The 144,179-nt window shown below is 33.8% G+C and overlaps 1 pseudogene; it reads right to left on the minus strand.

Moving 5' to 3' along the window:
- Nucleotides 1-133,083: 133,083 nt before the first annotated feature.
- Nucleotides 133,084-133,328, minus strand: LOC141561910 (small ribosomal subunit protein eS27-like; annotated as a pseudogene).
- Nucleotides 133,329-144,179: the final 10,851 nt, after the last annotated feature.

Here is a 144,179-nt window from a genome sequence, read left to right on the forward strand (position 1 = left end):
AAATTAAATGATGTTTATCAGTAGAAGGTTGGCTATCAGAATTTTTTTTTAATTTTAAAGTTAATTTAATTAAGTTTGTCTTTAAGTAATAGTCTATTAAAACAATACCAATTCTTTCTCTGGAAGCAGATAGTATGCTTCATCATGAATCCTTTGGGATTGCTTTGGATTATTGTATTATTGAGAATAACTAAGTCATTCACAGTTCCTCATTATATGTGTATAACATTTTTCTAGTTCTATTCGCTTCACTTTGCATCTGTTCATGTAAGTCCAGATTTTGTAAAATTATTCTGCTTTTCATTTCTTATTCCACATTAATATTCCATTTCAATTTCCAAATCTTAATCATCACAAAAAGAGTTCAGGCAATAATTTCTAAATCTTTATTTAATTATTTAATATTCAAAAAAAATTTAATATTTAAAAAGTCTTAAACTTTTTGTCTAAATCTAACACCAATTCCTATTAAAACACTAAAGATAATAGGAATAAATGGTATTTTCCTTAACATCTATTTAAAACCATCATACGTAATGGGGACTAACTAGAACCCTTCCAAATAAGATCAGGGGTGAAAAAAGATAGCTCACTATCATCATTATTATTCAATATTGTATTAGAAATATTAGCTTTGGCAATAAGAGAAAAAAAAAGAGATTAAAGGAATTAGAGTAGGTAATGAGGAAACCAAATTATTACTCTTTGCAGATGATATGAATCTTAGAGAACCAATTAAAAAACTGCTAGAAACAATTCACCACTTTAGTAAAGTTGCAATAAAGAAAAAAACGAACCCCTAGAAATCATCATTTTTATGGATTACCAACAAAGTTCAACAGTAAGAGATACAGAGAGAAATTCCATATTAAATAACTGTAGATAATATAAAATATTTGGGAGTCTACCTGCCAAGGCAAAGTCAGGAACTATATGAATACAACTACAAAACACTTTCCACAAAATAAAATCAGATCCAATCAGTTGGAAAACTATTTAATGCTTATGAGTAGGCCAAATTAATATAATAAAAATGACAATACTACCTCAATTAATCTACTTTATTTAGTGCCATACCAATCAAACTCCCAAGAAATTATTGGACAGAATAAAAAATAATAATAACAAAATTCATCTGAAAGAACAAAAAATCAAGAATCTCAAGGAAATTAATGAAAAAAAAAAAAAAAAAGAAAATGAAGGTAGCCTAGGTATACCAGATTTAAAACTATATTATAAAGCAGCAGTCATCAAAACCATTTGGTACTGGCTAAGAAACAAAAGTCATCAATCAATGGAATAGATTAAGTTCATAGAACAAAATAGACAATGATTATAGTAATCTAGCATTTGATACACCCAAAGATCCCAGCTTTTGGAATAAGAGCTCACTATTTAACAAAAACTGCTGGGAAAATTGGAAATTGGTATGGCAGAAAATTGACCCACACCTAATACTGTATAACAAGATAAGGTTGAAATGGATTCATGATGTAGACATAATGATATTATAAACAAAATAGAAGAATTTAGGATAGTTTATCCCTCAGAGCTGTGGAGAAGGAAGAAATTTGTGACTAAAAAAGAACTGAAGTTCATTATTAAACACACAAAAAAAGATACTTTTGATTATATTGTTAAAAAGTTTTTGTACAAACAAAACCAATGCAGATAAGATTAGAAGGGAAACAATAAGCTGGGAAATTTTTTTTTACATTCAAAGGTTCTGATAAAGTCCTCATTTCTAAAACATATAAAGAACTGGATCTAATTTATAATAATTCAAGCCATTCCCCAATTGATAAATGGTCACCATTTTCAGATGAAGAAATTGAAACCATTTCTAATCATATGAAAAGATGCTCTAAATTACTAATGATCAGAGAAATACACATTAAGACAATTCTGAGGTATCACTACACACCTCTCAGATTGGCTAAGATGACAAGAAAAGATAATGACAAAATTGGAGAGAATGTAGAAAAACTGAGACACTGATACATTATTGGTGGAATTGTGAATTGATCCAACCATTCTGGAGAACAAGTAGAACTATACCCAAAGGGCTCTCAAGCAGCCCTTTTCATAATGGCAAGAAACTGGAAACAGAGTGGATGTCCATCAGTTGGAGAATTGCTAAATAACTTATGATATATGAATGTTATGGAATATTATTGTTCTATAAGAAATGATCAGCAGGATGATTTCAGAAAGACCTGGAGAGATTTATATGAACCAATGTTAAGTGAGATGAGCAGAACCAGGAGAACAATGTATATAGCAACAGTAAGATTATACAATGATCATTTCTGATAAATGTGGCTCTTTTCAACAATGAGATGATTGAGACCAGTACCAATTATTTATGAGGAAGAGAGCCATCTATACCCAGGGAGAGTACTGTGGGAACAATGTGGATCACAACATAGCATTTTCACTCTTTTTGTTGTTGTTTGCTTGCATTTTGTTTTCTTTCTCATTTTTTTTCCTTTTTTGATCTGATTATTCTTATGCAGCAAGATAATTGGATATATGCACATATATTGTTAACATGTTTAACATATATTGCATTACTTTCCATCTAGGGAAGAGGATGGGAAGAGTGGAGAGTGGGGAATTTGGAACACAAGGTTTTGCAAGGATGAATGTTGAAAAATTGTCCATGCATATGTTTTGCAAATAAAATAATAAAAATTATTTTTTTGTCACCATGAACTTCACAAATGTCAGCAAACATGGTAATTTCATTGTACAAGGAAGAGAAGAAAATTTTATACAGAACCACTATTGCATACAATTGGATGATTTTTTTTAAAGCATGTTGGAAATTCAATATGGTAATCTTACTTGTCTCCTGAACGTCCTTCTGTTCTCTTCTGTGCTTCAAAAAATGTTTCATTGGAACTTCTCTTTCTTTTCTTCTTTTTTGGTGTCATTATCATTTCCTTCTCCCTTTTCTCACTGTAACATAGCTCCTTTCCCATTATTCCTCTTTTGTATCAAATTAACATAAGCAAGATAAATCCTCATCTTGACTGTTTTTGACAATGTATGTCTCTTTCTAAACCTCTAGTATATCATTTCAATGGCATTCATTGTAAGAATTCTCGAGTCAAGATTGACCATTTCATTAGTTGTAATGCTTTAATTCTTCCTCACTTATGTTCATTTACAATTTTGTAGTTATATAATTGTTCCCTTGGTTCTTCTCACTTCATGCTGCATGAGGTCATATAAGTCTTCCCAGAATTCTCTGAATCCATCCATTTCATCATTTATTGACCATAATAATATTCACAATGATTTTGTTCAGCCACAACAGCTCAGAAAACTTTTAACTGTGGCATGGAGAAATTATTCACTGAGTCAGTGAAGGGACTTACTCATTCAGATACAATTGAGGATCCTTAAAGAGTTAAAATAAATAAAAGCATTGGAAGTTGATATGAAATGAGAAGCAAGACCAAAGAAATACAGAAGCCATTACATTGACAAAGTTGGAAAAATCCTTAGAAACAATCTAGTCCAAGTTGTTGGTTTGGCAGGTGAGAACCAATAATAATGAAAACACTAGTACCTGATGGTTTGTGGTTTTAGCCATGATTTTATTTTAGTTTTTGGTTTATGAATCTCTTTCCTATACATTATTTCATTTGATACACACACACACACACACACACACACACACACACACACACACACACACATGAAGGAGGCAGGTTTTATTATCTCTATTTTAAAGATGAAGAAAATAAGACTTAGAGAGGTTCACTGATTTGCCTGAGGTAATATGGCAACTAAGGTGGTAGAGACAAGACTCACATCTCCAGATTAATGGTTCTGTTCCATCAATCCATTTTTTGGGGATCCAAGACAAAATATTATTTGTAAATATACATAAGAGCATTTATCATATCCATTAACCAATAAGCATTTACAATGTGCCAGACAAAAAATTTTACAATTTTTTGGATACAAAGCTAAAGGAAAAATTGTATATATTCTCAAGGAAATTATATTATATTTATATGCGTGCATGGGTATATTATTTATGTGTGTATGTATAATATATGTTATATACCCACTCAAAGCATATCTATACATGCACACACAATGTTCATATATGTATAAATATATGAATATACCTGCACACATATAACTATATATATATAATATGTGTATACATACATATGTGTATGTATACACATATACACAGCTTGTGGCTCAATGGATAAAGTGCTAATCCTGGAGCCAAGAAGATCTGAGTTCAAATCTGGTCTCTACTAAGTATGTGATCTTGTGCAAGTCAATCTCTGTCTCCCTTGTCCTCTATGATATAATGGGGATAATAATACCATCTACTTCACAGGGTTGCTGTGTGGATCAAATGAGTTAATATTTATAAAAAGCACTTAGCCTAGTGCCTCACACATAGTTTTTTTGGTTGTTGTTCAGTCATTACAATCATGTCCTAATGATCCAAGAGCCCATTTAGGGTTTTCTTGGCAAAGATACCAGAATGGTTTGCCATTTCCTTCTCTAGCTCATTTTACAGATGAGGAAACTGAGGCAAACAGAACAAAATTACTTGCTCAGGGTCACTTAAGGGTAAGGGTCTGAGAGCAGATTTGAATTTAGGAAGATGAATCTTCCTGACTTCAGCCCAGGCACACTATCTACCTAGCTGCTCTATCACATGATGGATGTTATATAAATGTTTATTCTCTGCCCCTCCCAATACCATCTATAAGTATATACCAAGTAAATTTAGGGTGATTTGAAGATAAGACACTAGCAGTTAAAAGGATACAGAGATGTTTCATGTGGAGGGTGGCATTTGAACCTAACCCGGAAAGATAAGGCGACAGCAAAAAGAAATCCATATATTTCATTCATTTATTCATTCATTTATTTTTGCTGAGGCAGTTGGGGTTAAGTGACTTGCCCAGGGTCACACAGCTAGGAAGTGTTAAGTGTCTGAGGCCAAATTTGAACTCAGGTCCTCCTGACGTCAGAGCTGGCTCTCTATCCACTGCACCATGTAATTGCCCCAGAAATCCATATACTTTAAAGGAAAGGGTTACTCACTGGACTCATTGCAAGTCTTGAGGATTTGCTTTTAAAGTTTAATGTCCACATTCTCTATTCATTGTATCCTTGGTAATGTCAGAAAGAGATCTTTCCATGGTGAATGAATATGAAAAGCTTCCCAAGAATAGGTTTAATGGCTGGACTGCAAAGAGAAGCAGTCACTTTTATGAAAGGCAAGGATGGGAAGGTGGAATATTTTAAATTTACCACACATTTTTTCATTTTTCATGAGTTTGAGAGATGAAAAATCTCATTTTGCCATAACTTTTATGGGGACCAAATGATAAATGGAAGTTTTTGGTGCCCTCCCCGGCCACAAGGTCATACTTACCATAGTAACAGACTACAGAAGACACAGACAATTGACAGGGGGGAGAATCAACTGCCTAATACATCGATTTTTAATGTTATAAAGCAGAAAGACAAATGCAAGTTACCATAGAGCCAGCTGATGAAATATGTTTTGGAAGAAATATCTGTGAATTAAGAAGGAGTTTGTATCATCATCATTTCTTTTTATATTCTGACCCTTCTTCTCTCCCTGAAAGCCTTCCATCTCCTGTGCAATCAGCAGCAGCTCCGTCAAAGTCTACTTTGTATAAATATTAACTCATCTAGCAATCTTCAAGAAGCATGCAAGTCTGAAATTTAAATCTCTTTTACAACATTCAATAGTTGACACACTGCAATACTTGATTCCTTGCCCCTGTAGCTCTGTAATCCTGCAGAAGGGACCACTTAAAACCTACCTGTAAGTATAACTTGTCACAGACTCTGGAATTCACTTATTTCAACAAGGACTGGAGATAGAAGCCAGAAGTCATTCAGATCTAGTCAGCATGGGACTTTGAATTGGAGGGATTTTTGGTGGACCAATGGGGGAATATTTTGTCAGGTCGCTTTAGTAGCAATGATAACATTTATTATCAATCCCTAAGCAAAAAAAGGGAAATGGGTAATGGAATATGGCCATGTGGCAAATCCTATTCCTTCCTGGCACTAAAGATCTTTTCCTGGATTCCTGAGTCCTTTCAATCTGCTTCCATTTCAGTAACAATTAATGAGTATAGCATGTGTGTGTATGTGTGTGTGTGTGTGTGTATGTATGTGTGTGTGTGCCCAAGTAGGTTTGTATGTCTGTGTTTGTGTTTTCCTCATATCATTTCTATAAGGTAGGTAGTGTGGTTTTAAAAGTGTTGAATTAAATGTGGAAATGTGGATTAAAATTCTAGTTCTTTCATTTGTACCTGTTAATACGTTTATTTCTTGGGACCTTTCTATATATAAAATGAGGAAATTTGACTCACTGCATTACATGTTCCCATTTTTCAAATAAGAAAAACAAGGCATACAAAAGTAAAATGACATGCCTAGTATTAGTGCTGGTACTACTCAAACCTAAAATGTCCACAGTCCTATGCCCCTTCAACCTGTCTAAACTTCATGCTGCTGCTAGGACCTTTTCCTGCCTTCTAGGGTCTCTAATTGTTGCTTATTCTTGGCAATGATGACCTTTGCTTACCTACCTGCTTACCTTACTTTTCTTCTGTCTTGCTACTTGAACTTCTACTATTATTTTACTCCAATACTATGGATCTGCCATATCTTTGCTACTGGCCTCCCCAGAATAGTTCTTTCCATTTTCTACTCAATTTTGGCTATGACTTCTAATATTCCCACTAACCAATCCTTTGGCTTAATCTAGATGATGGTCTTAACATTTTTAAAAATCATCCTTCCTTCTGTAACTATGGGCAGATATTACTAGACAACTCTTCATATTGTACACCTAGCCTAGAATTCTTTCTCTGGGTCTTATCATTTATCCAAACACTAACCATCCCTGAAAAATCTCTCTCCATTCCCATTTCTTCCATAAAACATATCCTAGCTCTCCTAATACATGAACATTCCTTCTATATAACCTTTAATATTTATTTTCTGTGCATTTATATATTCTAAAATTGTAAGAGCAGTTATTTTTTTCCTTTTCTATGAAGCCTTTTCTTATCTTTAATCCTTAGATGAAAAAAAAATTTCTTCCTACTATTTTTAAATTTTTTGATTTTTTTTTCACCTTTTGTTTTTCTATTAGTTATTTACTATTTACATTTGTATCAGTAATACACTGACACATTAACTAACTCCCATTTAACTTTCCATTGTAGGGATAGAAGATAGACTGTATAGAAGGAACTTCCACATGAGGAAATTCCTTCTACCAATGTAGGCAAACAAATTCTGTAGAACTTAGGGAGTTGTCGAGAGTATTTTAATTCTAAGTTGTTGTGAAGCTAGTAATCTTTCTACTATAACATGCGGGTATTTTTTAATAACACTTTGTCTAGCTTGTTTTTTTTTTTTTTTATCATACTTGCTTCTTTCTGTGTCATATACCTTTTTATTAGAGTATAATATTCTGGAGAACTTCTTTGTAACTTTCTCTCCAGAACCTTATACACAGTAGTTGTTTGATAAATGTTGACTGAATAGAATTAATATTGTACATTTTATTTTTCAAAAATTGTTGTTACTTTTTATCCATAGTATTTATAAAAGCATAGTCATGTTACTTTAAAGTAGTATGAGAGGTGGGTAGGTATGACTAGCTAGCTCTTTTCTCCCCAGATCATAAAAGAGTGGTAGTCTCTATCTGCTAAACTAAGCAAATTGCTATCAGTCATTCAGAATTGGCATATTGCCCTGGTTTATGGCCTGTGACCTTGCTTTTTAGATCCCTCTGCTTTTATCTCTTTCCTTTGAACTCTATTTGGTTTTTGATTTTATGACCTCTGCTTTTGGTCTATGGATAGATCTCTGTTCTGGTTCATCAGAAATTGTTTATTTATCTACTGACCAGCTAGCCCCATTTCTCACAATGTCTCAGTTACCTAGCCTCCTGGAAATCGCCCAATTTTCTTACCTCCTGGGTCCTGACCTTGGCCCTACTACTATCCAGCAACAGATAGTATAGGACAGCTCCTCTTGGGGATAAAAGCCCTTACATATGTATTCCACCTCCACTGTGCTTTGTTCACAGTAGGGACTCAATAAATATATTTTGATTGATTGAATTTTCTGACCCCACACCTTCTCTATCTTGGCAAGACTCCTCACTCAAGCTTCATAATGAGATTTTTAAAAAAAGGAAAAACACAAAATCTCAGAGAGGCCAGTTAGTCAAATCCAATTGAACAAGAATCTCTCTTATAACCTTCCTGGCAAGTGGTCATCTGGTTTCTACTTGCAGACTCTTCAGTGAAGAGAAACCCAATACTTCACCAGGCAATCCATTACACTTTTGGACAGCTCTAATTGTTGAGATCTCCCTTAAATCAAGCTAAAGTGTGCCTTTCTGCAATTCCTACCCATTGTCCCAAGTTCTATCCTCTGGGGCCAAACAGAATAGAGTGTCATGATCTTGAATAGCACTTACACAGTATTTAATCAATATTTATTGAGTTCCTTTTATTTATCCAATGCTGTAAGGAATTCAAAAGATATATAGGATAAGGTTCCTGACCTCAAAAAGCTTACCAACTTGTTGGGAACACAAGGCTTATAGACATGACAAAACTAGAGAACAATAGTACCCGCAGGATTAGTGCTCAAAGAATCAGAAAAAACAGCGATCAGTGTAGAAATCTACAGTAAGGGAAAAATTCATGGAGGAGAAAGCAGGTTTGAAGTGGGGGCTCCACTTTGATTTTTAAGTAGGCTACCACTGTTCAGTCGTGTTCAGTACTGCTTGACACTTCATTGGGGGTTTTCTTGGCAGACACCAGAGTAGTTTGCCATTTCCTTCTCTAGCTCTTTCTACAGTAGTCCGTGCTCTGAAGAAACATATTATTAGGTGTAGACAACATGCACATATAAAAATATACAAAATAAGCCCATAATCAATAAATACAAGGTAATTTTAGGCAGGAGAGGAGAGTGATAGGGAACAACAGTAGCTGTTTGGCAAACATGAATTTATGCTTATTTACCTTGGGGAATCAAAGGGAGATGTTAGATGGGTTAGAAAATTAGAATAATAAATGAGAATTATGAGTCGTATTCTAACCCACCCATCCTTCTTCAACTGGGTATGATACTGAATGAACAATTCAGCTTTTCTGAACTGAGAAGGGGTTAGATGTTCCATATTCTAAACCTAAATCCAGGAGGACTGGATAATATGTCAGTCAGTCAGCAAGCATCAGTGATTTTACCTACGATGTGCCAAGTACTGGGCTAAACCCTAGGGATACAAAGGAAGTCAAATAAACAAAAAATAGTTCTTGTTCTCAAGGATCTCACAGTAAAATGGACATAAAGAGCTTGCAAGAATGGGCTTTCCCCAAGGACAAGTGTATAACTTTCTAATAATTCTTCTTTCTTGCATCTGAGCTTTTTGTCACCACCTTTTTAATCAGTCCCTTTCATTAACCTGAAGAACAAGAGTGATTATAAGAACTGGAGAGGGAAATAAAGATGAAAGGGAAAACATCATTAAGAGAATTATATGGCCAAATGAAGGCTGTCAGGTCAGAAAATGTAATCTTCCTATAGTTTTACTCAAAGGCAAATCCTAGGTGATTTTCATTAAAAAAAACAAAACAAAACAAAACAAAAAAAACCAACTGGAAACATGGAAAAACCTTTCGGGAGCCAAGATTCTTTTCCTGGCATGTAAAATATCCTACAAGGCACTCCATCTGCTTCTCTAGCTTTCAGTTACTCCCTACTTCTGTACCTGTGTTCCTCATTGTGATTTTGCAGAATTGATTCTGTTTCCCCTGCCATGTATGTATTTGTGTGTGCATGATTCATGTATGTATATGTGCACACACAAATGAAGCATGGAAAATAGAACTACATATCTAGGCATAACTGTGCATACATGAAGCAAATAATGGAACACATACATGTGCACAGGATATGCACATATGAAACATGCATGTGCACACACATGTGTGAACCCACACATACAAGCACATTCAAAATGATCATGTGGGTCTGGGCCCTTGTTGCTTTTGTGAAGAAGTATTCCCTTTATTCTCAGGTGCTCACAGCACAGCAGGAAGGTTCCAGGACCATAATGCATTCAGACACCACATTAGTTACACATTAAAAATCTGAGCATCCATTTTTATCTGAGATAGAATTCACACACAAAGCCAAATGATTCAAATCAGATTCCAGCATCCTACGCTTTTCATTGAACAGTACTTGAAATTAAATTACCTTGCTTTAGCCTAAAGCACAGCCTGGCTCTGAGCGTTTCCTTTAAAAGGGCACATCTAATGTATGGAGATGTTCTAATTTCCCCTTTATAGATGCTGCTTGTCATCGGCAATGTGCTCTCCCCAAGCCAGGGTGCTAGACAGGGTCAGCCTTCCATGGAGCAGGTGGTGAAGTATTTGTTGATTGTTGGGAAGCCACACCAGGGCTTATTTTTCAAAACCTGATCTAGTGAAACGGACGGGTCATTGTGAGGTCTTTCAATTATTAATGGGCAAAATGATTAGATAAACAGTTCCAGTCATTTTGTGCCTCTCTTGTACCAGGGATGGCTTTTCAAAAATATTGCTTCTTCCTGCTAGAAAAAGCTATGAGGAGTGATATAGGGAAAGGACTTAAAATATAGCCTCTGAATGGGATATTTTCCTTTGTGTCTGTACTATCTGCATGTAAATTTTTAGTTTAGCTTATTGTTCACACTGACTTATTTTCAGTGACTGCTGTAACTAGTACAGGTTTCTGAATGGGGCTCTGCTCCAGGGCTATAAATTTAGAAGCCACCGTCAGCACTTTTAGTCCTTCATTAGCGTAAAATCAACTGAAATAACAACTGAATAAAAGAAAAATTAGTTAACTGAGAAGTGAGAAGGTTTTCTTAAAGTTCAAGTTTGGTTATGTCACATTCCTGCCTCCCTCCCACAGTAAATAAACTCTAGTCATTTTCCTATCTAAAAATCTTCTGTTTGGCATTTAAGCCCTTCAAAGACTAATCCCACTCCCTTTTGCAGTCTTCTCACACCTTTCAACAATTTCCATCCATCAGCACTGGCTTTCTTGCTATTACTTAAACAGTCTTTCTATTGATTTGGTTCTGGATATTTGTTTTAACTGTCCTCCATACCTGGTATGCACTCTCTCTCCTTGTCCCTACCTCCTGAGTTCCCTGACTTCAAGTCCCAACTAAAATCCCATTATTTATAGATTTTTCCCAGCTTCTAATTTTAGAAGCCTTTTTTTTTCTGTTGCTTATTTTCTTTTTATCATGCATAGGGCTTACTTGTACCTATTTGCATGTTGCCTGCCCCCCGTTAGATTGTGAGCTTCTTTAGGGTAAGAATTGCCTTTTGCCTTTCTTTATATCATCAGTGCTTAACATAATGCCTGACACAGGTATGTCAATAATATATTAGTAAATGCTTATTGACTGACAGATGGCAGGCTAGAGTAAGTATCTCCTTTTGCCCTGTCTTGTTTCTTCTCTCCAAATAAGGGAATGTTTCATAGCTTGTCCTAAGCAGAGTTTGGTATTTGTTCCAAATATAAAAACTCCTAGTTTCAGCTCAACAGGAAATTAGAACTCAAGAAAAAGACTCATGTTCACAGACTTGTAAATCCAATCACATGAGTACAATTTCAGAAAAGACAATAGTAAAATTTAAATTCTACATTCTACTCAATTGAATTGTACTTAATAAACTATGTGAAACATTTCTAAGGATGTTTCTAAACAAACCATTCATCTGAGATAGAACACCAAGACATATTGTAGGTTTAGGTATTATAATAGCCTTGGGGCTCTAAAAGGGGGAAAAGTTTGTCTGGTTTGGATGACTGAACCAAATCCAATTTTTATATTGGTCTGAAAACAGAAGATCAACATAGGTTAGTTTTGAAGACTTCATATGCTTTTCCAGTTGCAATCATATGACCTGGCAATGTCGTACACTGTAAGATAACAAGGGTAGAAAGGAAAATCCATCTCACATGTGAAATTGATCTGGGTATTTACAGGAGATCTGAAACAGCAAAATCTTTTTGTTAACTTTAGAAGCCAATCAGATTGACTGGGATGCTGGATATAGATATGTTTTCTTAAAATCATAACTAGCATCAGAATTGTAGGCTGCCAGAGCTGGAAGGGATCTCAAATAGCATCTAGCCCAGTTCCAATAAGGAGCATTTTACTCTCTCCAAAATTATTGACAATGATAGAGCTCTTGTTTCTTTGGATTCTATCTATTGATATTTAGCATGTAAGAAGTTAAAATGTTAGTTTTTTAAAAGAAAATAATTTTCACCTTGTGGATCCCTGAAATGATCTTAAAGATCCCCAGAGATCCTTAGATCAAACTTTGAAGAGCATTAATCTGCTCCCATTGTTCTCTTTGTAAATAATATAAATGCGTTTATATTATTTACTTGCCTGGAGTCAGAAAGACAAATTCAAATCCAGCCTCAGGTATTGCTAGCTGTTTGATTTTGGACAAGTCACTTAACTCTGATTGTGTGTGTGTGTGTGTGTGTGTGTGTGTGTGTGTGTGTGTGTGTGTGTGTTCACGAGCACCAGAAGGAGAGGGAGAGGAAGAGGGAGAGAGAGGGGGGATGTGGGGGGGTAGGAAGAGGGAGATAAGGAGAGAGAACATAGAGACACACACAGAGACAAAGAGAGAGACAGAGGCAGGGACTGACAGACAGAGACAGAAATAGAGAGACAGAAAAAGAGAGAGACAGAGAGAAATGGAAGGAAGGAAGGAAGGAAGGCATAAAGTAAAAAGAAAGGAAGGAAAGAAAGAAAATAGTAAGAAGGAAGAAAAGAAAAGAAAAAGGAAGATCAAGTTATGTTTTGAAAAGAAGGAAGGAAGGAAGACATAAAGTAAAAAGAAAGGAAGGAAAGAAGGAAAATAGTAAGAAGGAAGAAAAGAAAATAAGAAGGAAGATCAAGTTATGTTTTGAAAAGAAGGAAGGAAGGAGGGAAAGTGAAGGAAGAAAGGAAGAAAAGGGAAGGAAAAAAGGAAAGGAAGGAAGACAGAAAAAGAAAGAGAAAAATGAATGAAAGAAAGAAAAGAAATGGAAGAAAGAAGGAAAGAAAAGAAAAAAAGAAGGAAGAAAGGAATATCAAGTTATACTTTCAATGTGTATTATAAATTAATTACAATTATAATTTTTTTTCCTTATCTGGGCTACCTCTGTGAGAAGTAGTCTCATTTAGTTTTTGGAGAACTGGTTTAGGAGTCAGAAAGACCTGTTTTCAAGTCCAGCCTCTGATACATATTGGCTGTATGACCTTGGAAAAGCCATTTAATGTCCTAGTGCTTCCAGGTAACACTCTAAGTTTGTTAAATTGTACAAAATTGCCAGTATCCATTGGAAGGAGTATCTTCCTTTGAAGTTCTGTACAGTGATGGAAGTACAGCTTCAAGATCTCCTCATTCCAACCCACTCCCAAAAGATCTCTTTGCATATAGAACTATTAAGTTCATACAAATCTTTTATGTCAATGTTGAGTGTGTGAGCAATCCAAAAGTAGCCCTCTTATGTCTTTTGACTTAAGAGAGTTTGAGCACTAGTTCTTGAAAGACATATTCTATAATAAAGAATATGTATTATATAGTATATTATTATTACAAGCAATTATATAATGTACATAATAAAAGAATAGCAGGGAGTCCTGGGGTGAGCTGGCTGGATCCCCAGCACCAACCACAAACACTTTTACCTCCTGGTATGCTTGTGGAATCTGGATCTGTGTACTTGAAGACTGAAGAACCTTGACTGATTGGGAATACTTGGCCCAGCTGTGCTGCAGAGGTGGACTTGAGTGAGAAGGAATTAGCACCTGATGAGTGAAGAGTAGTGGTTAGAGATGTTGCTGGCTATGGGCATTTGCAGAAAGATGGAACTCTTGGTTTGAAGTTCCTGGTCAGAGCCTAGAGCTAAAGGGAAGCCACAGACACCCCTTGATTAGAGGTGCTTTTTTAAAACATCTCTTATTTAAACAAAAAATGAATTGCAAAGAAGAAAGAACCTCTAGAAACATACTATAGGAACAGGGAAGACCAGGGTTCATCTTCAGAAAAAAAGACTGAATTTAAAAAAAAAAAAAAAAAGAAAAAAGCTTCTACCCAAAAAGTAATGTAAAACTGCTCTCTGCCCAGAGAGAATTCTAGAACTCAAATTGGAGACATTGAGGAAAAACTAAAAATAAAATGATCCAAGAAAAAACAAAAAAGATTATTGGGGGGGGGGGAGTTAACCAACTAGAAAAGGAGATGCAGAGTTTCAAAGATGAAAGTAATTCTTTGAAAATTAGAATTGGGCGAGGGGAAGCCAATGAAGCTATGAGAGAGCCAAAAAAAAATAACAAAATAGATTATAAAGAATGAAAAAATAGAACAGAATGTGAAACGAAAAAAATTCCAGATTTGGAGAACCAATCAAGAAGAGAAAATAAAAGAATAATTGGATGCCAGAAAATTGTGACCAAGAAAACAAGCTTAATATAATAATGCTGGAAATAATCCAAGAAAACTGTTCTGGAATGATAGAACACGAGGGGAAAGTAGAAAATATAAAAAATTCACTGATGACCACCTCAAAAAAATCCTTTGTGGAAAACACACAGGAACATTATTGCCAAATTTCAAAATCTGCATATCAAAGAGGAAATTTTGCAAGAAAAAAGCAATTCAAGTTTTTTGGAGCTACAATTAGAATTGAACTTATCAGCTACAATAAAAGATCGCAGGTCCTGGACAACCAAAAAAACTAGGCCAATGGCCAAAAATATCATATCCAGCAAAATTATCCATAATATTGTATGAGAAAAAAATTGACATTTAATAAACTTGTAGGTTTTCAGGGCTTTCTATCAACCAAACCGGAACTTAGTGGAAAATTTAACATGTAAGAGCCAATATCAAAGATCAGTTTCAAGGAACTCAACAGGGACAAATTGCTTATTTATTTATTTTTGGTGAATGGGAAATATGTGCCATATGTTTAAGATTGGTATTAACAATAAGACAGCTCAAAAGAAAGATTGGAGCACTTGACATTTTTCCAGTTGGTTAGATCTGACTTTATTTGTGTGGAAAGTGTTTTGTAATTTGTGTTCATATAGTTCCTGACTGCCTTGACAGGTAGAATCCCAAATATTTTATATTATCTACAGTTATTTTAAATGGAATTTTTCTTTGTATTCTTGCTATTGGACTTAGTTGGTAATATATAATGGAGATGTTTTTAATAGCTGTTTAGATCACAATGTATTTTCTTCTTTGCATGCAAAAAGATGCCTAGTCATGATCTCCATACCTATACTACCTGGGAATAATGCAGTAACCTATTTGCTAGTGGAGTTTGTCACTGACCAGCTCTACTCATGATATCTATCCATATTTTTAGAGCTCAGAAATTAGCTATATATTTTGTCTGTGAAATAGAAAAGAAATAACTGGTGAATAAAACAGATATTTTTAATATAGATGAATATTATTGGTATATTTATACACACTGTACAATATCAATACATTTTTACCTTGTTCTCCTTTTGATAAAGCTATAGATAATTTTAAGGCTAATTTGAAAGGCCTAGCAATGCTTCTAAGTTTTATTCTTTTTAGCCTTCTATTTAGAAGCCATCTTTTATCTATTCTAGAAGAAATATCTCCTGAATAAAAACACTTCCATCCATCCCTTCTTTCCATTGACTCATCTACTACCTCAGTCTCTCATTAACTTGACTATCATAATAGCCTCCTAATTACTCTCTGCTTTCTGTCTCTTCTGTTCTCCAATCTTCCACACCACTGCCAACATAATTTTCTTAAGTCATGGGTTTTATCAGGCTATTCTGACTCAAAAACCTTTTGGGACTTTCTATCAACAATAGGATCAAATATAATGCCCTGAACTTAAAATTTAAGTACTGCTATGAACTGACATACCCCTTTCCCGCTTCCTTTCCTAACTTATTTCACATTCCTCTCTTTATGAATTTTACATTCCAAGCAAAGTGCACTACAAGTTCTTCCCAATATTTGCTCTCCTGCCTTAGTACATTAGGATAAGGTGCCTCCTGGACTCCTCATCTATGTGTAACATGAGGCTTGATATCTTTCATAGTTCAGTTCTGGTGCTATTTCCTACATAAAACCTTTCCTAATTCTCCAAGATGTTAGTGCTTTCTTATTTCTCAGTTTTTCTGTATTTATTTTTGTGCATGTAGTATTCTCTCAATTCTTCCTACTCCAGGAAATGTCAAGTCATCAATATTTCTCACTGATTTAATTTTGTCGTTAAATTCTCAGGACTAGCATTGAGTTGTGTAAATAGAATAGGCCTTCAATAAATGCTTGTGAGATGAACTTAATTATTCAAAGGAAAATATGATTATCTCTTCCACATCACAATTTTCACTATCTATATATGGTTTCTATGCATCACAGATCATTATACAAAATTAAATGGGAATTTTGGGAGAGTTTAGAGGAATCTGCAGATGGAACACAATGGCCAGCAGACAGTACAGAAAAAGTTTAGAGACTCAGAAATACATAAATGTTATGTATAAGTATTGTATAATATCAACATATTTTATCTTTAAATGCCATAATTGTTAAGATTTGTTTCTGGTATGAAAGTAGGCCCAAGAAATTTTAGGTAGATTTTCAGACTACCCTGCTCCTAACACCACAATATGAAAGGGATAACTGTAGTTGGCATCCTATACACATTGGCAAAGTTTAGTTGGATATTTCTACTTATGAACCTTGCAAACATTCTCCTCCTGTGGGAGTTCTCTATTCTCTCAAATTTCATTACTAAAGGATTTCCTCTGGGTTCCTTTAAAAGGAGTGCATTAAGCAAAGCTTGGCTAAGAATTTTCCAGATATGTTGGAGAGGGGATCCTTATTCAGTTAGAGGTTAAATTAATGACCTCTCAAATCCCTTTCAACATCCATTCAGAAACTCCAATTTCAAAAAGCATTTCATTATTCATCATTTATATTTTAAAAACTTCAAAGATAAAGGATCCTCTATTTCAGGAGAATATATATGTTTATGCAATCAGATATAAGCATGGATATAAACCTGTGCTATATATGTATGTATGTGTATATACATGAATGTATTCATAAATGAATAATTAATTTGACTAATTAGATGGACATAGTTACAGGATAACTTAATGGCCAACTTCAATGTGTGCACAAGACATATAAAGCCTGGAAATGAAACTTTTCTGATAGCAGACAATTACGAAGAGAAGACATTCAAAAGTCATACCCCCACATCAATGATTTAAGGTGAGTAAAAATAATTTGTTCCAGATGAAGTGGTTTTGTTCTATGGAGTTGAGCTTTGGTTGAAAGTTTATGTAGCCTTTATGAGATAACTGTTCTAATTTGACTAATGGTCTATTGGAGTCCTAAATTATGAAATGCATTCTAGAGAAGCTCAGAGGAAGATAAAAGGACCAAGAATTTTACCTTTCTCAAAATACTTGATGTCTTGCACCATTAATTTTGTAAATAAATATGACTCTACAAAACCTATATAGTTTCAATTTCTGACTGAAATCATATGGTCTACCAATTAATAAACCTACTACCACAATTAAGCATCTATTATGTGCCAGACTCCATATGCATTGGTTCACAGAAATTATATAAACTATTAAAGAGATTCATTTTCGGGTAAGAAATAATCTTGCCTTAGTAGTCTTTTTCTTAAGAAGAATTCTCTATCAAGATGTGGCACAGGGGATAGAGCACCAGCCCTCAAGTCAGGGGGACCCGAGTTCAAATCTGGCCTCAGACACTTAACACTTCCCATCTGTGTGACCCTGCACAAGTCACTTAATCCTAATTGCCTCAGGAAAAAATGTAATTAATAACTTTTAGAAATTCATATTTAATCTCTTGATTTTTTAAAATTACAAACTAGTTCATGTAACTGTAGTAAAGGACTTGGGATAATCAATATAGTCTTGCCAGTAGAGATAGACCTGTCTAGGAAGTTGGGAAACCAGACTATGTCCATGGCTCTTAATCTCACTGAGATTAACAGGTATCCAGGGCAAGTCTCTTTTCATTTCTTTGTAGTTCAGTTTCACCATTGCATAAATCGTTAAAATACCTTTCCTCACTAACTTACAAGGGTTAATGAAAATATTGGAATACTTGTAGTGCTTGGCCAAAAATGGCTAGTTGTATAAGCTTCTCTTCACTGATGGAGATTGATTATTCAATATCCCTTAGGGCAGGAGCTGTTAGAGCAGGAAAATACAAGGACCTGATCTCTTCTGGCTTCCAACTTCAAGAGAAAAGATGTGTGATTTTAACCTGTCTATGGGAACTTAAAGGAAGAAAGACTGGGAAGAAACCAACATTTAGAACTTCAAGCATGTCCTATTTCCAACCTGTTTTGCTAGATACTTTATGGAATATGAGAACTCTACCTTTTATTGAGTTACACACACATTTCTGACTTCTGTTGATTGAGATAAATATGTTTTGTTTTGCTACTTGATATGTGTGTTCATTGTGAAACTGGCATCTGATAAGAAAAGAATCAAGTCTTGGATATAGACCTTGGGATATTTCATCCTTATTAAAAAATAGTAGTCAGGAGTTTACCTGAACCTAAAAATTGCTTCTCCCAAGTTAACTCTAATAGAATTATAGTGCAGTATCCCTTCTCTTTGAGAACAGAATGACCAGCTTCTGGTACCTTATCTCCTACTTTGCACTCTGGCAAGAATCAAACACATAGAAGGATGGAGGGAAGAGATGATGGAGATGTTTATTCTTATATTCCTAAAAGTCATCTCTAGAAAAAACTTACATTTACTTATACAATCTCCATATAGCATACTGCCACACTCCTACATACTCACACAGATTTGTCATCTCATTTATTTGGAAGTTTCTACTCGTAGTGTGGATCACAACCTACCTAGGATTTCCCATGCTGTGTAATCCTTGTCCGTGTCCTTCCATAAGATTGCCATAATAGGATTCACTTATTGTGCTGGAGGCCTTCCTCACTTCCTTTTAACATCATGAGCTTCCCATTGAATTGTCCATTCCTTACTTAGCCTAAGTGACCATTCTCCTGTACTTTTCTTTGATGACACCTTTTTATGATGCTTCTCCTTCATCATGACCTGTACATTCTATTCAAAATAACATGTTTTATTATTGCCACATTTGTGTTATATAAGATCGTAGATTTAGGGCCAAAAGGAATGTAAGAATCTGTCTTGACTAACCTCCTCATTTTGAACTTAGATCTTATATTTTTCAGGATTATTGGGATTTCCACATTGCTTCCTAAAAAGGCAAACTATATTTCACAAATAAATTTAAATAACAGGTATCTAGGAAATAGCCTTTCTGAAGTGTCATCAATAGTTCTGCATGGCTCTGAAGGCCACATATGCAATTAATGATTCTGTCATCAGAGGTAATTTAAGTGTTATCGTGTAAATGATTCTTTTCCTCTAAATTGAATTTATTGGTGCGTGATGTCACAGAGATGGCCTAATGAAGTGAATCACATCTTGGCAAATCATTCCAGAAAAAGTAATAAGAATTAAAACAACAATAACAACTCAGTTTTGTAAAAGTGAGAAGAATATAAGCTAATCCTAAGTGACTTCCTTTTAACAAAAAATAATAAAATGTGCAGAAGAAAAAAGGATGAAAACCTCATTCATGAAATTATTAACTAGATGATTCCAAACTCCATTTCCTCAGAGGAAAAGAATCAATAACCACAGAAGTTTTAAGTGTTTTCCTGATTCCACATGCTAACTGTTCTGCACTATAAAGTCTTACTTTACTGCATCTCTCACCAGCAGAGAATTTATCTATTATCATTCAGATCGAGGAAACATCCTAATGCCAGATTTGTACTTATGTATTTTTGTACAGACTTTTTATATTCCCCTGGTTTGCTTTTTGCTAGCCTACTGTATACAGTAATCCTATTGCCATAATTATAACCAAACCACATTTTTTTATTAGTCTCCAACCCAAAGCTCCTCTCTACACCCAGCATTTTAACTTCCTATGCAGAGATGTAAAATATATCTCTATGAGTCAACAGTAGTACCATAAATACTCTATTATGGGATATTAATGAAAGGGACTGCCAAGGTATCCATCGTGGTAGCAGAGCAAAGGGCCCATAAAGAGACAATAAATCAAGGACTCTTAATGACTGCTTCACAGTATTTCTTATTATAAAAATGTGGCTCTAGTTAGATATATCGTTCTAGGTTCTAAGAGAACCAGCAGAATGCTAATACACCGAGCAGAGCAGAAAAAAGCCAGCATAAGGACTCTGAAGTCTGCCTTCTTTCCCTTATGGACTCCTGACACCTTTATGTGCACTGGAGATCCCAGACACTGCCAGGACACATCTGTTAGCTTAGTAATGCTCCTCTCCATATGGTCTATGAAAAGATAGAGGGAGGGGGAAGTGAACAGGTTCACTGTAGATGGGGGGGGGGGGCGAAGGATGGTGTATTCTGAACAATGGTTGACATTGTCATGCCCCCAGAATCACTCATTTGTCACACTGTGTATGAACTCAGCTAAGCAAGCAGTTGGATGATCAGTCTGCAAATGATGAATCCCTGGGGTCAGTCCTGCTTTATGCTCAAAGCTATGTTCATGTTCTCTGGTCCAGGTAGGAAACGTCTCTTTCACACGCAGCATCTCTCTCCATTCTTCTGTGAAAGCCAGCCAAAGTGGGGTTTCAGGGTCTGGCATTTCCTTGGAAGGAGAGCCTCTTTAGAAATATCAGAATTGAGACACCATGGGGAATTTTAGCCTCTGGATGGGTTATAAAATAAATACTTTAACAAAGACTATTTGCATAATGAATCTGTATCATCCACAGGAGATTTGGAAAATAATTGTCATGTATAAAACTAAACTACAGCTTAAAAACATGTTTTAGGGGGCAGATAAGGAAGAACTCCTGAATCCACCTAGGGTCTTTCTGCTTGCATTGGCTCCATTTCAGAATCCAGTGAGCTCATTAGAAAACAAAAGCTGTTTGCTCTTTCATCTGTGGACCAATTTTCATGATTTATCGAAGGTACCCTCTGATCTACCCCTGGCCTCCCCCTCCCCCTCCCTTTACCTTGTAACCCATATTTCTAGATGCTTCTGTAACCTGCATTATGGCAGTTAGTCATTAGGGAGCTGTGAGTCTCAGTCACACCTACTGACAATGCAGTGACTGGCTAGCTCAGTCACCAGTGACCTTCTCTCCTTAATAGGTAAGCAATCCTTTCTTAAACAGATTCTCCCTATTCTTTCCTCCCCTATGCAAAGCCAAGAAAAAAGACTGAAGTCTCTGTGTTTTCTTAATGAGGGATGGTACTGTGTGAGGAACTTGGAATGAAATTTCTAATGAGTAAATTTTTAAAAAGATATTCAAAATTTTGCTTTCTGAATTTTTAAATAGATTATAATGATGTAATGCTTATTCTAAGTCGATTCTCTGATACACAGGAAGTTCTTTGTTATATAGGATCATGGATTAAGAGTTACAAGAGAGCTAGGGGACTATCTAGTCCAACTCCTTTATTTTATAGATGAGGGAACTGAGGCACATTATGGTAAAGTGCTGCTGAAGATCATAAAGATAATAAATGATAGAGAAAGGATTCTAACATGGATCCTTTCACTCCAAATCTAGCCTGCTTTTCCACAGTTTTACACTGCACTGCAATATTCCAATTAACATTAAAGCACAGTTTAAAATATAAATTAGAATTTAATTATATTTAAATTTAATTTAATTAGAATTTAAATTTAAATTAGAATTCAAAATTTTAATAAATAGCAAATTGGTGCTGTAATTTCAATAAGTATTTTCTACTACTTAGTCTGCAAGGAGGATCTGTCTCACTATCATCTTTAAAAAAGTGATACAAAAGGTACCAGATTAGGTGCTTAAATAACAGAGATTAATCAAGAAGTGTTTTTACAGAGTTGAATAACCATGTTTAATATTACATGCATTTTTTTACTCTCTTCTCCCACCCCTAACCACCTGCTTCTGGATGCAAGAAGAGCTTGCGGGGCCTTTAATTCTCTTTTCCTATATGAGTAGATGATTAAAGAAAATTGCCACTTAAAATGATCATTGACTCCACATTGCTGTAGTGTCTGTTATCCCCATCATCAACCTTGTAAGCTGATCTTTGGGCTCATGTTCAACACACAGAATAGAGCTCCTTTAAGTAATTGGTCATTATGATATATTTGAAGTTATTCTTTTCATTATTATGGATACGGAAGATGTACCCAATCTCTAATTATGGATGTGCTCTAAATTAGAATTGTTTTCTATAAAGTGCTAAGTTGGCTTAGCACGGTCTAGTGGAAAGAATACTGAGAAGAGTTAGGACTACTCCTAATTCCCCTCTACTATTGATTTACTATATGATATTGGAGGAGTCCATTAAAGAAAACAAATAATTATGTGCTCATTATATGCATGCCATTGTACTAGATTCTGGGAGGATACAAAAATGAATATAATTTCATGCCATCCCTTTTAGAGTTTATACTCTGCTAGTACAAAGCATCCTTCCATCTGCCCATCCTTGTTAATATGGTGGAAATAATGATGGGCAACTGTCTATCAGAGGGAAGAGGGTCATGAGATGTCCCCAGTTCTCCATTCTGCTTGGTAATGTCACAATTACTAAATGACCCTTTATAGCTGTATTTACAGCTCTACTATTTTTCCAGAATGTCATAGTTAGTACATAGTTATTGATCAGTTCCTTTAAGACTGATAGATTCATTACCAAGCTAAGAATTCCCCTCCAGGGAAAGGGTTCTAAACCTTTTTTATGTATCATAGACCTCTTTGTCAAGTTAATGAAATGTATAGGTCCCTTATTAGAGTGAGGGTTTTAAATGCATAAAATAGAGTATACAGAGCTATAAACGAAATCAATTTTATTGAAATCCATTTATCTGAATATTTTAAATAAACAAAATCACAGGTCCCTTCATTAAGAGCTTCTATCTTATAATCTATGGACTTGATCTCTCCCTTGCATAGACAAAACTATGCATTTGTTTTGTTGGCATGTCAAATCCAAAGTCAAAAGATCCAAGAAGTCCTGCCCTCCCAACATATTTAGGGGTGAAACAGTCTACATTCAACTCTACCCATGGATGGAGATGAGGGGCTATTTAAACATTTAATATTTCCTTGCTTTATTTTATAACATGTAGGATAGTTAATCATTAAAGGATGTTCAGAGGAAAAAACAAACTGACATGTGAGAATGTCCAGAAATAGAAAAAATTGAATAAATACACTGTACCCTTTCTGCCACATATTTGTTCCACTTAGTTAATACTAGAAGCAGGTAGTTCAGGGAATAGAGTGATGGCTCTGAAGTCTAGAAGACTGAAATTCAAATATGAATTCAGATGTTTTATCTAGTTGTGTGAGCCTGGGGAAGTCACTTAACCTTCTAGCCTCAATTTCCTCATCTGTAAACAGGAATAATAATAGCACTTACTTAATAGCGTTCTTATGAGAAATGAGAAAATATTTATAAGGCATTTTGAAATCTTAAAGCATTATATAAATGTTGGTATTTGCTTATTCTATGGTATTTATTCAAATTTGTTCAAATTGTAAATTATTATTATTATTATTATTGCATTCTGTTGTTGTTATTCTGCCTTGTTATCCTACAGTATGATGTGATCCATCAAATACCCAAATCATTGACCTTGTTCTGGCTGAATAGTTTACCATAATTTCTTTTTTTTTGTTTTTTTGAGTAATTATTTGCAACAGATCATTTGAGTTGAAGTCTCTCATTAACCTCCTGGCATCAGACTTCAGTAAGCCCTTCCCACCGACCCTCCTGACTTTCTCAGGAAGCCCATTTATCTCAGCTCCATTCCATCCCTTTCATCCAGTTTACAAAAATGATCTGGAGAAATAATGATAATAAAGCTTTTATATAATATCGATTATGTGCCTGACATTGTGCTAAGCATTTTACACGTTTCTCATTTAATTCTCAGGATAAGTCTGGGAGGCTGGATTTTAACTCAGGTTTTCCTGAATCTAGAGCTGTTGCTCTCCCTACTGTGCCACTGGATGGCACAGAAATGAGATGTTAGACTTTTTATTATATTAGCCCCCCAATGCTTGACAGAGCTAGATTATACTAGAAGGACAACAATATAGTATTAAACATTTTTAAAATTTGAAATAAACATTGAATTTCTAGTCAAACTATCTACATTTGGATCTTTGTTCTGCTACTGATTTCCTGTGTGTTCTTGGGCAAAAGACTTGACTAAATGATGACATGGGTCACAAAAGAAGTCAGCAGCAGAGATCCCTGGTAAAATGAGATTGGATTCATTACTATCTTAGGTCCTTTTTGAGTTCCAAGTCCTATGACATTTCTGTTGGTTAGAAGCCAGAGTTAATAATATGTTGTTCTCTAGCTATTTTGTATGTATGCATAGACATATTCCTTGGGGTTAAGGACAATGAACCATTTCTTTTTTAGTTTCCACAGCACAGAATGGAGTCCTGGCCTCCCAATAAATATTTAATAGATTCTAGTTGGGTTAAATAGAATTATTATTCTTTTCCAGCAGAAATCTAAATTTTCAATCATTGGAGGCTACCATCATAATCAGACTCAGATCAAAAATCTTTGCTTCTCACTTTTCCTAGTTGACTTTCAATCAGGAAGGTGGTGAAATTCGTAGAAAATTCTATTCTACTAAAAGTCCAGTTAGTTTATATATCTTTTGGATCATGTCCCGGGAAACTGATAGTTTTACAAGCCCAGTATGGCAGGTATAAGTTATGTCATCAGAGGCTATCATGTGTGTCAACATTTCCTACTCAATATATTCTACAGTAATCCTAGTGTTGATCCTATTTGTGACTCTTTACTGCCATGCAGCCATAGTGATAATTGTTCAGGTCAGCAAACATGGCACAAATGATATACCATTATCCTTTCCACATCGTGAGGATTAGGAGCATACACCCCCTTGATCTGGAAAATGCACGTAAATTTTTTTGGCTCTCCTCTTGTACCATAGAAGAAATCTGATTCTTTTCTTTTTCTTTTATGGAGTATTTTCAGTGTCATGTAGTAAAATTTGGGTTAAGTGTTAAGAGACATGTTCTCCATCATCTGCTGGCCTTTGTAGGTCATTTGTGACTTCCTTAATGTTCCACCCAAATTCCATTTAATTTTTTTATAATTTTATAATATATACACAAATATGTATATATATGTATATTGCAATATGGAAGGGATAACTATAGTGTTAATTTCAAAGAATATGCAACATCTTGAAAATTTTTTATAATAATCATCTCAATGATCTGTAAGAGGCATTTCCCAGTTCTTCTAGTTGCCTCTAACCCTATTTTCATCTGGTCTTATCTATCTATGTCATATTCCCCATTAGAATATAGCCTCCCTGAGAAAAGGGACTGTTTTTGCCTTTTCTTTGTACCCTTGGGACTTAGGTCAATGACAATCACATGGTAAATGCTTGTTGATTGACAGCTGACTTGGAAAATTTGGAACTATAGTCTTTTGATACCATTGTGATGCTGAATTATAATGGTGTTCCATGATGATGTGCCCACACTAATTGCTTTAATTCATTATTATTCATGTGCATATTTTTTTCAGTTCTAAAAATTTAATCAGTGATCAAGATTGTTTCCTGTGCTTTAGCAAATATAGAATATTGTAAAAAGTGTTGGTGCTTCTGGATGTAGAAAGTTATTGAACTAATATAAATGACCTAACCTATTCTTTCAATAATAGTGTTAATAACTCCAGTGCTCAGAAAAAACACCTGAGTTGGACCTAAGAGTTTACAAGGAGAAAAACAATTTGTGCAAAGGAATAGAGTACCAAGATGGACTCTTGAGTTAAAGAAAAGAAAGTAGGTCATTTTGACTAAAATGTAGATTACATGAGAGAAGGAAAAAAAGAGAAAATGGTCAGAAAATAGAGAATGGAACCAGATTCTGAAAGACTTTGAATGAAACAAAATGTTCATCCTTTGTTTTCAAAGAGGACCACTGATATCATGGGTGATGTCTTGACTCCTATATGATTTGGACTTGAGACAGAGTTGTACAAAGTCCCCAGCTTCACTCTTCCAAAGCCAATGAAGTCCAATGGCAATACAAAAGTCAAGTCGTGGCAATAAATCAGGAGGCATTGGATGATTTGGGCATGTTTGATGTCTGAACAATTTCTAAGTGCTTCACAGCACTTAACTTTAGCTGCTTTCAGGGTGGTAGTTTAATCTTTGAACTAGGAAGTAATATAGTCATACTTGCATTTTTGGAATAACAATCAGTAGTTGTATGGATACCAAAATAAAGTTAGAAGAGCCTGGAAGCAGGAGAATCAAGTAAGAAACTATTATACTAGTTCAAATAATGATAACATAAATTAACATGGGGACTTTCTGAAGGGAAAGAAAGGTTAAGATACAAAAAATATTGTGGAGGCAAAAAATTTAACTTTGACAGTGGATTAGATATGCAGGGTTAGAACAATTGAAGAGATGGGGATGACTCCAATGCTGCTAAATTGGATGCCTAAAAGGATGAAAATTCCTATTACATAAATAAAAAAGTTAGGAAGCGAAATTTATAATAAAACACAATGAAATAAAGAAATTTATGAAAAACCTTATACCCAATATATAGCTTCCCAACTGAAACTTAAATGAAACGAAATATGAGTAATTGAATATCTATACTAACAAAATTTAAAATGGTGAACTAAATAACACTCTTAGAAATATAAATTGGGAACACTATAAGGATAGGCAAAGGAACAATAGTCTTAAATATTCACAACTGAATTCTAACATTCAAAGAATCATTAACTACTATATATTGTTCATAAAAGTAGAGAAAAAACACCTTGTAAGATTCTCTACAAGACTGTCTACAAAGACAAATATCTTTTTGCTATAAAACCAGAGAGAATAAAGCAAAGAGGAAAGGCTATCAACAATATCACAAGATAATATTGAGGTAAAATATTAAGTAAAAGTAAAATAAAAGAGAATGATATAGTTTGTAATATTCCTTATGATGAGATTTGATTAAAATTAAACTTAGAAACATTAGAAAAATAAAAAAGAATCAATTAAAAAATGAAAACCAAATGAATATTTCTAAAGGTGCAAAAAAGCCTTTGACAAAACATAGAACTTATTTCTCTTAAAACACTGAAAAAAACTAGAAAGAATTATTCCTTAATATTTTTGAAAGTAACTATACATTCACACAGGCATATAAATTTACATGTGTGTGTTGCTACATACTGATAAACATGTCCAAACTAAAGGTTGTCCATTCAATTATTCATAATAATATAGTCTAGTTGTGTGAAACTTGTAGAAAAACTGGGAATCATTAAATTATACATAAAGATCTCCTTGAAGTGGCATACTGACTTAGAAAACCATATCTTAACATCTTCTATGTTTTATTATATTTTATTTATTGTGTTAAGTATTTCCAATTATATTTTAATTTTGTCCAGCCCTCAATGGAGTGTTGTGGAGAATCATAGAATATTTGACACCTTGGGTCTAAACATTAGATATTTTTTTATCCACTTGGTTTTTTCTCATGAGGATAATTAAGCAAATGTCTTGGAATAATTATGGTTTTAATTTAGGAGACTCTGTACTATCTCTGGATTTTATGCTATCTGCAGAACACCATCTGCAAACAAGAATCTATGTAGTCACTCATTTATTAGAAATTTTTAAACACGAATCCTGGATTTCCTCCATGGCAGTAGCAAACACCTCTTTCAAATATATATTTATGTTCCATACAACATTTAAATGTTATGTTCAAAATGTTATTATTCGTAATAAAGCTGAATTGGTAGAAAGAAATTATAAAGAGCAGAAATAAATAGAAAAGAAAGAAATACTTTGGTTGATAGAGTATTTATTTTAATAGATCAATGAAATTGATAAGCCATTAACAAATTTGTTTTTTTAAAGAGAGAAAATTGTGAATTTGAAAAATTACTTATGGTAAACTAAGTAAAATTTTTTGAAATAGATTTTTTTAAATTATAAAGGAATGTCTGTTCACAGCTAATTCTAATTATGCATATTCTAATTCTAATGTAATAGAAAATTTTAAAGGAAATGGGACTACAAAAAATATAAACTGCCAAATGACATCACAGAAAAAGAACATTTCTAAGTAGACTGATCTCTAGGAAGAAATAAGACAAGTCATTAAAAATTACCATGTTAAGCAAAAAGAAATACCTGGAATATTCAAGTTCATAGCAAAATTCTTTCAAACTTTGAAGAATATCCTTATGTTACATATATTATTCATAAATGTAGAAAAAGCCAAAGGGAAAAATGTGGCATTGATTTTTAAAATGAGACAAAAATAACTTAAAAAGAACTTATAGTACTGTGCTGCCAATATAGAGGCAAAAATATTAAGCTAAATATTAACCAATAGAATATAACAATGCATAAAGAAAAGTATTCCTCATGATCAGAGTTCAAATCAGACATGCAACAAACACGGTTCCCAAATCAAAGACTGTAAATATAATCCCCCCAAAAAGATACTAAGAAACTTTTAAAAAGGTCATATTTCATAAGATATAGGAAAGCCTTTAATAAAATTCAATATGCATTCATAATAAAAGACAAAAAGTGATAGATATTTTATTGAGGATTTTTTCCCTTAATATAATGAAAAATGTATCAACCTTAATCCAAGAACTAATATTATATTCAGTTGAGTAACCTTAGGAGCAGTACCTCTAAAAATAAGTACAAAGTAAAGATTTCCATATCCACTGATTTTATTTAATATGGTATTAAAAATTCTAGCAATGGCAATAAAACAGGAAAAATATATTAGCAGGATTAACATTGGGAATAAAGATGTCAAAATGTCATTATTTGCAGATGACATAGTAGTTTAACTTGGAAAGCCAATCACTTCAGTCTAAAAAATTAAGACACAGTAAATGAATTCAGCACTTTACCAAATATAAGTTTGATACATAAAATATAATCAGCATTATTATTTAATCATAATAAAATTTAAAAAGATGTAATCTTTAAAAAAAAAGAATAAGATTCACAAGAGCAACAAAAGCTTTAACATTTGGAAATTAATCTACATAGGACTATGTAGAATCTGGACAAAAAGAACTATAAAACTACAATGACCATAATAAAGAAAGACTTAAACATCTGGAGACACATTAAATGTTCACATTAAAAGGTTGGATTTTTTTCCCAACTAAATCTGAGATTTAATTTGTCTAGGGAACTTCCTATATCAAAATCTTATTTACCCAATGTAGATTAGTACCTGCCCTGAAATTAAAATTGTAGTGAATTATCTTGGACATTGAAAGTTAAGTGACACGATCACCCAGTCAATATTTATCAGAATTATTTGAACCCAGGTGTTTCTGATTGTGAAGTTGGATATCTATCCATTATTCCATTAATACAGTAAAAATGGCAACATTACTCCAAATGAATCTATATTATTATGGATTATTATAATACTATAGAAGACCAAAGGTCTTCATAATGCAAATTATTTGAAAACAAATGAATCAAAAGAATATTAAATATTATACTGAAAAGAAAAACTGATGAAGAAGATTTATGTCTTATGAGATTTTAACATGTTACAAAATAGTTATAATTAAAACTACCTAGTACTAGGGAAGAAATAGAAAAATCAATTAAATTAAAAATATACTATATATATGTGTGTATGTGAGTTTGTATATATATGTATATTATGTGTATATTATATGTATACTATGGTATATTATATATATGTGTGTGTATTTTACATATATATATATATCTATTATATATGTATAAAACATCCCATCCATGTATACAAAACGTATGAGCTTGAAAAGATTTTAGAAAATAAAAACTAAGTAGGAAAAATGTATTATTTAGCAAATGTACTTGAGAAAATTGGTTTGCAATTTTGATGGGAAAAGGATTTGGACCCAAATCTTATATCACTTACCTCACTGAATTCCATAAGAATGAGAAATTGAAACTTTTTTTCAAAGAACTTTGGAAAAATAGGAAATATTTCTCTCTATTGTGAAGTGGCACCTCTTTATTCAGCAAATGAAAGGAATTATTGGGAAAAGAGCATTGGGGTTGACTACATGAAAATTAAAAAATACAATTAAAAGAAAATAAAAGAATGGATTGGAGGAAAATCTATGCCTAACATAATAAATTAAACATTGATGCATAAAATATATAAGAAACTATTATGTAGTTAGAGTTATAACTTCAAGTCCATAACAGATAAATGATTAAGGAATATAAAAAGATAATTTTCAAAAGTTAAAATACATTATTAATAATTACTTGAGGAAATGATCAAAGTCACTAATAAGAGAGTAAAAAATAACTTTGAGAAAACATCTTAGGAAGTAGCATAATGCAATAAGAGAAGTAATTATTGAAGTCAGCTAATCCTTAACTTATTACCTCTGTCACTTAGCTTTTCTTGGCTTTAGCTTTCTCATGCACAAAATGGTATTGGAATACTGGCATCAAAAGTCCTCTCCAGTTGTAGATCTATGAGTCTATAAAGTAATACCAATTAAATTAGGAAAAAATAACAAAAGGTAATGATATTCAATACTGAGAGTGAAGAAGCTCTAAAGAAACAGGTACACTCATTCACTGCTGGTAAATTTGCAAATGTGGACTCCTTAAGAGAGCAATCAGGCAATATGTATTTAAAGTTATAAAAATAATTATACCTTTTTAGCCACTAATTCTATTGTTGTCATTATAGCATGATAGTGTTTTCAATGATATAATTAAAAAAAAAAGTTGCCTGTTCAAATATGGTCATAACAATGAAAAATAAAACCCAGAATTAATTTCTATATCTAGCAGTAGAGGAATAGTTAGGTAAATCATGGAACACAGATGCATCTTAATATAATAGAACACTATAATGCAATTTATGTGGACAAGTATGAGGAATAAGACCTTTATGAAATAATGCAAAGTAAAGTAAAAACTACAGAAATACAAAGATGATGTATATACTAAATATTGTTATCTGAAGAAAAAAAACATAGAATTAGTTGGCAATCCAGAGTAATAATTAAAGGAAGATGTGATTTTTCTTATGATTTTTGTGAGAGAAAAGATGGCTCTGACTGAATTTAAAATGAAATTGTAAAAGTGAAAAAAAGGACAAAGGTTTAATATGGAGAAATATAGGTAAATAAAGAAAAAGTGAAGGAGAACTATCTACTTGATTTTATTTCTAGTTTCTGTGAGGTTACAGGAAAAGGGAATAAAGAGGTTACAAGGACTTACCTTGAATAAGTAGAAGAAAAAAATTGAGAAAGTGATTATTAAAGATTTTAGACTCTTGAATAAATTTAGAGAATGAATTTAAGTGAAAAGAAACCTTGGACAATTTGAGGATTAGATGAATGAATGTTGAACTGAAAAATAATTCATCCTCTAGGAATAGTCGAAATGATGGAAGAAAAGGAATAAAGATTAAACACCTGAAGAAAATAATTTGTGGGAAAGGTGAATGGATAGAAGGAGAAAAGGTAGTTGACAAAATAAGAAAAACTAAGTAGAACACAAAAGCAAAGTAAATTGATAAATAGAAGAAACAAGGAGAAAATGAAGTAGTACTTGGTTGAATTCAAAGAAAGAACATTAGGTGTGCCTTTCAATTTTTTAGGTGATAAGAAGTTAAAAGGGTCTTAAGGTTAAATTTGAGAAATGAAGCATAAACACCCACAAATAGTTCTTCTTTTAAAAAGATTGGAAATCTCATTTATTATGGAGCATGATAAATTTTGAAGTGAGTTGCATTGAGTATTCAATGTTTGTATTTCTGCTATAACCAAGCGATTGCTTATCTATGCTACTAGTGCAGGTTGGCCACATTCCTAGAAGAGATAGTAAAGTGACTCAAGAAATAGCTTTCCACACTCCAGTTATGATGCAATGAAGTGTTCCTTTACTTAAAAAAAAATAAAACTAGAATATAATGGAGAGTGAAAAAAGGAGAGAAATCATAAATTATAAATAATCCTTGAGAAGAAATGAGATAATAGAAAACTGTCCCAGAGGGGAGTAGAAAAGAAAAGTGCAAATGTTTCCTTGGAGCTAAAAAAACAAAAATCAAAATAAATTTCAGCTTCTTCCTGAGGTGATTGAGATCTCAGGAGGCTGTTGTTTGCCTTTCAAGGAATGATAAAGTAAAGCCACAGAAACTATCACATAGAATGGTAAGCTCCTACTGCTGTAGGATTGATTCAGTCATTTTTGTATTATTAGGCTTAACAGTGCTTGGGACATATCACTTGTTTTCTGTCTGATGAAAAAAGATAATTTAGTAAGAATCATAAAGAAAGAAAAGAATACTTTTTTGCTCAGGGAAACATTCTGATGATAACAGAGAGATCTATTGTCTTCTTGAGCCTGTATCCAAGATATAATAGAGTAATTATTATGACTTCATTAGAGTTCAAGTACTTTTAGAAAATAATTTGCATATTTTTGTATGCCCCAGATAAGCACAGTGCCTGGCACTTAGTAGGCACTTAATAAATGTGTTTTGATTGATTGATGGATGGATTTGTCAAAATAAATGATTAATATTTCTTCCTGGTAAATCATTCTTAGAGAAAGAATCTAAAATGTATTCCCAATTTATGAGTCTAAGGCAAGAAACTGAAAAATATAGGGCACAAATGATGTTTTCCTCATTTCTGTCTAATAAAAGTAAGGGATGCAAAAAGGAGGGGAAAGTGATTTTTCCGGTTAATAGCTAGAATAAGATTATATCTGAGAATGGGAATTTGGACGTAAGTTACTGGAATGAAAAACTCTTGGCCAAGGGAAAAGTGTGCCTAACAAAAGCTGATAAAAATATAATTGTCTAGATTGTCCTGAGCAGGGGTGAACTAGGAATAAGAGTGACTTAATTAAAGTCACCACCTCTTATTAGATTAGGTCTATATTTCATTATAATATTCATTCTTTCATTAGTTGTTCACCAATCAGAGATGATTACCACTTTTTGGAAATGCCCCTCTTCCAAGGGGATATAAACATTGAGAAGCCTCCATAGATCATCTTTGATTTAGGAAAAACCCAAATAAGCATCCTTTTTATTAATTATTCATTAAAATTATAATTACCCAGAAGAAAAAATAATTTTACTGTTTGGAGTCTTGCAAATCTAAACAAAAGGGTGGCAGAAAGAAAAATACTTGTGTCTCTCTCTTCCAAGTTGGATATTGGAGAGAATAACAAAAATGAAGGAAGAAGTATTATTAGTTGAGACACTAGGAAGTTCACAAGGAATAAAATCCAAGAAAGAAGACAGTACAAAAACTTATGGCATCACTCTTTAGACATCTCCAGACCATGTCTCACTCTCCTCTCAAATTTGGCTTTTACCCCTAGAATTCCACTGGGTTTGATACATGAATCTTATCTTTCCCATATCCAGGTTTTGATCTTGTTTCCTGGATCCATTTCCAAACCAAGAAGACATACCTCATTATTCCCCTTCCCCAGCCTACAGATATTTTGATTTCTTCTATTAGAATATAAGCTTCTTGAGAGAAGAGACTCTCTTGCTTGCTTATATTTTTATACCTAGGGCTTAAAAAGCACATGATAACTATTCTGTCAATCTATGATATCTATATACAATTCCAAAAGTTTAATCAGGAATCAAGAAGAACTAGAAATCTTAACACAAGTAAACAAATTTGATCTCATGGATATAATCAATATTGGTAGATGAAATTAATAACAAATAAGGTTTTGGATGTGTATACCTTATACAAAAGAAATATGATAGGTAAAAAGTACATTAGGAAGATATACTCATGCATTATTTATTCAAGTCTTATTGATTCTACTTTTATAACACTTCTCATTTTATTTCCTTCAAGACTTTGTATTATATCATTGTTCAGACATTTTCAGTTGTGACTCTTTATGACATCTTTTGGAGTTTTCTTGATAAAGATATTTGAAAAGTTTGCCATTTCCTTTTGAAGTTCATTTAATAGATGAGGAAACTGAGGCAAAAAGGATTAAGGGACTTACTCAGGATCACACAGTTAATTAGTACCAATGTTGGATTTTAACTCAGGAGGATGAGTTTTCCTGACTCCAGGCTTGGCACTCTATTTTAGCTGTGCAAAGATATTGGAGTGTTTTGTTATTTTCTTCTCCAGTGGATTAAGGCAAACAAAGATTAAATAACTTGCTAAGGATCACAGAACTATTAAGTATCATATGTCAAATTTGAATTCTGGATTTCCTGAATCAAGTCTTAGTCCTCTATCCACTGAGACACCTTCCCACCTATCTTTGTAAGCAGGACTATTGTAAAAGTCTACAAATTGTTCTCATTGCCTAAAGATTCTCCCTTCTCCAACACAAACTCCACACAATTGCCAGAATTATATTCTTTTTTTAAAAAAATTAATAGTATTTTATTTTTTCAAAATACATAGAAAATAGTTCACTTTTACAATATTTTTTTCACTTTTGCAATACTTTGCATTTCAAATTTTCCTCCCTTCTCTTCCCCAACATAGCAAACAATCAGATATGTTAAACATGTAATTCTTCTAAACAAATTTCCATATTTGTTATGCTGCTCAAGAAAAATCAGGTCAAAAGGAGAAAAAAAAAAAACACAAGAAAGTAAAGAAAAAAAAAAAAGGAAATAAGAAACAACAAAAAAGTGAAAATACTGTGCTTCCATCCACATTCAGTCTTCATAGTTCTCTATATACAGATGGCATTTTTCCATCACAAATCTATTGGAATTGCCTTGAATGGCCTCATTGTTTAAAAGAGCTAAGTCCATCACAATTGATCATCACATAATCTTGTTGTTACTGCAAATAAGGTCCTCTTGGTTCTACTCACTTCATTTAGCTTCAGTTCATGCAAGTCTTTCCAGGATTTTCTGAAATCAGTCTGCTTATCATTTCTTATAGAACAATAATATTCCATTACATTCATATACCATAACTTACTGAGCCATTCCTCAACTGATGGACATTCACTCAATTTCCAGTTCCTTGCCACTACAAAAAGGGCTGCTACAAACATTTTTGCATACATAGATCCTTTTCTCTTTTTTTATTATCTCTTTGGGATACAGAATCAAAGGGTATGCACAGTTTTATGGCTCTTTGGGAATAGTTCCTAATTACTCTCTATAATGGTAAGATCATTTCACAACTCTACCAACAATGTATTAGTGTTCCAGTTTTCTCAAATCCCTCCCAACATTTATCATCTTTTCTTGTCATCTAGACAATCTGAGAAGTGTGAAATAGCATCTCAGAGTTGTCTCAATTTGAACAAAATCATATTCTTGAAGCATGTATAAAACCATGTTATAACCTCTCCTGTTAAACTCTAGTGGCACTTATAACCTCTGGGAAAATATACAAACTATTCTGTTAGGCATTTAAAAGTAATATGGAGCTACTGGGATTTGATGAGAAAGGGAATAATAATAATAGACTTGTGCCTTAAAAATTCATTTTGACAATGCTATGTAAGATGTATTGGAATAGGGAAAAATTTGAGGCATGATAACTAATTAGGAAACTATTATAAAAGTTCAGGAGAAGTGAATAGGATCCAACTGAGGTGTTGGCTATATATGTGGAGAGAAAGGGATAGATGTAAAGATATTTTAAAGATAATAGGGATCTGGCAACCAACTGCATATGTAAGATGAGTAAAAATAAGGTAACTGGAAGAATAGTGGTCCTCTTGACAGAAATAGGGGAGGTCAGAAGAAAGCTAGGGATGAGATAATGAATCCTATTTTATATATATTGAGTTTGAGATGTCTAAGGAGCATTCAGTTCAAAATATTTAATAATTGATAAATAGAAGCCAGAATTCTGAAGAAAGTTTGGGCCTGAATAGGAGACACTGAGACTAGTCATCTGTTAAGTTCAAGAGGTCTTTGAGATCCTGGAGATCTAAAGTCTTACACTGTTGGATAAAAGTAAGGTGATTCTTTGGGATGGGGAAAGGCTATTTAAAGAGAGGCATACCAATCCAGATCAGAAAGAAAATGTTTCAAAGTCTTCTTGACAATCACAATGGAGAGAAGTTGTTGAGTTATTGCTTTATTTCTTGCTTAGGCAGGATAGGGAAATCCAATGTGAAGAGGGGTGGGGGAAAAAACAAAGAAAGAGACCGAAACAAAGATATAGAATAGCATCTATAAACTGCAGGCCAGTAATTTAACTTTGGTTTCTTAAAAAATTCTGTAGTGATCATAAAAGCAAAGATTAGTGCTAGACTATTTCCCTAAGATATCAGGAAGATGCTGAAACACAGTTTACCTGAATTTTAGCAAAGTTATTTGATAACATAAAATATTCTTCTTATTTTATGGAAAATAAAGAAAGATGTAGATTAGATAGTAATTCAAATAGATGAATTCAGAACTGGTTTAATGTTTGGACACCAAAAGTGCCCATTAATGATTTCACATCAATATGGCAGGAATTCTCCAAGGGAATACACTAGAGATCTATATTTAGTTTATGGTATGTTCACTACTTTTTTTAAAAATCAATTCCTTAAAGTCATAAGTGGAATGCTTATTGAATTTCCAGATAAGAAAAAGCTAGGAGAGATAACTAACATACTGGATGATTTTAAAATATGTGAGTTGAAGAATGATGAAATGTTGATAGATATGCTTTACAGTCAAATGATTAGCCTTTCAAGCTCTTTCTAAAGCTCATATCCTTGTCAGCATTTAAAAAATCTTTTTATGGTCACTTCTATCTTTATGTCAAAATTCTGCATTCTCTGAATTACATTTGAGTGATTTAGTAATTGATGAACTGGCTGCATTATGTATATTTTAATCAGAGCTTAGTTAGCTACACAATGATTTTATTTGAAAGCCAGGACCCAAAGATCAAACAAATGCTTACATGTGAATTGAGCAGGGGTAGCAGGAGGGAGCCAGAAATTTGTTCATTAGGCATCCTGGAAGAGTAAAAGTCTGAGATATCTGTCAATAGGTATTGGGGTTCAAGGACAGAATTCCAATCAAGCTGAAAGCATTTATTAAGTACAAACTGTACCCAGACTCTAGGGATACAAATTCCAATGATAAAATAATCCCTTCTTTCCAGAAGCTTGAATTCTAATAGTGCCCTGAAAGGTATCTCAGAAAGCTAAGGGGGGAATTAGCAGACCACCAAGATAGCAGATATGAGGGACATAACTAAGATGTAGTTATTAAAATCATTCCACAAAATTAGAGAATAATCACGAAGGGAAAACACAAAATCTGGTTCGTGGAAAATCAGGTTAGAATAGAACTAGTAGTAAGACTATGTCATAGCTGAACTAGGTGTTAAGCTGTTGACAGAGGTTCCTTCTATTGCTTTTGCTCAAGGAAAGATCCAGGAAACTAATAGCTAAAGATTAAGTGGCTAGAGCAATGAAGTTTATAAGACTAGAAGCCAAACAGATTATTAGAGAAGATAACAGTAGAAAGATAAGTAGGCTCTGGTTGGAGGGAGGGAGGTTAAGCCTTTTAGAGGTTTGTAAACAGGAAGCAAAATCCTAAGACTACACTTTTTCTAGGGATTAACCAGTTGGCTGTAGGCAGAATAAATAGATAAGTCACTGTAGGAAAAAAAAAAAAAAAGATCCTGGATTCTCCATGTCATATTCATTAATAGCTTATATATTCAGGTACTAGTTTTACATAATCAGAAAACACAAACAGAAAAATAAAAACAAAAACAACAGCTCCCTATTATAAAATATAGTTTTATTTTACAAATAAAATATATTTATTTATTTTAAATTTATGAAATAAAATAAGAATGTCCATAACAAAGTATAATAAAAAAGTTGTATGTGAAATTACAAATCTGCTATGTAGAACTTGTTAATGCTTTTAAATATATAATAAACTTATCATATAAATCTTTTTTCTTTTTTTTTTTTCCTTCCCCACCCCAGGCCTACCATATAGATGGCTCTCATTAAGCACACAGACAAAATAATATATATATTTGTATATGTCAGTGTTGTGAATATATGTGTGTGTATGTGTATATAGATAGATATAGATATAGATATAGACACACATATAAAATCATTCTACACATAGGAGTGGTTTTCTGATATTCACTCCTTCCATGGTAATCAGTTCATTTCAGTTAGTTCATCAGACATTAATAATACCCCAGGAACAAAGTGAAGAACAGCCAGTAACTAGAGAGGCTGAGGGTTATAGTGATGATGATGATGATAATGATGATGATGGTAGCAGTGATGGATATTATTGCTAAAGAATCTTGTGCCTGGCGCAGTCTCTTTTTTAAAAAAAGGCCACTTTAAAAAACACTTATAAAAAATTGAGGGAAAAAGAAGGAATACAAAATTTTTATTTTTTAGTTCTTAAGAGATGCCTGATTTTCTTGAATCTTTGAGATTGTAGCATTTAGAGAAATAATTTAAAATTTAAAATATTCTCATTTACTATTATGATGAGGATGATTCTTAAAAAGTTTTAAAAAACTTTAAAAAAATGTTCTTTTTTTATCTTCCAGAAATCTCTTGATTCTAAAAAGAAAAGACCATATAAGAAGTTATAAAAAAAAAAAAGATCAAAATCAAAATTTTTATGGATTTCCCTTCCCTGTCTTCAGGTAGAGAAATCTGAGCTGGGCTTTTCTATAATGCTTACAGATGTCTCATTCAAATTGATCTTTAACCTAATACAGTGCAGAGATTTCCTTAGATACTCTAGTTTTCTCTTACATTTTAATTATATCAGAGTTCCCAGACTTCTTTTGCTGAGAAGGTCACTCTGTCACACATATAATCATCTACTTAAAAAACCTTCAGTTCAACTGTTATAAGTGCAGTGTTTTTATCTTCTAATGGGATGACTTGAGATGGATACAAGAAATATTTTTTTAAACTACCACTTAATCTTTTGCAGCTAATAAGCAACCATTCCACAAGATCACTGGTGAACACACAGGAGGCCATGCAATTCATCTTAAAGCCATGTAATATTTGTTTTTGCTTCAGTAGGAGTTAAGTGATGCAAACTAAATACAGAAAGCTCAAGTGTTTAGAATACAACAACATCAGGTCTTAACTACAATTAATTAAAGGCTACACACAAAAGCTTTAAGGACACTCCACTTTGCTTTTAAATAAATCAAGCTAAACATTTCTGTACAGCCAATGGACATTTATCCTGGACTTTGAGTATTTTGGGTTTTGGTTTTGGTGGGATTTTTTGTTTGTTTATTTATTGTAAACATATTTTATTGTTTTTGGTCAAAGACATGATTAACAGAAAGTAGTGATCAAGTACTGTGTAATAGATTTCCAGACCAAACGATACAATTCCTGTACACAAAACTAGATGATATTTCAGTGAGGTCATTTAAAAAATGTAATCACTGAACAAATGCATGACCTTGTCTACTTAATTGTGTTCTCCAAATATTTGAGGCAGGTGTTTCAAAAGCAATCTTAAAAAATTATTGTATTTACCAGAGTAATACTTTTTTTTAAATTGTAGACTATTCAGAAGGATCCTGTCTATTTTTCATAATGCTTCCTGTAGATATCAGGAAGGGGATCACTGAGTCAACCCATCAATTACCTCACCTGAATTCAAGTAAATGGTAAAATATCATGTCTTGATACTTGAAGTAGGTGAGAAAGTATGTCCAAGTGTGAAAAGTTGTTGATATATTTAGATGTCTTTAAAAGTCATTTAAAATCATATCATAATGTGACTGGAAGAGGAAATTCAGCATGCTCTGTTTTTCATTCAATAAAATGGTGAGTCAGTTTGGAACTGAAGGATTCAAGCAAGGATGAGCCATGTAGAAGCCTTCCCAGCCGCGTTTCTGAGGAGAAATTGGTTGAGGAGTGGAAGAAGGGGAGAAGGAAAAAAACAACAGCAACCAATAGCATCAATCTCCTTCCCTTTCCATCATGCTCATTCTACCTTAGACAGAAAAGCAAGTGGAGCTGGAGTGCTTAGAATTTTCTTCATTGTACAAACAACATTCCTGAAATAACAGCAGCTGGCAGTAATATTTACATCAGGAGCCCAAAATAGATTGAGTGCAATAAGGAAAGGCAGATTAAAGGAACATAGCAGAAAAGCTATAATATTTCTAATGGACATAGTCTAAGGACCACTCCTAAGAAAGGTTATCTAAACTTCCAGACACCAGAATTTATGAGTTACTTCTTAGTTGCATCATGTTCTCATTAGGCTTGAGTTCATTTTTCCTCTAAATTCCATATTTACTTGTGGGAGCATATGGTCATTTCTTAGGGAGGATTTTTTTTTTTTTTTTTTTTTTTTTTTTGCTACTAATCATATCACCTCAGTAAACTTCTATTTTTAATAGTTAAGTCTGTGACTAATAAATTGAAATCAACACTTGAGTCCTTTGTGAATATTAGGAAACCATTCTTATGTGTAGATTGATTTTATATATGTATATGTATATATATTTATATAAATAGATATATATTTACACACACATATCTACACAATACACAGACATATATATTATTTTTGTGTGTGTATCTAATGAGAGCCATCTCTATCATGGGCCTGGGGTGGGGAAGGAAAAAAAAAAAAGGAGAAAAAAAAGAAAAAAAAAGATTTATATGGTAAGTTTATTATATATTTAAAAGGATTAGCAAGTTGTACATAACAGATTTGTAATTTCATATCCAACCTTTTTTATTATACTTTGTTATGGAAATGCTTATTTTATTCCATAAATTAAAAATAAATAAATATAATATAAAAAAAAATCTTTCTAGGGCTACCTCTGAATTCAGAGGAAAGACATAGCTGGCTGCCATCTAAAAACCTGAAGTAATAGTCAAAATAGGGATTGGAGGAGCAAGTCCAGAGGATGTACTACATAGAAACAAACCAAAGTCCCTAGACATGGTAAGAATCAAACACCATCAATAAAAATGAAGTTGACTAAAAATTATTAAAAAAGAAATGATGAGTTGTGATGTGAGAATCATATTAGTAATAGCTGTTTTTGTATAATCAGGTGCTCATCTATAGAGAATAAAGATCAAAATCATTGAGCAATTTAAAAAAGGATAAAAATAAGAAGACACTAAGAATAATAGTAATATCTTTAATCTGTCAGATCTATCAATAGTAAAAATTCAAAATTTTAAAAAGCAAAAATTTTGATCTTGATAATCACTATTTCCTTAAAAAGTTTAATTATCATAAATAGCCTCTGTGATGAAAACACTAAAGAACAAACTCTTGATTTCTTTTTCACCAGGAAGAAAGATATGACAGTCAAGGGAAGCATCTATTTAGAATACAAACTCATTTATGAAATACTAAAACAGAAGATGCTGGCAGAATATTATGAACAGTTTGAAAAAGTGGAAGGCAAGAGAAGTTCAAACAAGCTGACATAAAATCATCCCAACAAAATTGGAAGGTCAAAGGTAGGGTTATAGATTTAGAGCTACATAGGTACAGAATTTAAAAGGAAAGTTTTAAGATATTATTTTAAGAAAATTGTGTTTCTCTTTTCTGGAATTGTGTCATCAAATCTACTTCCCAAAGAAACGTTTAAAATTCAAATAAAATTTCAATAATTAAAACAATAATACTTTAAGGAATCTCATGCTGAGCCAAATATCTTAAAAGCATTGTTATAGAGCAATTGCTTTTCAAGTTATTTCAAGGAGAGGAAAATCTCAAAAGGCTCTCCCCTAAAATATCCAGTAAATAATAGTTCTTGATAACTTCTAGTGAGAGGAACTTCCTAAGGCTTTACAGCAAAATCAGAGATTTAGCCTGACTTTGTGGACTGCAAAGATAAGTGATTCAGAGTTTTCATGTTCCTTCAGTGATAGTTATAACACTAATAAATTAATTCATACCAGTGACCAGGAAGGTAAGGCTTTATCAGAATAAATGGCAAGCCTAAATAAGGCCCAAATAAGATGGTACTGGAGCCCCTAGCCTTAATTGCCTGCATCATCAATGAAGTTAAAGGCAATATTTCTAAGAGTTCCTGGGAAAGAAACAAAAACGAATTAAATCCAATTTTCTACCTCTCTTGTAGGAACTCTGCTGTTATTCATTAAAAAGGGAGAAACCTAATACTGGAACCAATATCCCTTATATACCCAATCTAAGTACAAATTTATCTAAGCCACTTTGCAACAGTGGCAATATTCAAAAGAATGGATTTCTAAGTCACATACAACATAGTTCAGATCTTAAAGCATGAAAGAAAGATAGCTTTTTAGATTGTTTTGTGACCTTTATGATTATGAGACTATGACATTTAATTGAATAGTGTTCCAACAGTTTTTCAGATGTTCATGAATTCAGTGTTTCAAGAATTACTGGATTAGCAAAGGGTAGTATTTAGATAATTATACACTAATCTGTTCCTGAGACTCTTCCCAGCACACCAGATTGGTCCAAACCATCCTCAAGTATCTACATGAGTAATAGTCTATTTTCCAAATTAAAGATCTGAAGAGGCCCAGGAGGAATCTTTGAGGCAGTTGTATTCCAGCATCCTTGCCCCATCATCATGGGGTCTGACCAACTGTGACTTCTGTTGTGGAGTCATTTTCAGTTATGTTCAACTCTTCATGATCCCGTATTTTTTTTTCCTGGCAAAGATACTGAAGTGGTTTGTCATTTCCTCCTTTCTCTCATTTTTACAGATAAAGAAACTGAGGCAAACAATGTTAAGTGATTTGCCCAGGCTCCCATAGCTAGTAAGTGTCTGAGGCCATATTTGAATTCATGAAGATGTCTCTGTGATTCTAAACCCAGTGTTCTATCCTTTGTAGTACCAGCTGCCCACCAACGGTGATAATATATGAATTAATGTCGATGTAAATTCTATACATGCATTGTAGTTCCACTTCTCTAGTATACTGACACTATTACCATATAATCACTCATTCAGAAGACATTGGCTACTAGATGATAGGGAGTATACCTATAGCTTTAGAGATAGCATGCCATGCTTTCCCTCCCTGCCTTAATTTCCTCTGACTCAATCACTTCTAAGGATAAGTCAGAGGCCTGCATTTGTCCATCATTAATGAAATTCTAATATGCAATTCCATTTAGCTAGAGGAGTGCATTGGTATTTGCCTTTGATCACTGCAGGTCATGGTCCAAAAGTATATTGGCAGAAATGTTTATTTCAGAGTTGAAATGTAGCTAGAGGAACAGGCATCTATCATGATCTCCTTCAATTATCTTAAACCACCCACATATGTGCATATAACAACCAACTTACAGGACAGAATATTTTGATTAAATGTCTAAATGCACAAACTATGCTGATTGATAGACTATCATCCATAATAGAAGATAAAAAAACAGTTATAATAATTACATGTAAGTGCTCATTGTTCTATAGTTGGACAAAGAAGAATTTGAGCAAATATTTCTGAGAAAAATTAGGATTTTTAAAAGTTCTAATCATAATCATGATTTGAACAGTGTAACAGCTTTTTAAAGGAAAAGAGTGAAAGTTAAGCTTATTGTTGGAAACAGCTTATATGGAATTGGATCAGGAAGTATAAATAGTTAAGCAAAAAAAAAAAAAAAAAAAAAAAAACATTGAAGAGCACATAGTATGCCAGAAAATTGTCATGCTCCAATACATAAAGCAAGACTTTTAAAGACTAGTTAGAGTTGGTATGGAATATTAGCTTTTTGATAACCAGATATGCTTCATTATTTTTGTCTTTCTACCCCTTGCCCCTACCTAATATAATGCCTGACACTTCAATTAATACTTAATAAGTACCTATGTCACTCAACTAACAAATATTTATTAAATGCATACTGCATGCTAAGTACTGAGATAGGTATTGGAAATACAATTAGGAAGAATAAAATCATCTCTATCCACCCTAATGAGGAAGGCAACAATTACATATTTAAAGCACAATCTCCTATTAAACTCTTACAATCTGATTTCTGACTTTATTATTCTCTCTCCTAAGTAACTAATGTCCTCTTTTTTTTTAATTATTATTATAGCTTTTTATTTACAAGATATATGCATGGGTAATTTTTCAGCATTGACAATTGCAAAATCTTTTATTCCAATTTTCCCCCTCCTTCCACCCACCCCCTTCCCCTGATGGCAGGTAGACCAATTGTTAAATATGTTAAAGTATATGTTAAATAAAATATATGTATACATGTCCATACAGTTATTTTGCTGCACAAGAAGAGTCAGAATTTGAAATAATGTACACTTAACCTGTGAAGGAAATAAAAAATGCAGGCAGACAAAAATACAGGGATTGGAAATGCTATATAGTGGTTCACACTCATTTCCCAGAGTTCTTTTGCTGAGTATAGCTGGTTCTATTCATTATTGAACAAATGGAACTAATTTGGTTCATCTTATTGTTGAAGAGGGCCAATCCATCAGAATTGATCATCATATAGTATTGTTGTTGAAGTACATAATGATCTCCTGGTTCTGCTCATTTCACTCAGCATCATGTAAGTCTCTCCAGGCCCTTCTGAAATCATCCTGCTGGTCATTTCTTACAGAACAATAATACTTCATAATATTCATATACCACAATTTATTCAGCCATTCTCCAAGTGAGGGGCATTCATTCAATTTCCAGTTTCAAGCCACTATAAAAAAGGGGTGCCACAAACATTTTTGCACATATGGGTCCCTTTCTTTTCTTTAAGCTCTCTTTGGAATATAAGCCCAATAGTAACCCTGCTGGATCAAAGGCTATGCACAGTTTGATAACTTTTTGAGCATAGTTCCAAATTGCTCTCCAGAATGGCTGGATATATTTACAATTCCACCAACAATGTGTCAGTGTCCCTGTTTTCCCACATCCCCTCCAACATTCCGCATTATCTTTCCTTGTCATTCTAGCCAATCTGTCAGGTGTGTGGTGGTATCTCAAAGTTGTCTTAATTTGCATTTCTTTGCTTAATAATGACTTGGAGCATCTTTTCATATGGCTAGAAATAGTTTCAATTTCTTCATCTGAAAATTGTCTGTTCATATCCTTTGACCATTTATCAATTGGAGAAGGGCTTAATTTCTTATAAATTAGAGTAAATTCTATATATATTTTGGAAATGAGCCTTTTATCAGAACTTTTGACTGTAAAAATGTTTTCACAGTTTATTGTTTGCCTTCTAATCTTGTCTGCATTAATTTTGTTTGTACAAAAGCTTTTCAATTTGATATAATCAAAATTTTCTATTTTGTGATCAATCACGATCTCTAGTTCTTCTTTGGTCACAAATTCCTTACTCCTCCATAGATCTGAGAGGTAAACTATCCTATGTTCTTATAATTTTTCTTCAAGTGAATTATATGCCTTTTCCATATTCTCTTGCAGAGCTTCTCTTTCCTTTCCCCATTTTTCTTCTAGTTCTCTTTTAAAATCTTTTATAATTTGTTCTAGGAGAGCCTTGTGTGATGGGGACCTGGTTATATCCCCCTTTGGGGTTTTGTCTGGAGACTGTCTGCTATTAGTTTCCTTGAGTTTGAAAACCTGTTCTCTTTCCATATAGAAGCTATTGATGATTAGTGTATGCTTGGCTTTTTTACTCATTTTTTAAAGCCCTTAGGATCTGTCTTCAGGGCAAGGAGATTATCAGCTTCCTCTGTAGAGCAGGGATAGATATATGGACAGTATCTGTCCTATAAATGGGCTGCTAAGTATGGTGGAACTGCAGAAGTGCCCTGGGAAGAGCCCTGCACGTAAAGTATTTCTGCCCTAGGAAGCACACCCAAGCTGTGGAAGTACTATTGCACCAGGCAGAACCCTTCTGCTGTGCAGATTTGTGACTGCCCTGGACAAAGCCCCATGCTGCAGAATGTGGTTGCACAGCTGTGCTGTGGTCTGTGCTGAGTCACTTCCAGTGCTGGGTGGGTGTAGCCAGATCCTGTTAGATTCTGGTATTTTTTGGAGTACATGCTATCTTTGGACTTTTTGTAACTTCTCTGCTTATCTACTGTTTTGCAACCAAAGCAAAACAGCCAACCTGTGGTAGAATCTTCCCTGCAAAATCTTCACCTGTGGATACCCCCCATCAGCTCAGTGTGCTAGTCTCTATGTTTAACCTCCCTGGCTGCTTTGGCCTGCTCCCACCAATCAGGACAAATCTTTTCTGGCAATCTTCCAGATTATCTTCAGTTGGTAATTTGTTGTACTCCCAGTATTCGTGGATTTTATCAGTCAAGCACTACTTCTGAGGCTGAATTTGGTAATTAGTAGTGAGAGGAGATTAGAATGATGTGTGTGTGTCTTTTCTGCCATCTTGGCCCACTAATGATCTCTTAGTTGCCAGATCCAAGGGGCTTTTTCTCAATCCTTGACTTTTTTGTATTCTTGGACCCTTTTGACCATCTTCTCCTCCTTGATATTCTCTTCTCTCTACATTTTTTAGAAACTACCATCTCCCAGTTTTCCTCTTACATTTCTATTCCTTCTCTGCCTCCTTTGTTGGATATTCTTGCAGATTATGTCCATAAAAGTGGGTGTTCCCTGGGGCTCTGTCAGCTCTCTTCTTTTCTCCTCCAATATTATTTTATTTGATGACCTTAACCACTCTCATGGATTTAATTACCATCTCTATGCTGATGATTCTCAAATCTACCTTTCTTACTCCACTTTCTCTAGTGACTTCTAATCACACATCTCTAGCTGCTTTTCAGGTATCTCAAAATGGATGTCCTGTACACATCTTAAAATCAATATGGTTGTTTTTCCCCCTAAACCTTCTCCTACTCCTACCTTCTCTATTACTGCAAGGGGCAAAAGGACTCTCCCACTTCCCTAGTCTCATAATCTAGGAAGAGGAAATAGAATATCTAAATGGACCTCTTTTAGACACATAAATTGAACAGGACATATATTTTTTTACCTTCCTAAGGAAAAAAAAGGCACCAAGAACAGATGGATTTGTAAGTGAATTTTATCAAACATTTAAAGATCAACTAATTCCAATATTAAATAAATTATTTGGAATAATAAGTTAAGAAGGTAACTCACCAAACTCTTTTTATGAAGCAAATATAGTACTGACATTTAAATCAGGAAGAGTAAAAATGAGAAAAATTAAATTATAGACATCAATTTCATTAATATATTTGGATGCAAAATCCTAAAGAAAATTCTAGTGAAAAGATTACAACAATATATTACAAAGATTATACATTATGATCAAGTTGGATTTATACCAGGAATGCAGGGATGGTTTAGCAGAAGCAAAACCATTAAATAAATGATTATTTCAATAATAAAAGTTTTTAAAATAATATATCAACAGTCTTCATTGTTTTTGCCCTTTAATATGCTCATAAATTTCATCTTTACAAGATCTTTCAAATATCCCCCTTTCTCTCCTCTGACACTGTCGCCACTCTAGTGCAGGCCCTCATCATCCCTATGCTTGATTACTATAATAGTCTGCCTACATCAAGTCTTTTCCCTATTTGAATCCATTCTTCATTCAGTCAATGACGCTATTTTCCTAAAACACAGATCTGATCAGGTCTCTTTCTGATTAAACTCCATTGACTTCTTATTGCCTAGGAGCAAATATAAAATGTTTTGACATTCAAAATCCTTTATAACCTAGCCATACCTTACTTTTCCACAATTTTTATGCCATGCTCCTGACAACTACTCTAAATTAATGACATTGGCTTCTTGGCTATTTCAAAAATAAGTCACTCCAACTTTTAGCTATAGGCATTTTCTCTGTCTCTCCCTGTGCCTGCAATATCTCCCTCTTCCACTTTAATTTTCTATAGGATTCTTCCTTCTACAAAAATCCTATGTTCTATGGGGGCAGCTAGGTGGTGCAGTGGATGGAGCACCAGCCCTGAATTCAGGAGGACCCGAGTTTAAATCTGGTCTCAGACACTTAACACTTCCTAGCTGTGTGACCCTGAGCAAGTCACTTAACCCCAGCCTCAGAAAAAAAATAAATAATCCTATGTTCTATAGGAAGCCTTCCCTAATTCAGTCTTAATTCTAGTGCCTTCTCTCTCAATTATTTGTTATTTATCTTGTATATAGCTTGATTTGCAAATATGTGTTTGCATGTTGTCTTCCTCATTAGATTTTGAGGTCCTTGAGGGAAAGGTCTGTGTTTTCCTTTTTTTTTTTTTTTTTTTTATCCCGAGAAATTAGCATGGTACTTAATACAGTGCAAACACTTAATGTTTATTGATTAATTGATACAGAAAAAATATAAGGGGAATAAATACAAATAAATTCAAGGTAGTAAAAATACAAGGTAGGTTTTATAAAAGAGAACTCATAGTTGAGAGAATCAGAAAAAAGTACTAGAGCCCTGTCTTCAAGGAAGAGGAATTATCTATGGAGGTGGAGATAATGCAAGAATAAATTCCAAATATGAAGGATGATCAATGTGAAGACACAGAGATAGAAGTTTGATGTCTAAGGAATAAATAAGCTTGTTTGATTAGATTACAGAATGTGAGGAAGGAGTAATATTTGATGAATTTGGAATGAATATGGGGCCAGTTTGTAAAGGCCCTTAGAACTAAACAAAGGAATTTATATTTCATCTTAAAGACAAAAGGGAATAATTATAGTGACTGAGCAAAGGAGTGTCAAGGTAAAATCTGCATATAAGAAAAGGAACTGATCATAAAGCTATAGAAATAATATAGTTAAGAGGTGATGAAGGTCTAAACTGAGGTGGTAATTGTGAGTGAAGAGAAGTGGTCAGATGCAAGAGAAGTAGAAATGGCAAGATTTGGCAACCATGACATGTGGATTAAATGCATTAATTCCAAGGTAACATGGAATATTGGCAACATGATTGTGCTTTTGTCAGAAAGAAGGAAATTTGGAAGAGGGGAATGTTGGGGTTATGGGGAGATAATGAGTTCAGTTTTGTGCATATTGAATTTGAGATAGCTCTGAGATATCCAGATTGAATTGTCCAATACATAATTGGCGATTCAGAACTAAAGCTCAAGTTAGAAACTGAGGTTATATAGTAGATTTATGATTTGTCTGTATAAAAATGATTGTTAAACCCATGGGTAATGAAAAGGTTGTTAAAAGAGTGTGTAAAGAGAGAAGTAAAGACTAGCACAAAACTTTAAGGGAACACTCACAGGAGACATGAGGCAGCAAGTAAGAATGAGAATGAACAGCTGCCCAGGTAGGAGGAAAATCAGTTAGATCATTGGTAACTTTAGAAAGAGCAGTTTCAGTTGATTAATAAGACCAGAAGCCAAAGATTCAGGAGTGATAAAAAGGTACAGAAATGAAGACATCAAGTGTAGAAAACGTTTTCAAGGAATTTGGCCCAAAAAGGAGAGATGGAAGGTAATTGCTAAGGGGATGGCAAGAATGAAGGATTTTGTGTGTGTGTGTGTGTGTGTGTGTGTGTGTGTGTGTGTGTGTGTGTGTGTTTTTGTTTGTTTGTTTGTTTTGTTTGTTTTTTTGTTTGTTTATTTTTCTAGTATGGCTGAATTCAGACAGATTTGAAGGAAATGGGGAATAAGTGAATTGGCTAAAGAGAGATTGAAGATTCAAGTAGTATCTTGCTTGCAATTTTCTGAGGAAAATGGTAAGGGATGGAATCAAGCACAAATATAGTAGGATTGATCTTGACAAAGAGAAGGGTCATTTATTAATCAGAGACTAAAGCAAATAAGAGAAGTGTGAGCATTGACATCAAATGGTTTTGAGATGAAAAGAAAGTGGACAGAAACCTCAGTTACAGTGACTTCAGTTTTCTCAAGAAAGTAAGAGGCAAAGACATGGGGGGAGGGGCTGCTAGTTGACAGGATAGATAGAGCGTCAGACTTGGAGTCGAGAAGTATCATCGCCCTGAGTTCCAATCCTACCTCAGACATTAGCTGTGATTTTGTGCCTTAGTTCCTCATCTATAAAGTGAGCTACAGAAGGAATAGCAAGCCATTCCAATAACATGAGCATCATGAAGAGTCCGATTTATGACTGAAAGAAATAAACAATAACACAGATGACAAGATTCAAGGGGAAAAAAAGAATAGAAACAGTTTCTATTGGGTTGTGAGATAGAGAAACAGGTACAAAAAAATAAAAGCACTTCTTTGTTTCAGTGGAGTCTCTGTTGGAGGAGGATAACATTAGCTCGTCCGGCAGCACATGGGTAAATGTAGAGGAATGAGTGGTCTGGTTTTTTTCAATCTCGACTATGGTTTGGCAAATGAATAGATAAATAGAATAGAATAGAATAAACAGTGATAGCTCAAGGGGCAAGGCATTCAATTTCTGATTGATTTGTAATTAGGTGAGACTCTCTAGAAGCATACTGTAGCATGGTGCTGGTGGTCTGGGATTCCTGGTTATTCCCCTTTCTGCTTTGGATGATACATGTATATTTGCTTCTTCTGTATGAGTCTGAGCTTCTGCTGCTGCAGATCCTGAACACAGATGTCATCAAAAGTGAAGATGAGCCACATCCCAGATTCATTCTAAGAGTTACATATCTGATTTGTCAGCTAAGCTCACTCACCTTACCCTAGGGAAAAGAACTCTGCTACAGGCATTGGAAGATCACACAGAGGAATATGCACATTGCTTTAGGAGAGTCCAATTTATGCCTGCATTAGAGCTGCCAGGGTAATGGCATGCAAAAAGGAGAGGATGTTTTAGAAAAGAGGGGAAAAAACCCATTTTGTAAGATTTCCAGATTTGCAATACATTTATGTCATCGCAGTCTCAGTTACTTTAATGGAAGTAAGATTTCAGAGCACAACCAATGTAGTTTCTGTATCCTAGCTATATTAATAGTCGCATTCAATTCTTGTTCTGGTTGATAAAAGTAATGCTCAATTTTTATTCTACTCTTTTGTTGCTTAGAATGCTCAGTCCTATCAGTTGCACTTCTTCACCAGAGTCTGAATCTACATTTCAACTCTAATAGTGCTGTGGGGAAATGTTCTGTAGTAAGTGGTCCAAAAAAAACCTGCACAATGAAAAGTAACAAGATGGTGAGTATTATAGTCTGCTTTTTCAAATATTGCTTTTCTTCCCATGTTTTCTAACTTCTTCAGATGGGAAAGAGAACACCAGACATTAAACTCAAAACCAATTCTTCACATTTGATTATCACTGATAATGAAGAAAACAGATTGTTAGTGCCCAGAAAAATTTGAAATGAAAAAGGGAGATGGACATGGAAGTACTTGCCTATAATTTCTGTTGCTGAAGGAGAGCCTGTTGAGTTGCTTTACTTTTGAGTTCTGAGATGCAGCAAGCAGAGGTGTTATGAGACTGAAATAAGATAATGTATGATAAAGCACTTTGCAAACCTTAAAGTGCTATTAAGTTCCAATTATTATTATTTTTGTTATTGTTGTTATTATTATTAACTTACAGTCACCAGATATTTAGTCTGATGATGACTTCATTCCCAGAGTCCTTTGTGACATTCCTGCTGACCTCAAGGGATATTTTATAGAGGAATACAGGAGTGGAGTGGTAACTAGTTAACAACTAGCTCTCTAGGGGCAAAGATGTATGCAATATATTTTTAAGTTTAATCTCTAGTATTAAACACTTTCTGAAGTTTAGGAAATCAAGCAAACAATAAATCTAGACCTGATTTTTAGCAGAGTCAATCTCTAAATGTCAAGAATCACACTAACAATTTTAACAAAGACTTTTTCAAGCTGGGAAGAGCTAACACACCTCATAGTAGCAAGAAGGTGTTTGTATTAAGTCTTTTATGAATTTAGTGAATTTCTAAGTGAAGAGGTATACTGTATAGCCAAAGGAAACTTGTAACAGTCCAGGTCAGAAAAAAAAATGAGCAGTTAAAGTTTTCTTTGGATTACTATTGGAATCAGTTCAGTTAGCTCAATTGATGGAAGGAAGGAAGGAAGGGAGGAGGGAGAAAGGGAAAGAAAGAAGGAAGGGAGGAAGAGAGGAAGGAAGGGGGAGAGATAAAGGGGAAAAGAAAGGAAGGAAGTAGAGAAAGAGGGAAAGAGGAAAGAAAAGAAGGAATGGAGAAAGGGAGGGAGGTAGGGATGGAGAGAGAGATAGTGAGAGGGAGTAAGGAAGGGAAGACAGGAGAGAGGGAGGGAGGGAGGGAGGAAGGAAGGAAAGAAGAAAAGAAATAAGGAACAATAAATATGTCCCTAAGAGATGTGATAATTTATTGTTTAACATAAAAAGCAAATCACCTTTATAGTATAAAATATCTTTATCATAACAATAGTTTTATATGTTTCAAAAACACATTGATATCTCTAAAAATATAGATAGCCTGTGTTATACCCTTCTTAATATGTGACAGTGGCTCCTTATCCCTATCATAAAGTTCTATATTAACTCCTAAATATTAATTATATTAAGATATGTATTAACTCATGGTACTTAAAGACCTTTACACCTTGGCTCAAACCTAATTTTCCAGTCTTCTTATTCATTACTTCCTCTACAATCCATTATATGTTGCTCTTGATGCTCCTAACACAAGAAATATCATTAATTTCCCATCTTCTTGCCTTTGGAACATCTCTGAAACACATTCCCTTTACACCTGTACCTCTTAGAATCGCTCTTTTCCTTCAAAGCTCAGCCCAGGCACTAACTATAAGAGATGCCTTTCTAACTCCTCAGCTAGTACTGCCTTCTCTCACAAAATCACCCTCTAATTATTTCATATATATTTTCTCTACACTTATGTATGCACATATTGTTTTCCCCAAGTTGGTTATTTGGTTGGTTAATTTTTGTCTTGGTATCTCCAATGCCCAATATATTACCCAGTCCATAAGCATCCAACTAGTGGACTTACCACTTTGTTCCAAGCAGCTTTAAGACACAAAGGGGTAAGTATTCTCTTTTTTTCCCTTAGAATACATCTTCCTGCATTTATATGAAAACTGTATGTTGTAATGAAAAGAATACTATATTAAATCAGAACGAGGTTAGACTTCTGATTTTATACATTATTAGCTGAAGAGGAAATCAAAATCTAGAAAACCAGGTATGATTGGATTTCACAGCCTGCCTCTGATCTTAAAATTATGTGATTATATATATATATATATATATATATATATATATATATATATATATATATATATATGTGTGTGTGTCACACTTAAATTGTATGACCATGGATGAGTCACTTACACTAATTTATTCTCAATTCCTCATCTATAAAATTTATTTTAGTTCTAGGTTGCTAATGTTATAGATTGTTGTGATAAAAGTGTTTTATAGATCTTTAGGCACTATATAAATGTGAGTTTTGTATACTTAGGATTGTATTGGCCAAATCATTTCATTTCTCCAACTTTTAGTATTCTCCTCTGGAAATTGATACTTTAAAGTTCCTTCCTAAAATATAGACCAAAAAGCTTATGTTGTATGATATATTTGGTTAATGTAGTACTTAACATGAGCCAGACTATGGATTTTAGTCAAAGTACAAACAAAATAGATTAAGAAAGTTTATCATATTTGTACAGTGAACTGTAACTCAAGGCCCATTTCCCCATAGTCAATTGGGGTTGTCTGCCAATGGACTCTCTGCTACATAGCACTCCAATTAATTCCACTAGGTTGTGATCTATTTACTGGTATACTATAATTATGGCTATAATCACAACTGTGTATATGCAGTAATAGAGTAAAGATAAGCATTAGATCTCCTCTCACACTCAAATGTTTTATAATATACATATAATTCACACAAGTACAGAAGAGTTCTCAGAATGACCAACCTGTGCTTGGCCGAACATATAAAGACCAACATCTTCACTTTAAAGATGAGGAAAATGACTCATGGAGTAGTTAAGCAATTTATCCATGGCCACGCATCTAGTAGATATGAGCTTTACTGATATGCTATTGATTTTTCATTATATTTTCACATAATTACAATTAGTAAATGTTAAGAAATATAACAGCTGGACACAAACATATTTTGTGGAATATCTATATCTAAATCACACCTGTAAAATTTATAATGGCTTCTTTGGCCCACAAACACATAAATTGATGGAATCATAGGTAGACTCTAGACCAACCAGCCAATCCCACCCTTGAGGAAAGTTTTAATGATTAACATTGCCCTAAGAGAATGAGGTCTATATAGGAAATCTTAATTCCTGCTCTGACTCATACAGATTTTATCCAAGAACCAATAATCTTAGGGTAAATATACCCTAAAGGGTCAGACTAGCTAATGCACATTTAATTCTTTTCATGGAAGTCTAAGTCTCCTGAGAAAACTATCCAATCATAAAGTAACAAAGATTTGCAGCAAGAGCCTGACACAGAATATAGAACAAGAAGAGAATAAGATAGCCAGGGTTTGATCACAGCACTTAGCGAAATCCTATCACCTCTGGGATTTTTGGTTAACTAAAGCTCATCACTTCTAATTATGGGCAATTCAGGGGGCCCTGGGGCCCAAGAAAGAGAAAACTATGTGGCTAGCATGGAAAATAAGTCCCTAAATAAAGAAATGTCATTACTTAGAGGATAAGGACTTTTGAAAACAAATGATGGTATATAGTGCTGACCAATCCCTTCCTCTATGTTGATATCTTAAAGGGGAATATTGCTTATTGATTTTCCTCTTCTCCACTTATAGATCAAACAGAAAAGGATATATAAAATCTTGGACCAAAGAAATCTGCCATGCATCAGGCTTTTTAAGTGTTCAGAAAATGGCTTGAATGTTCTACAGTGGGGATCCATCATTCACTGGGGAAGTCTATTGCTTTTTCTTCTAAAAACAACAAACAACAATTCACTAACTTTACAAGGATGTAATTGCACTGGGAAATCAGGAGACCTCTGGTTATTTATGGTTCTTTAGGACATCTATAAGCACCATCTATAAAGTGGTACAGTGGATAGTGCACAGGATAAATTTGATCTCAAGAAGACCTGAGTTCAAATTTAGCTCTAGACACTTTCTAGCCATGCAAACTTGGGCAATTCATTTAACATTTACCTCGGTTTTTCCATCTGCAAAATGAGTTGGAAAAGGAAATGGCAAACCATTCCAGCATTCTTGCCAACAAGACTTCACAAGCAACTGAATAGCAATATACTACAATGTGCTCTGGAGCCTTCTGATTCCCCTCTAACACTGCTGCCTATGTGACCTTAGCCAAGTTACCTAACCCAGCTGAGCCTGTCTCTTTATTTATAAAATGAAAGGGATGCTATTTATTCTGACTAGATATGTGATCCTTTTTCAAAGACCCAATTATTATGTAATTCCTTTATTTGGTTCCTATTAAATATCAACTATTCTTAAAAAATATGGAAATCTGTTGTTATCTAAATGAAAGAATGTTTAACGTTTATTTCAAGGCTCACCTAAAAGTTTTTCCTTTCAGAAATGAGTAGTTTATTATTTCTCATAATCACAAATAAGAAATAAAGATTTATTTAACTTAGGGATAGAAATAGAAACTGCGCTAGTGATTTCAATGGAAAGGGGAACTCCCAGATTAGGGAATTCCATCCACTAGTGTAGATTGGAGCTTCTCTTCACTTAATAACCTCAGAGTAACTTAAACCATTAAATTGCCCAGAGTCACATAAGGAATATATGTCAGAAATGCAACTTGATGCATCTTCCTCACTTTGAGGTCAATTCTCTCTCCACTAACACTCCCTGTTTTTAATTTAACAGAATTCATTTTTTTCTCTGCATGGGCAAGCTAGCCTGCATAACTCTCTATTGAATGGCAATCATGGATTGAAATGAGTGTGGGGAGGAATCTCAACTTCACACTCACATAAATAGAAACCACTTTTCTATGGTGTTTGTACAATGCTGGAAAATCACACTGTTAGTCTCCCAGTTACCAAGGGGACAACTAAACTCAATGACATTTTCAAAACTCCTCCAATTTTTTTTTTCACACTGAGCCTTGTGCCAATTAATGGAGACCATACCAATCCATCACTGTACTATACTGTGACAGTCACCAGTATGACAGGGCACATTCAAACTCTCTTGATATAAATTTTCTGTGAAGAAATGCCCCGCCTTCCCTTCAAACATGGTTGCTAGTGAGAGAACAAGTAAAGTGAGCAACCTTCTATAGTCATACCACTGAGATTTAGTAATAGAAGCTGTGCCTTACTTCCAAAGATGCTGCTTCACACTAGCAATGCTGTTTCTATTATTATTGATATTGTTCCAGCAAAAAACATGATTTCATTGGTATGGAGAATTCCCATTAAGGAAACATTCTTTATTATTGTAAATAGAAGACTATTCTGAAATTTACAGTATTATTAGAGAGTCTTTCTGGAATAATAAGAAGATATTAAATGATTAATCAGGGTTACACAGTCTGGAACTATGAGACGATATTAAATGATTAATCAGGGTCACAGCTGGTCACACACAGGATCACTTGATCCCTACTTGTCTCAACTCTGAGGCAGGTATTCTATCTACTATATCAGAAATAATACAACAATAATAATAATTTTGGGTACGTGTGTGTGCATTTTATTTAGTATGTATGCTTACTTTTTATTAGATAATTTGAGGGAATACCAGAAAATAGAGGATAGAATTCTTCCTCAGAGAAAAGCCATCTTATCTATATAAGAAACAACTAGAGAGCATTTCAAGGCAATACCTAAGAAAGAACAGTATAAAGTAAGCTATGCATTGAAAATAGGTTTTGAAAACATGCTTGAAGTTAGGAAGCATAAGAAAATGTTTTTTGATATCTTAGTACTTTCTTATCAGGACCAATTGTTCACAGACAAATTTTGGCTTGACATTAAGAAAAAATTCCTGACAATTAGATCAGAAGTGGACTATGAAATCTCGGGAGGCTGTAGATTTCCCTTCTATGAAAATCTTTAAGCACAGAAAAATCAATGGCTATCTTACACTGGAAATAAAAATTTCCAGCATAGATTGGACTAAATATCCACAAATGTCCCTTTCAATAACAAAATTGTAATTCTGCAGAAGTAAAGCTTCCAAGAGATAGTACCTCCATTTATCCCAGCCAGATTCAAGCCATAATCCTCACTAAGATTGTCTCAGAAGAACATGGTTCATATTCTAAAGGACTGATCAAAGTATTCTCTTATGTCACTTATTTGCGCCAGCAGTCATATCTTTTACTTTACCTCACTTGTAACTCAGATGGCTCTTAAGATTTGCTAAAATATTTGCCCCAGGTATGTGGCTGCAAGGATATCCAATCATTTATTCATTTAGCCAGTAAGTTATACAGTCGATGGATACTCTCCTGATTATTTTTAATTAGCATTTTGTAATGTCTTCTGCATCAGACCAGATGACTGCTTTTGTGCAGGAAAAGATTGACATTGAATCCCTAAGAACTATTCAATTGTCCAACAAAGGCAAACAATTTCCCAAGTCTCTAAGATGCAAAATAATTTTCAAATTATAAATTCCATTCAGTTTAAGAAAACCGGAACAGCTTGGTGTGTTTATTCCCCAGGGTTCATTTTGTTTCTGTCAAAGGTAATGCATTTTTAATACACAATTAAATGTTATGATAAAAAATACATAAGCACATAATTCTGAACTCTCCTATTGCAGAGTTCATTCTGACTCCATTTTCAATAGATATTTCACTAATAATTGTAAAATTAAAGAAAGAGTCTATTGAAAATTATTAGATTTTCTGCCCTCGGTGATAAAGGAGTCACCAAAAGGTATATATTTACTTACTAATTATTTACATAACCAACATCTAATGCTAAAATCAAGTGAAAATGCATAATTATATTATTTGAGTTCCAGCTTTTTTTTTTTGAACCAGTTTAAATGAATAGGAAAACAGTGATTTAAGTGGCTCTTTGAATGAATTCCTTAACTAACCCAATATCTCACCCACAGATCAGAGAACAGATTTAAATAAAACAGTCTGTGATTGCCATGCAGGAAGCAGGGAGCAAGGTGTATATAAGTAAATACTTCTCTTTGAAGCTACTTAATTCATCTCTTCTCTAGATGGCAAGTCCCTGACTGGTTGAATTGTTGACAGCTGTGTTCCCAGGAATGTTCTAGACACCCAGAAATGGTTGTATGGGCATTGGTCCACTATTCTTTTATATAACTCTCCAAACAATGTACAGTAATGTCTTAGTGTGCTGGTGTGTACCTTGCCAGCAGTAGAATAGGACTTTCCCTTCAAATAAGGTTTAGGGTTATTGCTTTCAAAAATAGTTATTAGTTGCTTTATTTTTATATCATACTTATTTCTCAATATATCCTTTCCTTTCTTAGAAAGCATTCCTTTATAACTAGGAATAAAAAAGAAGGAGGAAAGAACACAATTCAGTAAAATTAACCAACATTCATCAAAACCAACACTATATGTAATGTTTCTCATTACCTCTGCAAAGGAAGAAGAGAGCTATATTTTTACATCTCTTGGCTAAGACCAAGTTTGGTTAGGACAATTTCATGGTATTCAGTTTTGATTTTTGTTATTCCTGTTCTTTCTATTTATATTGCTGTAGTCATTATGTAAATTGTTTTTATAGTTCTGTTTACTTCACTTTGCATTAATTCAAATATGTCTTCTCACAGGGATATTTCAAAGACTTTATTGTTGAATGGACCCTAAGCTTTCCATACACAAGTAGGAAGCAATATAGTAGGGTGGAAAGCCCATTGCTTGCAACTTAGAAAACTTTGGTTCATGTGCCAGTTTTGCCATGAATAGAGTGAATGACATTAAGTCGGTCATGAAAGCTCTCTGCATCTCAATTTTCTACATGGGAGGGATGTTGGATTCAATGATCTTCACTCCCTTCTAGCTCTATGATCTACATTGGATAAGGGAAAAGAATAAATGTTTATTGTTAATTTGAAGGAAGAAGGAGAAATGGAATATACACTATCTTTGAAAAAGCATTTCAAGGGTTTATGAGTGTCAATGTGGAGATTCTCTCCATTAAACTCATTTTAATGTACTAAATAGTTTTTAAGTCACTGTGGTATAAAATCTTACATTGTATATATTTATTTGCATTTTGTTTCCCTCTATTAGATTGTAAGTTCCTTGAGGGCAAAGATTGTTTCTTTTTCCTTCTTTTGTTTCTTTTGTATTTTTAGCACTTGGAGCAATGCCTGGTATATAATAGACACTTAATAAATGTTTATTGAATAAATGGATGAATGGATGGAGATAAATTATATAGATAGTGAGAGTGATTGATAATGACAGTGATAGCAGTAATAAAAGTAACGGCGAAGGTGATGATGATGGTGAGAGTGTTAGTCGTTGTTGATACTACATGTGTGTTTCCCCTTAAGAAAATTTAATTCATGGAATGTGATCATTTCAGCAATAATATTTGATCATACTACTGAAGAGTTATTTTGAACGATGTTTGATTTTATGCAAATTTATACGCATTAGACATTTCTACCAGTATATACCCATACACATATCCCTTTAGAAAATTTTTTGAGTCATGGCATTTTTTTTTGGTCAAAGCAACAAAGGATTTCTGGTTTCTTTGTTAACCACTGAGCCTGGGTCACTATGAAATCTGGGGAGTCCAATCCAAGGCAGGTTCAAAGGGCATTTGCATAATCAACTATGAGACAATGAAGGACAAATCTTGTCTATTTGTCAGTTCCAGAGCTGATGACATGTCAGCACAACCTTTGAAAAACCAGGGTTTTCTCCATGCCATAATGAGGCATCTTTTCATGGAGAATATAAAACATGAGGTTAGAGTGGGGATGGAGACTGAACCTGTGATTACATCAATGTAGGAGAACTGAAGTTTAACACCTCCTTTGAATTTCCTAGAAAACTAAGAGGTTAAGTGACTTAGCCATGGTCATACAGCTAATGTTGTTAGAAGCAGGACCTGAACCCAATTCTTTCTGATTTTATGGCCAGTTTATAAACAATAAATCATGCTGCTTCTCATACGCATGCATGCATACATGTGTACATGTACATGTACACACATATAAACATATCCACATGTGAATATCGTGTGTGCGCACACACACATTTTGTTTAAAACACCAGACATAAAAAACGGGTTTCCAGGAGTGTGGTCAAATAGTATTATTGAAATAATAATATGTGATAGATTAAGTTTTTCTAATGGGAAATGGTGACAAATATTCAAATAACAAGGGAGAGTTTTCATCATAAAGATGAACAGAAGAGACAGAAAAACAGCATAATTGTGCCCGGCCATTTACATGCACAAACTGCACCTGCCAAAGAGCAACATTAATTCGTGTTCTGGGCAAACAAAAACAATGACTTCTTTACAGACTCTTCTCTGTTTATCCTCCCTGGAATCTTTGCTCAATTTTCTTAGTCTTCTACCTTGGTAGCAAATGGACAAGGTTTCTCTTTGTCCCTGGCTAGATGCATCCTTCATTATGAAAGAGAAATACAATGGGCCTTCTCTTTATTCTTCCTTTAAACCATTTTGGCCTGGTTATCTGGAATCTGTGCCAATGATCCAAGCAGAGGGAAAGATAATGAGGTTATAACAAAAAGATTAACAGTCACATCAAGGATGAACAGAGACTTAACGTGTTGGAAATAATCAGAGGCTCTGACAAACAGAGCTGTAGGATAGAGTGATTCTGTGAAGAGAAAAAGATATTTAGGAGTCATTCAATTCTCAGCCTATTAATACTTATCACCCAAAGGGTACATGGCACTTTATTAGGGTCTCTATGCTATGAGCTCTGAATAATAAAAGGGGTGCTTTTTTTTACCATAAATGAACAAAACAAGGAACATTCCCAAAACATGCATATATAGTTCATGAAAAAGAGGAGGCCATAGACACAGAGAAATAGGACTTCTATATCAGAATTAACCAGGCCCTGGACTTGCTTCCAACAAAGAAAAATTATGGAAAAGTCAACCAATAAATTGCCATATGAGATTAGCAAATAGAGAGAAAAGAGTGTTCTGAGGGGAAAGTATATGCATTATCAGGAAATTAAGTGGATAATGAGTTATCAGAAATGCTTGTTTAATGATGGTTTTAATATTACCTTAGCAAGTGGAAATGAGAGAGCTTGCTTAAATGTGTGAGGAGTATTACAATTCTCCAACGTTAAGAAAGGCATGGTATAGAGGCCAGAAAGAGCCTCAGAGGTAGGATGACCTGTGTTGAGTGCCATCCCCAACACATCTTGACTGCGTGAACCTGAATTTCAATGTGCTAGGCAATTCTTTAAAATTTCCATTTTGGGAAATATATTTTACATGATTGTATGTGTGTGTGTGTGTGTGTGTGTGTGTGTGTGTGTGTGTAGATAGATAGATACAAATACAGATATCCTATCTCAAACGACTTACTGTCTTAGGGAAGAGGGAGGGGAGGAAGAGGGAGAAAAATTGAAACTCAAAATCTTATAAATATTCAAAATTGTCTTTATATGTAATTTAAAAAATACCATTAAAATTATAAATTGCAAGATAAAAAAATTTCCATGTTGCAGAGCACATGCCAGTTTGAATTGGCAGGAGGTGTTTCTTTACTGGAAGTTCCTTGTACTTGCATCCCTGTCACAGTTCCAAACCAAAAATAAATATCGAAATAAAAATAAATTCTCCTCCAAGTAGAATGTTCATATGCAATGTTAGATTTACTTTGATTGACAGGGACATGTGACACTAACAAAGCAACTGATCTAAATACTATCTAATGTCATGCCTAAAAATCTGAAGAAACAATTTAATAGAGAACTATTCCTATTTATTCATTATTTTATTAGGCATTTAAAAATATTAATTCCAGCTGAGCTCATATTCACCACTTTTTTTTCCTAATTCAAAGTAGCTATGTCCAATGGAGGAAAAACTCTTTACATGGTAACATGAGGAGATGATCTACAGAAAAACATGTCCCTTCATTTTCTGATTGTCCAAATGTAACAACACTTCCATATCACCATTGTGCCACATTTACACTGGTCATCAAGAGTGACATCAAAATAAACTAGCAGGGAAGACAAGCATTTCTACTCTTTTCAAAACTATGGCATATTCTGGTTTTCTGCAGTTAAGAACTCAGGAAGTACTGGACTTGTGTCCTTCTATGGTCAAAAACGTAATACTTAGTCTCTGAAAACTCTTGCCTGCTCTGTTGCAATCTCTTCTTTGTGTTCTCCATCTTTAATCTTTGTTATAAACGATCAAGGTTACCTTCTGCACTTTTCTAGACACGCTCCTGATGATTCTTGCCTTCTTAGGGTCTTTCAACCCTAAGCTATAAAGTGCTTTACAAACTAGAAAGAAGCTTGCTATTATTAAATAATGATGATAATAAAAATAATATAGTGAAAAGAACACGACAAATGACAATAATCATAGCTATGATTTACAAAGCTCTTTAAGATGTGCAAGATATTTAAGAGAAATTTGATTTGATCATCACAACAACTCTGGAAATTAAAGTGTTATGATAATCTCTAATTTTTTTTTCTGGATGAAGAAAGATTATATGACTTGTCTAGATTAAAGTTAAGTGTCTAATGCAAGATCAATCTATAATTTCCTGCTTCCATATTCAACACTACATCCTCGTCCATATTCTTGACCTGATAAGGTCTTGCCTTGATTTTTTGATTGACTCTTTTAGTATTTCCTTTGTTAAATATTGATGTGACACAAGGATATTTCATGTCCTGGATATTTCTAAAACAGAAATATATTTCCCCTCATCCCCTCACTCCCAAACTGCAGAGTATTAAAACATGGGTAAGGAAAATTAGAAAGAAGATTTCAGTTCAATATGAGGAAAAACATTTTAACATTTAGAGCTATCTAAGAGTAGAATGGAATGTTTTAGGAACCAGTGAAATCCTCAAAGAATCAAAAGATTTTGCATCAGAAAGGAAATTAGGGCTCATCTAGCTCAGGCTTCAGTATTGAAACAAACACAGACACATGAAAATAATGAGATTTGCCCCAATTCACAAGTAGCTAATAAAAGAATAAAGATTTAAAATCTGGTATTACAATAATTAATGATATTGAGGAAGAAGGAGAGAAATTATAATAGCAATAATTGACACATATCTCTGTGGAGTTTTCAAAGCACTCCACCTATACTGTGCTATTTGAAGTCATAATAACCATAAGAAGCAGAAAAATATATATATTCTTCTTCATTTTTTTACAGATATGGAAACAGATTCAGTGACCAATATTATACAGCAAATGATAAGAGTAGTTTTATTTTTTTCTATTACATCATGCTGTTTCTCCTCATTATAGGTCCTCAAACAAATACTAGCTGAGCACTTAATGACTTTATTGATATAATGATTCACAGATATTTCAATTAGGATTGGACAGAATTCTTAAACTTTTTTCTACTCATGAAGGTTTTTTACCTGAGGAATTTGTATATGATCTAGTATATAGGTATATAATATAGGTATACATAGCAAACATTTATTGATAATAAACCATAGTTTCACAATCCCTACATTTGATTATGAGACCCTATATGGCATCCTGAACCACAATTTTAGAAGCTGGGGACTAGATATCCAACGAGGTTTCTACCATCCCTGAGATCCTATGACTTTCTAAACATGTGACCTGACTAGATGCCAGACAATATGTCCCCTCTCCAACTGTGCATCGTGGCTTCATCTCACAAAAGCATGAAGTTTAAATAATTGTTATATTATTTAATTAACCTCTGCTTTTGAATCTGTATTTTACACAGAATATCCAACTAGACAGCAGATCCAACCAAATGTGATCTAGAAATATAGTCCAAATTGTAATCTTGAACTCTAGAAGCCAAAATAACAAATCTATCTACATGATTTATTTAGTCAGGACATGACAAATTACTCTACTGGCCACATAAATAGTAGACACCTTTCCTCCAAAGAGCTTGAGATAATCCAAAAGACTTGAAAAAATGTATTTTAAAATTCCCCAAGGAGAGAAATATTTTGAGAGAATCAGAGCAGCAGATAAAGAAGAAAGAAGATTGAAAAAGAAAGGAAAGAATTTCCTTTTTGAAAATGAAAAGGTGAGATGATAGAAGGTTTCTAGTAGTCCAGAAATGAATATGCTAAATGTATTTCTGGAGAAGAAATATGGAGCAAACCATTAATGGTACCAAAACTAGAAAGGAAGAGAAAAGAAGACGCTGATGGTTCTCTGAAATCCCAGTAATAATGCTTCAAAGACCAACTTGGGAGAAAAAAATTATCAATGAGGCTTTGGCCCATATCATCACATGAACAGACCACTTCAGCCTTCATCTGGGAGGCACCAACTCTTGGACACAGTGCATGTACGTCACCATTTCCACTCTGATTCCCTGGCATCAGAATATGAAAACCTTGCATGCAAACATTCTCTAGAAAGAGAAGTGCCAAAAAAACCTCAATTTGAAGCAAAAGATCATTTCATTTTGTTGTTTTCCTCATAATGTGGACATGTGGTGTTGGGGAAAAGGAAATGTTAGGGGTGGAGGGAATGGCCAATCAACTTCCATAAATGCCAAATACTGACAAGATTAATGCATTCAAATCCTTTGGTTATCTGTATGAATCAAAAACAACTCATTTAAAATGTAATTTTGCATGTGATTAATCTATCATCTGGTCTGATTGCCTGTGGTACTGTTTAAAATTATAAATTGAATGGAAAGTAGAGATAATTCAAATAATCTGATTGGCCAATGCACAGGGCATTAATTCAGTTTATAATAGCAATAATGACCTCAGCCCAGGACATTTCCAGGCAATTAATGACTGGTTGGGGTTAATGGCCCAAGGTACAGCCAAGGACCATCAACTCCTCCTAGCTAGCCATCAATCCTCAGAAAATGCCCAGTGCTTTTAGCACAGGCAAAGCCTTTACAGAGCTTCCCACTTATCCCAACCCTTTTTCAAGGAAGGTTCATAACACTTTAGTTTGGGACTAAATACTTATTTTTGCTGTAAAACCATAAGAAAATGATAGATACTGTTTCTGAATTATAAATAAATTTATTCATGAAACACAATAGGTCTAGCTACAAAATTTGATATTAGCATTATACATTAAAGAACATGTAATATTGAAAAGGCAGTACAGGGCCCATATTAAAGAAAATGCATTTCTCAAAGAAACTACGGGCCCCAAAGCAGCCATGTGGAGAGCCACAGATAAAGAGGCTGTCCTGGAAAGCCTGAATTTAGAACCCCTATTATGATGAGCTCATTTCTACCCTCTCCAGTAAGATCAAAGCAGATTTAACCAGAAAGCACTTTAAATTTGCTCTCTAGAAAAGATATTCTGTATTATCTGAATTTGAATTTCCTATACCAGGGATGAGCAGAAAGCAGAAACAAAAGAAAGACACGGCACCTAATTTGCTGTCCAAAGCAAGGCAATGTAACGATATCATCAGTCATTTCCAGCTCCTCTAGAGTGCATCCCATATTTTTTCTTCTCCCACAGGAGGCATATGAAACAGATGACCTGGAGCACCAGAATGGTACACAGAGGCTCTTCACAAGTCATTCAAGCGGACACAGGGAGTCAGGCCAACCAGCCTCTATCTCCTCAGGAGGCAATAAGAATCCTGGCCCTTTTGGAATTGCAGTCCTTGCAAGGTGCCGGGGGCACTAGAGAAACAATTGCATTTTTCATTGACTTTGCCTCCCACTAGTTTTCATCACATTCCCCCTTTGTTATTTAATCAGTGGCAAACGTGAAAAAAGTGAGGAAGTCACAGAAAGGCAGTAATATAAAATATTATGTATGACTTGGATCACCATTCAGAAGACCAACCTTGGCTACTAACGGAGAAGACGTTGCACATTTCAGGATTCGAGTTTTCATTCCTGTTGTCTTAGGCATCTCATCCTAACTGAACTTTCGCCTTCATCTTTACCTAGTACAGACTCTGAACCACAGGGTTAACCTAGGTGACAGCCCAGGAGTCATGAAAACCCAAATTCATATACATCCTCAGACACTGTGATCCCAGCCAAGTCACTTATCCTGTTTGCTCTAGTTTTCATACCTATAAAACAGGGACAATAATGATAGCCTTTACCTCCCAGGATTGTTGCATCAAGTGAGATAGTATTTGTAAAATACATAGCAAAGTACTTGGCCTATAGTAAGTGAAATATAAATGTTAGCTATAATTAGCTATGATTATTTTTCTTCCTGTTCATGACTACCTTTTTGTTGGAAATTTAAATTATTTCTGTTACTTGATATTTGGTGAAATGGGCATTATGTATGCTATATTGAGTCATAGTAAGTAGTCATGTTTTCTAAAAAGTTCTCCATTAGAAAATAAATTACCTCCTCAAAAGGAAATCTTCCTAAGAACATAGCTTCCTCATCCAGGAGGACCTGAGAGAATGATAATAATGAAACCAACAATATAAAGAACCGTACATAATATTCTGTTAATTTTAGGATAAGTTCTATTCTTCAGAATTTCTTTTTGGCTTCTATCAAAGCAGTTTTCAAGTCCACATAAACAAAATCAATTTCAGTGACATTTGAAAGTGGGTACTATGAAAAAGTCTTTTCATACTTATTTTGACTAAAAGACCATTACAACGTTATGTGAAGTGCTTTGCGAATCATGAGTCATTGCATAAATGTCAGTAATATTAGTATATTAGAGGGTCGAGGGTGGAAAATTCTGCTAAAGAAATAAGGAGTTGTCTGCCACTCATTTCTCTAAGTCTGGTGCCGGCCAAGCTATTTTGTCCAAGTACTCACTACCCTTCAGTCTTTCCCCTCAAGCACAGCTTCAGGAATTGAACTTCCATCAATGTGCTGCCTCATTGATGATTAATTAGCCAGCCTGAGTTCATTAACTTTTGAAAATAGGTGTTTACTATGGTGTTATAGTAAGAATAGTTGGTATAAAACATTCCCCCAAACTGGAAGCGTGCTTTCCCACAAGAGACCAGGGGAAAATGAGTTTAAGCTTAGAGAACTTTGTGATCAAAGGATAAATTCACATCTCTGTATTTATTGGATCTCTTTTCTTTCTTTGTGCAGTTCTCATAATGTCCCTCTAAGGAGTAGCTCTCTTTTGGGCATCAAAGTTGGTACCTTTGTGGTCCACATAGATATGTCTTTCTACCATATGGCAATTATACTCCCTGAAGCTATTTTTCCTTGATGTATCTCGTTTGCCTTCTCCCAGCTCCCAGCTGGATGTATTACATTACTGGACCAGTCTCTTTGAAGACACATTCAATAGTAAGGAGTTGGAAGGGAGAATGTGTCACTGCCCCTAGGTTCACTCTTGCCTCTTCCTCCCCTGACTGACCTCTGGGACAGACACAAGGAATGAGAGCGATCCATCTTCTCAAAGAACTCAAAAAGCCCAAGGACTTTTCCATTCAAATCTCTTCTTTTATATACCTAGACCTAGAGATGGACTTAATTTTGAAGGTTATGAGGATTTGATAAGATGATGTTCCTAAAGAAGTTGTTAATTTTTTTATGAATCAAGATGATATTTCCTGATGATTGTGATTTAGTTTGTGATAATATAGTCCTAGTAGAGTTTAATTAGTTAACTCCTTTAAAGCCTAGACATTTGTCATCTGTCAATCTGTGAAAGGTAACTAATTTCTGATGTATAACTAGTCACCAGGTATTCAGAAAGTAATAAAGTTTCATAGTCTACTATGACACGCTACACTGTCTCTACCCATTCCTTGAGTCAACTACATTGAACACTAAGTCCAGGTTACTTAAAAGTAACCTTTCCATAGTTTCTCAATCACCATCATCCTTCAAAAAACCTCTCCATTTATAAAGAGCTTCTTTGCTGACATGTGGTTGCCCGAGTTGGTGGAGATGGTATCCATAAAAGTACTTTATTTATTCCATTCTTCGACTGTAATCATTTTATAGGCTCCATCTGGATGGAAACTACTTTTTGTTATATTTGACCCATGCGGGGAAGAAGGTGGTTTCCTGTTATCACTCTTTCCTGTTGCCTGTTAGTGATGTTTACTGATTCCAAAAGCATTTTTGCAGATTTTTCATGTTTGTCATTTGTTCTGAAAGTGTCTATTAATTCTCTCTCTCCTTTTTGGCAGCAAAGTGTTAATCATTTTATAATTCCTTTTAGGTTAGGGGGCATTCAGATTTGTTATTTTTTTTTATGAGTTTTGATACAAAATGATTTTAGAGTTTCAACTTATTTTGAAAATGAGATGGAGAAGATTTGTTTCAGCAGAGAGGACAGATAGGAGGGGCAGGGGAATGGCATAAATAAGGGCGTGGGAATGGGAAGCATAGTCCATAGGGGTGAGAGAGAAAAGAAATTACTTGACTTGAAATTGGAGAGTCATAATACAAATAGATATAGTTGGAAAAGCTGAGTTGGGAGCTCTGATGAACCATTGGGATAGTGAGATTGTAAAAACTAATCTGGAAATCAAATTTCTATCTGAACAGAACATGCCATCATCCAGTCATGGAACAGGTATCAGGCCAGCAGGTGCCATAATTGAATATTCAGGTGTGGAGAATGGACAGGCAAGCAGATGGCAATGATGTTTGATCAGAACAGAGGATGGAGTAATGCTTGTTTTGGGAGCAAAGGAAAAAGTCTGACAAATATAAGCAAAATATAAGGAGAAGGCTGCTCAGGTAGTCTGAAGGAGGCATGTAAACCACCTCCTCATAGAGGAGCCAGCAGACCAGATTGGGGAAAGGTCAATGGCAAGAACTAAGACAGAGAAAAATAGTATAGGCAGGTGGTTAACAGACTGTGTTCAGAATTGGAAAAGCCAAGAAGTTTGAGAGGAAATAACTGGGCTGAGGTCATAGACAACAGCCAAGACTGCCCAAGGATGGGCCAGTTTTGCTAATAGAGGTCTATTTCTGAACAATTACACAACTCATTAATTAAAGGTCCAGTGCATTGAGCAAAACTAGACTCATGAAAAAGGGAGGGGCACACTGGGTCTCTTTAGCTCCTTTAGCCTCAGAATTATTCTCCATCTCAGTATATTTTCAGAGTAGATATGGACTTCAGGCTTAATATAATATCTGGCACACAGTAGGTGTGTAATAAATGTTTATTGACTAATAACTTCTTCAGGGTCCCCATAGAGCAGGCACTTCCCTAAGTTTCTTGGAGTTACTGCTGCTAATCTAGCCCAAGGTCCAGAAGGCTAAAGGATTGTAGAGGTGTTTTTTTCTGAGGCATGCTAGCTTCAGTATGAATCCACACAGGTTAAAATGCCCATAAAGTCCAAAATACACAATTCTGAAAATCTTTCCCAAAGAATATTTAAACATTAATGGCTCCTAGAGCCAGAGTAACTTCTGCAAATAACCTAAGAGGTATGCAAACATTATTAAAAAGTTAAGAAGGTAAATTTATAACATTTTATTTCCATCAATTTGAGACTGGAGGCAGGAATTTCAGTAGGACTATGTGATTACATAAGCCTGATAGGTTTAAGGATTCTGCACTTTTAAGCTCCCTAGGCCTGTTTAAAAATATATTTATCTTGCAAGTTCCTGTACATATAATTTTCATTGTGAGTGCTAACTAACTGACTTCCCATTAGCAGAATAATATAGAAGTAATCTCTAGCAAAGATTCTGAACAACAGAGTCCAAGATTATTTTATACTGAGGAAACAGAGCCAAGAAACTTGTGAACTCTGAGGTCATATGCCAAAGGGATTGCTCTCTCTCCTTTAAATTGTTATTAGTAATTCATGATGAAGGTAACTCAACTATTCCGGGTTTACCCAGCAAGCAGAGACAAAATGAATTTCCTGAAAAAAAATCTGTCTAGAAACCTGACTTGATTCTACTTTCTAAAGAAGAGAGGTCATTCAAATACTATGATAACTGGACTTCAACCTTCTGAGGAAATACTTCAACTTTGTTGTAGCTAATCACATCATAGCATGCATGGGCATTTGTGAGGTATAGACAAATCACTCACTCTTTGTTATACTTTAATAAGAAAAAAACAAAAAAACCCCCCAAAGTTGAAGAACAGGTTGTTAGTTTACCAGTCTATATATGGACTGTGTTTCAAGAATTGGGTGAAAATTGAAAAATATTTTGTCTCAGAAATAACATTATAAATGGTAGACTTCCCAATTTAGCCCAACTCATAAATGTCTACTTAACCTGTAATATAACCTAACTAAATGGCCAGTGTAGAAACTCATTCCCCCATTGACCAATGATATTGTTGTCCAGGTTCCTAATGGGTGAAAAGGTAACCCACAAAACTGAGTTTTTATCGCAGGGAATTGACCTAAGTCAACCATTCTCTCTCTTTTTAATTATAGCTTTTTATTTACAAAACATATGCATGGGTAATTTATTAACATTGACCCTTGCAAAACCTTCTGTTCCAACTTTTCCCCTCCTTCCTCCCACCTCCTCCCCTAGATGCAGGTAGTCCAATAAATGTTAAATATGTTAAAATATATGTTAAATCCAATATATGTATACATGTTTATATAGTTATCTTGCTGCACAAGAAAAATAGGATCTAGAAAGAAAAACAAAAATGCAAGTAAATAACAAGAGAGGGAGTGAAAGTAATATGTTGTGTTCCACACTCAGTTCCCATAGTCCTCTCTCTGGGTGTAGATGGCTCTCTTTATTACTGAACAATTGGAACTGGTTTGAATCATGTCATTGTTGAAGAGAGCCACACCAATCAGAATTGATCATTATATAATCGTATTGTTGTGTACAATGATCTCTTGGTTCTGCTCATCTCACTTAGCATCAATTCATGTAAGTCTCTCCAGGCCTCTCTGTATTCATCCTGTTAGTCGTTCTTACAGAACAATGATATTTCATAACATTCATATACTATAATTTATTCAGCCATTCTCCAATTGATGGGCATCCACTCAGTTTCCAGTTTCTACCCCCTACCCAAAAGGCTTCCACAAACATTTTTGCACGTATGAGTCTCTTTTCCTTCTTTAAAATCTCTTTGTGATATAAGCCCAGTAGTAGCACTGTGGATCAAAAGGTATGTACGGTTTGACAACTTTTTGAGCATAGTTCTAAATTGCTCTCCAGAATGGTTAGATATTTTCACAATTCCAATTGACTTGGGATGGAAAATGCCATCAATATTCAGGGAGAGACTGTGGAGACTAAATGTGGATTGAAGCATAGCGTTTTCACTTATTTTTGTTTGCTTGCTTTTTTTTCTTGTGTTTTTCCCCCTTTTGGTCTGATTTTTCTTGTACAACATGACATATCAAAGAATGTTTAAAAAGATTATACATATGTAACCTATATCAGATTGCTTGCCATCTTGGAGGAGGAAAATAAAGAAGGGAGAGAGAAAAATAATTGTAACACACAAATCTTACAAACATGAATATTGGCAACTAGATGTGTGTTTGGAAAAATAAAATACTATTGGGGGGGGGGAAAGATACTAAAGGTTATGCTGCATATCAAGGACCTATTTTTGGTTGTCAAGTTATTTTCTCTGCTGAAATCGTTTCATTTTACAGAATGTATGATGCATCTGGAATCAACACCTATGGAAATTTCATATTCCATGAATACAGAAAAGAGAAGTATATCTTTGTTCCATTTTGGTCTGGGTTGTAGGTCTAATCTTTTTTTTTTTTAATTATTTGTGAATTTAAGTATCACCAACAAATACAAACATTTCAATATATTAAGAACACCACTGAGTGCCCAGTATAGAGTGCTTAATAAATGCTTGAAAAAATTGTTTTAAATGACACAAATTGGCTTCAGATGATACCTCAGGTATTGATGAACTTCTGCTATACTGTGTGTATGGAAGAACCCTGATCCCAAAGGCAACCTAGTAGGGTGGAAAAATGCTGAATTTGAAGGCAAGTCATCGAAAATTTCAATTCATCAGTCATTAAACATGGAACTATGGTATAGAAGAGAAAATAATCATAATTACTGCTAGATTTGTCTTGGCAGGTAAACTCCCATATATTTTCTATTGTCCATAGTTATTTTCAATTGAATATGTCTTTCTAGAACTTGCTGCTTGTCTTTGTTAATAATACAGAGAAATGGTGATGATTTATGAGCATTTATCTTATATGCTGCAACTTTGCTAACATTGTTAATTATTTCAAGTAGTTGTTTTAGGCGATTCTCTTTGATTCTAAATATACCATCATGTTATATTCTTTTTTAAATTAATTTTATAATTATAATTTTTTGACAGTACATATGCATGGGTAATTTTTTGGTACAAGATTATCCCTTGTATTCACTTTTCCAAAATTTCCCCTCCCTCCCCTATATGACAGGCAATCCTATACATATTAAATGTGTTACAGTATTATCATGTTATCTTCAAAGAGTGATAGTTACATTTCCTTGTTACCTATTCTAATTATTTTCATTTATTTTTCTTGTTTTATTGCTAAAAACTAAAATTTCTGGTACAATATTGAATAATTTTAAGAGCAGTGATAACAGGCATCTTTGTTTCACTCCTGATTTTATTGGAAATGCTTCTAACTTAAACCCATTACATAAAATATCTGTTAATTGTTTTAGATAGAGACTGCTTATTATTTTAAGGAATACTCCATGTATTCCTATGTGCTCTAGTTTAATATGACTGCACATGTATGAATAGCCTATATCAGGTTGCTTGCTATCCTAAGAAAGAAGAAAAAGTTGGAATTCAAAATCTTATAAAAATGAATGTTGAAAACTATCTTTACAAAGTAATTGGAAAAATACTATTAAGTGAAAAAAATCAATAAACAAAGTCATTATTGCTAATAACTCTAATTGTTAGAGTGCTTTGAAGTATGCAAAACCTTATTCCTCACAACACCCCTAGGAGGTAAATAGTAAAAAGAGTGAGTATCATTATATTTTACTACATTTTATAGATGAGGAAACTTAGGCTCTGAGAGACTGGATATCTTGCCTGGGTCTGAAAGATGGTTTCAAACAACTCTCTTAAGTTGAAGGTTTTATGCAAAATTTAGTTAAGATTCTAATTTTCTTTAATATTGTAGTTAGGGCCAAATATTCTCCAACCTGCTAAATGAGAAAGGAGTTAATTTTTCTTTCTGCATCTTAGGGTTGTCTGTCAGGTACGGAAATCGATAGGTTCTGTAGACTTTGGGGCAGAAAGGATGAGAAAATGTTGGTTAGCCCAATTTCCTTATTTTATAGTGGAGAGAACTGAGTCCTAGAGCCAAAAAAGGCCTTTCTCAGACACTACCGACACCAGTAAATAGAAGAGATGAAAATGAAATTCCAGGCCTCTCACAAGGCTATCTCAAGACCCACTTTGCACTAAATCCCTGTGAAAAGAACAGTGAATTTTATAGTTAATTCTTATTCTATGTAGATCACTGTACTGAATTCTAGAGAAGAGACAACATATGAGCCTTTGCAGACCTCTCAAAATGGTAAGTGGCAAAACCTAGAATGAGAGAAAGAAGCCTTTCTGGCCTCCCATACCTTCCAAAAATATAGAAGAAGCAGAGTAGATGATGATGACAAATTAGATAATGGTTGTGATAGGTTTAGCATAGTACCTGTTCTATAGTAGATACTTAATAAATACTCATTTTCTTCCTCTTCCCTTCTTTCTTTTTCCTTCATTGTGAATTACCATTAGGTAGGAGCCTAATGGCAGCATCCTACTGGAAAAATGGTCATGAATTCTCATGAGAGAGATGGGATTCAGGTAAAATTGAGCAGACCAGATACCATAAGAGAGAAAAGGAAATTTATGTGGGAGCCTAGTGATTTTCTAGCAATGGTGTCTAATACATGATGCTGCTATCAGGAAGATTTGGATCCTCCATATTAGGAAATAATGGCAGCAGATATCCTCCCAGATCAAGTTTTTTGTTTTAAGACTTCCATTCTTCAGAAATTTGGTGCTAAGATGGGCTACCTTTCTGGCCTTAAAGCCATAAGGTTTATTTTTGGGGTATACTACTAAAATCGTTTTTCCCCTTTGCTGAATTGTGTCAGTGCATTGCCATCAGAACATATGGATGTGAACCAGTACAGAAGAATAGATTTTTATAGCTCTTTTTTCCTGTATTATTAACTTATGGTGCCAGGCAAACAAGCCATTTCAGAAATAAAGCTCAGGGATTCACAAACTACATTCTCTGAGAGTTTGGGAAATAGGAGGCACAGGTGTGCTTTGATCCATTTTTCCTGCTTTATATACTTAGCATTCTATTTTGAATAAATGCAATTTTCCATAATAAAAGTGGCAAAATAAAGGACAGAAAAAATAGAGAGAGAAGGAAAAAATATTAGAGATTTTGGGGAGGGAGTGGCAATTTTGCAAATTTTGCATCCAACTCAAGCTTCAGCAAAGGAAATAAAGATTTTAGTAGTATACCCCAAAAATAAACCTTATGGCTTTAAGTCCAGAAAGGCAGTGCATCTTAGTACCAGTTTGAGGAGCAGACACACAAAAAAGCAAAGGATGTGTCTTTATTTTCTTATAGCCACTTCAAGAACTTCACCATTTCTTTCTTATTGTCTTATGTCAAGAGAGGAACTAATTTTTTATCTAACACCATCATATTTGCCAGAATTTATATAAATTTATAACTTTAGAATTATTCTTTAAAAATGCTCTAAATCAGCACTTCTTAACCTGTTGCCCATAGACCTCCCCATAACGTGTCAATGGATAGATTATAAGAGGTCTGTGAACTGAGATAGGAAATAACTTAAAGATTACATCTTTGTTTGCATTCACTTCTAATTGAAATCTAGTATTTCTTTTGATTACCCATTAAAAACAGACAAACAAACAAACAAAATCAAATAAACCTTATTCTAAGTGGGGATCCATTGACTTCATCAAGCTGCCAGAAAGGGCCATGACTCTAAAAAGGTTAAAACCTACTGCTATAAATACATAGAATTAAGTTTTAATAGACTTACTGGTTTTTATTGAACTAGAATTTTTCCCCAAAGTCCATGCTCTTGCCAAAATATATTAAAACCTTGCCTTCTGAGTGACACAGTAAAAGGCATTATGATGAGGTCACCTAATATCAATTAGGAAGGTAGAAAGAGTAGGAAATCCAAGTCCTAAAAAAAGATGAATCTCATATTGGAATCATAGGTCTGGTAGCAAAGCTGTATCAAAAAGATCATGCAGAAAAAAGATGATCCACCCAAGGATTACAGACAGGCAGTTATAGTATTGTGGAACTGACTTCAGGGAGAGGAAGACCTAGATTTGGGTCCCATCTGTCACACAGTTCATGGCACATAGTAAGCATTTAATAAACATTTATTGACTTTTTGACTGAAATCCTAGCTGTGTAACCTGAGGCAAGTTATTAAATCTCTCAGTGAACTAGAGCAGAGGTATCAAACTCAAATAGACATGGGGACCATTAGACTATACATAAGGATCCCCGTGGGCTATATATTGATAATTTTAAAATGTAATATTATCTATGTTTTATTTTTAAAATATTTCCAATTATATTTTATTTGGTTTGGACCTCTCAAAAGTGTTGTGAGCCATATGTGGCTAATTGGCTTTGTGTATGATACTGTTGTTGAAAAGATCAAGGTCTCCAGTCATCCTGACTATATTTTTGCTACTGGACTCTGATGATTCTAGAGACAGAATCAAGTTATTGACTTTGCACAAGACCTGCCTTACTTAATCCAGTTCACTTGCAAGTAAAGACAACACTCTCCTGATCTCATTGGTCCTGCAGAACTAAGAATGGACAACAACACTTCTACTCTAGAGAACTCTCCAGCACTACACGTTTCTTTTTAATAGTGTTTTATTTTTCCAAATACATGCAATGATAGTTTTCAGTATTCGCCTTTACAAAATCTCGTTCCAAATTCTTCTGCCTTTCTTCCTCTCACCTCCCTCCTCAAGACAGCAATCAATCCTATATAGATTAAACAAGTACTATAACAACAACAACAAAAAGGTGAAAATGCTATACTTTGATCCACACTTAGTCTCCATAGCTCTCTCTCTGGAAGTGAATGGCACTTTCCATCCCAAGTCTATTGGAATTGCCTTGAATCACTTCATTATTGAAAAGAGCCTAGTTCATCACAGTTGATCGTCACATAATTTTGTTATTACTGTGTAGTACTACAAGTTGCAAAGAAGGAGCTAACCTGCTAGGTAAAGTCATAAGTCCAGTCTATATCTTCTCTAAGTTAAGAGATAGCACCAGAAAGAAAAGTTTAGAAGGTAAGAGATTACTCTCTTTTACTTGATTAAATTTCTCTTCTGAATCCTCTCCTTTTGATCTTTCTTAGTTTTCTCTTCTTAAGTAGATTCCATCTGTAAGCTCTCATTCTAATCCTATGATCTTTCAATTTTTGAAATCTAATCTTCATAAACTTTAATGCTCTGAATTTTCCATTGATATTTTTGACAACATTCAGCTTATATTAACAACTCAAAACTTCTTGTTATATGTCATTCAGAAGCAAGAAATAAATTTAAATATTTATTAAATACTTAATGAGAACTGGCATGCACATGGACTTTGGGGAAATTTTTTAATTCAATGTAAATGTGTAAATTTATCCAAGGACAATTAGAATCTGAAATGAGAAATCAAGTAGTGGCAGTTGGAGACCAGAGACAATGTAGAAGCAGCTTTGTTGTGTACAATTTGCTCAGTTGCTGCTTCCTATGAGAAAGCTGTCCTTCAGGTGCTCATTTCAGAATCTTATGGACTTGGAGTAGGGAGAATGAATGAAACACAGAAGGCCACTGGTAGATTCCCTCCTTCATTCTCCTTTCTGCTGTCTGTGTAGTAAACCTACTGTACTTAACTTGTGTGCTCACATGGAGGGGTTGTGCTGTAACAGTACCAGATTGTCTCATGATTCTAGGTGAAGTCATTGAATTCAAAGCAGGGAAATTCCATTCTCTCCTTCCTCAGAAAGAAACAAATTCTTGACCCTTTATTCCATCAGGATTTCATGTCAAGGGATTCAGATTTGTGAAACACTAATCTAAATATATTTCTGATGAAATTTTAGAAAGCATAATAAATTGAAGTAAAAAGATTCCAAAAAGGGTAGAGATTTGGAGGCAGGAGAGACATCAGTGGCAAGTCTGCTAAACCAAAAGTCAATTCCTATCTTTCATTAAAAAGCTCCTTTTAGATCCCAGAATAAAGGTGGTAGAAAGGCCTCCTCACTCTGGTATAGAGAGAAGGGCAGGGGCCCTAATTTAACCCATACTTAAAGGAATGGTTGTTTTTTGAGAATAGCACCACTTTCAGTCTCTATCTTATATAGGGGATAAACTGAGAGACATATTGACCCCAGAATTTCCATTCCTAAAAAATAGTTACAGTCTGAAGTCTCTCTTATCTAGAAATAGGCCAGGCTATTTTCCTCTAGAGATAAATGGCGCATAGCCTAAGTCTGACATTTTAAGAAGCATGAGTGATTTTAAACCACAAAACTTGCGTTACAACCCATTTTGAACCGATAAAAAAGGAAAGGCTATTCGAAATGGCACATAAGGAAGCCTGCCACAGGAAGGTCAGAGGGACAAAGACTCTCACTGGATTTGAGAATGAACTAGATAACGTTCTGGTCACTAAGTATATTTATAGATCTTCATCACAAGATAATGATAAGGACAATGGGGTCTTGTGCCTCAGGACAATAAAAAAGTGACCACAGGAATAATATGTTTTCTCTTTGCTATATCATCTTGCTGTTTTCCATATAGACATTACAACCTATCTCTCAATAGTGGGATTTATGGGGAGTGCTAACAAAAGCAATTGATTAATAAACATTTATTAAACACTGACCATGTGCTAGATATTATGCAGGTGCTAGAGATATGAAGAAATAAAAATTGAAACACACCCTGCATTTAAGTATTTAATTTTCTCTTAGAGGTTTATAACATATGCATTATATAAATTTATATAGAATAATGCAAAATAAATACAAAGATATTGAAGGGTGAATATTAGCCCTTGAAGAGAAATAAGGAAAGGGGTTACTTGAATTAAGTCTTAAAGACACTAAGAATCTTTGATGTAGAGATAAGGAGGTAATACATTGCAGGAATAGCTAATGCAAAGACACAGAGACATAGATGAATCCTATACCTTCAGGAAATTCCATAAAAGAATGTCTAACACAGGAGACATGAGTTAACACTTTTTCAAGCACGTTTTCTATATTATTTCACTGCCCTAATACTTGAAGTTTATACTTTCTCTTCCAACAGATTACATTTTATTTGTAGAAGAATGAAATCTAGGATTTCAAGTGGAATGTTTTGTATCAACTATTGTTACAATATCTTCTGGGACCATTCCACCCCACCTCTCCTGCACTCACTGCTTGGGTTTCCAAAAGGGAGAGAGACCGACTTCAAAGTCAAAAAGATTTGAGTGTAAGTCCTTTTTCCTTGTCATGTGACTCCAAGCAAGTCATTTAACTTTTAGTCTTCTAACAGTGGATCTCAAAGTGTGGTTCAGAAAATCCTGGGGGGGGACCCTTTTGGAGGGTCTACAAATTAAAATATATGATTTTTCTAGTGTAGCAAGATGTATAAAAGAATGCTTAGAACAAAATTTTGAGAACCAATACTCTGTTAGACTGGTACTTTGCATAAGGTGCCCATCTACATTGCTAGGGCAAGGTTCCTTACTTGAGAGTTTCCTAAAAAAAGAAGTAGCAGATCCAGTCCTTATTTATATACATATGTGTGTAAAGATAGGACATACAGATAGGTGTATGTACCACATGCATGCACATATGCTTATGCATATAGCCATATACATATATACATAGAAATATGTGTGTGTATAAAACATAGGGCGGTTAGGTGGCACAATGGTTAAAACACTATTGCTGGACTCAGGATGACCTGAGTTCAAATACAACCTCAGACATATATTAGCTTTATGACCCTGCACAAGTCACTTAACCCTGATTGCTTCCGTTTTCTCACCTGTAAAATGAGCTAGAGAAAAAAATGGCAAACTCCTCCAGTATCTTTTCCAAGAAAACCCAAATGGGATCAAGAAGAGTCAGACATGAATGAACAACAACAAAAAAATATAAACATATATACAATCATTTCCTTTTCCAATCCCCTTTGAGGATTTCTTGGAAAAGATATTGGGGTGATTTGCCATTTTCTTCTCCAGCTCATTTTACAGATTAGGAAACTAAGGCAAACATGGTTGAACAACAACAATAAAATATAAACATACACATAGCAGCAAATATGCAGATTTAGCTATGTGTGTGATTGGATAGATTAGGCAGATAGATACACAGATAGATAGTTTTTTCTGTTTACAAATATATATGTGGCAATGTTGCTTAGCTTAGAGCTGACCTGAAATCTGAGACATATTGACTATGTGACTCTTCCAAAGTCACTTAATCTCTTAGTGTGTCCAGGAAATTCTTTAAAACTATAAATTGCAAAGCAGATGCCAATATGCACCAGCAATAGTTAGTTAGCAGGTATATATAGTTCTTTAAAGTTTTAAAGTTTGAGGACTGTGCTGGTATTTTCTTTTTTTTTTTTTTTTTCAGCTTTTTATTTACAAAACATATGCATGGGTAATTTTTCAACATTGACTTTAGCAAAACTTTTTCCCTTCTTCCCCTCCCTCCTCCCCTAGATGTCAGTTAATCTAATACATGTTAAATATGTTTAAATATATGTTAAATCATATATATATATATATGCATATTTGTAGTTATCTTGCTACACTAGAAAAATCATATATAGAAAAAAAATACCTGAGAAGGACAACAAAAGTGCAAGCAAATATCAACAGAAAGCATGGAAATGCTATGTTGTGGTCCACACTCAATTCCCACAATCCTTTCGCTAAGTATAGATGGCTCTCTTTATCACTGAACAATTGGAACTTGTTTGAATCATCTCATTGTTTAAGAGAGCCACATCCATCAGAATTGATCATTGTATAATCTTGCTATTGCCATGTAGAATGATCTCCTGGTTCTGCTCATTTCACTTAGCATCAGTTCATGTAAGTCTCTCTAGGCCTCTCTGAAATTATCCTGCTAGTTAGTTGTTGTTTACAGAACAATAATATTCCATAACATTCATATGCCATAACTTATTCAGCCATTCTCCAATTGTTGGGGATCCATTCAGTTTCCAGTTTCTTGTCACTACAAAGGGGCTGCCACAAACATTTTTGCACTTGTGGGTCTCTTTCCCTTCTTTAAGATCTCTTTGGGACATAAGCCCAGTAGAGACACTGCTGGGTCAAAGGGTATTGTACCGGTATTTTCTTACAACAAACATGTGGGTGTTATTATTACATTTTATAGATGAGGAAACTGAGTCTATAAAACTGAGATTCTATCCATGATGGAACCAAACTCCACACTAAATTTCCTTAGTCAGATTTTCTTAATCCAATAAAATAAATCAGATCTCATCCAATATTTATGAAAATTGTATCACCTGCACAAATAATTCTTTTTAACATGCAATCCTGCACCTGGAGCCCTGATTCATTCACTTTGGGCTGAAACTTCCTGGTTGAATCACATTTTAACACCCAGTTCTCCCCAGTTGCTTATTTATTGAGGCTCTGCCTCACTGTTCAGAACCTGCCCTTTCCTGTTTTATGACTGCATCTTTAGCTTTTAAATTGCTATCTTTGACTTTTCCTCAATTTCTTTCTCTTCCTGATTCTTACTTTGTGACTTGATTTCTACCTTTCCTTCTCTTTTAATTCTTGTGTTTTTCTGGAACTTCTTCTTGGGAGTACCTGATCGATATCTATTGTCTTATTTGGGCTCTACAAGTTCCTTAAACCCTTAGAAAAACCAGTCCAGAATGCTTCCTGTTGCTTCCTCAAACCCCATGCACTCTTCTGTGTCTACAATCAGTGAGTCAATAAACATTTATGCAATACCTTCAATGTGCCAGGAACTCTGCTAAATACTGGAGATACAAAGGAAGGCAAATAGTTGTCCTTGCTCCCAGGAAGCTTGCAGTTTTATAGGGAAAGGCAATGTGCAAGCAACTCTGTACAAACAGGATTAATTGGTGATAATCAAGAGAAGGAAAATTAAGTAGAAGTTGTTTATAGAAGTGCAATTTTACCTGGGGTTTGAAAAAAGCCAGAAAAGCCAGGTGGCAAAGATGAGAAAGAGAATTCCAGGCATAAAAGAAAATCAAGGAAAATGCTTGGACTCAGGAGGTGTATCTTGAGCAAGGAAGAGCAAGAAAGTCAGTGTTAATGGATAGAAAAAGAGGTCGAAGGCCATTAAGGATTTTGAATATTAGATAGAGGATTTTATATTTGAACATGGAGATGATGGGGAGCCACTAGTTTTTACTAAATAGAGAAGAGATACAGTTACCACCTTTCAGAAAGAACACTTTGACAGCTGAAAGAATGGATACCCAGCTTCTTAAACTATGGGTCAACAACCCCACATAGGATATCCTAACTGAATGTGGGGGTCACCAAATTATGATTTATTATCAGTAAATGTATGCTATTTTATATACCTAAGACCTGGGGTTGTGCAAAAATATGTTGAGCCCAAAGGGATCTCCAATGGAAAAAGCTTAAGAAGTCACATAAGAGTGGGAAGAGATTTGTGGCTAGCAGATAATAGGGCAGATTAGCCTTCAGGCAATTTTCATTTTGAAGTGCCTACCTGTGCCTTGATTCATTTATGAAGCAAGTATTCTCACCTGTTTTCCTCTGGCTCAGTGTTGCCTATAAAGAAAAAATTTAAGTTTCAAATTATAGAATAAAGACACCTTTCACTCCCAGCCTAAACTTTCTTATCTGAGTTGAGACTTGTAAATTGTAGGTTTTCAAATTAGGGGGGAATTACCATCCTTTTGTTTTGGTTAGACCATCATTGTTAATTTAATGGCTTTCTGTAATTGGTTTCCTTCTTTGTTTCTACAGGATGGAACATTTTCATAAAAGTCTAAAAAAGATGCATATTTATGGGAACAGTTAATATTCTCAAAGTAAATGTTGATCTAAAGTGATAAATTCAGCTAGGTATAATATGTCACTGGAAGATTAAAATCAATTTTTTAATGTAACACAATAAATTAAAGCCTTTCACAAACTAATACCATGCAATTCACTTCAACATTTATTAAACACCAACTGCATGCAAGACACTTTGAGTAAATAACATCACATACAAAAATAGCAGACAACAAATTGAGTTTGTTAATGTTTCTGAATCTTATATTTTATTGCCTCTCTTTAATTTGCATTTCTGAGTGTGTTTTTTTAATTAGAAATTATTTGAATGAACTTTGCATATCTGATTTTAACATTGGCTATCTCATCTAAATTATTTATATTAATTATGATATCTTGGTATCTATGAGTTCCAGTACATTTAGTATTCTTGATTGTATAATAATTACTCAATGTTTGCTCTCTTCCACCAAACTTTACCTTGTTGGGATATAATCATAGAAATGAAAAAGAAACTCCAATTTCTCTGAATTCTGGATGAAATTCTAACCACTTTATTGATCTCTCCTCTCTAGTGCTGTATCTATGTTTTGTTGAATTTAAATTTATGGAAAAGATCTTGTAGAAGACAAGCATGAAATTAAAAAATGTAAAATGAGCTGAGGTTTCTACTCCGTCATTTTAAAAAACACAGGAGGTCTCCAATTATGCAATAGAATAGAATTAATAAAAGCCGTATATAATGTCATAATAGATTTTGTCCCAATAGGCAACATTATTACATCAAGACATAAATCACATGAACACTTTCTGGCAACCAAAAATCATCAGGGGATGAAAGAAAATCTCATAGTTTTTAATATCGCGTGGTTTCCCAAACACCAAAATGTATGAATGGTATATGTTTCTTATGTCATTAAAATCTTATTACATTATAATGTGGAAATTTAATTCCTCTAAGTGCCTCATTATTTCTCATTTCAACTGCCAAATGCACATATATTTTATTTTGTTAGTGAATTAAGCAGAGCCATGCTAACCAGATTGATATTCAGGATTCACTCTGTGACTTAAATCTACTGATTATGGTATAAAATAAGACAAGGAAAAATATGCTTTTTACTGTAGGTCACACCCTGCAGTTTATAATAAAGACTACATAATAATATCTCTTCTATGTTGAGAAATTTATTGTATGCAAACAGCTTGCATTTCAAATAATGTTATTTCAAATGGGTATAGATTTTTTTCTTGAGCCAGAGCCTGACAGAGAATGAAAGCAACTCCCAGGAAAGAACAAACTATGGTTCTTTTTTTGCTCTTTAACTGAGACCAGCACTATGACCTTTCAACCTCATAATAGTTACTGTCTGAAAGGGGAGGAAGGTAGAAAAGAATGATATTTTCTAGTGCCTAGTCAACATTTTCTGAAGCAACTGAATAATAATAACTCACATGAACACAATGCATTCACGTTAACAAAAGACCTCCTTTATAACAACTTGGGAGGTAGGTAGAACAAATATTCTAAAGTCCATTTACAAAGAAGAGAGCTGAGGCTTCTGAAGCGAATTGCCTTGTCCATCATCATACAATTGCAAGTATCAGCCTAGCCCACAATTCTATATTTCTTGATTCAAATCCCAGTGTTTTTGTCTTCCATACTGCATTTCCATATACAATCCACTTTACAAACACACACACACACACACACATACGCCCAGCAATATTAGTTAAGAAAGCAATGATCCAATCAGCTTCTTCAGATCACCTACTACTGAAGGGATTTTCAAGTTATAAAGCAGATGCCCTAGCCATATTTTGGAAGTAATTTTGAAAATCAGCTTGTCATTCAGGGGCAAATAAGTTCTTTTCTCCTGTAGAATGTAAATTACCTATGGGTAGGAACTGTTTCATCTGTGCCTGAAACATAAAAGCTTAATAAATTAATATGCTCAATAAATGCTTGTGGATTAATCACATCACTGACTTTTCCCACACCTTTTCATACAATATATCAAACTCTCATTTGCTTCACACATGCCACAAATATTCTTAATATAATAACTCATATTTAAGGGTTTTCAAAGCATTTTCCTCTCAACAGCCCAAAGAAGAAAATGTTGCTAGCAGCGCTATCCCCATTATTCAGACAAGGAAACTAAGACTCAGTTTACAATGCTTGCTTGAGATCACACTCCTGGGAAGTACCAGAGCTAGGGTTTGAAACCAGGTATTACCCTGACTCCAATACTCCAATTCCAGCTCCCTTTTCATGATACTACATACAGGTAGTTAAAAAGTACACTAAACATGGAGGCAGAAGACGTAAGTGAAAATCCAGGTTTTGACAAAAATGGCCAAATTTCTCAATCTACCTACTAACTAACAAGTATCTCATAATGCAGAGCTTCTTAAATTTTTTTTCATTAACAACCCTTTTTCACCCAAGAAATTTTTATGCAATTCTGGGTATATAGATATACAAAATAGGTATAAAATCCATTATTTACTGATAATAAATGTTACTTTCACAACTCTTACATTCAGTTACATGACTCTTCACAATCCACAGTTTAAAAAAAACTGTTATAGGTCAGGTGATTAGTAATCAAGGTGAATTTCAGTTCTTTTCTTACTGCTAAGGATTAATTTAATTTTTTTTAATTTTATTTATTTATTTATTTATTTATTTTTAACCTCCTGACTCTAGGACTAAGATTCTATCCAACTAACTGCCCTAAACCACTTTATTTTCTTTCTTTCTTTCTTTCTTTTTTTTTTTTTAATCCTGAGGCTGGGGTTAAGTGATTTGCCCAGGGTCACGCAGCTAGGCAGTGTTAAGTGTCTGAGACCAAATTTGAACTCGGCTCCTCCTGAATTCAGGGCTGGTGCTCTATCCACTGCGCCACCTAGCTGTCCCTAAGGATTAATTTTAATACTTTCTCCAGGGTTCACATTTCTCACCTGGTGATACTATGATGCAGAGGTAAAAGTGCTAAATTTGGAGTTGGAAGATTTCAGTTAAAGTTTGACTTTGTTACTTATTTGCTTTGTAACACTGGGCTAACAGGATTGCCTTAGTTTCCTTGATTAAGAATATCAGTGTCTGGTTTACCAGATGGTTGTGAACATTCAACAATGTATCTAAAAGAGCCAGTACTAATAATTCACAATTCTAGAACCTTTCTTCATTGCATACTGTTCCCCTTGATGCAGATCATAATTCCTCTAAACTTACAAGAATCTTCACTAATTGTCATAGCACCCATCCAACTCTGCCTCTTAAATCATCATCTGATATCCAGGCTTTTCTGCCTTTTGTCCAGAACTTGACAATAGATATGGTCCTTTTTAAGGTCCATATTCAAAGCTCTTCTAATTTTCTGGGACTTAATATATCGTCAAATTATTTTGTTAGAAATGGGAACTCTGGACAAGTCCAGTCAAAACTTTTATTAAATACTTGCAACATGACAGGCACTATACCCCTGGATATACAAATACAAACAAAAAGATGGTCTCTGCTTTCAAGGAACTTACATTCTAATCAGAGAAGAAAATATTAAAAAAATGGAACTAATACATACAAAGGAAGTTATAGAACCCCTTTGAGCTATGGGACATATAAAAAGTTCAAGAGACATAATTTCTGGGTAATTATTTTATTATTCATGAATAACAAATAATAAAAGGATCATTATTTGATCATCTTGTAAAGCAAAGATGGAGCATGGAGGTCTATGTGCCCTTGGAAGAATGGGTGTTCCCAACAGAAGACAATCAACTCTGATTAATAATGAATGAGAAGAATGATATTCTAATGAAAAACTGAATGACTTAAATCACTCAGCCATATATGAATAGAACACAAAGGATCAGAATCCACCTAGGCTAAGATCTCTTTGCCTTTTGGTCACATTGAAACTTTCCCAATTGGGTATAGTCTGAATAAGATCAAGGAGAATACTAAATCCAATCTAATTTTTAGCCTAATTCTTCAGATACTGATATGACTTAATAGAGAATGAGGAAAGAGAAAGGGGATCATTTCCCTCACTTCTCCAATCAAATAATATATTGCAAATTTCTCCTTAGTTTGCTTGAAGACTATTTTTTTTTACTGAAGATGGAAACAAAAACAAATTGATTTATAATTCATTTTTTAAAAACTTAGACTGTTTGACTAGGTATTAGAAAATACTGGTTCAGACACTTTCTAGTTGTAAATGTCCAGTATTATTTTTATCAGTTCTGCTTTCTCCCAGTCACTAGTTAACATTATGCCACATGCCTTATCTGGTGGCCATCTCACTTTCTTGTTTTTCTTACTTGCAAAATACCTTTTAAAAAGCCATTTCTGTTGCAAATCATCCTAACTTTAGTATTTTTTGACACTATTCTTTTGTATTGGTATCATTAGAGAATTATCTCCTTTTATATAAAACATAGTGAGAGAATATAGAATTATATAGATTTCTTTGCCATTCCTCATGAACCAAGTTCTCATCATGAAATCTCACTTATCTTTCTTCGAGCTTGTTAAAAATCTTTTTTTTTTCTGTGACATCTGATTTTTTTCATTGTATACTGTAAATGTTTATTATAGTATTTAGCAAGTAAAGGCAATGAATATGTTTTTCTATCATTCTGCTATTTTGCTATTTCACAAGTTTTCTTTCCTTATACTTGAAAGTTGTAATTGTATAGTGTGATAATATTTCATTACTTTAATATTGCACAATTTATTCAAACATTCCTCAATTACTGGAAATATGCTATTTCCATCCATTTGTTTTGCTTGCTATTCCAAATAAAACATATGGATATTATATAATAGATCATTCCCCTTATTAACATTTATATAGTAGGATAATGGGTTAAAATTATGAACAATGTCGTAATCTTTGTTATACACTGACATATTATTCTTTAAAATTAATTTATCTATTCACAACTCCACCAACAATGTAATAGCATGCCTATTTTCCCATAGATCCACTTTAATTTAATTTTATAGTTTTAATTAACCTAGACAAAGTCATAAATATAAATTGTTTTCATTTAATTTCTCTGGTTATTAGAATTTTCACAAGTTTTGGAGTAATAACAATTTTTCTTACCAATGATCTGATCTTTTTAAAAAAATCTCCTTAATATTTGATTTTTTTCATTTATTATTTCATATGCAGTTGCAATTCATCAAATTAGTCTTTTCCTCTTGTTATCTTTATTAAATGCTGTCAGTTTGCATATGGATTATCCTTTGGTAGCAACTTACAAATTTTAAATTAGTTATACTTCTATTATTGTATATGCATATATTTATATATATATATACATATGTGTATATATATATATATAAACATTAGAGACAGTAAGAGAGAAGAGAGAACCTATATCATCATATATCATTATATATACAAAAGACATAATACTTTCATTTTGCAAAACCATATACTATATAAATGCTAGTTATAAAATTATTGTTATTATTTGATTAGTATTGTTTGATAATAATATTACTTGATTCTATTTTAGACTTTAACCCAGGCAGAGTTCAATATTATGTTTTTAAAACTTTTAGGTAGGCTTATAACTTCATCATTTTGATAACTCAATCCACAAACATTTATTGAGCACATACTATGTACGAAGAATTATACAGAAGAATTATATTTGGTATTGGGAATAGAAAGACAAAAATATGAAGCAATCTCTACTCTCAGAGAGCTCAAATTCAGTTCAAAGGGATAAAATATACATATGTAAGATTATGCAAACTAAACATATAAGTACATAAATAAATGTTTATCACTATGTCTAATTTTATGTTCTGATCACCAAATGTAGTATTCAACATTGCAGCCTTTTGAAATTTACTTAAAATTCTTTATGTCTAAAACATTGTCCATTTTTGTGAAACTTTCATGTGTATTTAGAAATTAAAAGCACATTTCCAACTTTTTCTAATAAGTTCTTTTGATCTATCCATTACATTTAGCTTCTTAAACACTCAACTTTTTATGTCTTTTTAAAAATTTCTTATGTGCTGATAGAAAATTAATAGATTATTTCAATACTACTATATATCACTTATGTAATTGTGAACTTTCTCTTTACATAGTCAATTGCTTTATAATTTGGCACATACATATTTAAAATCGATAAGCTGTCATTACTAATGGTGCATTTAAGCATGATATAATTTCCTTATTTATCTCTCTTAATGCCTCCAGGTTTGAATTTGAGTTAGATATCATCACTGAACTCTAGACTTTCTTGATTTAGCTGTAACATGATAAATTTCAGTACATCCTTTCTTTCCATATTTCTACACATTTTTCACAGGTTTGATGTATTTTCTATAGACAGTGGTTTGTTTGGATTTAATTTAATCCAATCCCTTATTATTTTTCATTTTAGGAAAGAGTTTGGTTCCTTCATATGGGGTAATAGTTGAATAATGTTGCTAACTAATTGGATGAATACGAGCAAATCATTTAATTTCTCTAAGGTTAACTTAATCTCTACCATTTAATCTCTTCCTCATCTATAAAATCGGGATAATAATTCTTGTACTGCATAGTACTGATAAGATATATTATGAGGTTGTTGTGGGAGAAAAAAAAACCTGAAGATCCCATTAAATGTGAATTGTTATAATGGTTAATTTTTAATTTGTCCAATATTTATTAAGCTCCACATGTGTATAAGACTCTATGAAATATTCTGGAGACACAAAAATGAAAATGAAATAATCCCTTGTTTAATAGAATTTGATAGTTGTAGAAGAAACTGAACTTCCATTACAAAGTTTGTCTTGAGATGAAGCAGTTGAATTATAGAGTATATAGCATATGGGACCTGGGGCAAAAAAATGGGTGAATGAATGAGTTTGTAAAAAAAACATTCATTCTGATGCTTTTTTCTCTATGGTTATCACTATCCACTAACTCTTTACCCTCCCTGTTAACAAATATGTATAGTAAAGCAAAATAATCTGAACACATTGGTCTTGTCTGAGAATGTGTGACCGTTTAAAATCAGGGAATCTATTCCAGGCATGGTAAAATAAAAGCTTAAGCTAAGGAACAGATTTGATTTTTCAAAATAGAACACATTTTCTTATTTAAATATTTCTGTTCTTTAGATAAATTTAAAAGGATGTAAAATGTAATGAGAAATTTAGTTAAGTTTCCTATTGCCTCTATAAGCTTATCTGAAATTTTACCTGCCTATTTTTAATAGAGGAAAAAATATGGCCCTAGAATCATCCTGTGCCCCTTCCCTTCACCTGCCTCCTTGTCTTTATTTATCTGCAGTATCCTTTAAATTAAACTTGTTTCTTTCTTTTTTGCCTTTATAAATCTGTTCATTCAATGATTAGCCAATACAAAACTAGAGTTATTTTTATCATCACTATATGGTGATTGCATTAAGATAAAAACTAGTTAATCACAGTTGAAAGGAATCTATTGTTATAAAGATTTGACTCTCTTGTGTATTTTTTCTAGGTCAGGTATTTTTGCAGCTTCATTTTTCTTTCCATTAATTTTTTTTAAATGTGCTTTTACTTTCATAAGATGATTACAGTGAGCCCCTGAAATGTCAGAGACCCTGTACTATGGAGTATCTGGCTACTTTTTACATGTTTTAGTGAATTTGTTTTCAGCAAGAGATTGGCAAAACACAGTCCATGCTCTTATGCAATTCTAATACTTTTTATAAACTCATCATGCAAGAGGGAAAACAAACAAAAAACAACAACATTTACTTTAGAAGTAAAAAGCAGTGTAAAGAACAAATGAATTAAGTATCAATCTCTGTTCCAAATACATTTTCCAAATAGAAGGGCTGTGATAAAAATCTCCTAAAAAAAACCCTACAAATACACAGGGAAATTTCCTCCTTTGTACATGGACAGATAGGATGAGAAAATTGTCAGTAAGTCCATACTTTTTCAGTAGACAATTTAAAGATGTGACGGAACAGGCATCTGATGAATCCTTCAGGTTTGGCTTCTTTCCATTCTGCTGGGAATGGGAGCCTTTCCCTTTCTTGAGATGAGGGACTTGAATTTGGGATTTATTGACTCTGAGGTTAGTTGTCTACCCACTGATGCTACATTACCAATTTTGATATTTATCTTTACTACAAATAACATAATCTATTGGATTTATAACTTCTTTTTTTCCTCTGCTTTTTTTCCTCTTCTATTTTCTTCCACCATTTCTCATTTAATAATCAAGTTTACTTAAGGGGCTTTTTACATTCTTCCAAAAAACTCTGTAGAAAGCAACTCATATGTTATCCTATACATTAAGTTTAGAGAGTATTGATGGCTGACACCTGAAGAAATAAAATGGTGTCTATTAATATTTAGGGATTTTTCTCATCATAACTTTCGTTTCCATTATGCAATCAAGGCATTGAGTTGTTTGATAACTTGTGATATTTTTCCCTCTCCTTTAAGTCACCTATCTTTCAACAAAGGATCCACATCAATAAAGGTGAATTCTATTTTCATTTATGGGACATCACTCTTTAAGCATTAAAGGTTTTCATTTATATCAAGTCCTTCCCCCCCCCCCCCTCATGTCAGGTGATTGACCATTTGCAAAGAACTGATAGTTTCTCTGTTAGGAAGAGAATGGCAAATAGGTTTTGCTCCTCACGGAGACTATAAAAGCACATCTATCCCTCATACATGGGCATTTAGCACAGCTGAAAGTCCTATTTGAAAGATGCATATACTATCAACTATTCAATATTATCTTTATTCACATTGCACCCAGACGTTTCTCAGGAAAAATGATTTCAGTGTTGACTTTTAAACCACATGATAAAAATGTATTATAATTTCAAAGTATGCATAATGTGTCACTGCATTCAAATTCATCTCCATTTACAAATATTATAAATGTTTAGTGAATATAAATGCTATAATAAATATCAAACAAATGTGAAAAGTGTTTTGCCTTTACAACAGGGCTTAAATCAGGTAGGAGCTCACCGAATTTTTTAGATTCACTACCTTGCTAAGGGAAATATCTCTCAGTCTGACATAAAAATGATGGGATATTGATACCTTTAGTTGTATAAATATATTTTTAACTAATCTAGCTCTGCCTCATGCACCTAAATTGGAATATTTTTCCTAGTAATCTATTACACAAGCTCCATTACTAAGACTGGGTCTTTTTTTAAAGACGCATTTCCCAGCAATCTCATGTTGTTCAGAGCCTTAGACTGTAATAAATGAGGTAATGTATTTAGCTCTTTGAAAAAGTATGAAGTATCATATAAATGTGAGGTATTATTAAGAATGATGACTATAGGCAGTCTTATACCTCCAGGCTGGATTCAGTTAAACATTTCATCTTAGAATCAGGGTAGACTAGGTAAAAATGAACCTAACTAAACACCATTTTTGATTAGTTCTTTGACTAGGTAAGAACTAGTTAGTTTTGACTTTGAGTATGGGTCAAGTGATGAATGAATATTCCAAAGTCCAGACTCTGTTCTAAGAGGTTTATAACATCAGGCTAGCTATTATACCTCTGGAAGACTGGTTAACTGAAAGTTGGATGGCAATAATAGAAAAAGACATGTATAGTTTACAAAGTGTTTTATGTACTTTATTTTATAGAGGTTTACAGCTACCCTGTGAAGTACCATAGGAATTTTTTATCTCCATTTTAAAGATTATGAAACAGATTCATAGATATTAAGTATCATGCCCATGGTCAGGCAGAAGCAAAGGTAGAATTTAAATGCAGGTCTTCCTGATCCTAGATTCAGTCTTCTCTTGAATCTATTACCTTACCCATGCATACCTCTATCATTATTCAAAGATTCAAAGGGATTTATAGATGTTAGATGGAAAAGTAAAAAAGAAAATAAAGCCATACGTATCTAAATAGTGCCTACTATGTGCTAGCATTGTGCTAAACACTTTTTACAAATATTATTTCATTTGATCCATGCAAGGACCAATAATCTTGGCAATAAATAAATAAATGGCAATAATTAGTCCCATTTTATAGTTGAGGAAAACAAAGCAACCAAAGATCAAATGATCTGTTACTAAGTGTCTGAGGACAACAGGTCTTCCTTATTCTAGGCCCAAATCCTTTTCCACTGCACCATCAGATAAATATGAATATATCCATTGTTAATCAATGGCAAAAGCAGGATTCACATCTAGGTCTTCTGAATCCCAGGTGCAATCTTCTATTTAGGACATCATGTTGTCTTTATATAAGTATCAGGGACAGCTACACCAATGAAACGATAGATTTTTTTGTAGTATTGATGTATACACGTTGTTTCTTCCCAGTAGAATATAAGCTCATTGAGGATAGGGATAAGCTGTTTGATTTTTTTTTTCCCTAGGTGCTTAGTTTGTTGAAATATTAAGTAAACTTCACGGCAATTTGAAAGAAATTTAATGGGGGAAGAGAAAGCAAATTTACAGAGAATCAGATTGTATTAAAATAACATGTGTGTGTGTGTGTGTGTGTGTGTGTGTGTGTGTGTGTGTGTGTGTATGTGTGTAAAAACCTATGTGTATAAAAATATAGAGAGAGCAACCCTTTTGGAAGTGTCTAGAAAGAAGAAACTGAGTGATTGCCCATCAGTTGGAGAGTAGCTAAATAAGTTATGTTTTGTGAATTTTAAGGAAAATTATTGTTCTATAAGCAATAATCAACAGGATAATTTCAGAGAATACTGAAGAGACTTACATGAACTTATGCTAAATGAAGTTGAACAGAATCAGGAGAACATTGTTCACAATAACAAAAAGATTGTGACTCTTTACAACAGTGAAGTGATTCAGGTCAGTTCCAACGGTCTTGTGATGAAGAGAGCCATCTGCACCCAGAGAGAGAATTGTGGGGACTGAATATAGACCACAACAGAGTATTTTCAGTCTTTTTGTTGTTGTTTACTTGCATTTTGTTTTCTTTTTCATTTTCCCTTTTTGATTTGATTTTTCTTGTGCAGCATTTCTTGTGGAAATATATATAGAAGAATTACACACATTTAACATATATTGGATTACTTGCCATCTAAGGGAGGGGGTAAGAGGAAGGGAGAGAAAAGATTTTGGAATACAGATTTTGAAAAGGGGACTGTTGAAAATTATCTATACATATGTTTTGAAAATAAAAAGATTTAATTATAAAAGAAAAAAGGAAATTATATTCTATTGAGAGAAATAATATATAAATAATTTTGTGTTCCACATATTGTTATATGTGATTTATGCAGAATAAATGGAAGATAATTTCAGAGAAGAACACCCTGGGTCTGAAGTGAGGGTTAAGGAGCTTTAAAAAAAGCAAGGATTTCTGTAAATGTATTTGAACTAAGTCATGAAGAAAAGCAGGAAAGCTAAGAAGTAAAGGGAAGAAAGAAGGCTATTCCAGCAATGAAGTAGAGTCAAGATCTATTGGAGCCATTAGAAACTGTCTTTTGAGTCAATGGTTAAATTTTCAATGCAAGTATTTATACCTTAGAAATTAGCAAAAGTTACAAATTAAGTCTTGATTTCCTGTTTTTATGATTGTCTATACTTTAGAAAGTGATGAAGATAATGTTAATGATACAGACTAAACTTAAAAAGCATATTATGCATCCTTTTTTTCTTTATCAATTGTTTTATTTTTTCTGGTTGTATGTACATGCATAAGCTTTTTGAATACACATTTCTTTATGAATCATATTGAGAGAGAAAAATCAAAACAAAAGGGAAAAAACATGGGAGATGAAAAAAAAGAGAAAAAAAAATGAATTTATATTTTTATTTACATTCAATCTCTATAGTTCTCTTTCTGGATGCAGATGGCATTTTGTATCCAAAATTTATTGGGATTTCCTTGAATCACTGAAGCATTGAGAAGAACCAAGTCTTTCATAGATGATCATGGCAAAATCTTGCTGTTACTATGGACAATATATTTCTGGTTCTGCTTATTTCACTCAGCATCAGGCCATGTAAATCTTTCCAGGTCTTTCTAAAAACAGCATATTCATCATTTTTAAAGAACAATAATATTCCATTACTTTCATATACCACAACTTACTCAGTCATTCCCCAATCGTTGGGCATTCACCCATTGTGCAATTTTGTGTTACCATAGAAAGAGCTGCTACAAACATTTTTGCACATGTGGGTTTTTTTCCTTCCTTTATGATTTCCCTGGGATATGGATATAGACCCAATACTGGTCCTGCTGGGTCAAAGGGTATGCATAGTGTGATAGCTCTTTGGGCATAGTTCCAAATTGTTCTCCCGAATGATTGGGTCATTTCACAACTCCTCTAACAATGCATTAGTGTCCCAGTTTTCACACTCTTAACAATTATCAGTATTTTTTCCAGTTATCATAGCCAATCTGAGAAGTCTGAGTTGGAATCTAGGAATTGTTTTAATTTGCATTTCTCCAATCAATAGTGATTTAGAGAGGTTTTTTTTTTCATATTACTATAGATGGCTTTAATTTCTTAATATGAAAATTGTCTGTTCATATCCTTTGGCCATTTATCAATTAGGGAATGTCTTGTATTCTTACAAATTTGATACTATTCTTTATATATTTTAGAAATGAGACCTTTATTAAAAACACTGGCTGTAAATTTTTTTTCGAGCTTTGTATTTTCCTTTAATGTTGCTTATGTTGGTTTTGTTTATGCAAAATCGTTTTAATTTAATATGATCAAAGTTGTCCATTTTGCCTTTTATAATGTTCTCTAGTTCTTTGGTCATAAATTCCACCTTTCTCCTAAATTATGTGTATTTTTTCTGTGAGCCAGTTGTTAAACATTTACCAGCACACTTTTAGAACAGTTGGCCCAAAGTACATAAATTCAGAAGATGAAGGAAGCATCATATGTGAAGAACAGCATTTAGTCCAACATAGCTAGGTTATAAAGTTTGTAGAGGGGAGTCAAGTGAAAAAAAAACCAAAACAAAACCAAGAAATAAAAAGGGAACGAGGTTGTGAAGAACTTTAAATATTAACAGAAGATTTTATATTTGATCCTGGAAATAACTTTACAATTTGAACCTAATATAGAAACATCCTGACTTGGATTTTTCAATTCAATTATTCTCCTTCTCAAATGCACTTGATCAAATAAGCTCAGCTCTAACAACTGAGACATAACATGGAAGAGAAAGAGAATGTGGAGCAGACAAGTCAATTTCTTAACCAAAGATAGAATAAAGAGGAGGCAGACACATAGTAGACTATAGGAAGAAGTATATTAAAGCTGAATCCAAATCAATCATTCACTCTACAGATAGATCCCCTCAAGGAACATCACAAAACCAATAGAACAACTACACTCCAAAGTGCTAGAGCTAAGCAGTTCTGTGTCCAGGTGTGTTGAAAAATCTCACTAGAAGGGATATTTAAGTGAAATTAAAAAAAAAAAAGATTTAAGAAAAATTTAAGAAAATTTGATAGATCAGGGTCATAGAATTTCCAAGTTGAAAGAAACCTTAATGGCCTACTAATCCAACTCATTTCTGAGAAAGAATTCCCTCTTTACTATTCCCTCTTTACTATAACCCATTCCCTCTCAAATTAACATATTGCATTTTTTGGCTAACTCTAATTCTTAATAAGTTTTATTTCAATTAAGAAACTAATACAACTAATGCATAATTTTCACTTTTTGTTGTTGTTTGCTTGCATTTTGTTTTTTCTCATTTTTTTCCTTTTTTCATCTGATTTTTCTTGTGCCCCATGATAATTGTGGAGATATGTGTAGAAGAATTGCACATATTTAATATACATTGGATTACTTGCTGTCTACATTGGATTACTTGCTGTCTGGGAGAGGTAAGGAGAAGGGAAGGGAAAATTTGGAACATGAGGTTTTGCAAGGGTGAGTGTTAGAAATTATCTATGTGTGTGTTTTGAAAATAAAAAGCCTTAATTAAAAAAAGAAACTAATACAGAGTACTTCTAATTCTATCTTCTGGGACCAAGAATAGCAAATTTTATCTCTCCTCAATATGATAGTCCTTTAGGTGTTTAAAGATAGCTTTCATGTTCTCACCCACATCTTTAGGCCTTTCTTCTCATTCCCAAAGATTATCTTCAGATATTTAGGTAAAACTATGTATCCTGATTAGGTGAGACTCAACGAGATAGACAGAATTTATAAATTCCTATGGAAATATCTATAGGGATTGAAGGATGTATGAAAATTGAAAAGTTACAGAGTAGACCTTTCCTGGGATTAGCCTCAGAGAGAAATAGGGAACAATATGGTCTTGTCCAGATGGACTAAAAAAATCTTTGTGTGTGTGTGTGTGTGTGTGTGTGTGTGTGTGTGTGTGTGTGTGTGTGTTTATAAAAAAAAAACTTTAAATAAAATAGGTTCATTCCTTTACTCCTTGATGCTTTATCACATTATTAAAGAGTTGAATTTAATGAAAGAAAATGAAATTTCTGAGTTAGCTTTTATTCATTTATCCTCTGGCAAAAACTCAATTTACTTTCTTATGATTCACTATTATCCAGAAGTTTTTGCCTTCTAAAATTCTTAAGAATAATTGCCTATCTCTCCCCAATGACTTTTAAAAAGCAATATTATGTATTTGGTGGATTTAGTGTAATGCCTAGCACATAGTAGGTGCTTAATAAACTTTATTGAATTGAACTCTAATATATGATTATGATGTGGCTGTAATATATATGATTATAGATATGACATGGATAGATATTGATATGAAATCTGTTTCACCCTTTTCCAAGGGAAATTGCAATTTCCATCATTGCAGAGAGAAGAGAGTCATCCCTATGCCTCCAAGCAGAACAAGAGAACAGGGAAGACTGAGGACTGCCATAGTTGCTCAATCTCTCTTTCCTTTCCTACCTCAAGAGGAGTATCAGGCTCAAATTATAATGATATACTATACCTCAAATATTTTTAATCAAATAGCATAATCACTTTCCCTTACCAAACTCTAGAGGAGAATAGCTTTTAAGCTTACTAACATTAGCTTCCAAATGCTGGTATGCAAAGACCATCACAAATTACCAATAAACCTTTTTCTGAAAGGAAAAAATAAACAGAAACTTGGGAAGTTATACAGTGTAAAATGGACCAAAGATTATACAAGATTGAAAATGCTCTTTAATTGGCAATGAAATAAGTTCATGATTCACCCAAAGAGAAAAAGATCTCACTGAAAAGAGTCCACTCTTAGTAATCTCCATGGATGTATGCACTGCAAATCAAGGATCCTAGTAGGAAGAAGAGAGAGGAGGTAGGTTCCTCATATGTCTCCAGCTCCAAGGACATTCCCTGTTTGCCATTCAAAAGTCCATACTCACCTTTCACACTCTCTTTCTTGAACTTGCCCCAAATATTTCTTCTGGTGTATACATGGAGCATATAATGTCATGGGGCTATCCCTCCAGAAACCACCAAATACACCTCATATGAGGGTAAGATTACAGAGATATCATAATTTTTCCTACCAAAAGAAGCAATCCTGAATTTCTACTTTGAGTGTTGAGAATATATTGACTTTCTTTCTCTCCAATACTTGACAAATGTGTATTCTTATATTTCTCTTTAATTTCAATTGTCAGAATCATGAGTTGTCATGACACCATAAAAAAAAATCAAGATTATAAAATGTCATTCCAAGGTTGTGTCAAACAATTCATTGTTTGATTCATTGAGAAGATTTATCACATGAGTTCTGTGGGGGCATTTACCTGTCATCCCTAGTATTAAGGAAATCTGAGGCTAATGGATTGTTGCATTCAGGAGTTCTGAGACTGCAGCAGGGTCAAAGTTAATCAGATGTCTGCACTGATTCTAAGAATATGATGAGCCACATAGTATGGATGAGCCAATAGGCTGCTTGCTAAAATGGAGTCGAATTAACCTAAATAAGAAACATGGAGCTAGTTTAAGCTTCCTTGATGATCAGTATTGGGATTATGGATTTTTGAGTGCCTACTGGACTTCCAGCCTGGATAAGAGAGACATAAGAAAAAGAAAGGGAAAAGGAGAGGGAGAGGGGAAAAGAGAGGGAGAAGAAAAAGATAGAAGGCAAGAGTGGGAAGTTGAAGGGAAAATAAGGGAAGGGAAGGAAGGACAAGGAAAGTTAATTGAGGGAAGAACAGGGAAGTGAGAAGAGGATAGGAGAAGGGAGGTTAAGGATTGGAAGGGATAGGGAGAAAACAAAAGAAAGAGGGAAGAAAAAAAGGAAGGAACAAGGAAGGGAGGGAGAGAGAAAAGGAATATTGGAAAGAAGGTTGGAAGGAACGATGGAAGGAAAGAAGGAAGAAAAGAAGGAAGGAAGGAAGGAAGGAAGGAAGGAAGGAAAGAACGAAGGAAGGAAGGAAGGAAGGAAGGAAGGAAGGAAGGAAGGAAAGATTTGTCACAAAATTGTTTGAATTGTCTAATTGTTCATTTTTACTAAATGTTCTGAATATAAGCCACGACCTTTTTTTTTTTTTTTTTTTTTTTTTTTTTTTTTGTGGAGATTGGGTTTTATGGATCTGTACCTGTGATTTCTTTAGGCTAAGAAAATTTCCTTCAAAAATACAATCTTTAGGGAGTAGCTAGGTGGTATAGTAGATAGCATATCAGTCCTGGAGTCAGGAGCTCTTGACACTTGCTAGCTATGTGACCCTCAGTAAGTCACTTAACACTGTTTTACTACTCCCCCCCAAAAAAAAGAAAAAAAAAATACAAACTCTATAACCTAGAGTTGTAGAGTTGTCTAGGGGCATTAACATAATCAAAACATCTTCATTAAGTGACTTGATCACAAAACATAAATATGAGAATTAGGACTTGAACTTGTATATTTCTCATTCTAATAATCATTCTCTTTCTCAATCTAATCATTCTAAGTGTTCTACTCACTACCCTGTGCGTCCTCTATGAAAATATTCTTAAAATACTAGTATCTTTAGGATAAACAATGTGGGTATTGAAGTTGGCTCTGGATAAGATAAAGCTATGATTCAAATTTGTTCACCAGAACTTAGTCAGTTAGATAGAACTACTTTGATAGATGAACTATACATTTCTTTTTTGCTTTCAAAGTGAGATTTGAATATTCCATTGCTTTATTCTAAGAGTAGTACACAACTGAAAGCATTCTTTTAAAATATCAAGTTTTTGCCTGAAGATCGCAAAAAATGACCACACTGAAACCTTTCACAGAGATTTTGAAATAAATGTTCTGTGTGCTTGGAACCCAAGTAATTCATGTTATAACCTAACAATCAATGATGACATCCAAGCCTACATGAACGTTGTTTAAATGCTCATCCAATGAATCATTTTTCTCTAGGTCAATTAGTATGTCTCTCACAATAGGCTCTTCATCCCTCCCAGGAGAATGTCTTGACTTCAGTTGATTGATTGTGTTTTTAACTTTATTGGAAGTAATGCTTTTTTATGGATGCCAAGCAACTAATTTCTTCAATTATTTCTATATCAATGTCATTCTTTTTTTGTGTAGCTGTCATTGCCAATACACTTACTAGTGCTCCTTATTACCACTTCCAAGTGGTGTTAACTTGGGTTTCTACTACTTGATGAAAATTATATTGACTTTAAATTATTGTACTTTCCACCCCCCTTTATGACTCAGAACTAGTCACGATTAGTCTATTTGAATTTGTATTGTAAAAGTCTCTCTTCTGCTATGTCATTTTGAATTGATTTTTCACAGATTATATTTTTAGTCATGGGTAGGTTTACTATGTGGCAGTAGCAGTTTCCCTGTGTGAATATACGGTTTCAAAGTATTCATTTTTTCATAAGAGGAACTCTATCTACCCATTTAATACTGAATATGGCCAGACAGAAAATAAGGAGAAAGTTCTAAGCCCAATGCTCTCCCCTGTCCAAGTTAATGTTAATCTCCCATGCAAGGCCAATAGCTTTTGCAAATAACTGTACTAAGTAAAAGATCATATAATTTAGGGCTAAAATGGGATCATAAAGATTATAGAATCATAGATTTAGAGCTAGAAGGGAATTGAAAGGTTAACTGGTCTAGTGTATTCTACTTTACAAATGAGTAACTGAGGTTAAGTGACTTGCCTATATCAACAGCTATATTTAAAATGTGTATTATTCTAGTAAATATGCTATATCTGGAAGTGAATTTAATGGGACCAATACTGTATAGAAACTATTAGATCTGAGTCCACTCTCCCCAAGGAGACATAGAATAGAGTGTATCCCCTGGACATTAATGGTGGGGGAAAAGGGGAACAGGAATATTTGTGTGAAGTAAATATACCTTTGCTAATTGGGTTAATGGAGTTCCTCAACACATCTGAATTGGGGCTAATAGCATTAGAAACATCCAATTCCTGAGGGGTGTCTAAAGGAAAGATGTAATAAGTCTTGCTCTAAAATAATGAACCTGAAGAAACATTACATTTTATTTAGAGTTTTCATTCAAATTTGATTATTTTAAGCTATCTTTTCAACTTTGTATTAAACATGAGTAACAGTATTTAATGCACAAAATAGCATCAATGATTAGAACATAATCCACTCATTATTAGCATTATCAATAGCAGCAGTACTACTCATCAACATCTTCTGTGCACACTCAGGATGAATAGCGAGCCAAGACATATATTTAGAAATTTGACACATCTATAAAACCATGATGTCATTCCCAAGAAAGAAGAAATCAATAGCAATGAATTGTTAAAAGAGGAAATGAAAACTATCATTAACCATATAAAATATTCAAATAACTAACTATTAATAAAAGAAATTCAAATTGTTAACAACTCTAAAGTTTCACCTCATACCTAACAAATAGGTAAAAATGATAAAATAAATAATCTATTTTGGAGGGATTGTGGAAACACAAGCATACCAACAAAGTATTGGTACAACTGTGGATTTGTTCAAGTTTTCTGAAACATGATTTAGAATTATCTGAAGAATATAACTAAACTGTTTGGGATCATTGACCTTGCAGCTGGATCGCTGGGCATAAATAACAAGGAGGCAAAAGACAAGAAGAAAGTTACCATATATACCAAAACATAAGTAGCAAGACTTAATGCCCTTGCAAAATCCCAGAAACAAAGTGGATGTCGATTAACTGGAATGACTGAGCAACCTGTGGTATAGGAATATAATGAAATGTTTCTATAACATGATGATGACAAGCACAAGATGTCTTACAAATCTTAGTGCAATTTTAAGCTATTAAATAAATTTTTAGTATCTTCAAATCACCATAATACTTTGCAGATATTCTGTGTGTGCACGGAAGATGTTGATGAGTGTAGTGCTGGTGATGATAATGATGATGATGATGAATGGATTAAGTCCTAATCACTGATGTTTTTCTGTGCATACAGAGCATTGGGCCTGGAGTCAGGAAGATCTGAGTTCAAATACAGTCTTAGACACTAGGAAGAAATTCAGAGAAAAATGAAAAAAAAATTGTTTGAATAAGCACAAATTAAAGGAATAGATCTACAATTTATACAATATCTCTGATGATTAAACTACCACGGTACTATAAGATTACTGAATTTAGGTAATTACAACGACCCTTCTTGGTCCTGTAACATAAATGACAAAACTCACTTCATTATTCTTGACAAAGAAGAAAAATGTTGCCTCTACTGTGAGATGCTTTCACTGCATTGGGTGGTTTTGTTTCATTAAGTTTATATAACTGCTTTCTGTGTTATAAAGAAGGGTTCACTGTAGGGTAGTATATCAATAAAATGACTATGGTATTAAAAACAAAAAGATGTCCAGCAGAGGCAGAGTCAAGATGGTGGAGTAAAGTAGGAACTAGCTGTGCTATTCCCAAAACCACTCTAAACTCCTTTAAATAATTATTCTAAACAAAGTTTAGAGCATCAGAACACACAAAAAGATCAGTTTTCCAGCTGAAAATCCTAGAAGGTCAGCAGGAAAGATCTATGGAGCCAGTGTACAATCCTGGTTTAAGCCATTTTCAAATACAGGACTGGAGAAGCATAAGGAGGTAATCAGGAAAGTGATATCATAAGGGATTCAATAAGATTTATCTATCTACATCATTCTAAGGGAGGATGACACTTGTAACTCATTAGAATTTTTCATTATTAGGGCAATTAGAAGGAGTATATCTAGACAGAGGGTAATAGGTGTGATTTGAATATGAAGGGATAATGTCTAAAAAAGTAAAATTAAGAAGTGAGAGAGGAATGTACAGGGAGAAAGAGAAAGGTAGAAGTGCAATGTCATAAATTATCTGCCTAAAACAGACTAGAAAAAGCTTTCACAGTAAAGGGGAACAGGGGGAAGAGAGGGTATATAAGTGAACTTTACTCTCATCAGAATTGGCTCAGAGAGGAAATAACATAAGCACTCAATATGGATATGGAAATCCATCTTACCTTGCAGGAATGTAGAAGATATGGGAAGGGGAGAGGAGGATAGAAGAGATGGTTTATTGTTGGAGGGACGAGGTAAAGGAGAGTGAGAATAGAATAAATGGAGAGAAATACAATTAGCAATGATAATTCTAAAAGAATTTTGAAGCAAATTTCTCCAAAAAGACCTCATTTCTCAAATATATAGGGGAAAATTCATAAAACTGAGTCAACTTTATAAACTGAGTCAAATTTATAAAAAATTTAAGAGCCATGTCCCAATAGACAAATAATCAAAATATGTGATTTATGCCCAAAGGGCTATAAAATCATGCGTAATATTTGACTTATTAATACCACTACTCGGCATGAATTTCAAAATATTTTTTAAAGGAAAAGAACTTATCTACACAAAAATATTTATAGCTGCTCTTCTCAGGCAAAAAAAAGAAAAAAAAAACCTGGAAACTTAGTGAATGCTCATCAATTGGGGAATGTCTGATGTGATTATGATGGAATATTATTGTCCTATTGGAAACAATGAGCAGATGCTCTCAAGAAAAACATGAAAAGTCTTTCATGAGCTCAAGCAAAGTGAAATGTACTGTGTATAGACAGAATAATAGCAATGTTCTAGGATGATCAACTGTAAATGACTGCTATTCTCAGCAATACAATGATATACTACTATTCTGAAGGACTTTATGATGAAAAATCCTGTCCATACACAGAAAAAGATTTGAATGTTTCTGAATACAGATTGAGGCTCCCTTGCTCACTTTCTCTACTTTGTTATTCTTGAAGCTTGTTTTGTTTATGTGTGTGTGTGCTTTCCTAATGGGGATTAGGAATGTGTTTAAGGGGAAAATATGGAACTCAAAAGTTTTAAAAACTAATGTTAAAATTATTTTAATATAACTGGGGAAAATTCAAATATTAAATAATTTAATTTTTTAAAAAATGTATTAATGAAAATTTTAAAATGCATCTATCTGAGGCAGCTTGGTGGCACAGTGGATAGAGCACCAACCCTGAAGTTAGAAGGACCTAAATTTAAATCTGGCTTCAGACACTTAACACTTCTTAGCTGTGTGACCCTGGGAAAATCACTTAATCCCAATTGCCTCAGCAAAAATAAATAAATAAATAAAGTGCATCAATCATTCCTGTAATGAATATATTTTAGTGATGGTGAAATCCTTTCTCCTGTTTCTTTTACTTTTGGGTCTTTTGTTGCCTTTTATTTTTGTATCCAAGTTGTAAGATAAGCAGCCCTATTTTCAAAATCCTCTGAGGATTGATGGAGCTGCCTTTGCAAAAAATAATATTTTGTCTCATTGTTATTATTTCTTCTCCATAGTTACTAATTGTTTCTATGATTGATTTTTCCCATTTATTTTTAAGTAGATCATTTAGTCTGTGATTTGATTCTGCATCTTTTCCTTCTCTTCCCTATATTACTTATTAATTTTAATGCATTATGTCTATAAAAGATGTGTTTATTATTTCTACAATTTTTAAATTTATGATTTTTTTTGTTCATTTGCTTTTTTAATATGTGAATGGATGATTTTCAACATTCACCTTTTCAAAACCTCACTTCTTCCTCCTCCCCTCCCCTATACAGCAAGAAATCCAATATATATTAAACATGCAAAATTCTTTTATACATATTTCCACAAATGTCATCCTGCATAAGAAAAATCAGATCAAAGAGGAAAAAAATGAGAAAGAAAACAAAATGAAAGTAAACAAGGAAAAAAGAGTGAAAATACTATGTTGTGATTCATTCAGTTCCCACAGTCCTCTCTCTGGATGGCTCTCTTCATCACAAGGATTAGAACTGGCCTGAATCATCTCATTGTTGAAAAGAATCATGTCCATTATTGATCATAATTTATGATTTCTTTAAGCTCTAATGCATAATCAATTTTAAAGTTAACTATGTCATGTTGAGAAATTGGCATATTATTTCATATTCCCAATGAAAATATATTTTAAATATCTACTTTTCCATGAGTCTAATTCTATCTTATTTTCCTGTATTTTTCAATTTAAATCTGGCAAAGAAAGACTTAATAATAGGGAATAAAGATCTGATTTCTATATTTTAGAGTTTTGGATCATCGAAGCTAACTCTTGTGAATTATGGCAAAATTAAGAGTGTGATCATCTCTATGGGGTGTATGGGCAATGGTGTGGTTGGGGTGGGAATCCATACTAGGCTACTGCCAAGATAAAAGGTGAGAGAAGCCATTGTAATCAAAACTTGAAATGGAGGAAGAAACAATTGGTTGTCTGGGATGTCATATGGGAATTCAATTCCCCCTGAACTTTATGCTATCATTTAGGATTACATTGTTGTTGTTGTTGTTGTTGTTGTTTAATAAAGCTTTTATTTTCAAAACATATGCCCGGATAATTTGATAACATTGGCTCTTGCATAACTTTGTGTTTCAGATTTTCCCCTCCTTCCCCCAGTCCCCTTGCCTAGATAGCAAGCAATCCAGTATATGTTAAACATGTTAAAATATATGTTGAATCCAATATGTATAAAAATTTATACAATTCTCTTGCTACACAAGAAACATTAGATTTAAAAAAAGAAAATAAATGATAAGAAAACAAAATGTAAGTGAACAACAACAAAAAGAGTGAGAATGTTATGTTGTCGTCCACACTCAGTACCCACAGTCCTCTCTCTGGGTGTAGGTGGCTCTTTTCATCACAAGATCATTGAAGCTGGCATCAATTATCTCATTATTGGAAAGAGCCATGTCCATCAGAATTGATCATTGTATAATCTTGTTGTTGTTGTGTATAATGATCTCCTGGTTCTGCTCATTTCACTCAGCATCAGTTCATGTAAGTCTCTCCAGGCTTCTCTGAAATCATCCTGCTGGTCATTTCTTACAGAACAATAATATTCCATAATATTCATACACCATAATTTATTCAGCCATTCTCCAACTGAGGGGCATCTATTCAATTTCCAGTTTCTAACCACTACAAAAAGGGCTACCACAAACAGGTCCCTTTCCCTTCTTTAATATCTCTTTGGGATACAAGCCCAATAGTAACACTGCTGGGTCAAAGGGCATGCACAGTTTGGTAACTTTTTGAGCATAGTTTCACATTATGGGTTGAATTCTTATAAATTTGGGGCAATTCTCTATATATTTTAGAAATGAGGCCTTTATCAGAATCCTCAAATATAAAAATGATTTCCCAATTTATTGCTTCCCTTTTGATCTTGTCTGCACTAATTTTGTTTGTATAAAAACTTTTATACTTACTATAATATAATCTTATATGTAATCAAACTTAATATAACTTAATATAATATATAATCAAAATTATTTATCTGCTGTTCAATTATGAGTTTCAGTTCTTCTTTGGACAAAATTTCCTTCCTTCTCCATCAATCTGAAAGGTAAACTATCCTATGTTCAGATTACATTATATGGAGGCATTTCCCATTGTTTTATCTTTTTTTTGTAACAATCTAAATTACTATCAGTTTAGTTTACTACTTGTTGATTCTAAATAATAATTGTGAGTTAAACTAGGAATGTGTTTATTCTTCTTTATTACATCATATGATTTTCATGAAACTTCTTAATGATCATTTCTTGGGATTTAGTTCATGAAAATTGACGAAGGAAATACCACATGGAGGTGATTTTCCATTAGGTGTCTTTGAATAAGATTTATAAAAATAAACTTTGTGAAGGAATAATTAACTTTCAAAGTATCTAACATTCATCTTGGTATCTTGATATTTGAATCTAAAGTAATTTTTTTTTTTTGTCATTTTACAAGAAAAAGAGTCATAGTCAAAGGAATAATAACTAGGCGAGTCATTCTACTTTGAATAGGACTGTAACTTTTCCAATTCATTATTTTCTAATCCAGATTCCTGTAGATCTATGTTTATTTTATGCCATTCTTTTCTTTTTAATTACTTCTCTTCTAGCCAGCTGTCTGATTTTAACGAACATTCACAGTCCCATTGTGAACATCTCTGTACTTCCCAGAGCAATCCTTACCAAAGTTAAAAAAAAAAAAAAAAAAAGAATGGATTTAAACCAAACTAAGAATTGAATGCTGGAGGAATCTTAGAGTAGGGAAAATTAGATCTATGCATCTTGTTAACACATTGACCCTGACATAGTACTATTCATAATTCACAGAGGCAGCTTCGATAATAAAATAATAGAGAAAATTTCAGAAAAAAAAACTATTTAAGATTACACTGACATGGTTGACTTCTCACCAATACTTTCCTTTTCTTCAGTTAAATGTCCCAGATTTCTATCACTTCTTTTCTCTATCATTACAAGAGCCAATAAATTATTTGGAAGTACTTGCTTCCTTTACCCAAAATAGTTTGTAATGTGTCACAAAATGGGACCCAACTGTTCAATAAACCTCTCTCTCTAGGTGGAACTTAAAACTTGGGACTCCAACTTCTTGAATTTAATCTAATACCTAGAACTATAACAAGGGTGAAACAAACAAGACACTTGCTTCTAGCACAGAAATCCAGTAGGCAAAGAAATATACATAAAATATAGATTTACTATCCCAAGTAAGCCATGTTATTAGGAGGTGGGGGGTCTGTTAAAATTTTATATTGTCTTAAGTGCTAAATTATTGACCATACTGCTTAGAAACATTGTTTGAATCAACAAGATTTTTCAGCTGCCCCAACATGCAAATGGTTAATTTTTCTAAAACATGAGACTTTTACCCTAGCATAACTATTTGCAAATTGCAAAAAAAAAATAGATATGTGATTATGTGTATTTTTGGATGGAGAGCTGGGAATGGGTAGAAAGGACACTATGCATGGGTGGGTGTGCTTTCTCATTTATTGAATTTTGGATAGTTTTATGAGTCTTTTATATAGAATAGCCATTTAAAAGTAAATATTTCCTAATTGGAAATCCCTGAAAACAAAAAATCTTAAATTATATTCTAAGTGGCAGGATGAATCTTTTTCTATTATTTAATATTCAAAAGATTTATTTTTGTTTTGTTGAACAACAGAGATATAGTGTCTTTCATCACAAATGTCTTCTTCGTTTTATCACCTTATTTCTAGTTGGATTGTTCTTGAACATGGATAGGGAAAAGGAAGAGAGAAGGGAATAAGCATTTATATAGCACCTACTATGTGCCCTGCCAGCTTTGTGCTAAATGCTTCTTACAGGTATCTCATTTGATTTACTTGGATAAGACTTTTATCCTATCCCACCCCACCCCCAGTCTGGGATGGTATATTGTCTGTTTTCTTCATTTTTTGTGGACAACAGCCATTACACAATTTCTGGCCAAGCTCCTCTGAAACTGCTTTCCAGAAATTGTTGGAACTGGAATTTCTTGGCTCATAAATCCTGGCTCCTTATCTCCCATACTCAAGAAGAGCAGATCTTGGAAGTTGGTTTGAACATCTAATATGTCAGAACTATTTTAAAAAAGAAAGATTTTCAGTTAGTTCCAAATAGCTCATTTTGACCCTAAACTACATCTTAAAAGTATATAATATAATGGGGTTTATATAAAGTCACAGTTTTAAGATGTAGCTTTATAGTTTTTTCTTTCTCCTTTTTTATCATTTTATTCTGTTCTCAACAAACACCAAATAAAATGAGCATTTATTTGTGCTAAAGCACAGAGACAGCTTTAATCTTTTTTTCAGATCTAAATTCTTCCTCCCTTCGCCCATCCAATGGGAAGTGAAGAAAAATGAAGTCCATTATAAATGTCTGATGTGTGTCTGTGTATTGTGAAAGAAAAAAGAGAAAAAGATACAATTCAGTCTGACATCTGAGACCTTCAGCCCTCCATCTGGAGGCATATAGCAATTTTCATCATGAATCCTTTGAAACTGGAGGGTTATTATATTGATCAGAATTACTAATTCTTTCAAAATTAATTACTTTTAATTTTTTTTTCTTTTTGTTTTTGACTTGTTATTCTATTTCTGCTCATTTCACTCTTGCATCAATTCATATAGGTCTTCCTGGATTTTTCTGAAACAATCCCCTTTATCATTTTCTATACTATAATAGTAATTCGTCAGGGCAGCTAAATGACTTAGTCTATAAAATACTTCATTTGAAATCAGAAAAAATCATCTTCATGGCCTCAGGTACCTGAGCAAGTCACTTTATATTTGCCTGAGGAGCTGAGGTCTCAGTTTCTCAATTATAAAATTGAATTGTAGAAGAAAATGGCAAACTACTCGGATCTTTTCTAAGAAAACCCCAGAAGAGGAGCTCAAAATATTAGATATAATCAGAGAAACTTAACAACAGCAGTATTTTATCACACTCATGTACCACAAATTGTTCAGCCATTCCTCAGTTGTTGAGCATCCCCTCAGTTTCCAATTCTCTGCTACCACAAAAAAATAGTTAATATTAAATAAAATTGTGCACATGGATTCTTTTCCTTTTTCTTTCATCTTCTTGAGGAATAATGTCTTAGTGTTTCTGGGTCAAATGGTCTGAATAGTTGAACAGCATTTTGGATGCAGTTCCAAATTGCTTTCCAGAATGTATAGATTAATTCATAGTTCTACCTACAGTGCATTAGTTTGCCTGTTTTCCCACATCCTCTCTAGAATTTGTCACTTTTTTTTGATCATTTAGCCAAGCTAATGTATGTAATGTGTTATCTTAAGAATTGTTTTAATTTATATTTCCTTAATTGTTAGTAATTTAGTGTATTTTTATATGGACATTGATAGCTTTGATTTCTTCCTCTGAAAACTACCTATCTATATCCTTTGACCCTTTATCCATTGGAGAATGGTTTTAATTATTTTTCTTTCTGTTATTAAACTGTCCTTACATATGTCTGCTATTTTATGTGTAAAACACAAGCATCTTCTTTTGATTTGTGCCATACATTAATTTTAATTTTATGTAACCCTTTTGTTTTTAAACATGATGTAACAAATGTTACATGTCATAATGGAAATGATGATGGTTTTCAGTCAGAGGATCTGGGTTTTTGTATCCCAGCTCTGTCAAGTATTGAATGAATGATCTTGAACAAGTCACATATTTCTGGTTGATAAAGTTTTCTTTATCTGAAAAATGAGGCAATCAGATTATACAGTCTCTCAGATTCACTCCCATTCTAAATTTCTAATCCATAGTTGGGAGAGTGATGGGGTTGTGATTCATTTGCATAACTGCCTAAATGCCTTCCTGGGGAATTTTGAAGTGGCTTTGAAACCACTTAGAAAACTAAGGTATTTCTTCCTTTAAGGATAAGCAGAATTACATACAAATTTTAGAATAACCCTAGTCATTGTCATTTCAAAATCAAATTCAGAGTCTGTAGTATACCACCACCAAGGTACACAAGGACCAATACCCCATAACCTGCTAGGTTCTGTTAGATATAGTTGACTCAGCCTAAATATAGTTGATCTTTGACCTCGCTCCTTCAGAAGTAATTGAACCATAACAGTGGAGTTTGCTTTAGAAAATAAATTTCCTAATCCATTATTTTTGTAGCAAGATCTATGCTTCTCTTTAAAAGAATTAGTCATTAACAGCAGAAGAGGATGGAAACTTTTGAGTTCTTCTCTGGTAATAACAATTTGCATTCATACAGAACTTTTTTTAAAGAACTTTCCTCTATTTTCCTTTTCTTTTCACTGTCTTTATTTTTGTTTTGTTTTTTCTTATTTTGTATTTATCTAAAAATAGAAATAAAAAATGTCTAAAGAGGTATTTTAAAACGAATATAAATAAATAACTTTCATTACAACTGCCTCACAAGATAGAAATTCAGGTTATCCTCAGATTATTCTCTTCCTACAGGTGTGGAAATTAAGACTAAAAAAAGATTAAACAAATTTTCCAAGAATATAAAACTACTAAGTGGTGGACCCAGCTGAAACACAGGCTTTTTGATGCCAAAACCAGAGCACTAATTACTGCCTAAATATTACTGCTCACTCAAGATATGAAGAAGAAACTAGGCCATGAACATGGAATTCCACCTCCAAAGAACTAATCCAGAGTACTTTGCTGAAGTAGTTATAGAGCAAATATAGAGAAAATAGAGCAAGTCATCTAAAAGGAACACATGCCTCAGAAATTGCTGAGTTAGCCATGTGAATTGTTAACAAACATCAATACAGGAGTCTGTAGATTCTGATTCGAAATTGTAAATAACTTTAGGAACCTTGGGACAAAACTACTACACTTGTGTCAAATTTGATCTCAGATGTTTGCTGAAACTAAAAGTTTCTTTCTTAGTATCTAATAGCCATTGTACAAATTTTGAGGTATTGGGATGTGTGGTAGAATATATGTATTTCTCAGGTTTCTGTAGGAAAAGAGATGGCATAAGATGATTCGGGGGAAGAATGATATTTGCATCCTAAATAGGAAGGTGATGTCCAGAGAAATTATTCACAAGAGTGGGGAAGCATGCCATTTGGTAGCTTTCTACTTTAGCTAATTTTTCTTGCTAACTGTGTGTTAATCTCGATTGTACCTATGTTTCTGAAAGAATAACAACTCACTATATATTTTGGTGCCCTGGGGGAAAAAAAAACAAAACCCTACTTACCACTTAGCTTTAATTACAGCTCTAAATGGAGTTACAAAAGGAAAACAAAAGGATACAGCTTGCCTTGGGGTGGGGGGAGAGGGTACATGGGGAAACCACATCGAATTTAGAGACTCAGTACCTGATCCAGGTCTTAATACTAATTCTTCTACTTCCTATCCATGTCTCAAAAAGCAAATTATTTTATTTACTTCCTCATTTTTTAAATTAGAAAGGGCACATGATCTCCAAATTCCCTTCTAGAATAAATTCTAAGCTCCTAAATTGACATAGTTTCAAAAATAACTGAAGATTTTCTTATTATAGGTATTCCCAGTATAAGAATTATAATTATAAAAATGAAATTATAGACTTTTAAAATGAAACGTCATTGGATTTTTTTTTCAGGACTGTAGTGTGTTTTTCCCTAAGTCCTCCCACTTCCATCATGCCTTGGTTTTCAGTTCCTTGAATGAAAGCAAAATAAATCTCACTAATTAACCAACAATGCAACAACTTATGGCCGCTCTAATCAAAATTATTTTTGTTGTCTTCACTTCTGGAATTCTATAACTAGGTAGGTAAAGGAAGGGAGAGAAATGTAGATAGATAGATAGATAGATAGATAGATAGATAGATAGATAGATAGATAGATAGAGATAGATAGATCTTATATAAAGAAAGTTTGTTTAATCTTGATTTCTAGTAGCACATGATAAAGCAAATTTAAAAAAAAAGATAGCTATAAGGCTCTCAAAAGATGGACCACTGCAAGACTCATTTCTCTTGTCATTATTCAAATAATTTCTGGTTTTGCTCTGTAAAGAGTGTTTTAAGTAAAATTAGATTTTTCCAGACTTTGAAATGGTTGCATAGACTCACTGGTCAACCAATAAAAGAAGAGTAATACAAAAATATATTTTTCAATTTGATAAATATAAAATAATGGCTTTGAAAAGTAGTGCCAAACTCTCATCACCTCAAAAAGAGGATAATTGAAAAACTGGTTTGGGATAAAATGGGTATTAGGGTCCTTGAAAAACTATAGTAAGCCATGAATTGAACTCTTTGTCTCTTCTTTGTGTAAGTGTCCGATGCCCACCTCATTGTTATTTTGAGCATTTACTTCAAATAAGAGAATTAGAAGGATGAAAAAGAAAAATTGAGTCCTTCAGAAATATGGCATAAATTTCAACATTATTATTTCTACATTATTTGTTGACTTCTATGTCTCTCCTATAATAAATAATTTACTCTAATAAAAAATTTACTACACTAAAACTATCATTAGGGTCACTGAAAAAATAAATCATAATTTTTACAATGTGTGCCTTGCTAGCCAGGTTTACTGCCTATGTTATTTGTGTCTCTCTCTCTGTGTGTTTATGTGTGTTTCTAGATCTCTGTGTGTGTGTGTGTGTGTGTGTGTGTGTGTTGGGGGGGGTGTCTATATCAGAAAAATAGGAGATAGTTGAATGAACAAAATTGAAAATGCCACAAACTCTACATGAGAAGGAAGGAAGCAAGGAAAGAAAGAAGGGAGGAAAGGAAGGGAAGGAAGAGAGGGAAGGAAGGGAGAGAGGGAGGAAGGAAACTTCTCCATTTTTGATAAGGAAACTAAAAATAAATCCTAAGACAAGTTTCCTGACTTGTACAGACACAAAACTTCACTGAACATATGAATATCCAGGACAGAACCAATGTAACATTACCTGATTGGACTTTACAAACTAACAGCTTGATAGTCTTTTCTCCTTATAATTTGCTCTGTTTAAAATCAGGAAAGAAAGTCCTCTTCAATTTCTGATTTTAATGACTATCATTGTATATGATAACTTAAGTAGATATTCTCCTATAAATATCTCTGAAAAGTTCCCTTATCAGTAATGAAGACTGTTAACAGATACACAACTCATATCAACCTTACTATTGTCAAAATCCAAAATGAGATTTCATTTGTAATAATATCTAACATGTAATAAGTATTTATTATGCGTGAACCATGAACCTTATAAAACTGTTGTGACTGAACCCAAATTTTTCAAATATTCAAATGTTTAGGATTTTTTAGCTTCTAAAAGAGACTGTGATCATCATCATTCCTCAACTTTTTTTTTTTTAGCTTCACTTCTTTTATCCATATTAAGACTATATCAAAAGCCTTTTATCTCCCTTCCTCTCCAACCTCCTCCACAAAGCAACCGCAATTATTTTAAAGTCCACTACTATAGTATTTCAACATTTCATAGAAAAAACAAATGTTCTAGGATTACTTGTTTCAACTAACTTGTTTCAATCTTCTGGATTTTATAATCTATGAAATCTTCACTTCCAACTCAGAGTTAAGAATTAAGAATTAAGTTTTCACAAAAATTGGTAAAGATCCTCAAACTGAAGGATTGAGTCCTCAATATAATGCTCAAATGTTAAAGGTAATACTTTTAAATGTAAATTAAATGTAAAATAGGCTTTATATTTATTTTAAAGAAGAATGTGATATTTTTGTTTTATACCATGCTGGATTTCTTTTATAAAGATATTTTATTTTAAATTTATGGAATAAAACAAGCATTTTCATACTACGGTACAATTTATTTTTAAAAAGATGATACTACAAATAGTCTTTATTTAAGCTAGCAAAATCAATCAACTAATCAAGAAGCATTAATTAAGTGAAGAACACTGGGAGTGGAAGCATTCCTCAGACCATTTATCCTGCTTTCCAGTCCCTCCATCACCAATGGGATCACAGTCTTCACTGGTACCCAATGTAATGCCTTATCAAAGACAACTGAAATTAAAATATATAATTTCCTTCCCTAGCTCTCTACCCCTCTTCCCAGATAACCTAACTTACTTCTTTGTTTAGTCTCTCTCCTTCATTTTATAAATGAGAAAATAGAGACACCATTGACCAGAGTGCTTTGCTCAAAGTCAGCTATTGAATTTATATCAGAATCAGGACTATTGCCAAGACCTCTGATAATCTAAAGATCCTTCACTATGTCATGAACTCCTTCACTTTATTGTTTAGGAAACTGATCCACAAGGAAATACAATCAGAACTAGAATCCATCATCACAAATAGAGTGTAATTTTGAGATGTATGACATTATGCAGTTTGGTTTTATCTAATCCTAGGGTTTTTTAGGGTAATAATATGGTGCGGTGGATAGAATGCCGATTCTGGAGTCAGGAAGACTCCCCTTCCTGAGTTCAAATCTGGAATCAGACACTTGGCAGATTTGTGACATTGGGCAAGTCTTTGCCCAAAAAAAAAAAAAAATCCCAAATGGGGTCACAAAGAGCTGAACATGGACTGATAAATGACTATACAACAGGAACAAAATGAGTCTTAAAATAAGGGTGAATTTACTTAAATTTTAAAAAATGCACTGATAATTAATTATTAATTTCTGTCGTCTATTAAAGTCTTAATAGCTTTTCACAGTTTGACCCTGACTTCTCCAACCCTATTCCAATGACTATTACAAGCCATAACTTCTGGAAACATTGAGTACATTCACAGCAACAGACTGCATGCCTCCTGACTAAAGACCAATATAGTTAAATTCAACAAGGGTGGCTATCAAAAAAATTAATTTTTCGATCACAATTAACCAAGAATATCTATTAAGAAATGAAGTAACCAAGATCTGGTACCAGTAAAATAACAGGTCCTGGAAATATCCATATAAACGTTCGTTTTCAGATACTTGTCTCAGCCTTTATCATGCTAAATACATGGATGTACTTTTATTGTCTTCTCAGACTTCATCTATGGCGGTAGCACAGAGAAGGATTTCTGTCTTTGGAGTAAAAAGTCCCAGGCAAATACTTTCATTAATGCTTATTACTTATTTGCCCTTAGATGAATTAGTTCACCTCTAGAAGCTTCCATTTCCTTATCTATAAAATAAAGACAGGACAAAATAGATGACTTCTAAAATCTCTTTCAAATCTATAATCCTATGAACTTAGATTGGAAGTTTCTAGGACAAGCACCAAGTGGACTAGATTCATAAGCTGCCTTATAACCCTGGTTATTGCCTGTGAGCCTTAGTCTTCTTGCCTGCAAAAGAGGAATAATCATAATTGTACTAAATGACCAACAGGGTTGTCATATATAAAATCTTTTATCAATTCTGAACTCTCATTTTGCTCATATGCGCTTACCTTATACGCAGTGAAAAAAACAATATTTATGATCAGAGAACACCTCTAAAAATAAAATCCTGAAAATATTTTTGCTTGTTTCACATCCTATCCAGCTGTTATTCACCCATATTTTTTCAATTCTCTTTACTTCTCCACATTATAAACTGTTAGTTCTCTAGAGCTCTTGAATCGAACAATTCCATCCACTCAATTTGGCGATTCATTGATTCATTCATTCACTCATTTGATTTAATATAAAATTGAAGCTGTGTTTCTTATAGGTTTATTGAGTCACAGAATAAAGAGTTAAAAAAGATTTCTAAGATCAACAAATCCAACCCATATTCTTGTACCTTTTAAAAAAAATCCTCTTCAATTAATCATTCAACCAATCAATAAGCATTTATTTTGTCTCCCCAGAGCCTAAGAATACAAAGCTAAGCCCATACGAAGCTACATTACAATAAAGGATACAATTTATTGACATATAGTTACATATAAAACATATTGACAGGAACTAGATTGATGAATTCATTGGTATAGGGAACTCCAAAATAAAGAAATTCCCTGTAACAATGCAGGTCAGTACCTTTTCTGCAATTTGGAATCTTTGAGAGTAACCTGTATTACATACTACAATGTAAAGTGACTTATCCATTGTCATACAAACATAACTTGAACACAAGACTTAGAGCCAAGTTTTCCTTGCTTTGATGATGACCTCTCATACAAAACAAGTGCAGGATATGGAGATGGAGAGGGGGAGGTCCTGGCACCTGTGTGGATCTGGAAAGGTTTCATATACAAGTGACAATGGAAGTCAATTTTAAAGGAAACTATAACACACCCAACATAGCATCATCCAACCTTTACACAAACATCTGCAGTGAACATTCTAGTCCTGAGCCCATTAAATCTGGACACAGCCCATTCCACTTTTGGACAGTTAATTGATAGAAAGTTGTTACCTAATTATCAAAGTCTAGCTCTACCTCTGCATTTTGTTCTAGGGCCATTGGTATTTGTTTCATATTTAAAGTTCCTTCTAATGAAACTCTACTTTTTTATGCCTCCCAATTTAACCCTTAAAGGTTACTCCTCATTCTTGCTCCGGAGAATTAGGAGTGATCTATGTAGATTTAATGGAAACTCTCTTATGACAGGACTACATGGCAGGCACTTAAGTAAACACATGGACTTCTCTGGTATTTGATGATTGCAAAGTGAAAAATGCTTTGCCAACTGTAAAATGCCACAGCTATGAGCTGTTATTATTATTCAGTCCACACCTTTACCTTAAGGCAACTTAAAACTAAAACAATTCTTGATGATTAGTAAATACACTACCACCAGATGATCTAGTTTTGCTAAACCTCAGTTAAGGTGGGAAGCTATTGCTAGAGAAATTCAGAGCAAAATTAGAGCATTTGTACCAAAAAAACATCTTTGAAGGCAATTATCACAGGTAAAAAGTTGTTTGTATCAAAGCTGATTCTCTGCTTAACATAATAAACCTTGACTCCTTCCTTTTCTAGTTCTGCTATCACCGTCCTGTTAAATGCTTTGCTTTTCCCCAAAGAGCTGCCTATTTGCAGGGAAAAGCTACAAATTTTAGGAACACAAAACCCTAAAGACTCATTTTATAGCAACTTAAAATTAAGTAGCTTAAAAAAACCAAACGTTTACACAACATATAAAGGAAACACTGCATATTTTAATTACCCTAATTTTCTAAAACTATATTATTATTGCAATAATCCATTCCGAAGCAGCATATACTAATGAGATAAACACACTCCTTTGGTACTTAAAGGCTCTTGACCTTCACATAGCAGAGATGTGAGATTGTCTAATTAGGATTCACGCCATCATGTGCTATTACATTTATCAGGCCAGAGAATACATGTATGGCTCCTTCTTGAAAACAAAATGCCAAGAGCTCAAAGGCCACCAAGTCTCAATAGTGGAAATGAAGTCGAGTGTTGAGTAATTATATAGCAAATTCACTCTATGTAGACAAAAATCACTGAGGCTAAAAACATTCATCTTAGACCCAGAAATATCTAGGCTATCTGTTGGGATGCCCCACTTACCCTCATGGAGATCTGATTTGTCAAGTTATAGTGACTTATTAAGGTTAAATAAAATTCTAACTACTATACAAAGATATAACATTAATACCATAATTGGAAAAATCTATTTGCTAAATAGCAAGAAAGACATCTTACAGCATTAACACTAGGATTCCAATATAACTATACAAACTTGAACAGTTTCAATTATAGAGAAAATCTACTTTGTATTTTATCTTTGAAGTCTTCCAACTTGACAAGTTTGCTAACCTAAAAAGAGTTTACTTTTCTAATATATCTTGAAATACACCATCTGCCATTTTGACAGGAGTATGCATTGACAGTGCCTATAAATACTATTTTCCCTTTGTCTACTTCAGGAAGCACACCACCTGATCCCCAATTAACACCATGATTTACTTAAAATGAAAACCCTGCTTATTTGTTCTACTATCATTCATCAATAACATTCATAGGCAAAGCAACATTTGAGGCTACTTTTGAAAAATGTGTAAAATTAAAATTAAAAAAAACATTTTGTAAAAAAATCATTCCATTATTATTTTTCTATGAGTTAGCAACATTCCTTTTAAGTGATATTGAATGGCAAAAGAGAGATACTAGAATCTTACTTTTTTTGCATAATCTCTGACTCCTTATTTGACTCTATCCAGGTAGAAATAAGAACCAACTTCACTAGCCATTTGGTACCTCTTGAATGTTCCCTATTTCCATCTACACAGTTAATTATTACATAGCCAACCAGAACCAGTTACAGAATGTCTGTACATGCTCCAAATCAAGAAGCATGACACTATATTGTCATTATATATCATCAAGCATGGATGGAAACAAATTCCCCAGCCTCTTCCATAGGACTTTTGCCTCAGTTATAGGAATAAAGTAAGAATAATTCCTAGAAAATGGAGCAGTATTAGTATAAGCAATTCAGTATATTGATTTATCCATTTGAGATAACAAATGTAACTTCCAAAGATGTTAGAGAGATAATTAGCCAGACTTTCAAAGAAGTCTAACCTATAACTAAATAATTTAGAAGATGCTTAACATCTTTAAAGAATCATAGTGTAATAGAACTTTGAACTCAGAATTGGTAGATCTGGGCTTTATCTAGTGCAGTATTCGGATACTAATGTATAGATAGATAGATAGATAGATAGATAGATAGATAGATAGATAGAACGGACGGACAGATAGATAGATAGATAGATCTGGCATACTTTTAAAAATCAGATCTATTGGTATATAGGGGTCCCAGAGAGGAACTCCCTTTCCCAATGAAGATTGACACCTTCTTTGCAACCTACAATCTTTTGTACTGTATTTTAAACACAGTAAATAATAAATGTTTATTTAATATTTGTTAGATTTAATTCAAATGCTGTCATATACTAGCTATGGGACCCTAAGCAAGTAAGGTAATTGCTTTAAACTCCAATTTCCCCTTCGGCAAAATAAGGATAATAATTGCATGGCATGAATCTCAAAAAACTGAAAGTCTATAACAATCATAAAAACAATAACAACAATAGCTAGCCTTCGTACAGAATCTACTACACGTCAGGTACTTTACAAATTAAATGTCATTTTGTCCTCTGAATAGCTCTGAGATGTTGATATTAAGTGCTTAGTAAATGCTTGTTGTTTGTCTAAATTCCTGGCAAATAGTCATCTATCCCTTTACTTGAAGACTTCTAACATTATGGATCTCACTACTTTCTTCCAATTTTGTCCAGTTGTGATAATTTGGAAGTTTCCCCCAATGACTGTCTCTTCAACTTCTATCCAATTACTGTGTGATTTCCTAAGGCAATCAGCTCTTTCATCTCAGCCTATATAATTAATTCTTAGGCTAATTTGTTGTCAATACACAATTTCTGCCTTAGATGTATATATCAGCATTCTGAGTTGTCCATATGACTTCATATTTTAGCTTTGGACCATGGACATTCTTCATCCACTTTGTTTTCCCTATATAGATAGTTGGGTCAAATACTTGTTTGAATTTGAGTCTTATTCAAGAAGTTCTGTAAGACAATAAGATTTGTTACAATCAGCTTAATGTTATCTGTACACAGGAAGATCTGGAGAATCCAGTCATCATTAGGGATTTAAACTCTTCAGAGAACATCCTTCTTGATACTGGCAAACACATTTGGCAAAAATATAGCTCCTTGTTTTAGCTCTATCTCTATAACATAACAATTAAATGGTCATCCACCAAGTAATCTCAGTTACTAGATCTTTTAAGAATTACCATATAATCTTGACTTATATATAAGGTAACAACTTGATGAGATCAAGACTATAAGGTGTCATTTTTGTCTTTTACCAAGTTAGAGTTAAAAAGTCAATTAATTATAAATAGAAAAAGCTCATATATTCTCTAAAACTTTTTTTCAATTGTGTGCCTATAAAAATATGGTCTATCAAAGAATAACATTTATAATGGGCTACCTGTTCACTTCTCATAGTTTCATAAGGATAGCTTTTTCATATCTAGCTAATTCTCATACATTTTGTGTAGATGAAAAAGTACGTTTGAGTAGTTTTATTTTGTTTTACTTTGTTTAAATGTATTTGCCATCATCTAATGTTTTCCAATCATTTGGTGCCTTCTTCTCCTTGATATGTCTTAAGAACTGATTCTTTATCTTACACAAATAAAATAAGATCTAAATAACTAGAATGTTTGATTCCTCATCTTTTATAAGTGCTGATGTATAAGTTGTAATAAACTTAATAATGATCATTTCTACAAATAAGCACTTCAAGAACTGATCAAATGTGCCAAAATTATATTTCTTTTGCCTTTGAATATATAGTTAGATCAATTTTAGCATTGCCTTTATTTACCTCTCCAAAGAGAATAATCTTTTATTTAATTTCAATTTCCCTTATACCAAGAATGCTTCAATCAATAATATTCTTGGGCAAGAATCTCACATTCATGGTCAAAAAAAATGGTATGTTTCTTGGCATCCTCTACACCCCTTTTTCCCAGTCTGACATTATGACTACAGTAGATATGCAGCATGCAAGATGAAGTATTATTTTGTATTTTTTCCACTATTATATCATTACAAAACAAGGTAATGTATATAAAATACTAAACAGATCTAAGTTAGGGTTGTAGTTATTACAATTATAATTTTAATTTAAAATAGAAAATATCAAAATAATATGTGTTGGTTTATAGGCAGCTAAGTGGTATAGTAAATAAAATGCAGAATCCAGGATCAGGAAGGCTTGAATTCAGATCCTACCTTAGACACTAGCTGTGTGATCCTGAGCAAATCACTTTATTACTCTCTATCTATTTTCTTTTCTGTAAAATGAACTTACTAAGAGTACTTAAGTTCTTAAATTGTTGGTTGTTGTGAGGATAGAAATATCTAACATAACACTTTGCAACCTTTAAGTGCTCAATAAATGTTAATTGTTACTGTTGTTATTACTAAATAATTTTGTTGTCTCAAAATATCTTTATTAAGTTTTACTCTGGAAATCCTTTACAATATTGTTTTTAAGTAAAATGCACTAGCAACTACCATAGAGGTAAGTGTATGTATTATATGTGTGTGTGTCTATAAATATACACATGCATATATATATACATACATACACACATATATCAGGTTATTATTATCATTATTTGCCATACTTGGGGAGAAATAATTTGTTATGGGATTATACACAGATCCATGTAATACTTTGTTAATTATAGTCTACTCTATTTTATCTTTTAGGAAAATATGGTAAATTATAACATTTAATCTCTAGAAACTGAAAAGGAAATTCTTTATTGAAAGAGCTATTTGAATTTGGAGAAGGAAGCCCTAGGTTCAATTTTTTTTTTTTAATTTACTCACTAGGTGACTTTTTTGCAAATTACTTAACTTCTCTCCATTTCCTCATTAAAAAAAAAAAAAAAAGGAGTGATTATGTACCCTACTACCTCTATCACAGAGTTATAATTCACTTGCAAGACAAGACATCACTGGCTGTCTTTGTGAATGAAGGATGAACAACAAAATCTCATTAGAATTCAGGGAAGTCATGTATGTAAAATCCTTTGTAAAATCCTATATAGTTGCCAACTACTGTCACTATGTCATATATGATAAAACATTATTTGATGGTAAATTTGATGACATATCAAAAAAGAGCAACTAAGGGGAGCTAGGTGGAGCAGTGCATAGAGCACTAGCCCTGAAGTCAGGAGGACCTAAGTCCAAATCTGGTCTCAGACACTTAACATTGTGTAGCTGTGTGACCCTGGGCAAGTCACTTAACCCTAATTGCCTCAGGGAGAAAAAAGCAACTAAAGAAAAGTTGTCTGAGGCAGAATTAAGAGGAGAAAATAATCTGTTGTGTAAACAACAAAATTTAAGTGATTCAATGATCAGTGATGTTTCTAAAGTAGAGAGAAAAGGAAGACCATTCCCTCATGACATGGGCTATTCAATATGTTTTCATAAAAAGCCATTAATACTAGTCTAAATCAAAGTGAGTGGTATGTATAATGTCCCCCTAATGTCATCATAACTTTCACATTGCCTTATAAATTAATGAAGACATGTAGTTATATAACTATTATAAAACCAAAACCTACCATTCCTGGATAGTGCATGTAACAAGACTAGGGGCTGTTCAACCATTTAATTGGTTCACCAGGAACCTCCAGAGGGCCATGAAATCCCACCCTCTGCCTCAAATAAGTACTCATTACTTTTGTGTCCCACAGTCAGTAACTTGACTCAGCAGCTTGTTGTGTGACCTTATTCTCTAATCTTACCTGACCTACAGCCTGCAGATCTCATGCAATATTATCACATTTTTCTAGAACTCATACTCCTGTACCAATCATCTTTAAAACCTATTTAAAACTTAGAAATTGAGACTGAGGTACGGTTTTATAAAAATGTCGAAAATTGGTACCTTACCTGCTATTTATATTTTTAGAGTTGCCTGAAACACTGAAATACTGTACACAGCCTACCTAACTATACAAGTACATGTAGGAAATATGTGTTGGAGAGTGGATTAGAACTCAGGTCTTGCTAGCTTTCAAAAATGAGTTTTGTATATATAATAGCATATTGTGTCTGATAAAATCACAGAAAATATGCCAGTTTCTTTGCGCTTCAAGTCAGTAGAGTAAACAATGAATAATAATTAATATTTTAATAATATTTTGAGGTTTGAAGAGCACTTTATAATGAACCCTCAAGATGAAGATGCCAGGCACTACTATCATCAATTTATAAGAATTTATAGGAAGTGGCGAATTATTATGGCCAAAGAAATACAGTAAATAAGAAACAGAGAGGATTTGAACCCATATTTTGGGGGGCTCTAAGTACAGCATTCTATTCACTGCATGTGTACAGCTTCTGAAATTGAATTTAATTAAAATAAATTGTTGTGCAGAAATTAAATTAGGATACAGTTGTTTTAGTCATGTTTTATCCTTCATGATCTCATTTGGGGTTTTCTTAACAAAGATACTAGAGTGGTTTGCCATTTCCTATTCTACTTCATTTTACAGATGAGGAAACTGAGGTAAATAGGGTTAAATGATTTGCCCAGGTTCATAAAGCTAATAAGTGTCTGAGACCAAATTTGAACTCACTTTTTTCTATCTCCAAAACCAGCATTGTATCCCATGTACAATCTAACTTTCCCCAAATTAAATTGAACACATTTTATTAAAATCCCATGATGTGCTAGATAGTCTGCTAGATGCTGCGGTTACAAAGACAGGAAGAAGGAAGGAAGGAAGGAAGGAAGGAAGGAAGGAAGGAAGGAAGGAAGGAAGGAAGGAAGGAAGGAAGGAAGGAAGGAAGGAAGGAAGGAAGGAAGGAAGGAAGGAAGGAAGGAAGGAAGGAGGGAGGGAGAGAGGAAAGGAAGGAAGGAAGGAAGAAAGGAAGGAAATTTTTATCTGATCTTAAGTAGTTTGCATTTTATTTGACTGGGGAGAAAGAGATGGAGTAGAACAATATATACATGAGTATGAAATATGCATAATTATATTAAATAATAATACAATGTAATTTCTAAGTGTATTTCAATTTTTTAGGTAATAAGGTTTTTATTACTCCAGACAAAGAAATTTCAAGCGGGAAAGGGCAATAATAGGCAGATCAGAAGAGTTATTATGGAAAAGGCCATAGCTGTGTTATGTTTTGAAAAGAAATCTAGGGGTTCTGCAAGCAGATATAAAATCCAGCCATAAAAGGTCACTTCCACAAAGGCCCAGAGGTCAGAGATGGGAGTCTATATATATAGTATAGCTAGCCAGTCAATTGAACTGAAATGGGGATTACAATAGGAAGTAATAAGAATTAAGATTAGAAAAGTAAGTAGGAGCCAAATTGTAAAAGACTGGGGTAAGAGGAAACCACAGGAGATTTTTGATGGGGTAGGAGGTGAGATGGGGACAGCCAGGGTACAGGATATGACATTACCAGCTCTATATTGGAAGAAAATCACTTTTCTTGTACATGGAGGGTGAATCAAAGAAAGACCAAATTGGAGACAGATTTACTAATAGGCAATTGCAATGGTCCAGAGGAGATGTAAGAGAAACTAAAGTTAGATGAGGTATGTAAAGTACATAGGAGGTAGATATGAGAGATGTAGAAGAAAAAACGAGAAGATTTGTTAAATTAATTGCAATAGAGTGTAAAAATTAATATTATTAATGATCATATTAACATTATTAAAAATACTATATACCAGGGATAAAAGTAAAGCAGTTTCTGCTTTCAAAGAGTTTACAATCTAAGGAAAGGGACAACCTCAAGGTTGCCAGCCTAAATGACTAGAAATATGGTGATGTCCTCAATAGAAATGGGAAAGTTTGAAGGAGATTTAGGTTTGGGAAGAAATATGAGTTCTATTGTAAGACATGAAATGTCAGGTGGGGATGTACAGTAGGCCTTGGGCACCTAAATAAACAAGGAGATTTGGAAAACATCTGCATAATAATCATAATTGAACTTGAGGAACTTGATGAGATCCCCAAGGGAAAGAAAAGGAGAGAGGGAAAGAGGAGAAAGAAACAGGAAGAGAGCGGTAAGAGAGAGAATGAAGAAGAAAGAAAAAGTGAGAGGGGAAGAGGGAGACAGAGAGACAGAGACAGGCAACCTTAATTCTTAATTTTTCTCCCGGGATTCCAGATGTAGTCAAATCTGTCCTGCCTTCAAAAGCAATTGTGAAATCAGGAGATAAATGTAAAATGCTTGGGAGTAGAGTTGAATTGGGAATCAGTCTGTGATGAGAGGGGAAAAGTGCCATGAGCTTATAATCACAATATCAGCAAATATACAGAAACTTGTAGGTTATTGGTAGTAGTGGTCCAACTGTTATGTTGTATTCTTAAGCAACAGAGACAGTGAATAAAATTTTAAAGGGGTATAACAGTGAGCATAAAAGTGGTGACTGCTTGCACCTGGAAATTACTGAACCTCGGAAAAGAATGGTGCTAAGAGAGTGTCCTATCAGCCACTAGGGAAAGAAGTAGGTTAGATGATTGTTGTTGTTGTTTTAATTTTTCTTCTATTTATTTCAAGGTTTATAACTCCCAGAGAGATTTGAATGCATCTCTGCTTGAGCATTGGCTCATTATATTCTGAACAAAAACTGGAGCAATATGTCCTGCAGGTGCAATGTTTTTCAAGCAAAACCATTAGTCCACTAGGAGTTGCCCATTAAACTTGTGTCTTTTTACAACCATCTGGATCACTTCCTATTACTCATAACAGGGTTATTTACAAATGAGACACTGAAAGTATAAAGCCGTCTGCTTTAGTCTAGGTAACTTCTCAGGGATTCTGTTCTATTAAAGGTACATAAGAGTAAGAAACTGAAAGGGAGCCCATTTTCTCCCAGTTAACGAGAAGCTGGCTTAGGGCCTGAGGCAAGCCCAGGGCCCTTAACCTAGTCAGTCATTAACTGCTAGGAAATGTCTACAGAGAGGTCACCACTGATATTATAAAAAGTGAACATATAAAACTAGGGAAAATAATTATCTTTAGATGAGTAGGAAAATTACCACTATGAAAAAAATAGACAAGAATACCAAGGAAAGTTCTTAGCATATAGATATATATATAGATATACATACATATATAACAGCACTATATAAATGTTTTGTTGTTATTATTATCATCAATAATAATACATACATATAGTGCTTTAAGGTTTAAAAAGCACTATATATATTCACACACACACACATATATATATATAAAATCTTATATACTCCTCAAAACTGATATAATAGACATGAATAATATCCCTGTTTTACAGAGGAATATTAAGCTTTAAAGAGATTAAGTGATTTGTCTCACCTCACACAGAGCTACCAAGTAAGTGTCTGAGGTAGAATATTTTCCTGACTCAAAGTCTAACATTCTGTCTATTCCGCCATACTTGAAGTAAGTATTTTAAATAAATATCACATCAAAACCATGGCCTATTAGGACTGTCTTAAAAAGTTAAGGATACTTAACCTGGAGAAAAGACACATAAACACAATATCTGTCAGTATATTTGAAGAATTGTCCTATAGAAGACCATTTTTGCTTGATTCCCAGTTGACAGAATTAAGAATAATCGATGGAAATTGGAGGAAAAAATACTTCAGCTTGATATAAACATATCACATGTTCTCAGACTACTCATCAAATTTCCAGTCTTACTAGAAGGTCAAATCCCCAGTGGGTGACTTCTACTTGTGCCCTTAGAGTTTAGAGGTCCCATTAAGGATTTGAATAGCTTTTCTCTAATACTATCACTTATAAACCCTGAAGTGGAGTTTTTCACTCCATGATTATCAGCTAATCAAACCATTAGCTTTCAGTAAAGGGTATTTACTAAGATGATTTACTAAGAATGATTAATACAAATCACCCCTCTCCAAAAAAAGTCTATGACACACTTTTTCATTAGTATATGTAGAGTTCAAGATTAAGTCGACCTAACTTCACCATCATCATAGTTAAAATGTATATAGTCTTACTATTTGTACCTGCAGCTCAAAGCTTCTGGCTTTCTCCTCTTCATGGGCACCTGATGACATTTCCCTTAGATGTGACAGGGCTTTTATGCTGGGCTTCATAGAATCTTTCTTAAAAGAAAACTGCCATTTTTCTCCAGGCTTGCCTTGTCTTTGGATCTCAGTATAGATGTTGGATCCGCTTTTCCAGGGCACTGATAGAACCTAGATGTCAATGGAAAGTCAAAAATTCTCTGACCTTTCAAGATTCATAAAGGGCAAAGTTAGAAGTGGGGGGCAATGGAAGACTGATTCCAAGGTATTTCCCCCAAACCAACTCAAAGTGACTTTTTCTCAAGTACTTTGTGCTTGCAGATGCTCAGTTCTATGGATAAACTACAGGAAATGATCACATTTTTTCAACCAATCTATACATGCTTCCTGAGCAACATCATTCTGTTTATTCAGTGGCTTTTAAGGGCATTAAAATGGTCAAGAATTTTTGTACATTTCTTCAAAAATCTATGATTGAAGGGGCTGGCCCAAGATGACAGTGTAAAGACAGGAACTGCCTGAGTTCTTTTCCCAAACCCAGTCAAATATTTTTAAATGATGACTCTAAACAAATTATAGAGTGGCAGGACTTACAAAAAGAGAGAGTGGAATAATTTTTCAGCCCAAGACAATTTAGAAGTTTAGTAGGAAAGGTTTGTCACAACTGGGTGAGAGTGGAGCACGATCCCATAAATCCAGCTCTAGAAAACTAGGGGAAGATTTTGAGAGCCACAGAAACAGAAGGCTGCAGCTGCTTCTGGAGCCCAGAGGCAAGAGAAGGTAAGGAGGTGGAAGGACTGGTCAGAAGGAGATTACAGGGATTTCTTTGCTAGAAGGATTCTGTTGCTCTGCTCATACTCAGATCTGGGTGTAGCAAGGAGGTGCACTAGTATATCAGAGCTTCTAAACACAGTGGGATCTTCCTCACAGGTTAAAAAAATGCCTATAGTCACTTACAGACCAGAGATCATGCCAGGAAAGGGTAAGCCCCTCTCCTTACATCATACAACCTTATAAGAACTAAAAACTTAAAGGGCCCTAGAATGATAGAATAATTTCTTAAAAATTAAAATTGGGCCAATGAAAACTAATGACTTTATGAAAAATCAAGAAACAATAAAATAAAACCAAAAGAATGAAAAAATAGAAAATGTCTCATTAGGAAAAAAAAAAAAAAAAGATGACTTGGAAAATAGATCCAGGAGAGAGAATTTTAAAATTATTCGACTCCCTGAAAGCCATGATCAAAAAAGGCTAGACATCCTATTTCGAGAAATTATCAGGAAAACTTCCCTGATATTTTAGAATCAGAGGATGAAATACAAGTTGAAAGAACCCACCTATCACTTCCGGAAAGAGTTCCCACTGAAAAATTTCAGAAATATTCTACCCAAATTCTGGAATTTCCAGGTCAAGGAGAAAATACTCCAAACATCCAGAAAGAAACAATTCATGTATAGTAGAGCCCAATCAAGATAACACAAGATTTAGCAGCTTCTGTGTTAAAGGATTAGTGGCTTTGAAATATGATATTTTTTGAAAGCAATGAAGCTAGGGTTATAACCATGAATCACTTACCCAATGAAACTGAGTGTAAACCTTCAAGAGAAAAATGGATATTCAGTGAAATAGAGGATTTTCAAGCATTCTTAATGAAAAGACCAACGCCAAATAGAAAATTTGACTTTCAAATTTACAAGACCCAGGAGAAGCATAACAAGGTAAACAGGTGTACGTTCCCACATTGGAAGATGATACTTGTAATTCATAATAATTTATCATTAGGGAAGTTAAAAAGGAATATGTCTAGGCAGAGGGCAAAAATGTGAGTTAAAATGAAAGGATAATATCTTTCAAAATAAAATTAATGGGTGAGAGAGGAATGTAATGAAAGAAAAGATAGAAGAGGGTACATTATTTCACACAAAAGAGGCAAGAAAAAGCTTTTACAGTGAAAGGGAAAAGGGAGGAAATGAGCAAACCTTACTCTTACAGAGGAAATAACAAATACACTTAATTGGATATAGAAATCACTCTTACCCTATAGAAAAGTAGGAGGGGAAGGAGATGAGAGAAGGGACAAGGTGATAAAAGCTAGAACAGATTGGGGAAGAGGGGTAATCAGAAGCAAAATGCTTTTGAGGAGGGACAGAGTGGAGAGAGAGAATAAAATAAAAAAAGGTGGAAAGGAAATGAATGGAAAGAATTACAAGAGTAACTATGAAAAAAAATTTGAAACAAGTTTCTCTGATAAAGTCCTTTCTCAAACATATAAAGAACTGAATCATATTTTTAAAAAAATAATAGCCATTCCTCAACTAATTAAAATCATCAAAAGATATGGACAGTTTTCAGATGAGATAATCAAAGCTATCTATAGCCACATAAAAAATGTTGTAACTCATTGATTGGATTAATTTAACTGTGGTCCCATCTCATATCTATTAGATAGGCCAATTGGGTAAAAAAGGAAAATGACAAATGGTGGAGGCGGTATGGGGAAACTGAGATATTAATGCATTGCTGCTGGAGCTGTGAACTGATTCAACCATACTGAAGAGCAATTTGGAACTATGCCTAAAGGGCTATAAAATCCCGCTTTATCCTCTGACTTAGCAATACTGTCACTAGCTCTGTATTCCCATAGAAGCAAAACAAAACAACAACAACAAAAAAATACAAAAAAGGAAAAGCATCTTGGAAAAACCTGGAAAGACTTCCATAAGTTGATACAAAGTGAAATGTACTGTGTTCAAAGAGCAAGCCATAGTGTCAGATTGGTTGTAAATGAGTATTTTTTCTTTCTTTTTTTTTTTTTTTCTTGAGGTTGGGTTTATTTTTTTGTTTTTGTTTGAGGTTTGTTTTTGGTCTATGTTTTCTTTTACAACACGACTATTATGGAAATGTTTTTTCATGATTACACATGTATTTAAATTGCTTGAACTCTCAATGGTGGGATAAGATGGGGAGGGAGAGAATGTAGAACTCAAAGATTTAAAAACCAATGTCAAAAATTGTTCTAGGAATAATTAAAATCTAAACAAAAATTAATGAATCTAGGAAAAATAGGAAATATAAATAAAAATAATCTAAATTATAGGAATTTATGTAGAAAAATATAGGAAAAATAAAGTCTAAATTAAAAAAAATTTAAAGTCTGATTAACTAAACTATTGAGTATGATAGCTTATAAATCTTGTTAATTATATTAAGTAGTGTGTAGTAATTGATTAATACATTTAGTTGGTCTGCACCTATACATAATGATAAACCTTCTAAACATTTTGTTGTTTAATCATTTTTCAGTCATGTTTCATTGGCAAAGATTTTGGAGTGATTTAACAGTTCCTTCTACAATTTATTTTATAGATAAGGAAATTGAGGCAAACAGAGTTAAATGACTTTGCCCAGAGTTACAAATTGCTAAGTCCATACTGGATTTGAACTCAGGAAGAGGAATCTTCCTAATTCTAACCCTAATACTATCTCCACTCTACCACCTCACTGCCCCTCTCCTAACTACTTAGCACAATTAGAATGAACAATATATGGAGATAGTCTGTTCCTCAACCCTGGAAATCAAAGCATGGTGTGATGCCTGCTTGAGAGAGATGTAGAGATTTCTATTTCTGGTGATGTATTATTGTGTTGTGTTCTTTGTTCTTCATTTTCAAAGAGAACCAATGATATTAGGTTGGTTATATTTTGATTTATACATATACATATATGTTGACACTCCACATTCTTTTTGTGAATTTGAATGGATCTGAATAAATTGACTCTTTCAATAACTTTTGAAATATTTCTGTCCCATTTAAATCCTATACAGCATGGGAAAAATATGGAAAGACCTGATTGAAATGTACACCTTTCAACATCTAAACAGCATATACAAGTTTCACAGTACTGGGAAATTTCTAGAATTATTCACAATATGCCATTCCTGTTTCATTAAAAAATATAAAATCCATTTTGATTTGAAACAGCCTTGTGCCTGGAGCTGTTGGTTTGATATATTGCTGCTTGGCTGAAGTTTCCACAGTGTCAGCAGTCAGTGAAACTGGAAAAAAGTGGAATGTATTACAGGAAAGTGGGAAAGAGGAACTAAGATTTCTATTTTTTTTTTTTTTTTTGTCATATTGAGTGGGCTCCTCCCAACACTTAGTAGGTTTGGTTGTCTTCCTGATGATCTGGCAAGAACTACTTTGAAATAACCCCTACATCATTTGATTAAATTATTTAGCTTACTTCATATGATATTTTCCCTAGTCATAGTCTTCCTCAGGTTATTAAATTCACATCCCTTCGCTTCCTATTAGCAGCAAAATTCCCAAGGGTGCCCCAAAACAAATTAAAATATAACTGAGAAATGTTTAACAAAATAAAGAAAAATACAACACAACATATGAAATGCTAATCTATAGTGTTTTAAGTCAATATGGCTTATCTATTTGATTATGACACCATTGGTCTACCCCATGAACTTCTGCAATGCTATTATTATATATATTTACAGAAGTAAAATTAATCTCTACATTCATTAAAGGTTTGTGTAACTATTTTATAAATATCTAAAAACTGTTTATTTAATATATACCTATATGCCAGACAACGTGCCAACTATTAGAAATGTTCTAATGGGCACTCCAAGGTCCTTTCCATATCATATATTGTAGTCATTCTATCAATTATTCTCTTGGATCTTCTAAGCTCACTGAATCAGTTCATACAAATCTTCTCAGGTTTTTCTGAATTTGTCCCTTTTGTCATTTCTCATAGTACAATAATGTTCTATTAAATCCATACCATCTTCAACAGATGAGTAACCTCTTAATCTCTAGTTCTTTGCCAAACAAAAAGAACTACCTTAAGTATTTTCATACATAAGGATCTTTTTTTTTTTTTTATATCTGAGTGAGTTTCATGACTCTGGACGTCTTTTTTCTTTCTTCCTTCCTTTCTCCCTCTCTCTTTCTTCCTTTCTCCCTCCCTCCATTCTTCCTTCCCTTTCCTTCCTTCCCTCCCTCCCTCTTTCTTTCTTTCATTTCTTTCTTTTCTTTCTTTCTTTCTTTCTTCCTTCCTTTCTTTCTTTCTTTTCTTCCTTCCTTCCTTCCTTCCTTCCTTCCTTCCTTTCTTTCTTTCTTTCTTTTCTTCCTTCCTTCCTTCCTTCCTTCCTTTTCTTCCTTCCTTCTTTTCTTCCTTCCTTTCTTTCTTTCTTTTCTTCCTTCCTTCCTTCCTTCCTTCCTTCCTTCCTTCCTTCCTTCCTTCCTTCCTTCCTTCCTTTCTTTCTTCCTTCCTTCCTTCCTTCCTTTCTTTCTTTCTTTCTTTCTTTCTTTCTTTCTTTCTTTCTTTCTTTCTTTCTTTCTTTCTTTCTTTCTTTCTTTCTTTCTTTCTTTCTTTCCTCTCTTTCTTTCCTTTCTCTGTTTTTCTCATTTTTATGATCTGATGGATATAAAGTAGAACCTCAGAATTATTTCACTTGTAAATCTCTTCTATCAGCAATTTGAGAGGTTTTCACTTAATAGACTTTTTACATTTGTTCCTTTGTTCTTCTCTTCTTTTCTAACTCAGACAACTCTCCCTTGGACTGTCCATGGTAGGAAAGGGATTCTCCTTCAACCTACCATTGACAGCTATAGCAGCAGCTCTCATATGTCAGTAAAACTATATATTTGTCTTTGTGAACTTGAGACTTACTCTCAAAGCTTTAGTGACCCCTTATGGTTTATGTTTTCTTTCCTGAATATAAATGAATAAACAGTTACACTGAGAGATAGTTTCAACCCTAAGTAGTTACCTTTTATATTAAGGAAGTGTAGCATCATGGGTTAATAAAGTATTCCCTGAAGCTATTATAATGTGTATAAGATAAAAATATGGCACCCAAGAGAAGGACAAGCCTAAATCATGTCTTGGCTTACTAAAGGAAAAAGTCTTTGAGTGAGTTTCTCAGATGTGCAAATCTAAGACGAAATGGCTGTTCATCAATCCCACAAAGTATTTCATGTTTTAATATTATAAGTTTCAGCCTCCTAGGAGAGTACAAGAAGAGCTGTGGGTTACTGTTTCATGTTTTATGTTTTTGTCAATGTATGTTTATGAGTCTTTTATGTATTAAGCATTTCTTTTATGATAGAAGAAATAAACAGTTGTCATATACTTGATCTACTATACACACTCAGTACATTTCTAGAAGGGACTCTGCTAATCCATTCTAAGAAATCCTGAAGATGAACCAAAGTTAAGATTTGTTGAAGTGAACTGGAATAGAGGGTAGAATTATGATGAATGCAAAGAATTAAAAAGAAATATTGGAAAATTTGTGTAAACTGACAAACAATGAAAAAAGTGAAAATAAAAGTTATATATATATATATTTATGTAATAAAGCAAGCACTTGCATGACATAGTATAATTTTATATTTTTTACTTAATTTGTTTTATTCTTTACAGATTCTCATTCATCCTGAATCAGTCATTAGTGCTGCTTCTGTCTGCAGGAGTATCTTTCTGTAAGTCTCCCCTTTCCTTCAGTAGGGTGACAGAAGACAGTACAACATCCAAAACAGAGAACCACTTTGTGTGTGATTTTATAGCATCCTGGGGACTCTGCACCAAATGCTTTTTCTTGTGTTTTTGCTTCTCCTCCTTGGGAGAGGGTTGCAGAAGGTCTTTTGCAAGAGGCAGATTGGCCAGGAGATCTTCATTGCCAGAAAAGCACATAGCATAATTTAAAAAAAAATGATTTCATATTTTTAAAGTGGGGTTGGGAGGTGGGTTTCAGTTTTCTGATTTCATTGTTGTAGGGCAGAGGTGTCAAATGGCTCATAAAACTCCCAGTACCACTAGAACCAGATAAAAACATAATTGGAAAGTATTCAACCAAAAAAAATAGCAAATGCAACATAGATAATGTTAATTTGTGGTTTTATTAGTCAATATATGGCCTGCAAGTATCTGTTTCTATGAGTTTGAGGTCAGTGGTATGGGGAAGTCATAGTGTGAAGACCAATCAATAATTCTTCGGCAATTTATAGTTTTATTTTTTGCATTTTTTATTAAACACACACACACACACTATGAATCTGAGTAAAGGTAACTTTTAACTAAGGTTGAACTCTTGTATTTTATCATCTCCAACTTAAAAGACTAATATTTTCTCCTAGATTTTAAGTATCTTCCTTGTATGAAAAGACTTACATTTTTTTTATTCTTTTTTTTAATTACAAAGCAATCTAATTTTTTTTTTAAATTTTATAGTTATCTTGGTTTTTTCCTCTGATGTTTGGCTAACACCCCTTCCCTACCCAATCTCCAATGAAAAACTTTATAAGAGATGCAATTTTTTCCTATTATTGTTCCCATCCTCTCTATTCCCTTCCCATCCACTTCCAGCCCCATTCAAAAGGAAGCTTGTGCCTCAATTCATCCAGGAAAAGAAATCTTGGTCTATGCTTCCAGGCCTAAAAGAGTAAGATCAGGCCTTATAATAGTTAGGGGAGGAGTTTAATGAACTAGTTAATATACCCACTTGCCTTTTCTATTAATTACAATACTGTGCAAACTCTTTGGAAAAAAAATAGGGAAAGAAAGAGTTCTGCCAAATTCTTTCTATGACACAAATATGGCACTGATAGGATTATCTATTTTGTCAGATCTTTTTTATATAACCAACTCCTCTCTTTTGAGTTTCAGAATTTCTAATTTGGTATTTAATGGGAAGGTTAATTTGTTCTTTTTTCTAGCTTTTTAGTTGCATACCCTTTCATTGATCACTTGTTTCTCTATTGTATTCATGTAGCTATTTAGAAATAAAAATTTCCCCTAAGAACTGTTTTGGCTGCATCCCATATGTTTAAACTAATTGTTTTTTGGTTTATCTTTCCTGGCCCTTTATTGAATATAATATTTATTGCATCGTGGTCTGAAAAGGAATCATTTACTAAGTCTGACTTTCTGCATTTGATTGTGAAGTTTTTATTGTCCTAATGCATGGTCATTTTTTGAAATTGTACTACTGAGAAAAATATGTATTCCTTTCTTTCCATATTCAATTTTCTCCAGAAGTCTATCATATTTAGCTTTTCTAGGATTGATTCTATTAAACTCCATAGTTTCTTTCTTATTTATTTTGTGGTTAGATTGGTCTGATTCTGGAAGAGGAAGGCTGAGGGGCCCCATTAATATAGTTTTACTGTCTATTTCTCCCTGCAATTGGCTTAATATTCTCTAGGAATTTGGATGCTCTACCACTTGGTGAATATACATTTAATATTGTTACTACTTCATTGTTTATGGTACCATTCATCAAGATGTATTTTCTTGCCTTATCTCTTCTAATTAGATCTATTTTTCTTTTGCTTTATCTGAGATCAGAATTGCTACCTCTGATTTTTTTTACTTCACCTGAAGCATAATAAATTCTGCTCCAGCTTTCTATCTTTACTCTGGATATGTCTGTGACAAATGTGTTTCTTGTAAACAACATTCTGTTTTTAATCCACTTGGTATTAGTTTCTATTTTCTGGGAGAGTTCATCCCATTCACATTCACAGTTATGATTACCAGCTCTGTATTTCTCTCTATCCTATTTTCTTCCCTGTATATACTTTTGTTCTCTTTCCACCCTGTCCTTAGTAGTGTTCTATTTTTTTTAACTCATCCACCCACTACCTTATTTTCTATCACCTCTTCTCCCTTTCTTACCTTTTCCCCCAGTAATTCTGCCCTCCCTTCTTTCCAGCCCCTCCCTTTTTCACTTATAATTTTAAAGAGTTGTCTGTAGCATTGGGGGAAATTAAGTGATTATCTGTATGTACCAGAATATGCTTTTAAACTTAGGTTTTCCTACCTCCAATCCTAATTCTCTATCCAATATTCTGTTCTATACTTTCCTTTTTAAATGAAGAGATCTCTAAAAGGAATAGCCCACTGGGTAACTAAACAACTAATAATGGTCACAAGAGTATAGAAAACTTCCCTAGCAGAAAGTTGCAGCTTTGAACACAGTACACTAAGACAAGTATTCTTTCCAGTGCACCAAATTTTCTCTATGTAGAGGAAGCAGAGAGGACAGAGAGATCTTTGTCCCTCTTCCAGTCTTCCCCTCAATCCCATCTTTCCCTGCCAATGTTACATAAATCCTGTTTTCCCAGTAGCTATTTCTAGCAATTTGAATGAAATGGAAAACTGTCATTCATATATGTAGTCAACATCTGTAGCATGTTTCCAGACTAGGGAGGGAGGGACTTGATCTAGGTCAAATTTAAATCTTTGAAATCATTCACTAACCTTTCTGTGTCACTGCTTGAAAAGTATCAATTAAAGTAATGCCATAATATTAATATTCTTGCTTTGACTCTGAAGAAAGAAGCATTGATGGCCAATAGAGGAGTGTGGATCCAAAGGTAGCGTCTGAAGAAGTTTGGTCTTCTCAGACTCCATTTGATTAATTGGTTTCCTGAGCAATGAAATCAAACTTCTACAGCAAGTTAAAGGACCCATTCTTTCCCCACTTAAATGATTATAATTCAGAACCACACAGTTGGACCATGCCATCTAGCAAACACAGGTTCACTGTATGTCCAAATATTCATAGAAGAACTTTTTGTAAGGATCACAAATTCAAAACATAAAATATGCTATTAGTATTTAGAGGGTGCTCAACATATAATATCCTCTGAAGGTGCTAATTAGTTAAGTCTACAGCTCCTGTTTATGTTAGTACTTAGGACATTTTATGTTTTCCATTTGCAGGTAGAAAAGTGTCTAGAGAATATTGCAGAAGTTATAAAACCCCTCAGTTTCAGAAGGAGGATTATCTCTAAATAGTTCTACTCTATTTTATGTTTCTTGCCTTGCTTTTCCTGTGTACATTACATTACATTTACATGTAATATTTTAGAAAACAATGGACTTGAAAACAGTTCATTTTTTGCACTCTTAATAAAGACAACAATGAACATGAAAACCACAGCTTTGGCACAAGCCAACATCAGTTTTGCAATCGATATTGCTTTCTTCAATATCTTAATAGAGTGAGTGACATTTATATTATTCTTTTCAATTTGTATAATGCAGTATAGACGTTAGCACATGAGAAAATTGAGACAAGAAATATGAGTATTATTATCCCCATTTTATAAATGAGGTAAAACTCAGAATGATTAAATGATTTGCCTATGGTTATATTGCTAGTGTAATGGAGAAAGGATTGGGTAGCTAGTTGTGCAGTACATAAAGTGCCCATCTTGGAGTCAGGAAAATCTGAGTTCAAATCTTGCCTCAGACACTTATTAGCTATGTGGCCCTGAGCAAATCACTTAAGCCTGTTTGACTCAATTTTGAGAGCTTGGAAAATAATATTCCTGTATCTTTACCAAGAAAACCCCAAATGGGGCCAAAAAGTCAGACACAATTAATAATAATAATAAAAAAAAAAAACAGACTAATGACAATGGAAAAGGGAACCTCAGGAGAAACTCTGAGCAAGCAGATGAGTTTTCTCTTCTCCCCTACCCCATAAATTTGATGGCATTACATTTCTGCTGTAAGTCAACATGGCTGCTGGGATGGAAAGGACAAATACCCTTTTTACCTTATTGGCATCCCGTCTTGTAAATGCAAGCAAGAGAATACTTGGAAAAAGGCAGAAAAGGAAAGGAAATGGCTAGGAAAGGGCACTGAACTTAAATGAGGAAGCTCTGGGTTTAAATCATGTGTGCCATATTGACTACTCTGCAATCCTGATTAAGTGATTTAACTTGTCTCACTCAAATGCAGTTTTTAAATCTGGAAAATGGTGATAATGTTAGTACCTCCTTCAAACAATGATCGTTAAGTGTCTAATGAGAATACATGTTGAGCACTTTATAAACCTTGAAGTGTCATATAAATGTTGTTGTTATGTTGATATTATATTTAAAGAGCCATTTCACATCTCACTCATTGAGTTGGGATGTGAGCTTAGACAAGGGTCAGCCCACCATAACTCTCAGACAATGCTCATTAGGAAACAACTCCAATTACTGGGTACCGATAGGAGGAGTTCATCACATCATATTAATGAAATTCTAGAGTATGTGTCTAACTCCAGAAAAGGCATCCTTTTCTGACAAAATTAATGATCTATAATATTCAGCTGATTGGAGGGAGACATCAAAAGTTATCCTTACAATAATCCATCACACAAGCATACCAAAGTCCTCCTGATTCTATGCCTAGTTTTCTATCTACCATAGAATGCTTGTGGATACTCCTGTATATAATAAATAATTTTTTCTCAAATTTCTACATAAACTTTTAATTTACTACAGCATGCTGAGTTTTGGCTTGTGAGAATCTTGTGCAATTGCTACAAAAAAGAGTTTCAGAATTTTGCTGTGATACATCAGTGAAGAATGGACTATAGGCTGCTTTCCTTACATACCTAAACCAATGAAACATAGACCACAGCCTGCTTTCTCTGCACACCCAGTCCAACATTCAGCTGAGATTGTACAAGGGAAGAACTGAATCCCATGACCTGTTACAAACATATCAGTAGGAATGGGTGACCCTGTTTTTTAAGGGTAGACAAAGGCAATAAAGCTGTCTTTTTTAATGTGTTACAGGAAGAAACAAATGTTAATTTTTTAAAAATCCTCCACATGCCTTTTAATAAATTATGACTAGTCACAAAATTAAGCATACATACTTCTTATGGAATGTCTCTGTGCTCTCATGCAATATGGGAAGAATGCAATAAGTCATTTAAAATTCGTGCAAGTGAGGACAGCCCCATGTGGAGGAAAAATTAACCTGAAGAAGAAGGCTCCTTTTAGAAACATAAATGTATAAATTCACAAGGAATTTTTGTGTCATAGAAAGGGCACAAAGGATTTAGATGCCTTGAGTTCAAGATTCTACTCTATCCTTTATTAGACACAAATTACTTAAATTCTTAGAATCCCAGTTTTCTCATCTATAAAATGCATATAATAATGCAAGTGCTCCCTCCCTCCCCCTCAGGGTTATTATGAAGATCAATTGAGATAATATGTGTGAAAGCATTTTTAAATGTGAATTATCAATCAATGAAGTTGAAAGGTATCCTTATAAATTTTCTGGTTCATCTTTTTTAAATCTCCAGAGAAACAATGTTTCTCTAATCTTCTTAAAGTTATTAAGAAAAGAGGTCATTATGATGGACTCATTTTTCAGTATTTAGAAACTAGAAATTGGGGCATGGAGATATGCAGTGGCTAGTTTGCCTCCCTGACTCATGTTTCCACACTCCAGTCTATCCATATCAAATTAATCTTCCTAAGGATGCCTCTCATGCTTTCATGTCTCTATTTAAAAAATTCCAGTTTCTTAAAGAACTATCAAGATACTGAGAGTCTGTGTCTACACAGGAGATGAAAAGTGGATCATTGAGGCAATTATCCAGATAATTCAAGTATAATGACCCCACTTTGCCTCCCAATTAATTACAAAATTGTCACAATTTCCTACATCTGCAGATTTGGCCATATGTTGTCCCCCAGTTGTAGCCTGAAAGAATAGGGTTTGGAGTAAAACTATTCATTTTATTCTATTTTACAAAATGTAACATGTTATAATGTTTCTGACTAGTAAGAAAACACACTCAGAAAGGAACTATTTAACTCTATTCAGGGTTATAATTCAACAACCACAATCTCCTGAGGCCTCTAAACTAAGGTCCCTGTGGTGATTCAATTTACGACTTTTTGTAGATTTTTCTTTCCATTTATTTCTAAAACACTATTGACATCAGATCTAAAAATTCCATTTCTGAAAATACCCAAAGGTCATGTTGATACCTATTCTAGGACAACCAGTGAAAGCCACCTTCACGAATGTGTCATTCCTGTGTCCAAAATTCATTCAAAAAGGTTAATATGGTGTGAAAAAAAATTCAGCCATGATAGAATATAGTTATTAATGTAGCTAAAGACCCCATCAAATGAAAATCTCCTACCTAGTAATTTTCAGCTTTCCCATTGTTTACTTCAAGGCTCTGGTTCACTAGTCCTGACTGCATGACATAATTACTTAAGCTATGTCTTTAATTAAGCATTAATAAAATATAAGTAGGATAATTGTCCTAGCAATTTAATTATATAATTAGTGAATCAGTTAACATGAGGTTGCATTATGAGATTTCATAAGGCAGTTACTACGTACATAAGAATAGCTTAATTTAATAGCTATAATCAGCCTCAAAACAAAAATAGGAAGAGCTATTTTGAACGTTTTTTTACTCGAGTCAGAAATTAGCTGCTAGACCAGGCAAAGGGAACTTTCTCAATGATTTCTCTGGGAATTTAGAAGGATAAGGAAGAATCTTGACATTGTTTTCTGGGAATAAACAAGAATGAAAACTGGAGGCAAAATGCTTTAAAAGAAAGTGGAAGAAAAATCAAGATCCAACTCTTCCTCTTATTAGTTGTATGTGTGTGTGTGTGTGTGTGTGTGTGTGTGTGTGTGTGTGTGTGTGTGTGTGTGTGTGTGTGTGATCTTGGATAAGTCATTTAATGCCCTTGGCTCTCAGTTCCTTTGTTTACAAAATGAAGGGGTCACTAAATAACATAGTTATCCCTTTCACATCTTGAATTTCCCAATCCCAATTTCTATATATCTAGGGTGGACATAAGAAATGAAATGGGAATTTTCTTTTATAGCTTTGTGGAAGATGCAGATGGTACACAGGTCCAGAAGACAGCACAGGGTTTATGACCAGATCTTAAACCCAAATTTTATAATATAAACACTCTTATAAAAGACAAAAAGAAATTTCAGATTTCTGCTTTATACAAAGAAAAAGTCAAAAAATTTTACACAGATTTTCAAGATTTGAGATGGGGTTTAGAGGTTTACCCTCAACTGTATATTACCTTCTTCAAAAGATAGTTGTGAAGACCGAATCTTAAAAATCTTTTTTTTTTTTTTTTTTTTTTTTTTTTAATTTTTTTTATTATATATATATATATATATATATTTTATAATATTATCCCTTGTATTCATTTTTCCAAATTACCCCCCCTCCCTTATTCCCTCCCCCCGACGACAGGAAATACCATACATTTTACATGTGTTACAATATAGTCTAAGTACAATACATGTGTGTGAATATCATTTTCTTGTTGCACAATAAACATTAGAATCCGAAGGTACATGCAACCTGGGCAGACAGATATTAGTGCTAACAATTTACATTCCCCTCCCAGTGTTTCTTCTCTGGGTGTATCTACCTCTGTCCATCATTGATCAACTGGAAGTGAGTTGGATCTTCTTTATGTTGAAGATTTCCACTTCCATCAGAATACATCCTCATACAGTATCGTTGTTGAAGTATACAGTGATCTTCTGGTTCTGCTCATTTCACTCAGCATCAGTTGATTTAAGTCTCTCCAACCCTCTCTGTATTCCTCCTGCTGGTCATTTCTTACTGAGCAATAATATTCCATAACTTTCATATACCACAATTTACCCAACCATTCTCCAACTGATGGACATCCATTCATCTTCCAGTTTCTAGCTACAACAAAAAGAGCTGCCACAAACATTTTGGCACATATATGTCTCTTTCCGCTCTTTAGTCCGAATCTTAAAAATCTTAAAAAGATTTGCGATTTAGTCGCAATAAGTAGGGCATATATCCAATCGCTCAGGAACTTGTTAGCCAGAAATGCCTAGTTCAGCTAGGGAGTACTCAAATGCTGAAGGCTCCAGATACAAGAAGTAATGATCAGTGATCCAGATTCAGATTCTGAATGTGCATTACCTAATAATTCTTCATTATCTCTGTTCATATCTTCATTTTTTTGTGAAGGGCAGGGACCTCCCAGTGTTGAAAATTCAGTTAATTACTTACTAGCTATGTAACCTAAGCAAATCACTTAACCCAGATTTCCTCAAAAATAAAAAGACAGTAGCTATGGCAAATTGATCAAAATTCTGAAATTTCCTTATCAGATGTTTTGTATAATTTCATCTTTGCCTGTGCCTTACTTCTTTGAAACATTTTCTTCTTTCTTACTAATCCTAAAGAACTCACCCATACCATCACTTCTACTCAAATTTCACTTTTCTCCTTTTTAAACCTTGAACTTTAGTTAAATAGTTCAGTACTTCATTGACCTTATTGGTTTTGTTTTGTTTTGTTTTTTTAAAATATCTTAAATCTTTGTCCTATTGGATCATTCATTGTCAACCTTCTATATTGATTATTTCCATCATCCTACTGTTCTGCTCCTATTCACATGCTTCAGAATAAAGAAATCACCCACCAAACTTATTGTATCCAAATATATGTTTTCTGATCTCAACTGGGTCCTCACCACAGCAAAGCAATTATATTAAGCCTTCATAAATGAATCTCTATGCTACTTCCCCACAGAACCTCACAAAATTTTCCTCCTTAAACTCACTCTCTCTTTTAGTTCAATAACCAACTTCATACTTAGCTGAGAAAATAGAAGCTTTATTATGAACTCCCTCTTTTTTCCTCCTTATCTCAAAACCCTTTGACATAATTTCCCATTATATATTTCTTTACTCTACTGTCAATAAAAAGGTGACTTTTATCACTAAAGTTAATATTCTGTATGTATACCTGATGGCATGTCTCCTTCCATGTTCTCTAGTAGTTTGCCTATCATTACTGCAACCAACCTCCCCCCACTTCTCTCTAATCTTCAATTTTTTTCTTATCTACTTTTTTCAGGAAGGAAGGAAGGAAGGAGAAAGGGAGGGAAGAAGAGAGAGGGAAGGAGGGAGGGAAGAAATAGAGGGAGGGAAAAAATGGAGAGAAAAAAAGGAAAGGAAGAAAAGAGGGAAAGAAAGAAGAATGTATGGACAAAAAGGAGGAAGGGAGGAAGGAAGAAATAGAGGTAGGGAAGAAGAGAGGGAGAAAGAAGAAAAGAAGGCAGGGAGAAAGGAAATTAAATTCTTAGCACTAAATATGTAAAGTCACACAGATCTTTAAAATTTCAGGTCTAGTTTTTTGCCTCACTTCATATGAAATCATAATGCTCTTGGCAATTATATACTTAATTCAAAGGGATCAACTCTTTACCAGCTATCACAGTTTCTATTCTATTCATGTTATCCAAATGGAAGGAAAATTCCCCTTGGTGATGAAGTTTTTCAAATTTTCCTATCTGCACATGATATTCTGTCAAAGAACACTCCAGGTCTTTATCATTGGAAACCATAGCCTTTACAAAGATACCAGCGTTATAATTCAATTATAAACATGACTGAATAATATTTTCTGCACAGATGACCAAATGACATGCACTTTGAATTGACAACCTACCAATTTAGTCCACCAGTATATATTTCATGGATAGGCCCTACTATTGGTGAGTGAGCCAGGACCAGGATTGTACAGAAGATAGATAATGGGCTGGACTCCATTAGGGAAAATACACAGGATTTTCAGTTATACCAAGATTCCACTAATATTTTTCCTGGGATGCTCCATTGCATGAATTAGGGAACACTATGATTTTAGACAATTCAATCTAACAGAATCATCCAAAGAAGTTATGTACTAGAGCCCACTTGAATTGATTTGTGAAAACCAATGGTTAAATTTTCAGTGTGAGCACTTATACCTTAGAAATTGGCAAACACTACAATTCAAAGTTTGATTTATTGTTTTATTGATTGTCTAGATTTAAGAAATTGATGGGAAAAATGTTAATAATACAGATTAAATTTAAAAGTGTATCACACATACATTTTTTCTCCAAAAGCCAGTTGTTAAATATTTATTAGACCACCCCAGCCCATAAGAAAATGAGAAGTGTACATTTTTTCTAAGTAAAATGCAATATATTATTAATGATGATTTACATATAAGAATTGTTATGAAATACAATGTCAAGGACATATATTAATGGTAATGGAGTTGAGCCATATTGCATGAGCTTAATAAAAGATGTCTTTTTTATTCTAAGCACTAATAGCAAGCAGTTACATGGCATAGTAGACAGAGTTCCAGGTCTGGAATCAGGAAGACTCATCTTCCTAAGTTAGATCCAGTTTCAGATGCTTATTAGATGTATGATCCTGAGCAAGTCACTTAGTACTGATTGCCTCAGTTTCCTCATTTGTAATATGAGCTGGAGATGGCAAACCACTTCAGTATCTTTTCTAAGAAAACTCCAAACAGGGTCATGAAGAGTCTGACTCAATCAAAAATGACTAAACAACAAAAAAAGCATTAATAATTTATAGAACTTACAACTAGAAGGCACCTTAGAGATTGCCTAGTACAACCGTTCATTTTATGGATGAAGAAGTCCTAAAGACCATATAGAAATGACAGAAAAAACAAATTCTCTAATCAATGTTGGGAGGTAGGAATTAGAAATTATTTTCATATCAAACATAGTTGAGGTCCTTGTGATCCTAATAATTATTTGCTGGAAGGAAGAGTTGGGAAAAAAATTAGAAGTGAGGGATTTGGGGTAAAATGTATTCCCCCTGCTCAGGGGAAGAAATAGTGCTTCTGTAGACAAAGAACTGCCTTCATGTAGAGGGTACTTCAAGGATCAGACC

The sequence above is a fragment of the Sminthopsis crassicaudata genome, chromosome 3 (assembly GCF_048593235.1).
Source record: "Sminthopsis crassicaudata isolate SCR6 chromosome 3, ASM4859323v1, whole genome shotgun sequence".
NCBI classification, from domain to species: Eukaryota; Metazoa; Chordata; class Mammalia; order Dasyuromorphia; family Dasyuridae; genus Sminthopsis; species Sminthopsis crassicaudata.